We start from the raw sequence: 144,179 nt of genomic DNA on the forward strand, positions 1-144,179 counted from the left end.
ATTACAATCAGTTTGCATTTTTTTAGATTTTTGTCTCAGGTGTAAATAATTAATTGTTTCAGATGAAAATGGTCCCTTGTGTATGAAGTCTGCAATGCCCTTCTCTCTTTGTTTTTACATATAAATATATTCATATGCTAACACAGTTCAGATGTAATTTCTCTTATTACACTTCCTGCTATTTCAATGACTAAGTGGTCATTGTATGCTTTCCTATTGGCATTGTGTTTTTACTTGGACTATGCCTGAGAATTTCCTAGTAAGTATATACTGTGTTATGCACAACTCAGTAAATAGTAATAGTAATCTATGCAGTCACATAAATTTATACATGAGAACACAGGGCATGTTTCCATCAGATTCCAATTGATTGCTTGCCTAAGCAGGGAGTCCCCAGAAAAGAACTGGTGAAGAACACCTTCAAATTACTCCCTGCTACTGTATATAAACTAGAATTGTGAGGACCCTCAGTTTGAAAATACATTATATGAATATATTATGTAATACACCAACCAGCCTTAACATTGAGACCACCCACCATAACCCGATGAGGAGAGGACTCCACTGTGGTATCTGGCACCAAACCATCAGCAGCAGTTGTGAGGTGGGTCTTCCACGGATTGGACTTCTTTTTTCAGTGCATCCCACAGTTGCTTTATGGGTTGAGATCTGGAGAATCTGGAGGCAACACTACAAACACGTTGTTGCGGTGCTCAAACCACTGTTGAATTCACCAGACCAGCCCACCTTCCTTCATTGCTCCTTGGTTCTGTTCTGATGCTTGTGGGTGCTTTTGGCTGTGGACACGAGTCAGCATGGGGACCCTGGCTGGTATGCAGCCCCACACATAACAACCTTATTAAGCTCAAACCCATCACAAACAAAATGTGGGGTCTGTAAAGCCCCTTTAATGACATTTCTCTGTATTCCTTTTACAGGGACTCTACTCTATAAAACAAGAATTCAATAGGACCATGGTGCAAGAATTTATTTTAATTGCATTCTCCAGTTTAAAACAGCTCCAGTTATTACTGTTTTTCTTGATTTTAGTAGCATTCATCATTTGTGTTACAGGAAATATCACCATCATCATCTTAGTTAGGATTGAGCCCTTGCTTCAAACTCCAATGTACTATTTCATAAGTGCGTTTGCTGTTCTTGAAATTATACTTGTGACAGTTTCTATACCAAAGCTTCTAGATAATTTGATTTCAGGAAATAAGAATATATCTTTCATTGAATGTTTCACACAGATGTTTATTTTCAATGGTTTGGGTATGACAGAATGTTATTTGTTATTGGTCATGGCCTTTGATAGGGACTTGGCTATTAACAGTCCTTTACGTTATTCTGCTATTATGAGAAAGGAAATGTATACTCTTTTAGCCGTGGCACCATGGATTGGTGGTCTTTTATTGTCTTCTATGACTCTTTTGTACACAGCCCAATTGAAATTCTGTGGACCAAATCAGATAAATCATTTCATGTGTGATTTAGCTCCACTTCAGAATTTGTCTTGTTCTGATCCATCCATGAGCAAATTAGTCTCAATAATAGCCACTATTCTTGCTGCAGTTGTTTCAATTTTAAATATCATAGCTTTCTACATTCGCATCATTAACACCATCTCGAAAATCAAGGGAGCTGAAGGCAAACAAAAAGCCTTCTCCACCTGTTCCTCTCACCTTATTGTGACCAGTCTCTGCTTTGGAACAGCTATTGTTGTGTACACCAGACCGACTGGAGGGGAAAATGACAAATACCTTGCTCTTATTTACTCAATTCTTACTCCACTCTTAAATCCTTTCATTTATACTTTGAGGAACAATGATGTGAAGACAGCAATAAGAAACTCAATCTTGAAGAAAATACATTTATCCTGTGGCCTGTAAGGAATAATTTTAGTTCACTTATGAAAAAAAGGTTTTACATTATCTCTCTGTATCAAACTTTTTTGCTACCATATAAAAACAATTGCGTATGGTCTGTGGTCCTTTTTTAACCTGCACCAACATTCAAATTTTTAGGACAAGCATTTGAGCTGTACCCCCTTCTTCTAAGGTCCAAGCAGTACTAATACACACAGGTTTATCAAAATATCAAACAAGACAATCTCTGGAAAAAAAAAAAAAAAGTATATATAGCAATGGTAATTAAACTGGTATAGTTGATGTGATAAGGAAAGGAGTGGGCTATGTAATGGAAGGGGGAGGTGTCGAAGAGGTGGTCACAAAACTGTTGAATAGTGGTTTAGAAAATTGAAGACCACATTTACTCCTTTTTTTGCTAAAGAGAATTCTTAGTTCAAAAGTTCCCCTTTTCAGAGTATTTTTAAAGCTCCTTTTAGAAGCTATAACATACAGTAATACCTCAATTTACAAATGCCTCGGTTAATGTAATTTTCGGTTATGAATGAAAATTCATTGAAAATAATGGCTCGGTTTACAAATGTTTTACTAATTTTTACTGCAATGCGAAGTGCATGTCCGTGCTGATTTTTAAATACAATTGCCGGCTTTTTTTTTTTCTTCACTATAGCTTACAGAATTAGCTGTCACTTTCCCTGGAGTTAATGGAAACTTTATTTCTTTTAAGAAACTAAAATAAAATATTGTTTCTCTTAACTCAGGGATATAAACTAAAAGAAAATTTCTTTGTTTTAGCTGGGGGGGAAGTGACAGGTGAATTTCTGAGCTATAGTGAATTAGCGGTAATTACATTTAAAAATCGACACCATAACAAATAAAAAAATAGTGTAGTGTCCCCCCTCCCATCCATACCAAGCCCTTCAGGTCAGGTATGGATTTTAAAGGGAACTCCCATGCCGAAATTTACAAAAAATTGGCATGGGGGTTCCCCCAAAAATCCATACTAGACCCTTATCCGAGCATGCAGCACGACAGGTCTTTTTTTTTTTAATTTTGGCGTGGTAGTTTCCCTCAAAATCCATACCAGACCCGAAGGGCTTCGTATGGATTGGAGAGGGGACAACACGCCGGTTTTTAAATTATTTTTTAATTGCTGGCAATTCTTTTACATTCAGCTGTCAGTGGGGAATACCACTGACAGCTGAAACATTAACACATGGTTGTCATTACTAAAATACTGCATAACTTTGTAAAAGAACTTGTGCAGTATTTTAGTATTATTTACTTTTTTCTGACTTCTGCAACGGATTAATTGGTTTGTAGTGTATTCCTCTTGGAAACGGTGTTTCGGTTTTTCAAATTATTTGCTATACGAAAAGTCCTGCAGAACGAATTACATTCATAAAAGAGGTATTACTCTACATGTCTTCCAGTAGTCTTGCTGTCAGAAACAATGTCATACAGGTGTAGAGTAAGCTTCCTTATGTTCTTTAATGGTGCCCCTATGTATACTGTCTGACTATTTCTGTCAGTGTTGCCAATGGTTGCAGTTTTTGCTTTGAATGAGGTACACAATAATGGAGGTACAGCTATTTGATCCTAGAATATTTAAGGTCCCTTTTGTGTGTGTGACACTTTTTAATGGAGTGATTTGACTGTACAGTTAGCAGCATTTGTTGGTGCAAATTTTTTTACTTTTAATTGCATCTCTGTAATAAGAGTATAGCAGTTTCCTGTTGAATAAGTTTAGGTGGTAGCCGAAAATCCACCAGTGAGGGTTGTTAGAATATTTTTTTGTTCAGTGTTTTGCTCACTGTTATGATAGATTGTACATTTTTGGTTATCTCTCGTATCCCTCCTAGTACTAAATCATATATTACAAGAGGTACATAATTTTTTTTTTTCCTTTGTATGATAGGAGATTTTCTTTTTAAGTTTTCAAGGCGGTATTTATGCTTGTATTGCTGGTTTTGTTCTGTTAACCTACATTTTGGAAGGATTCTGATAGTATTTTGAGATGTTTAGTTCTGCCTTCTGAGAACTGGCTGTGTATGATGGCCCATTTGGTGTGTTGGGGAAAGACCTGGAACAGTGGAGATAGTGGGATCGATCAGTGGGTTTCCTATATATTGAGGTATGCAATTTGTCATCCCTGGTAAATACTGTGGTGTCTAGAAGTTACCATATGTACCTGAATAGTCCAAATTTAGTATGATTGACAGTTGAAACATATTGAGCAATGAGTGACTTGTTTTAGATTTTGCCATAGCAGCCTATGTGGGTAGCAGGCGGCCCCATTAGTAAGGCTGTTGAGATTATAATTGTTTTGATATAATATAAAATAGTAATATGGTTATTATTATTGCTGTAACTTCTATAACTTTGGTCAAAAGCACCGATCCATAAGTAATGCACTAACTATGCTAATGGCTCTCGTGCTGCCTTTCCCTGATTTGGGTACAGTTTATGTTAATATCAGTGAAAGCATTTTTACAATGGATTCTTCTCTAACAAATACAATTTTCCCAGCACACTTACCAGCCAGCCTGAAAAACAACCAAATTGACTAACAATTCATGTTAAATCAGACGGTTTTGTTTGCACCCATTTGCAAATATATGTGTAAGCTGCAGTTCCCAAGCCAAGGCTCCCCTGTATACTGTGGTCATAACACTATAATTTTCAGAGTTTCCCAAGTTATAACACATATAGTAGTGGATAGATTAAGGGCAGGTTTTCCTGGAGAGAGCCCATCCCTCCTTAAAGTTACAGGGAAACACAAGACTCCCAGCAAATGCACAATGGCAGCTGAAGGCATCTAGTGTGTCCCGGCATCCAATTCAACCAACTGTACAAGTGGCAACCACCCCATCCTTTAGCCAGCCTTTAGAGCAAAGTGCACATGGAAGGGCAACACACAGAAACTTCCCAGCACAGACAGCAGTGTTCGTAGGGCGCTCTGCATAGGTATGACCTCTAGGAGAAGAGTATCTTGGGCATCGAGTGGAGAGAAGGGAGACCAGGTAATGGGAGCACAGCAAGCACTGGAGCAGCTCTTCAAGAGTGGAAGCAGACTCCAGTAACAGTAAATAGCACTTAGAACCACCTTCCTTGCTATTTAAATTTCCCAGCACACTTACCAGCCAACCTGAAAAACAACCAAATTGACCCTGTCTGGCAATTCACGTTAAAACAGAGGGTTTTGTTTGCACACATTTGCAAATATTTGTGTAAAAGCGGTTTTATTATTGTTATCATCATTTCCTTTACATGTTCTTTGATATATTATTTAGAGGCTGCACTACACATCTATATATATCGTTTTGGGTTAATGCTGGAAACTCTCCACTGTGTTGGCGGGCAGCAACTTAATTTTATTGTAACTTACATGGACACAAATTGTGGTTTCGTTATTTATTCATGTGATTGGGTGATTTAGCAGAGCACCAGTTTCTTTGATATAATACCATTAACACGCCACCAGTGCTACACGTCTGCTGTGATTTGTTACAGCAGAAGCTGATCAACAGGTGTCGGCCTATAAATCACTGCTGGTACCTGCTGATCAGCAAGGAGACACATATTGTTTACATATGCAGAGCTCCATCCTGTCAGCGGAGATGTGCTGGATTTTGCTTCCCTGCAAAAGCATCTAAAAGTAATCATTGGTTAGGTACGTAGTTTACCCTTTGATTGCTCTAGATGTTTAACCCCTTCCCAGTCAGTGTCATTAGTACAGTGACAGTGTATATTTTTATCACTGATCACTGTATTAGTTTCACTTATTCCCACAAAGTGTCAGTTAGTGTCAGATTGTCTTCAGCAATATCGCAGTCCTTCTATAAGTCACTGATTGCTGCCATTACAAGTATAAAAAGTGTATATATCCCATAGATTTTAGACACTAAAACTTGAGCAAACCAATCAATATGCAGATTTTTTTACAAAGAATATGTAGAATACATATTGGCCTAAATTTGTAAAGAAATTAATTTAAAAAAAAAAAATTATTGGATATGTTTTATAGCAGAAAGTAAAAAATATTGTCTTTTTTTCAAAATTGGCGATTTTATTTTGTTTATAGAGCAAAAAAAATTAAAAAAAAAACAGTGGTGATCAAGTATAATCAAAAGAAAGCTCTGTTTATGGGGAAAAAAAATTATATATATTTCATTTATGTAGAACATTAACTGACAATAGCGCGGTCATGCAAAGTAATGCAGTGCCTTATAGCACAAAATGGCCTGGTCAGGAAGGGGGTAAATCTTCCGGAGGTCAATTGGATAGAGATATTTTGGTTGTGTTAGTTTAGGCTTAATTACAATGAATCCTCACTGCATCTAGCATAGTCAAAGTCCTTTAGCTTTACAATCCAAAATCATGCCAGAAAACACAGTTGGTTACAAAATTGTTGCCTATGAATCTGCAAAAGAATTTACCAAGGCAAAAAACCATAAAAAGTAAATTTTTGCAATCCACATTTACCCATGCTTTAGTCTTTTAAAAACCCTGCAAGAGCATAAAAATATGTGTTGATCTCTTACAAATGCACTTGGCTAAATCCTGTTGTGTGCTGAAACGTGCTACATTTTTGCATTTACGCATTCTTAACAAAAAGGTTAAACAGTAAGTGTGCAGAGACACCTTTAGGCGAGTTAAATGAGACCAAAAAAAGCCCGCTGGTGGTCCAGTCAGTAGAGGCACCCGTTGTTGTCTAAGAATATGTAGAAGTCATCAGGTTTTAAAAACATCAACAAAAAATGTGTTTGCAAAAAAGGCAAGATGACTCCGACCTATCCTTACATAGACGACAAAGGAAGCCTCTGCCAATCAGACCACTGACTGTCTTTTTAGATATGCTTAACTCACCTAGTTCCAAATAACTACCGGAGAACCTCTCTGAGGATCCAGGAATGGGATCCCCATGGCATCGAGTGTTACCAGTTTTGATCCTGGGTGCAGACACACTACTGATAAACCTGGTAAGGTAATTGTCACTCCTGAGTCAACTCAGTGCACTCTAAGGGCTCTCCTGCCTTCCTCTTTCTTTTTCGATGGACACCCCAATGCTGCCAGAGTTACCACCAGCCAGTCCCTAGAGGATCAAACCACTTTAAAACTTTGTGGACCTCACATCACATATCTCAGAAGACAGCTCTGACTTTCTGACAAAAGCAGCAAGTGTTTTATGCACTTCAAACAGGTATAACAAAATGCTTCCAATGCTAAATTAAAAGTCCAAATGGAAGCAAATAAAAGAAGTTTGTTAGGGTTTACATGCACTTGAACATCTATTGCAAGACCTAAACCAGACATTCTCAACCAGGGTTCCATGAAACTGTAAGGTTCTTCCAGAGGATGCTAGGATTCCCTTGAATAATGAGCAATGTCTGCCTGTCCAATAAGTAAACACTGAAATCAATGACTTTTTTAGCTATCTATAATGGGCATTCTTTCCACTAATCACTAATGTATGGAACATTCTCTTCAATGAATACCAATGTAAGGGAGTATTCTCCTACAGAACACTAATCGAAGACCTTTTCAATGAACCACCCATAAAAACGGACAAGTTACTTACTACTAGTGATAAGTTGAATGCCTGGGGTTCGGGTTAAGTTGGAGAACTTAACTTGAAGTCAAAAGGAGCCAAATGTGAAAAAAGTAATGGCCATTTTGTAAGCAAGGGGTGTCAAACAAAATGGCATTGGGGCCTGGACACTGCCCATAGGAACATGTACCAAATACATTTTTAAAAAATCCATTTGGTGAAAAGCAGCAATTTTAATATTGCAACATTTAAAATGCTTATATAACATGCCTGGAGATGCTTTGAACCTGCCTGTGATCTGGTGCATCTACAAAAAATAAAACAAATTTACAGCACAACTGACATTTACAAAGAAACAATTCTGTTTAAACTCCTGGTAAAAAGCAGCTCCCAGATGCTCCATTCAAATTTTTGGGCATTCGCTTCATCCATAACAGACCTTTATCCTGGAAGAGGGTCTGGTATAGATCTTAATAGTGAACCCCACAAAAAAAACAGGTGGGGTCCCTTAAAAATACATACCAAACCCTTGATTTTGGCAATGATGTCAGACACTATCCCTGCCCCTTTGTTTACATGGACAGAGATTCCTGGGTGCTGGCAACTACTTTTCCCTTTCACTTTTCATATTCCCGATATGTGCCTGCTGTGCCATGTTCTTGTGTGAAAAATGATCCTGTTCTTTCTGAATTGCTTCCTTTGTGTGAATCCTGCCAGTCCCTCTGCTTTCCTATTACAAATGGACCATGCTAAGCATGAGAGCACAACGTGGTCAGTATCTTCCTGTTCTGGGAACTCCGTTATCTCTCCTTCAATGATCAGACTTGTGCTTACACAACCCATCCCCCTTCCTTCCCTCCCACACAGCCATTCACTGGGAAGTTCAGTTTGTTGCGGTTTCTCCTCCCCCAGCTTTCTTAGCTCCTTATGCAGCTGGGAACAGAGGGTATGTGATCACTTATGAAAAAAAGAAAAAAAGGCATTTACAGTATGTTTTTTTAAATGTATGCACAAATGTTTTGCCTGTCATTTCTATATTAAACTGAATAGGTTGTTTTACAAGGTGAGGGTTCACATATACTTTAACAACCATTGAAAAGGGCAGCTTTACTATATAGTAGCGGTAGAATGGGCCAAAAGTGCCACATTCAAGTGAACACCTGAACAAGTTGAGTTTGGACTAAACTGGGAGATGATCCCTTCTCATCACAACATAAAGGGACATTTTTCTGACCACCAATTGGGGGGCAATTTTTCACTGACCGTCAAAGTAAGAGGACACTTTCATTTCATTGGCCATGGATATAAGGGGGCATTTTTTCCAATGACTACCAATATAAGGAAGCACTACAGTTTTCACAGCATTACTTTTCTAACCATTAGCTGGTTATTAATTTTTTTTATTTCATTATTGTTATAGTAAATAATTTTGGTGTATAGAGCAGCCTTGGGTGTCAAATGTGCTCGGTTCACCACATTTGTTATTCTTCTATTCATTCTTATGTTCATCACCTAATGTTCACAAAAACATTTCTTTAGATGTAGGTATAATAAATATTAGCAGGGGTTCCCTGTGGATCTGAAAGTTATTCTGTGGTTTCTCCACTGTTCAAAGGGTTCAGAAAGGCTGACCTATACTATTGGTCTGCTGAGCTCTGGCTGCAGGGTCTAAGATAGTGATGGGAGTGGATTAGTGGGTGATGCCTGAAGGGGGGTGAAGCATGGCCCTGGAAAAGGGAGGAGGCAAGTGAAAGACCGAGCAAAATTGCAAGAGTGTCCAGCTGAGTGGGAAAAAAAGTGGATGGTGCAACAGTAACAAAAGGTTGAGGGAGGCTGGGAATGAGCAGCATTAAAGTCAGTGTAAGCTGAGAGGGCTTAACTGACGGTATCCTCAGTTACTGGGCGGCAAGCAAGGTTCCACAATCTGCTGTAGGACTTTGTTAACGTTTAATGCTTGTTTAATTAACTTGGTTTCCAATCATTTTTGCCATAAAGTCATTGTTATGTCCTTATTGGGGCAATTGAGAAAAATCAGAGGACTGGGACATCCAGACCTTATGGTTGACTGGCGCCAGGCAACTGATTTGACACTTTTATTTATTTTTTTTATATAGTCTTATAGTTCCTAATTAGAGATGAGCGGATCGAACCAGGCGAACCGGAATTCGAGTCGAATTTCAGGAAATATTCGATTCGCGTTGAATCCGAAATTTTGCCTACTTCGGGTGCGCGAATCGAACATTTCCCGATCAGCCGGCAAAAGTGTCCCTGCAGTGAGCTCCGCTATTTCTGACAGTTCTCTGACAGAAGGAACACATGTTTAGCGGTTGAAACATTGTATCTATTAGTTTACATTTAGGATACAGATGTTTCAACCGCTGTACATGTGAAGAAGCTGTCAGAGAACTGTCAGAAATAGAGGAACTCTGCACATACACTTTTTGCCGGCTTGGAATTATTCTTCTTTTCATCCTACTTCTTCTTCATCCTCATCCTCTTCTTCTGAGGATGAGGATGAAGAAGAAGAAGTAGGATGAAAAGAAGAATAATTCCAAGCCGGCAAAAAGTGTATGTGCAGAGTTCCTCTATTCTGCAGATACACTTAGAGGAGCTCTGCACATACACTTTTTGCCGGCTTGGAATTAATCTTATTTTCATCCTACTTCTTCTTCTTCTTCATCCTCATCCTCAACCTCAGAAGAAGAAGAGGATGAGGATGAGGATGAAGAAGAAGAAGAAGAAGTAGGATGAAAATAAGAATAATTCCAAGCCGGCAAAAAGTGTATGTGCAGAGCTCCTCTAAGTGTATCTGCAGAGCTCCTCTAAGTGTATCTGCAGAATAGAGGAACTCTGCACATACACTTTTTTCCGGAAACCGCTGTATGGAGGGAATGTCCCAGAACTGTCAGAAATAGACTATTTCTGACAGTTCTGGGACATTCCCTCCATACAGCGGTTGAAACCGCTGTATGGAGGGAATGTCCCAGAACTGTCAGAAATAGACTATTACTGACAGTTCTGGGACATTCCTTCCATACAGCGGTTGAAACATTGTATCTATTTGTTTCCATAAATGGATCCATTTATGGAAACAAATAGATACAATGTTTCAACCGCTGTATGGAAGGAATGTCCCAGAACTGTCATAAATAGTCTATTTCTGACAGTTCTATGACATTCCCTCCATACAGCGGTTGAAACCGCTGTATGGAGTGAATGTCCCAGAACTGTCAGAAATAGTCTATTTCTGACAGTTATGGGACATTCACTCCATACAGCGGTTGAAACCGCTGTATGGAGGGAATGTCCCAGAACTGTCAGAAATAGACTATTTATGACAGTTCTGGGACATTCCTTCCATACAGCGGTTGAAACATTGTATCTATTTGTTTCCATAAATGGATCCATTTATGGAAACAAATAGATACAATGTTTCAACCACTGTATGGAAGGAATGTTTCAGAACTGTTAGAAATAGTCTATTTCTGACAGTTCTATGACATTCCCTCCATACAGCGGTTGAAACCGCTGTTTGGAGTGAATGTCCCAGAACTGTCAGAAATAGACAGAAACTGTCACAGAACTGTCCTTCTTCTGATCCTTCTCCTTCTTCTCATCCTTCTTCTCATCCTTCTCCTTCTTCTCATCCTTCTTCTTCTCATCCTTCTCCTTCTCCTTCTTCTCATCCTTCTCCTTCTTCTCATCCTTCTTCTCATCCTTTTTCTCATCCTTCTCCTTCTTCTCATCCTTCTCCTTCTCCTTCTTCTCATCCTTCTCCTTCTCCTTCTTCTCATCCTTCTCCTTCTCCATCTTCTCATCCTTCTCTTTTTCCTTCTTCTCATCCTTCTCCTTCTTCTCATCCTTCTCCTTCTTCTCATCCTTCTCCTTCTTCTCATCCTTCTCCTTCTCCTCATCCTTCTCCTTCTCCTTCTTCTCATCCTTCTCCTTCTCCTCATCCTTCTCCTTCTTCTCATCCTTCTCCTTCTCCATCTTCTCATCCTTCTCCTTCTTCTCATCCTTCTCCTTCTGCTTCTCCTTCTCCTTCTGCTTCTCCTTCTCCTTCTTCTCATCCTTCTCCTTCTCATCCTTCTCCTTCTCCTTCTTCTCATCCTTCTCCTTCTTCTCATCCTTCTCCTTCTTCTCATCCTTCTCCTTCTCCTTCTTCTCATCCTTCTCCTTCTTCTCATCCTTCTCCTTCTTCTCATCCTTCTCCTTCTACTTCTTCTCATCCTTCTCCTTCTTCTCATCCTTCTCCTTCTCCTTCTCCTTCCTCATCTCCAAGGGCATTTAAATTAAAGGTACAGTGTTCTGCACTAATTTAAAGGCTCTCTGAAGCCTAGAAACCCTTTTTATAAGTCATCTTCGTAGCGGAGAAATTCGCATCGAATCGAATTTCATACTGGAATTCGCCGAATCAGCCGAATCGAATTTTTCAATTCTTCGCTCATCTCTATTCCTAATATTTAATCTTGCTTTGTGGTTTTTGCTCTCATGGCTTCATTTGTGCTGATATTTGTTTCTATTGCCTTTACAGACTGCACCTCATGTACCCCCATTTGGTCCACTCCTACCCCTCACAGACACCTCCTTTCCCTAACGGTGGATATCTTTGGAGTGTCTTAGTGTAACTTTCTTACCCACAAGGATGTTGAGTAATCTCTATCCACCCATTTGCTCTTCTCTTGACAGTAAACCCTTCCCCTTAGGTTCTAACACCTGCTGCCCTTGCTCCTTATCCCCTCTCCCTCCCCTATTTCTTTCTTTTCTTGAGTCGTTACACCCATTGCCCCTCCTTTCTTCCTCCCACTCTACTTCTCTCCTCCTTTCTTCGCACCTCTTTCCCGCCCCCTTTATTTTTCTCTCCTTCTCCCCTTAGGCCCCAACATCCATTCCCTTATTTGCCCCCGCTGGTTGTTTTGTGAGCTTGTGACCTGTCTGCTCCTTCAATACTGTCAGATGTTAGATTTATGTCCTACAACATGAAGAGACAAAATGTTCTGGAAAAGAGGTCCAAATTGCTCCAAAAACATCAACATCTAAAATCTTACATGGTCTTTCTGCACACCTTTCCACAAATAAAATCCTTAAACTGTACAATCCTAAATTTCCCATAGTTTAGCATAGTACTACTAACTTATTGAAAATCAAGAGTGTTTCAATTCTTTTGTCTAGACATGTTCCAGGGAAGGATGAGGAGGTCATATCGGATTAGTTAGTTAGTCCGGTTGAAAAAAAGACAAAAGTCTATCCAGTTCAACCAGTAAAAGTTATAATTCTATACTCACAGTTGATCCAGAGGAAGGCAAAAAAAACCCAGCAAAGCATGATCAAATTTGCAGGGGAAAAAAATTCCAGTCATGATCCCGAGAGGCAATCTAATATTCCCTGGATCAACTTTACCTATAAATGTTAGTAACCAGTTATATTATGTGTATCCAAAAATGAATCCAGGTGTTTTTAAAGCAATCCATTGAGCTGGCCAAAACCAACTCTTGATGGAGTCTATTCCACATTTTCACAGCTTTCAGTTTAGAAACCTTTCTGTGTTTGGAGATTAAATTTATTTTCCTCCAGATGTAAAGAGTGCCCCCTTGTCCTCTGTGATGACCTCAGGGTGAATAACTCTACACCGAGTTCACTATATGAACCACTGATGTATTTATACATGGAGATCATATCCCCCCTTAATCTCCTCTTCTCAAGAAAGAATTCAGATCATCTAATATTTCCTCATAGCTGAGCTTATCCATGCCTCTTATCAGTTTGTTTGCCCTTCTCTGTACTTTCTCCAGTTCCCCAAAGTTATTTTTGTGAATTGGTGCCCAAAACTGAACTGCATATTCCAGATGAGGTCTTACTAATGATTTGTACCGGGGTACATGATATCTCTCTCTCTCTCTGGAGTCTATACCACTTTTAATACAAGAGAGGATTTTGCTCACTTTAGAAACTGCAGCTTGGCATTGCATGCCATTATTAAGCTTGTGATCTACCAGAACTCCCAGATCCTTCTCCACCATTGATTCCCCCAGTTGTACCCCCCTAGAATGTATGATGCATGCATATTCTTAGCCCCCAAGTGCATAACCTTACATTTATCAACATTAAACCTCATTTGCCACATAGTTGCCCAATTAAACAGTGCATTGAGGTCGGCTTGTAATTTGAAGACATCCTGCAAGGATGTTATTCCACTGCACAGCTTGGTGTCACCTGCAAAGACTGAAATTGTATTTTTAATCCCAGACCCTATATTGTCTATAAATACATTAACCACTTCAAGTCCGGACACTTTTATCCCCTACCTGTCCAGGCCAATTTTCAGCTTTCAGTGCTATCACACTTTAAATGACAATTGCGTGGTTGTGCAACACTGTACCCATATTAATTTTTTAGCATTTTTTTTGAGACAGATAAAGCTTTATTTTGGTGGTATTTATTCACCACTGGGATTTTTATTTTTTTTTGCTATGTAAATGAATAAGGCCAAAAATTTTGAAAAAAGGTGTTTTTCTAATAAAATTTTGAAAATAAATAATATTTCATCATAAATCTTGGCCAAAATGTATTCCGTTATCTTTTTAGTAAAAAAAAAAAATAACCCAAATTAGTTTACAACCAAAAAATTTTTAAACATTTTTTACATTTTTTTTTATTTTATTATATTATGTTTTTTTTTACATACTGTCACCCTAGCAGTACAGTGTCACCATGGTGACACTATACTACTTGTGGGGGGTGATGAAGATTTTTTTTTTTTTTTACACTGATTGCTTTTACATGCATAAAGGCTGTAAAAGCAATAATTTATCCTTCTCTCTGGCTGCATTCTTGCAGCCATTGAGAACTACTGTGTGAGCTGTGATTGGTCACAGCTTGTCACATGGTACAAGGCTGTTGTAAATAGCCTTGTACCATGTGACCTCTGTGATCAGTCACAGATTTCACACGAAGTTAGCAATGATGTCAGAAGTGACATCTTGCTTACTACTCTGCATGTGATCACCGATTGGTCAATCAGTGATCACATGATCGGGACCGCACACAGAGGTCCTGTATGACGATCGGCGTTCCACTGTGTCCTCCGGACACAGTGGGCACCGGATCTCGGTGCTGCGCGTTCCCAGGGAGTGCGCACAAGCAGGGGGCAGGAAGGTCATTTATAAACGGCCACCTGACCCTGCACTGCCACCGTCCGGCAGTTTATATACAACGGCAGGATGGGAGGTGGTTAAAAAGTAAATGTCCCAACACTGAACCTTAGGGTAGACCACTGACAACCCTAGACCATTCAGGGTATGAATCATTAACCATTACTCTTTGAATACGATCTTTTAGCCAGTTTTCTATCCATTTACATACAGACTTTTCCAAGCCAGTAGACTGTACCTTACACATTAGCCGTGTGTGGGGAACGGTGTCAAATGCCTTTGCAAAATCCAAAGTATTCTACATCCACTGCCAACCCTCTGTCCAAGGTTTTGCTCACCTCCTCCTAAAAAGAAATCAGATTTGTTTGACAACTTCTGTCTTTCTTGAATCCATGCTGTCTGTTGCTCAAAATATTTTTTTCTAGCAAGAACTCATCTATGTGGTCTTTTATTAAATGCTCCAGTATCTTCCCAACTATAGAAGTTAAACTAACAGGTCTATAATTACTTGGTAAAGATTTTGACACCTTTTTAAATATTGGCACCATATTGGACAGCAGACTCCTTATAGCTTAAAGTCTACTATATCAATGAAAAACTACCCAAGCCTGCTTGTACCTACTTAATAAGCAGGTACTTGTCTTAGAACCCTATCTTGATCACATTTATCAACACAAAAAAGGTATGCTTATCTGGGGGGGGGGGGGGGTCCTGTAATGTAGCTTGACCCTTTGCTGTTTTTTTCCTGACTTTAATCCCACCTGTTTTACTCAGCCTTTGTGAAGGCTTCAGAAAACTTTTGATGATTACTGCCTGATATACACATGGAGGATGGGTAATGTCCAGGACAGACACTACACCTCACTGAGCAATCTTCCCAGTCTCCCTTTGTCCCTGAACATGAGACAAGGGACAATACTCAGAGTCCTTGATGCGACCTAACACAAGCCAAATCAATCCCCCTGGTTCTCACTTCCACAGACATAGCAAAAACCTTTGATAGGGTTAGCTGGGACTTTATCCAGACTACCCTATCACATATTGGTTTAGGCCCACACATGCAACTTTGGTTGAATGCCCTTTATTCCAAATCTACAGTCTTGGTGAAAGTGAATGAATAGATTTATGCATTTTTTCTCCATCAGTAATGGTACAAGGCATGGCTGCCCCATTTACAACTAATTTTCAGCTTATCCTTGGAGCCCTTCCTATATTCTATATGGGCTAACATAGACATTGCTGGCCTTCTGGCTCATTCAGACAGTCAAAGTTGCCGCTTTTGTAAACAATCTCACTTTCTTTCTCATCTCTCCTATCTCAATACCTACCCTCTTTTGTGAACTGGACCGGTACTGCGCTCTTTCCAATTTTCCAATTAATATATCCACATCGGAAGCCCTAAATATCTCAGTCTCTCATTCCCCACATCTCACAGTGAAACATACTGTACCTTCCCTTTCAAATGGTGTGAATTGCATATCCAATGCTTAGGGATAAACATACCTGCGCAATTGCATAGAATCTTTGAACTTAAACTTCAGTCCTTTAGCGAAAACAATAAAATCCAACATTTGGAAGAGGGATAAAGAAGCCCTCACATGGTGTGGCCTTAATAGTGTCCTAAAGATGAGCATCTTACCGAGGATTTAACCTGTTACAAACTCACCTGATCAAGCTTCCACCTAGCTTATTGAAAGATTTGAAGGCAAGTTTTCTCTCCTAGCTTTGGAAGGGGAAGAAGGCTAGGATTAATAAAATGACTCTTTCCCTGCCAAAGCAGAGAGAGAAAAGGATTTCTAGTCTACCTGATGGCTTCCCATGATTGACAGGTAGATGACAATCAACAAGGCTATAGTGTGCCTCTAACTGGAGCTCCACACATTTAATGATGTATTAATAAATACTTATCTACATTAATACAGTATATATCTTTTATATCTAACTGTTCCTATAGGTTAAACATTGGTGGGAGCAGGGACAAATCACAGGTGGACTTTAACATGGGGCTTATTAAAATTGTCTAAACTTAATGCCTTAGCAAATAAAATCCACATCAATAAAAATACCTCTTCACTCATTGTCAGAAAATTGTGTAAATATATACTTTGTTTTCTTCAAATTAGTTAGGACATGTTAAAAAAAATGGTTTTATTTAATAAACAGCTTTATTAATGAGTTATGTTACAATCAAATTGCATTTTCTAGATTCTTGTCTCAGGTGTAAATAAATAATTGTTTCAGAAGAAAATGGTCCCTTGTGTATAAAGTCTGCAATGCCCTTCTCTCCTTGCTTTTATGTATAAATATATTCATATGCTAACACAGTTCAGGTGTAATTTCTCTTATTACACTTCCTGCTAGTTCATTGACTAAGTGGTCATTGTATGCTTTTCTATTGTGCATCGTGTTTTTACTTGGACTATGCCTGAGAATTTCCTAGTAAGTATATACTGTGTTATGAACAACTCAGTAAATAGTAATAGCAATCCATGCAGTCACAGAAATTCATACATGAGAACACAAGGCATGTTTCCATCAGATTCCCATTGATTGCTTGCTTAAGCAGGGAGTCCCCAGAAAAGAACTGGTGAAGAACACTTACAAATTACTCCCTGCTATATAAACTAGAATTGTGAGGACCCCCAGTGTGAAGATACATTATATGAATATGACCTCTGAATGTATGCTGTGGTATCTAGCACCAAGCCGTCAGTATCAGTTATGAGGTGGGTCTTCCATGGATTGGACTTCTTTTTTCATTGCATCCTACAGTTGCTTTATGGGTTGAGATCTGGAGGCAACACCTCAAAACACGTTGTTGTGGTGCTCAAACCATTCTTGAATTCACCAGACCAGGCCACCTTCCTTCATTGCTCCTTGGTTCTGTTCTGATGCTCACGTGCCCATTGTGAGTGCTTTTGGCTGTGGACACGAGTCAGCATGGGGACCCTGGCTGGTATGCAGCCCCACACATAACAACCTTATTAAGCTCAAACCCATCACAAACAAAATGTGGGGTCTGTAAAGCCCCTTTAATTACATTTCTCTGTATTTCTTTTACAGGAATTATACTCTATAAAACAAAAATTCAATAGGACCATGGTGCAAGAATTTATTTTAATTGCATTCTCCAGTTTAAAACAGCTCCAGTTATTACTGTTTTTCTTGATTTTAGTAGCATTCATCATTTGTGTTACAGGAAATATCACCATAATCATCTTAGTTAGGATTGAGCCCTTGCTTCAAACTCCAATGTATTATTTCATAAGTACTTTTGCTGTTCTTGAAATTATATTTGTGACAGTTTCTATACCAAAGCTTCTAGATAATTTGATTTCAGGAAATAAGAGGATATCTGTCATTGAATGTTTTACACAGATGTTTTTTTTCAATGGTTTGGGTATGACAGAATGTTATTTGTTATTGGTCATGGCCTTTGATAGGGACTTGGCTATTAACAGTCCTTTACATTATTCTGCTATCATGAGAAAGGAAATGTATACTCCATTAGCCCTGGCGCCATGGATTTGTGGTCTTTCATTGTCTTCTATGACTCTTTTGTACACAGCCCAATTGAAATTCTGTGGACCAAATCAGTTAAATCATTTCATGTGTGATTTAGCTCCACTTCAGAATTTATCTTGCTCTGATCCATCCATGAGCAAATTAGTCACATTAATAGCCACTATGCTGGCTGCAGTTTTTTCAATTTTAAGTATCACAGCTTTCTACATTCGCATCATTAACACCATCTCGAAAATCAAGGGAGCTGAAGGCAAACAAAAAGCCTTCTCCACCTGTTCCTCTCACCTTATTGTGACCAGTCTCTGCTTTGGAACAGCTATTGTTGTGTACATCATACCTACTGGAGCGGAAAATGAAAAATACCTTGCTCTTATTTACACAGTTCTTACTCCACTCTTAAATCCTTTCATTTATACTTTGAGGAACAATGATGTGAAGACAGCAATAAGAAACTCAATCTTGAAGAAAATACATTTATCCTGTGGCCTGTAAGGAATAATTTTATTTCACTTATGAAAAAAATGTTTTTCCATTTATTTTATCATCTCTCTGTATCTAACTTTTTTGCTACCATATAAAAACAATTGCGTACGGTCTGTGGTCCTTTTTTAACCTGCACCAACATTCAAATTTTTAGGACAAGCATTTGAGCTGTACCCCCTTCTTCTAAGGTCCAAGCAGTACTAATACACACAGGTTTATCAAAATATCAAATAAGACAATCTCTGGAAAAAAAACAAGTATATATAGCAATGGTAATTAAACTGGTATAGTTGATGTAATAAGGAAAGGAATGGGCTATGTAATGGAAGGGGGAGGTGTCGCAGAGGTGAGAGTGGTACTACTTTTTTTGCTAAAGAGAATTCTAAGTTCAAAAGTTCCCCTTTTCTGAGTATTTTTAAAGCTCCTTTTAGAAGCTATAACATACAGTAATACCTCAATTTACAAATGCCTCGGTTAATGTAATTTTCGGTTTATGAATGAAAATCCATTGAAAATAATGCCTCGGTTTACAAAATTTTTACGAATTTTTTCCACAATGCGAAGTGCATGTCGGTGCCGATATTTAAATGAAATTGCCGGATTTTTTTTTCTTCACTATAGCTTACAGAATTAGCTGTCACTTTCCCCCGGAGTTAACGGAAACTTTATTTCCTTTAAGAAACTAAAATAAAATATTGTTTCTCTTAACTCGGGGGAAATAAACTAAAAGAAAGCTTTCTTTGTTTTAGCTGGGGGGAGTGACAGCTGAATTTCTGAGCTATAGTGAATTAGCGGTTATTACATTTAAAAACCGGACACTATAACAAATAAAAAAAATGGCATAGGATCCCCCCTCCCATCCATAACAAGCACTTCAGGTCAGGTATGGATTTTTAGGAGAACTCCCATGCCAAAATTAAAAAAAAATTGGCGTGGGGGTTCCCCCAAAAATCCATACCAGACCCTTATCCGAGCATGCAGCCCAGCAGATCTTTTTTTTTAAATTTTGGCGTGGGAGTTCCCCTCAAAATCCGTACCAGACCCAAAGTGCTTGGTATGGCTGGGAGAGGGGACCCCACATCGGTTTTTCAATTATTTTTTAATTGCCCGCAATTCTTTTACATTCAGCTGTCAGTAGGGAATACCACTGACAGCTGAAACATTAACACATGGTTATCATTACTAAAATACTGCATGACTTTGTAAAATAACGGTATTTTAGTAGCATTTACTTTTTTCTGACTTCTGGAATGGATTAATTGGTTTTCAGTGCATTCCTATTGGAAACAGTGTTTCGGTTTCCAAATTATTTGCTATATAAAAAGTCCTGCAGAACGAATTACATTCATAAACCGAGGTATTACTCTACATGTCTTCAAGTAGTCTTGTTGTCAGAAACAATGTCATACAGGTGTAGAGTAAGCTTCCTTATGTTCTTATGCCCCTACATATTCTCATTATTTTTGGAATTTCTGTCAGTGTTGCTAATGGTTGCAGTTTTTGCTTTGAATGAGGTACACAATAATGGAGGTACAGCTATTTGATCCTATAATATTTAAGGTCCTTTTTGTGTGTGCAACACTTTTTAATGGAGTGATTTGACTGTACAGTTAGCAGCATTTGTTGGTGCAAATTTGTTTACTTTTAATTGCATCTCTGTAATAAGAGTATAGCAGTTTCCTTCTGAATACGTTTAGATGGTAGCCAAAAATCCACCAGTGAGGGTTGATACAATATTTTTTGTTCAGTGTTTTATCCTCTGTTATGATGGATTGTATATTTTTGGTTATCTCTCGTATCCCTCCTAGTACTAAATCATATTTTACTAGAAGTACATAATTTTTTTTTTTTTTACCTTTGTATGGTAGAAGATTTTCTTTTTAGGTTTTCAAGGTGGATTTTGCAATACAATTTATGCTTGTATTGCTGGTTTTGTTCTGTTAACCTACATTTTGGAAGGAATCTGATAATATTTTGAGATGTTTAGTTCTGCCTTCTGAGAACTGGCTGTGTATGATGGCCCATTTGATGTGTTGGGGGAAAAAGCTGGAACAGTGGAGTTAGTGGGGTCGATCAGTGGGTTTCCTATATATTGAGGTATGCAGTTTGTCATCCCTGGTAAATACTGTGGTGCCTAGAAGTTACCATGTGTACTTGAATGGTCCATATTTAATTTGATTGACAGTTGAAACATATTGTCAGGAATGGACTGGCCAGCAATAGTGGGACTCAGCTGCCTTATGAGCTGCAGTACCAGGGCTGGCCAGCGGGTGCTCCCAGCAATCAGAGACTCAACCTTGCAGCCAGTCAAACACCTGGAACTAATTATACTGGTGTATTTAAGGGACATTCAGACCTGCAGACTCTGCCTTGGTGTTGTGTTTCTCTTGGGCCCTGTATCCTGTTCCTGCTCTCTGTTCCTGTCTGATTCTCTGCTGACCCTGCTCTGATCCCTGGCTTGTCTGACCATTCTCCTCTGCCTGACCCTCTGTACCACGCTGCCCTTTACCTGCTGAACCTGGCCTGTGACCCCGACCATTCTCCGCTTGCTCCCCCTGTACCTACCTGCCCGACTGATATTGACCCGGCCTGCCTGACGACGCTTGCATTGTATGTACTGTTATCTGTGGGTGGTTGGTTGGTTTGTTTGCACTGTGTTATGTTTTAGTATTGCACTGCGTTTATGTTTGTATGGTTAGTGTTAATAAATTACATTGTTTATAACATATCTGAAGTCTGCGTTTCCCTGCGTCAGTCACACACCTCTGGTCATACCCGGGAGCCCTGACACATATTGAGCAATGAGTGACTTTTGTTTTAGATTTTCTTCAGCAGTGGTGTAACAATAGCCATAGCAGCCTATGTGGGTAGCAGGCAGCCCCATTAGTAAGGCTGTTGAGATTATAATAGTCTTGATATAATATAAAATAATAATATGGTTATTATTTCTGTAACATCTATAACTTTGGTCAAAAGCACCGATCCATAAGTAATGTACTGACTATGCCGATAGCTCTCCTGCTGTCTTTCCCTGATTTGGGTACAGTTTATGTTAATATCAGTGAAAGAATTTTTACAATGGACACCTCTCTAACAAACACAAATTTCCCAGCACACTTACCAGCCAGCCTGAAAAACAACCAAATTGACTAACAATTTATGTTAAATCAGACGGTTTTGTTTGCAGCCATTTGCATATATATGTGTAAGCCGCAGTTCCCAAGGCTCTGTATACTGTGGTCCTAACACTATAATTTTCAGAGTCTCCCAAGTTAGAGCACATATAGTAGTGGATAGATTAAGGGCAGGTTTGCCTGGAGAGATCCCATCCCTCCTTAAAAGGTACAGGGGGACACAGGACTCCCAGAAAATGCACAATGGCAGAAAAAGGCATCTAGTGCATCCCTACATCCAATTCAACCAACTGTACAAGTGGCAACCACCCCATCCTTTAGCCAACCTTTAGAGCAAAGTGCACATGGAAGGGCAACACACAGAAATTTCCCAGCACAGATAGCAGTGTTCGTAGGGCGCTCTGCATAGGTATGACCTCTAGGAGAAGAGTATCTTGGGCATCGAGTGGAGAGAAGGGAGACCAGGTAATGGGAGCACAGCAAGCACTGGAGCAGCACAGCAAGCACTGGAGCAGCTCTGCAAGAGTGGAAGCGGACTCCAGTAACAGTAAATAGCACTTACAAGCGCCTTCCTTGCTATTTAAATTTTTCAGCACACTTACCAGCCAACCTGAAAAACAACCAAATTGACGTTAAAAACAGAGGGTTTTGTTCGCACACATTTGCAAATATTTGTGTAAAAGCGGTTTTATTATTGTCATCATTTCCTTTACACATTCTTTGATATATTTAGAGGCTGCGCTACACATCTATATAAGTATTGTTTTGGATTAGTGCTGAAAACTCTCCACTGTGTTGGAGGCAGCCTCTTAATTTTATTTTAACTTACACGGACACAAATTGTGGTTTCATTATTTATTCATGTGATTTGGTGATTTAGCAGAGCACCAGTTTCTTTGATATAATACCATTAATGCGCCACCGGCGCTACACGTCTGCTTTGATTTGTTACAGCAGAAGCTGGTCAACAGGTGTCGGCCTATGAATCACTGCTGGTACCTGCTGGTCAGCAAGGAGACACACATTGTTTACATATGCAGAGCTCCATCCTGTCAGCAGAGATGTGCTGGATTTAGCTTCCCTGCAAAAGCATCTAAAAATAAACACATTGGTTAGGTACGCAGTTTACCCTTTGATTGCTCTAGACGTTTAACCCCTTCCCAGGCAGTATCTTTAGTACAGTGCCAGTGTATATTTTTAGCACCTATCACTGTATTAGTTTCACTGGTTCCCACAAAATTTTAGTTAGTGTCAGATTGTCCGCAGCAATATCACAGTCCATCTATAAGTCACTGATTGCTGCCATTACAAGAATAAAAAAATAAAAATTCAAGTATATATCCCATAGTTTTTAGACACTAAAACTTGAGCAAATCAGTCAATATGCAGATTTTTTTTTTTTACCAAGAATATATACAGTACATATTGGCGATGCGGTGATCAAACACAATTAAAAAAAAAAAAAGCTCTGTTTATGGGGAAAAAAATTACATATATTTCATTTATGTAGAGCATTGCATGACCAGGCTATTGTCAGTTAAAGTAATGGAGTGCCTTATAGCACAAAATGGCCTGGTCAGGAAAGGGATAAATCTTCCGGAGGTCAATTGGATAGAGATATGCTGGTTGTGTTAGTTTAGGCTTAATTACAATGAATCCTCACTGCATCTAGCACAGTCAAAGGTTCCTTTAGCTTTGCAATCCAAAATCATGCCAGTAAACACAGTTGGTTACAAAATTGTTGCCTATGAATCTGCAAAAGAATTTACCAAGGCAAAAAAACATAAAAAGTAAATTTTTGCAATCCACATTCACCCATGATTTAGTCTTTTAAAGACCCTGCAAGAGCGTAAAAATATCTGTTGATCTTTTACAAATGCACTTTGCTAAATCCTGTTGTGCGCTGAAACGTGCTACATTTTTGCGTTTACGCATTCTTAACAAAAAGGTTAAACAGTAAGTGTGCAGGGACACCTTTAGGCGAGTTAAATGAAACCAAAAAAAGCCTGTTGGTGGTCCAGTCAGTAAGGGCACCCGTTGTTGTCTAAGAATATGTGGAAGTCATCAGGTTTTAAAAACATCAACAAAAAATGTGTTTGCAAAAAACTCAAGATGACTCCGACCTATCCTTAGATAGACGACAAAGGAACCCTCTGCCAATCATACCACTGACTGGCTTTTTAGATATGTTTAACTCACCTAGTTCCAAATAACCACCGGAGAACCTCTCTGAGGATCCAGGAATGGGATCCCCATGGCATCGAGTGTTACCAGTTTTGATCCTGGGTGCAGACGCACTACTGATAAACCTGGTAAGGTAACTGTCACTCCTGAGTCAGCTCAGTACACTCTAAGGGCTCTCCTGCCTTCCTCTTTCTTTTTCGATGGACACCCCAATGCTGCCACGGTTACCACCAGCCAGTCCCTAGAGGATGGAACCACTATAAACTTTGTGGACCATCACATCCCATATCTCAGAAGACAGCTCTGACTTTCTGACAAAAGCAGCAAGTGTTTTTTGCACTTCTAACAGATATAACAAAATGCTTCTAATGCTAAATTAAAATTCCAAATGGAAACAAATAAAAGATGTTTGTTAGGGTTTACATGCACTTGAACATCTATTGCAAGACCTAAACCAGACATTCTCAACCAGGGTTCCATGAAACTGTAGGGTTCCTCCAGAGGATGCTAGGATTCCCTTGAATAATGACCAATGTCTGCCTCTCCGATAAGTAAACACTGACATCAATGACTTTTTTAGCTATCTATAATGGACATTCTTTTCACTAATCACTAATGTATGGAACATTCTCTTCAATGAACACCAATGTAAGGGAGTATTCTCCAACAGAACACTAATCGAAGACCTTTTCAATGAACCACCAATCAAAACAGACACCTTACTTACTACTAGTGATAAGTTGAATGCCTGGGGTTCGGGTTAAGTTGGAGAACTTAACTTGAAGTCAAAAGGAGCAAAATGTGAAAAAAATAATGGCCATTTTCTAAGCAAGGGGTTTCAAACAAATAGCATTGGGGCCTGGACACTGCCCATAGGAACATGTACCAAATACATTTTAAAAAATTCCATTTGGTGAAAAGCAGCATTTTAATACTGCAACATTTAAAATGCTTATATAACATGCCTGGAGATGCTTTGAACCTGCCTGTTATCTGGTGCATCTCCACAATATAGAAAAAATTTACAGCACAACTGACATTTGCAAAGAAAAAATTCTGTTTAAACTCCTAGTAAAAAGCAGCTCCCAGATGCTCCATTCAAATTTTTGGGCATTGCCTTCATCTATAAACAGACCTTTATCCTAGAAGAGGGTTTGGTATAGATCTTAATAGTGAACCCCCACCAAAAAAAATAGGTGGGGTTCCCTTAAAAATACATATCAAACCCTTGATTTTGGCAATTATGTCAGCCAGTATCCCTGCCCCTTTGTTTATATGGACAGAGATTCCTGGGTGCTGGCAACCACTTCTGCCTTTCACTTTTCATATTCCTGATATGTGCCTGCTGTGCCATGTTTTTGTATGAAAAATGATCCTGTTCTTTTTGAATTGCTTTCTTTGTGTGAATTATTTGGTGTTCCTGCAAGTCCCTCTGCTTTCCTATTACAAACTGACCATGCTAAGCATGAGAGCACAACGTGATCAGTATCTTCCTTTTCTGGGAACTCAGTTATGTCTCCTTCAATGATCAGACTTGTGCTTATACAACCCCTCCCCCTTCCTCCCCTCCCACACAGCCATTCACTGGAAAGTTCAGTTTGTTGCGGTTTCTCCTCCCCCAGCTTTCTTAGCTCCTTATGCAGCTGGGAACAAAGGGTATGTGATCACTTATGAAAAAAGGAAAAAAATGCATTTATAATTTTTTTTTTAATGTATGCACAAGTTGAGTTTGGACTGAACTGGGAGATGATCCCTTCTCATCACAACATAAAGGGACAGACACTACACCTCACTGAGCAATCTTCCCAGTCTCCCTTTGTCCCTGAACATGAGACAAGGGACAATACTCAGAGTCCTTGATGCAACCTAACACAAGCCAAATCAGTCCCCCTGGTTCTCACTTCCACAGACATAGAAAAAACCTTTGATAGGGTTAGCTGGGACTTTATCCAGACTACCCTATCACATATTGGTTTAGGCCCACACATGCAACTTTGGTTGAATGCCCTTTATTCCAAATCTACAGCCTTGGTGAAAGTGAATGAATAGATTTATGCATTTTTTCTCCATCAGTAATGGTACAAGGCATGGCTGCCCCATTTACAACTAATTTCAGCTTATCCTTGGAGCCCTTCCTATATTCTATATGGGCTAACATAGACATTGCTGGCCTTCCGGCTCATTCAGACAGTCAAAGTTGCCGCTTTTGTAAACAATCTCACTTTCTTTCTCATCTCTCCTATCTCAATACCTACCCTCTTTTGTGAACTGGACCGATACTGCGCTCTTTCCAATTTTACAATTAATATATCCACGTCGGAAGCCCTAAATATCTCAGTCTCTCATTCCCCACATCTCACAGTGAAACATACTGTACCTTCCCTTTCAAATGGTCTGAATTGCATATCCAATGCTTAGGGATAAACATACCTGCGCAATTGCATAGAATCTTTGAACTTAAACTTCAGTCCTTTAGCGAAAACAATAAAATCCAACATTTGGAAGAGGGATAAAGAAGCCCTCACATGGTGTGACCTTAATAGTGTCCTAAAGATGAGCATCTTACCGAGGATTTAACCTGTTACAAACTCACCTGATCAAGCTTCCACCTAGCTTATTGAAAGATTTGAAGGCTAGTTTTCTCTCCTAGCTTTGGAAGGGGAAGAAGGCTAGGATTAATAGAATGACTCTTTCCCTGCCAAAGCAGAGAGAGAAAAGGATTTCCAGTCTACCTGATGGCTTCCCATGATTGACAGGTAGATGACAATCAACGAGGCTATAGTGTGCCTCTAACTGGAGCTACACACATTTAATGATTTATTAAGAAATAAATATCTACATTAATACAGTATATATCTTTCATATCTAACTGTTCCTATAGGTTAAACATTGGTTGGAGCAGGGACAAAGCACAGGAGTACTTTAACATAGGGCTTATTAAAATTGTCTAAACTTAATGCCTTGGCAAATAACATCCAGATCAATAAAAATACCTCTTCACTCATTGTCAGAAAATCATGTAAATATATACTTTGTTTTCGTCAAATTAGTTAGGACATGTTAAAAAAAAAATAAACGGTTTTAATTAATAAACTGCTTTATTTACTAGTTATGTTACAACAATCAAATTGCATTTTCTAGATTCTTGTCTCAGGTGTAAATAAATAATTGTTTCAGAAGAATATGGTCCCCTGTGTATAAAGTCTGCAATGCCCTTCTCTCGTTGCTTTTATCTATAAATATATTCATATGCTAACACAGTTCAGGTGTAATTTCTCATATTACACTTCCTGCTAGTTCATTGATTAAGTGGTCATTGTATGCTTTTCTATTGCTCATCGTGTTTTTACTTGGACTATGCCTGAGAATTTCCTAGTAAGTATATACTGTGTTATGCACAACTCCGTAAATGGCAATAGTAATCCATGCAGTCACAGAAATTCATACATGAGAACACAGGGCATGTTTCCATCAGATTCCCATTGATTGCTTAAGCAGGGAGTCCCCAAAAAAGAACTGGTGAAGAACACCTTCAAATTACTCCCTGCTATATAAACTAGAATTGTGAGGACCCCCAGTGTCAAAAATACATTATATGAATATATTATGTAATACACCAACCAGCCATAACATTGTGACCACCCACCATAAACGGATGAGGAGAGGACTCCACTAGACCTCTGAAGGTATGCTGTGGTATCTAGCACCAAACCGTCAGTAGCAGTTGTGAGGTGGGTCTTCCACGGATTGGACTTCTTTTTTCATTGCATCCCACAGTTGCTTTATGGGTTGAGGTCTGGAGAATCTGGAGGCAACACCTCAAACACGTTATTGTGGTGCTCAAACCATTCTTGATTTCACCAGACTAGGCTACCATCCTTCATTTCTCCTTGGTTCTGTTCTGATGCTCACAGCCCCATTGTGGGTGCTTTTGGCTGTTGGCACAGGTCAGTATGGACACCCTGGCTGGTATGCAGCCCCACTCATAACAACCTTATTAAGCTCAAAGACATCAAAAACAAAATATGGGGCCTGTAAAACCCCTTTAATTACATTTCTCTGTATTTCTTTTACAGGAATTCTACTCTATAAAGCAAGAATTCAATGGGACCATGGTGCAAGAATTTACTTTAATTGCATTCTCCAGTTTAAAACAGCTCCAGTTATTACTGTTTTTCTTGATTTTAGTAGCATACATCATTTGTGTTACAGGAAATATCACCATCATCATCTTAGTTAGGATTGAGCCCTTGCTTCAAACTCCAATGTACTATTTCATAAGTACATTTGCTGTTCTTGAAATTATATTTGTGACAGTTTGTATACCAAAGCTTCTGGATAATTTGATTTCAGGAAATAAGAGGATATCTTTCATTGAATGTTTCACACAGATGTTTATTTTCAATGGTTTGGGTATGACAGAATGTTATTTGTTATTGGTCATGGCCTTTGATAGGGACTTGGCTATTAACAGTCCGTTACATTATTCTGCTATTATGAGAAAGGAAATGTATACTCTTTTAGCCGTGGCACCATGGGTTGGTGGTCTTTTATTGTCTTCTATGACTCTTTTATACACAGCCAAATTGAAATTCTGTGGACCAAATCAAATAAATCATTTCATCTGTGATTTAGCTCCACTTCAGAATTTGTCTTGCTCTGATCCTACCATGAGCAAATTAGTCACAATAATAGCCACTATTCTTGCTGTAGTTGTTTCAATTTTAAATATCATAGCTTTCTACATTCGCATCATTAACACCATCTCAAAAATCAAGGGAGCTGAAGGCAAACAAAAAGCCTTCTCCACCTGTTCCTCTCACCTTATTGTGAGCAGTCTCTGCTTTGGAGCAGCTACTGTTGTGTACATCAGACCGACTGGAGGGGAAAATGACAAATACCTTGCTCTTATTTACACAGTTCTTACTCCACTCTTAAATCCTTTCATTTATACTTTGAGGAACAATGATGTGAAGACAGCAATAACAAACTCAATCTTGAAGAAAATACATTTATCCTGTGGCCTGTAAGGAATAATTTTATTTCACTTATGAAAAAAAATGTATTTACCGTACATTTTTTTTTATTATCTCTCTGTATCTAACTTTTTTGCTACCATATAAAAACAATTGAGTATGGTCTGTGGTCCTTTTTTAACCTGCACCAACATTCAAATTTTTAGGACAAGCAATTGGGCTGTACCCCCTTCTTCTGAGGTCCAAGCAGTACTAATACACAACGTTTTAGCAAAATATCAAATAAGACAATCTCTGGAAAAAAAATCACAAGTATATATAGCAATGGTTATTAAACTGGTATAGTTGATGTGATAAGGAAAGGAGTGGGCTATGTAATGGAAGGGGGAGGTGTCGCAGAGGTGAGAGTGGTCATAAAACTGTTGAATAGTGGTTTAGAAAATTGTCCACATTTACTCCTTTCTTTGCTAAAGAGAATTCTTAGTTCAAAAGTTTCCCTTTCCTGAGTATTTTTAAAGCTCCTTTTAGAAACTATAACATACATTAATACCTCAGTTTACAAATGTCTCGGTTAATGTAATTTTTGGTTTACAAATGAAAATCCATTGAAAATAATGCCTTGGTTTACAAAATTTTTATGAATTGTTTTCGCAATATGAAGTGTATGTCGGTGACGATATTTAAATACAATTGCCCGCTTTTTTTTTTTCTTCACTATAGCTTACAAAATTAGCTGTCACTTTCCCCCGGAGTTAACGGAAACTGTCTCTTGTAAGAAACTAAAAGAAAATATTGTTTCTCTTAACTCAGGGAAATAAACTAAAAGAAAGCTTTCTTTGTTTTAGCTGGTGGAGAAAGTGACAGCTGAATTTCTGAGCTATAGTGAAGGAAAAAAAAGTGGTAATTACATTTAAAAAATGGCACCATAACAAATAATAAAAAAGGTGAGTATGCAGCCCGGCAGGTCTTTATTTTTTTTTTTATTTTGACGTGGGAGTTCCCCTCACAATCCATACCAGACCCAAAGGGCTTGGTATGGATGGGAGGGGGGACCCCACACAGTTTAATTGCCATCAATTCTTTTACATTCAGCTGTCAGTGGGGAACCCCATTGACAGCTGAAACAGTAACACATGGTTGTCATTACTAAAATACTTCATGACTTGATAAAATAACTCATGCAGTATTTTAGTAGCATTTACTTTTTTCTTTTCTGACCTCCGGAGTGGATTAATTGATTTTCAATGCATTCCTATGGGAAACGGCGTTTCGGTTTACACATTTTTTTCTATACGAAAAGTCCTACAGAATGAATTACATTCACAAACCGAGGTATTTCTGTACATGTCTTCCAGTAGTCTGGCTGTCAGAAACAATGTCATACAGGTGTAGAGTAAGCTTCCTTATGTTCTTTAATGGTGCCCCTACGTATACTCATCATTTGTTGAAATTTCTGTCAGTGTTGCTAATGGTTGCAGTTTTTGCTTTGAAAGAGGTACACAATAATGGAGGTAAAGCAATTTGATCCTAGAATATTTAAAGGTCCTGTTTGTGTGTGCGACACTTTTTAATGGAGTGATTTGACTGTACAGTTAGCAGCATTTGTTGGTGCAAGTTTTTTTACTTTTAATTGCATCTCTGTAATAAGAGTATAGCAGTTTCCTGCTGAATAAGTTTAGGTGGTAGCCAAAAATCCACCAGTGAGGGTTGTTATATTTTTTTGTTCAGTGTTTCATCCTCTGTTATGATGGTTTGTACATTTTTGGTTATCTCTCTTATTCCTCCTAGTACAGAATCATATATTACTAGAGGTACATAATTTTCATTTTTTTTTCCCTTTGTATTGTAGGAGATTTCTTTTTAGGTTTTCAAGGTGGTATTTATGCTTGTATTGCTGGTTTTGTTCTGTTAAGCTACATTTTGGAAGGATTCTGATAATATTTTGATATGTTTAGTTCTGTCTTCGGAGAACTGGCTGTGTGTGATGGCCCATTTGGTGTGTTGGGGGAAGAAGCTGGGACAGTGGAGATAGTGGGATCGATCACTGGGTTTCCTATATATTGAGGTATGCAGTTTGTCATCCCTGGTAAATACTGTGGTGTCTAGAAGTTACCATCTGTACTTGAATAGTCCATATTTAGTTTGATTGACAGTTGAAACATATTGAGAAATGAGTGACTTTTGTTTTAGATTTTCTTCAGCAGTGGTGTAACAATGGCCATAACAGCCTATGTGGGTAGCAGGCAGCCCCATTAGTAAGGCTGTTGAGATTATAATAGTCTTGATATAATATAAAATAGTACTATGGGTAATATTATTGCTGTAACATCTATAACTTTGGTCAAAAGCACTGATCCATAAGTAATGTACTGACTATGCTGATAGCTCTCCTGCTGTCTTTCCCTGATTTGGGTACAGTTTATGTTAATATCAGTGAAAGCATTTTTACAATGGACACTTCTCTAACAAACACAAATTTCCCAGCACACTTACCAGCCAGCCTGAAAAACAACCAAATTGACTAACAATTCATGTTAAATCAGATGGTTTTGTTTGCACCCATTTGCAAATATATGTGTAAGCCACAGCTCCCAAGCCAAGGCTCCCTTGTATACCGTGGTCCTAACAATATAATTTTCAGAGTCTCCCAAGTTAGAGCACATATAGTAGTGGATAGATTAAGGGCAGGTTTACCTGGAGAGATCCCATCCATCCTTAAAGGTACAGGGACACACAGGACTCTCAGCAAATGCACAATGGCAGCTGAAGGCATCTAGTGCATCCCTCCATCCAATTCAACCAACTGTACAAGTGGCAACAACCCCATCCTTTATCCAGCCTTTAGAGCAAAGTGCACATGGAAGGGCAACACACAGAAATTTCCCAGCACAGACAGCAGTGTTCATAGGGCGCTCTGCATAAGTATGACCTCTAGGAGAAGAGTATCTTGGGCATCGAGTGGAGAGAAGTGAGACCAGATAATGAGATCACAGCAAGCACTGGAGCAGCTCTTCAAGAGCGGAAGCGGACTCCAGTAACAGTAAATAGCACTTAGAAGCGCCTTCCTTGCTATTTAAATTTCCCAGCACACTTACCAGCCAACTTGAAAAACAACCAAATTGACCCTGTCTGGCAATTCACGTTAAAACAAAGGGTTTTGTTTGCACATATTTGCAAATATTTGTGTAAAAGAAGTTTTATTATTGTCATTATCATTTCCTTTACACGTTCTTTGATATATTATTTAGAGGCTGCGCTACACATCTATATATGTATCATTTTGGGTTAATGCTGGAAACTCTCCACTGTGTTGGCGGGCAGCCACTTAATTTTATTGTAACTTACACGGACACAAATTGTGGTTTCGTTATTTATTCATGTGATTTGGTGATTTAGCAGAGCACCAGTTTCTTTGATATCATACCATTAACAAAGCACCGACGCTACACATCTGCTGTGATTTGGCACAGCAGAAGCTGATCAACAGGTGTCGGCCTATGAATCACTGCTGGTACCTGCTGATCAGCAAGGAGACACATATTGTTTACATATGCAGAGCTCCATCCTGTCAGCAGAGATGTGCTGGATTTTGCTTCCCTGCAAAAGCATCTAAAATAAACACACTGGTTAGGCACACAGATAACGCTTTGATTGCTCTAGATGTTTAACCGCTTCTCAGTCAGTGTCATTAGTACAGTGACAGTGTATATTGTTAGTGTCAGATTGTCCACAGCAATATTGCAGTCCTTCTATAAGTCGCTGATCGCTGCCAATACAACTATAAAAAAAAATTAAAATTCAAGTATATATCCCATAGTTTTAGACACTAAAACTTGAGCAAACCAATCAAAATGTGCTTTTTGGGATTTATTTTACCAAGAATATGTAGAATACATATTGGCCTAAGACAATAACACATGCAGCGCTAAAAAATGAAACATGAAAACATATAAAGTAACATGTGATGGACTACTAGTGCTTAGTAGTGACTAATAAGTGTCCTCATAGCATGAATGCAATAGTCCCAATAAACTTGTGCAAGACGTGATGAACTCCGTGCTGTGAAGTGTTTAATATTATGCACTCACCAGAAAGCGCATAAAAAAGCGCATTTGAGTTGTCAGACCACTCCTGGTCCCAGAAGGGTTGAACCTATATGGATCATCCGGCAAGCTGTCACTCTGTCACTCCTTAACCAGCAGGGGGACTCCCGACATCCAAAGGACCCCACAGGGATAATCCAGACTCATTAACCAGGGCACTCACATGCAGTATCCACCTTGAGAGAGGGGGGGCTTGACCAGAAAGCCCACCCCAAAAAACACTGATAGTGTAGTATGTTCCAAACAAATGTTCTTTATTAAAGATGATGTGTACATATAACTCACAGGGTATCCCAGATACAAAGATGGCCGCCGGCCTCCACGAGGTACGGAACGGCGTGACGTCACCGGCTAGGCTCCACCCTGACGCGTTTCGTGCGGACGAGCACGTTATCAAAGGGAGCGAGCACTAGCCGGACAAACCTATATATACCGTTCCACGCGCATGCGCGGTGGAACGAAAAAGCCGGTGACGCCATTTTGGCCCGCTCGCGCATGCGCAAAGCATGCGATAGCGGCCATTTTCTAGGTTATCACGGCTCAGGGTAGGCGACCCTTATACATTGCAGAGAAACTTTCTCACCCGCCCTGTCATACCGGAGACAGGTGTAACGGGGGGCGGCGGGCCACAGCAGAAACCATAAACATTAACCGCAGGGAGTGTGATATGTGTAAATAGACTGCCCTTAGTTCTATTACAAACAGATTTAATATAGGTGCAGTCAGATTGCCTATATAAAGGCTAGTTAAATAGCGCTTATTGCACACCCCTAAATATATGTTAAAATGTGGCCAAACCTCCCTCAAATCCAACAAGACTTTATAAATAATAAAGAATTATGCCTAAAAACACCCCCCTGAGCCATGATATATTAAATTGCACATAATGTAAGAAAATACTATATGACATATAAATAGAGTAAAAAGTCATAAAAAATACATAAACATATGAAAATGTGCAAATGGTATGAAACGAAGTGAAAAATATGTAAAAGATGCTTAAAATGATAAAAACTTATCAACTTGTATCAATAAAACAATTAATGTCAAGGTCTACATTCAGGCCTTGAGGGAAAGAAGACTGTAACTCATAGATCCACTTTGTTTCCAGTTTAGAAACCGATCTCTTTTTATATGTACCCCTCCAATATGGTTTCACAATATCTATAGCCGCAAATTTCAGGCATTTGGGATTATTGTTATGGCACAGTCTATAGTGTAAAGATAGTGAGTGGTCCTTGAAACCTTTTTTAATATTTTTAAGGTGCTCACGCAATCTATCCCGTAACCTTCTTGTGGTCCTCCCAACATATTGTTTTCCACAACCGCATTCTAATAGGTAAACAACATAAGTACTGTTACAGGTGATGGTATTTTTAATTTCATATGTTCTGTTGGTAATGTTGGAGGCAAAAGTCTTCACCGGTCTTTTGTGTGTGCCATTATTAACACAAATCATACACCTGTTACAAGGATAAAAGCCCTTGTGCCCAAAATTAAAGGTTACATTTTTTGGGGGGTTCACAATGTTGGGGGCTAAGGACAACCTAAGGGGTGGTGCTCTACGAAAAATAATCTCCGGACGGTTAGGTAATTCTTTTCCCAATACCGGGTCATTCAACAGAATGGACCAGTTTTTCTTAATTATCTTTGAGACATCTTTAAATTGGGTATTAAAGTTAGTGATAAACGGACAGACCATATTACTCTTGACCGCTATGGTGGGCTCGAGTAGTTCATTCCTATCTTTATTTAGTACTTCCTTTATTGTTTTAGTCAAGAAAGGTTCGTCATAGCCCTTTTCCAAAAATCTTTCTTTTAGAGTTATAGACTGTCTGTGAAAATCCTCAATGTTATCACAATTTCTTTTTATCCGAAGGAATTGACCTTTCGGGATATTCATTAGCCATTTTGGGTGATGGCAACTGTCAAGTGGAATAAAACTGTTCCGGTCCGTTTCCTTAAAAAATGTTCTAGTTAAGATATTCATGTCTGATATAAAAAGAGTAAGATCTAAAAAATCAATTTGTTTAAGATCGTACTGGTAGGAAAATTTAATATTGGATTCATTAAAATTTAATGTAATAAAAAAATTCTTAAGGGTGAATTCATCGCCCTGCCATAGTAGGAACACGTCATCAATATATCTCCGATAAAACAAAAGGTCGGGCCATTCCCTGGAGTAGATGAGATCTTCCTCCCATCTTGCCATAAATAGATTTGCCAGGCTTGGGGCAAACTTGGCGCCCATAGCGACGCCCGTAGTTTGTAAATAGAATTCATTCCCAAACCAAAAGTAGTTGTGTGTCATAGCAAATTTAAGAAGGTCTAAAATAAATATTTATTTTAGACCTTCTTAAATTTGCTATGACACACAACTACTTTTGGTTTGGGAATGAATTCTATTTACAAACTACGGGCGTCGCTATGGGCGCCAAGTTTGCCCCAAGCCTGGCAAATCTATTTATGGCAAGATGGGAGGAAGATCTCATCTACTCCAGGGAATGGCCCGACCTTTTGTTTTATCGGAGATATATTGATGACGTGTTCCTACTATGGCAGGGCGATGAATTCACCCTTAAGAATTTTTTTATTACATTAAATTTTAATGAATCCAATATTAAATTTTCCTACCAGTACGATCTTAAACAAATTGATTTTTTAGATCTTACTCTTTTTATATCAGACATGAATATCTTAACTAGAACATTTTTTAAGGAAACGGACCGGAACAGTTTTATTCCACTTGACAGTTGCCATCACCCAAAATGGCTAATGAATATCCCGAAAGGTCAATTCCTTCGGATAAAAAGAAATTGTGATAACATTGAGGATTTTCACAGACAGTCTATAACTCTAAAAGAAAGATTTTTGGAAAAGGGCTATGACGAACCTTTCTTGACTAAAACAATAAAGGAAGTACTAAATAAAGATAGGAATGAACTACTCGAGCCCACCATAGCGGTCAAGAGTAATATGGTCTGTCCGTTTATCACTAACTTTAATACCCAATTTAAAGATGTCTCAAAGATAATTAAGAAAAACTGGTCCATTCTGTTGAATGACCCGGTATTGGGAAAAGAATTACCTAACCGTCCGGAGATTATTTTTCGTAGAGCACCACCCCTTAGGTTGTCCTTAGCCCCCAACATTGTGAACCCCCCCAAAAAATGTAACCTTTAATTTTGGGCACAAGGGCTTTTATCCTTGTAACAGGTGTATGATTTGTGTTAATAATGGCACACACAAAAGACCGGTGAAGACTTTTGCCTCCAACATTACCAACAGAACATATGAAATTAAAAATACCATCACCTGTAACAGTACTTATGTTGTTTACCTATTAGAATGCGGTTGTGGAAAACAATATGTTGGGAGGACCACAAGAAGGTTACGGGATAGATTGCGTGAGCACCTTAAAAATATTAAAAAAGGTTTCAAGGACCACTCACTATCTTTACACTATAGACTGTGCCATAACAATAATCCCAAATGCCTGAAATTTGCTGCTATAGATATTGTGAAACCATATTGGAGGGGTACATATAAAAAGAGATCGGTTTCTAAACTGGAAACAAAGTGGATCTATGAGTTACAGTCTTCTTTCCCTCAAGGCCTGAATGTAGACCTTGACATTAATTGTTTTATTGATACAAGTTGATAAGTTTTTATCATTTTAAGCATCTTTTACATATTTTTCACTTCGTTTCATACCATTTGCACATTTTCATATGTTTATGTATTTTTTATGACTTTTTACTCTATTTATATGTCATATAGTATTTTCTTACATTATGTGCAATTTAATATATCATGGCTCAGGGGGGTGTTTTTAGGCATAATTCTTTATTATTTATAAAGTCTTGTTGGATTTGAGGGAGGTTTGGCCACATTTTAACATATATTTAGGGGTGTGCAATAAGCGCTATTTAACTAGCCTTTATATAGGCAATCTGACTGCACCTATATTAAATCTGTTTGTAATAGAACTAAGGGCAGTCTATTTACACATATCACACTCCCTGCGGTTAATGTTTATGGTTTCTGCCGTGGCCCGCCGCCCCCCGTTACACCTGTCTCCGGTATGACAGGGCGGGTGAGAAAGTTTCTCTGCAATGTATAAGGGTCGCCTACCCTGAGCCGTGATAACCTAGAAAATGGCCGCTATCGCATGCCAAAATGGCGTCACCGGCTTTTTCGTTCCACCGCGCATGCGCGTGGAACGGTATATATAGGTTTGTCCGGCTAGTGCTCGCTCCCTTTGATAACGTGCTCGTCCGCACGAAACGCGTCAGTGGGAGCCTAGCCGGTGACGTCACGCCGTTCCGTACCTCGTGGAGGCCGGCGGCCATCTTTGTATCTGGGATACCCTGTGAGTTATATGTACACATCATCTTTAATAAAGAACATTTGTTTGGAACATACTACACTATCAGTGTTTTTTGGGGTGGGCTTTCTGGTCAAGCCCCCCCTCTCTCAAGGTGGATACTGCATGTGAGTGCCCTGGTTAATGAGTCTGGATTATCCCTGTGGGGTCCTTTGGATGTCGGGAGTCCCCCTGCTGGTTAAGGAGTGACAGAGTGACAGCTTGCCGGATGATCCATATAGGTTCAACCCTTCTGGGACCAGGAGTGGTCTGACAACTCAAATGCGCTTTTTTATGCGCTTTCTGGTGAGTGCATAATATTAAACACTTCACAGCACGGAGTTCATCACGTCTTGCACAAGTTTATTGGGACTATTGCATTCATGCTATGAGGACACTTATTAGTCACTACTAAGCACTAGTAGTCCATCACATGTTACTTTATATGTTTTCATGTTTCATTTTTTAGCGCTGCATGTGTTATTGTCTTAGTGTGAAGGTTTGAGGTTTGTGCCTTTCATGCCAGCTGCTTGCCACGCATCTCCAAGCGCTCGTTAATTATCTCTTTTTTCTACATATTGGCCTAAATTTGTAAAGAAATTAAAATTTTTATATTATTTTATTGGACATGTTTTATAGCAGAAAGTGAAAAATATTGTCTTTTTTTTCAAAATTGGAGATCTTATTTTGTTTATAGAGCAAAAAAATAAAAAACCCAGTGGTGATCAAATACAATCAAAAGAAAGCACTGTTTATGGGGAAACAAATTACATATATTTTATTTATTTTGAGCATTGCATTACCATGCTATTGTCAGTTAAAGTAATGCAGTGATAGAGATATTTTGGTTGTGTTAGTTAAAGCTTAATTACAATGAATCCTCACTGCATCTAGCACAGTGAAAGGTTCCTTTAGCTTTGCAATCCAAAATCATGTCAGAAAACACAGTTGGTTACAAAATCATTGCCTATGAATCTCCAAAAGAATATATCAAGGCAAAAAAACATAAAAGTACATTTTTGCAATGCACATTTACCCATGATTTAGTCTTTTAAAGACCCTGCAAGAGCATAAAAATACCTGTTGATCTCTTAAAAATGCACTTGGCTAAATCCTGTTGTGTGCTGAAACGTGCTACATTTTTGCAGTTCCACACTCTTTCCAAAAAGTTTAAACAGTAAGTGTGCAGAGACACCTTTAGGCGAGTTAACTGAGACCAAAAAAAGCCGGTTGTTGGTCCAGTCAGTAGAGGCACCCATTGTTGTATAAGAATATTTAGAAGTCATCAGGTTTTAAAAACATCAACAAAAAATGTGTTTGCAAAAAAAACAAGATGACTTCCACCTATCCTAGATAGACGACAATGGAAGCCTCTGACGATCAGACCACTAACTGGCTTTTTAGATATGCTTAACTCACCTAGTTCCAAATAACCACCTGAGAACCTCTCTGAGGATCCAGGAATGGGATCCCCATGGCATCGAGTGTTACCAGTTTTGATCCTGGGTGAAGACACACTACTGATAAACCTGATAAGGTAATTGTCACTCCTGAGTCAACTCAGTACATTCTAAGGGCTCTCCTGCCTTCCTCTTTCTTTTTCAATGGACACCCCAATGCTGCCACAGTTACCACCAGCCAGTCCCTAGAGGATGGAACCACTATAAAAACTTTGTGGACCATCACATCCCATATCTCAGAAGACAGTTCTGACTTTCTGACAAAAGCAGCAAGTGTTTTTTGCACTTCAAACAGGTATAACAAAATACTTCCAATGCTAAATTAGAAGTCCAAATGGAAGCAAATAAAAGAAGTTTGTTAGGGTTTACATGCACTTGAACATCTATTGCAAGACCTAAACCAGACATTCTCAACCAGGGTTTCATGAAATCGTAGGGTTCCTCCAGAGGATGCTAGGATTCCCTTGATTAATGAGCAATGTCTGCCTCTCCGATAAGTAAACACTGACATCAATGACTTTTTTAGCTATCTATAATGGGTATGCTTTCGACTAATCACTAATGTATGGAACATTTTCTTCAATGAACACCAATGTAAGGGAGTTTTCTCCTACAGAACACTAAATTGAAGACCTTTTCAATGAACCACCCATCAAAACGGACAAGTTACTTACTACTAGTGATATGTTGAATGCCTGGGGTTCGGGTTAAGTTGGAGAACTTAACTTGAAGTCAAAAGGAGCAAAATGTGAAAAAAGTAATGGACATTTTCTAAGCAAGGGGTGTCAAACAAATGGCACTGAGGCTTGGACACTGCCCATAGGAACATGTACCAAACACATTTTAAAAAATTTCATTTGGTGAAAAGCAGCAATTTTAATACTGCAATATTTAAAATGCTTATATAACATGCCTGGAGATGCTTTGAACCTGCCTGGGATCTGGTGCATCTCCACAATATAGAAAGAATTCACAGCACAACTGACATTTACAAAGAAAATGCTCCATTCAAATTGTTGGGCATTCTCTTCATCTATAACAGACCTCTATCCTAGAAGAGGGTCTGGTATAGATCTTAATAATGAACCCCACCAAAAAAAGTGCTGGCAAATACTTTTCCCTTTCACTTTTCATATTCCTGATATGTGCCGGCTGTGCCATGTTCTTGTATGAAAAATGATCCTGTTCTTTTTGAATTGTTTCCTTTGTGTGAATTATTTTGTTCCTGCCAGTCCCTCTGCTTTCCTATTACAAACTGACCGTGCTAAGCATGAGAGCACAACGTGGTCAGTATCTTCCTGTTCTGGGAACTCCGTTATCTCTCCTTCAATGATCAGACTTGTGCTTACACAACCTCTCCCCCTTCCTCCCGTCCCACACAGCCATTCACTGGGAAGTTCAGTTTGTTGCTGTTTCTCCTCCCACAGCTTTCTTAGCTCCTTATGCAGCTGGGAACGGTTATGTGATCACTTATGAAAAAAGGAAAGAAAGGCATTTATAATGTTTTTTTAAATGTATGCACAAATGTTTTGCCTTTTATTTCTATATTAAACTGAATAGGTTGTTAGGAGAGTTTTATAAGGAGAGGGTTCACATATACTTTAACAACTGTTGAAGAGGGAAGCTGTATTATATAGTAAGGGTAGAATGGGCTAAAAGTGCCACATTCAAGTGAATACCTGAACAAGTGGAGTTTGGACTGAACTGGGAGATGATCCCTTCTCATCACAAAATAAAGGGACATTTTTCTGACCACCAATGTAGGGGGCAATTTTTCACTGACCATCAAAGTAAGAGGACACTCTTTCATTTCACTGGCCATGGATATAAGGGGGCACTTTCCAATGACTACCAATATAAGGAAGCACTACAGTTTTCACAGCATTGCTTTTCTGACCATTAGCTGGTTATTAATTTGTTTTATTTCATTATTATTATTATTATTGCAAATAAGTTTGGTGTATAGAGCAGCCTTGGGCATCAAATGTGCTTGGGTCACCACATTTCTTATTCTTCTATTCATTCTTATGTTCATCACCTAATGTTCACAAAAACTTCCTTGAGATGAATATTAGCAGGGGTTCCCTGGGATCTGAAAGTTAAAAGGGTTCAGAAAGGCTGACCTATACTATTGGTCTGCTGAGCTCTGGCTGCAGGATCTAAGATTGGGCTGGGAGTGGATTAGTGGGTGATGCCTGAAGGGCGTGAAGCATGGTCCTGGAAAAGGAAGGAGGCAAGTGAAAGACCGAGCATAATTGAAGAAGTGCCCAGCTGAGTGGGAAAAAAAGAAGTGGATGGTGCAACAGTACCAAAAGGTTGAGGAAGACTGAGGATGAGCAGCATTAAAGTCAGTGTAGGTTGAAAAGGACTTACCTGAGGGTGTCCTCAGTTATTGGGCGGCAAGCAAGGTTCCACAATCTGCTGTAGGACTTTTTTTCTACACTTAATGCTTGTTTAATTAACTTAGTTTCCACCAATTTTTGCCATGAAGTCATTGTTATGTCTTTATTGGGGCAATTGAGGAAGAGCAGAGGACTGGAACATCCAGACCTTATGGATGACTGGCATCGGCCAATTTATTTGGCACTTTTATTTTTTTTTTATATAGTCTTATAGTTCCTGGATAATATTCTATAAACTTGCTTTGTGGTTTTTGCTCTCAGGGCTTCATGTACCCCCATTTGGCCCACTCCTACCCCTCATAGACACCTCCTTTCCCCAACGGTCGATATCTTTGGAGTGTCTTAGTGTAATTTCTTACCCACAAGGAGGTTGAGTAATCTCTATCCACCCATTTGTTCTTCTCTTGACCCTAACCCCTTCCCCTCAGGTTCTAACACCCGCTGCCCTTGCTCCTTGTCCCCTCTCCCTCCTCAATTTCTTTCTTTTCTAAAGTTGTTACACCCATTGCCCCTCCTTTCTTCCTCCCACTCTACCTCTCTCCTCCTATCTTCCCACCTCTTCCCCACCCCCTTTTCTTCTCTCCCCTTCTCCCCTTGGGCCCCAACTCCCATTCCCTTATTTGCCTCCTCTGGGTGCTTTGTGAGCTTGTGACTTGACTGCTCCTTCAATACTATATCAGCTGTTAAATTTATGTCCTATAGCATGAAGAGACAAAATGTTCTGGAAAAGAGGTCCAAATTGCTCCAGAAACATCAAGATCTAAAATATCTTTCTAAGTCTAAGTCTTTCTGCAGGAGACACACCTTATCACAAATAAAATCCCTAAGCTGTACAGTCCTAAATTTCCCATAGTTTATCATAGTACTACTAACATATCAAAAATCAAGGGTGTTTCTATGCTTTTGTCTAAACATGTTCCAGGGAAGGACGAGGAGTTGATATCGGATGAGGACAGCAGACTCCCTAAAGCTAAAGGTCTACTATTCAATAAAAAATTACCCCGGCCTGCTTGTACCTACTTAATCACCAGATACTTGCTTTAGAATCCTATCTTGATCACATTTATCAACACAAGGAGGGCATGCTTATCTTGGGGGAGGGTGGTCCGTAATGTCGCTTTTGACCCTTTGTTGGTTGTTTCCTAACATTCCTCCCACCTGTTTTACTCAGCCTTGTGAAGGCTTCAGAAAACATTTGACAGTTAACGCCTGACATACACATGGAGAATGATTAATGTCCAGGACAGAGACTACACCTCATTGAGCTATCTACCCAGTCTCTTTTTGTCCCTGAACACGAGACAAGGAACAGTACTCAAAGGGTCCTTGATGCAATCCACAATCAACCACAATCCAAATCAATCCCCCTGGTTCTCATTTCCACTGATGTGGAAAACACCTTTGATAGGGTTAGCTGGGACCTTATTCAGACTACCCTATCACATATTGGTTTAGGCCCCTACATGCAACTTTGGTTGAAGGCCCTTTATTCCAAACCTACAGCCTTGGTGAAAGTGAATGAATAGATTTATGCGGCTTTTTTCTTCTCCATCAGTAATGGTACGAGGCATGGCTATCCCCTTTACAACTAATTTTCAGCTTATCCTTGGAGCCCATCTTTTGTTCTGTATGGGCTAACAGACATTGCTGGCCTTCCGGCTCGTTCAGAAATTCATAAAGTTTCTACTTTTGTGGACAATCTCACTTTCTTTCTCACCTCTCCTTCTGTCTCAATACCAACCCTACTTTGTAAAATTGGAAAGAGCGCAGCATCGGTCAAGTTCACAATTAATATATCCAAGTTGGAAGCCCTAAATATCTCAATCCCTTATTCCCCACATTTCAGTGAAACATACTGTACCTTCCCTTTCAAATGGTCTGAATCACATATCCAATACTTAGGGATGAACATACCTGCACAATTGCATATAACCTTTGAATTTACCTTCAGTCCTTTAGGAAAAACAATAAAATCCAACTTCTGGAAGAGGGATAAAGAAACCCTCAGATGGTGTGGCTGTATAAGAGTCCTAAAGATAAACGTCTTACCGAGGCTTTAACCTGTTACAAACTCACCTGATCAAGCTTCCACCTAGCTTCTTGAATGATTTGAGGGCTAGTTTTCTCTCCTAGCTTTGGAAGGGGAAGATGGCTAGGATTAATAGAACAACTCTGTCCCTGCCAAAGTGGGGGGGGGGGGATTTTTTACGGTCCTGTTCAAATGCCATGTGGTAGCCCACATGGCACAGGTTCTGGACACTGGTGTATCAAAAAAAAAACCTAACAACCCATGGATTGCACTAGAACAATCCATTTTTGCCTATCCTATTCATGGCCTACCATGGGCTGATATTCCTCCTGCAATGTTTAAAGAGATACTGAAACATCCTTTAATGGGGCCAATAGTGTCTTCTGTTAAACCGATCTTTAGAAATACGGACCACTTTCTGGGTCTGCAGTTGGTCCTCAGCTCCCCCAAATTTCCCTATGCATTAAACAATCAGCAATTTCAATCTCTGATTGTAGATGATCCATCGGGGGGATTAATTTCTCTTATCCCAACCAACCTGTGTCTGAGGTAATGTTACACTCCGCCTTTAGCCAAAGACTAGACTTTATAAAGTGTAAGCAGCTGTGTGCTCACTTCAGAATTATATTTTGCCCATGCCAAGATTTCCACCAGCTTACTCCCTTTGAAAATGATCACCTGGATAAATTACCTTTGTGCTATTGTCTATTGCTGTCCTACAACCTATTGATATCAGATCTTGATCCGCATGACCTCTCCTTCTTTCACAAATGAGTACAAGAGCTTAATATTTCCTTCTTCCAGTCACAAAAAGACTGCATTCTGCTTTTTGTATTTATTTATTTCAGGTACTTATATAGCACCGTCAATTTATGCAGCACTTTACATATATATTGTACATTCACATCAGTCCCCAACCCTCAAGGGGCGTACAATCTAAGGTCCCTAACTCACATTCATACATACACATACTAGGGCCAATTTAGACAGGAGCCAATTCAAAAGATATATAGAAATAAAAAGCAATGAGCAATCAATGAAGTGGGTGGAGTTAATAAATTGAAAAGTTTAAAACAAGGAATGTCAAGCAATCAATCCGAACAACTCAAAGTTTGCCCCAACATCTATGCCATCTAGTAAAAAAGCAACAGGTAGAATTGAAGTTGTGAAGTATAGTTTCCAGTTTTCTATGTTAAATAAGGAGAACAACATCAGTTTGAGAACCTAGAGGTGGAGAGGAGAGGAGTGAGTCCAATTGCACATGATTGCCCTCCGTTCTACAAAAATGCAGACATGGAGCCATTGTGGGAGAGTTGACAAAGTAGTTGATCTAGCCTGAGCATCTGGTATTTCACGTCCAAATAGACAAAGCATAGGGTCCTTGGAGATCGGCAATTTGTTGACTTTAGTGATATGGGCAAAGACAGAGTCCCAGAAGGTAGACACTGAAGGGCATTCCCAGAGGCGATGAAACAGTGTAGGTTTTTGAAGCTGGCACCAGGGACATTGGGATTGTGTAGTATCTGTAACATTATTGCAGAAAGGGTAGTATGCTCTGTGTAGAATGTTAAATTGAGTCTCTCTCTCCAGGTCTCCGATATGAAAATCGTGCAGATAGAGCGATATTCCTGCAAGAGCTCATCCGAAGTTTCGGGATCGTTGAGGATAGAATCCCATTTGCATAATGGAGTGAGATGGTATTTAGTCAACTAGTGCATAATGAGATAAGAATATAAGCTAGAGATAGAGTACTCACCTCGATGGAGCACTACGTCAATGAAAGACCTTCAGAGAGGGTCTTAATTGGAGCTGTAGCAGGTGCGTACATAGCGTAGTATTTGTTGGTAATGGAAAATATGCAATGGTGGCAAGGAGTACTTGTGACAGATTATTTGAATGTACTGGGGCTACCTGTATATATGAGAGCCACTTTGGTCAGTCCACATGCACACCAATACTCAAAGGCCTTATGTTCATTGGATGGGAGGAACATAGGATTTCCATGGATAGGTACATTTTGAGATATAGTTGAGGATAAACCTAGTAGTCTGCACACCTCCCTCCAGGCTATGATGGTATCTCTATCAAAATATTATATCTGAGAAATGTAGGTAATACCTTTACTCACTTAAAGTCCTGAAACTTTTACCGCGTTCCTGTCCAGGCCAATTTTCAGCTTTCTGCGCTATCACACTTTGAATGACAATTGCGCGGTCATGCAAACACTGGACCCAAGTTTATTTTTTAGTATTTTTTTGAGACAGATAAAGCTTTATTTTTATGGTATTTATTCACCACTGGGATTTTTATTGTTTTGCTATATAAATGAAAAAGTCCAAATTTTTTTTCAAAAAGTGTTTTTCTTATAAAATTTTGCACATAAATAATATTTCATCATAAACCTTGGCCAAAATGTATTCAGTTATCTTTTTAGTAAAAAAAATAACCCAAATTAGTTTATAACCAAACATTATCATTTTTAAACATTTTTTTTTAATTTTTAAATGTATTTATTTTTTGCATACTGTCACCCTAGCAGTACAGTGTCACCATGGTGACACTGTTCTACTTGTGGGGGGTGATGAAGATTTTTTTTTTCTTTTTTCTACACTGATTGCTTTTATACCCATAAAGGCTGTAAAAACAATATTTTCTCCTCCTCTCTGGCTGCATTCTTGCAGCCATTGAGAAATACTGTGTGAGCTGTGATTGGTCACAGCTTGTCACATGGTACAAGGCTGTTGTGAATAGCCTTGTACCATGTGACCTCTGATTATTCACAGATTTCACACCTAGTAAGCAATGATGTCAGAAGTGACATCTTGCTTACTACTCTGCATGTGATCACATGATTGGGACCTCACACAGAGCTCCTGTACGACGATCGGTGTTCCACTGTGTCCGGAGGACACAGCGGCACCGGACTGCGGTGCTGCGTGCTCCCAGGGAGCGCGCACAAGCAGGGGGCGGGGAGGCCATTTATAAATGGCCATTTGCCCCTTTTTATACAACGGCCCGATGGGAGGTGGTTAAGAAAGAATGTACTGCAGCTGGGAGGGTGAATGAGGATACAAGTGCCTCCTCAACTACAGTACATAATTAGAGTTCCTGGATTTTCCTGAAATCCAGTCTAAGCCTTGTCTGAGCAGGCAGGACAGATTATACAACTGTAGGTTGGGCAGGCCTGCGCCACCTTCATTCAATGCGTAGCAATACGTGGTTTCTTACACAACCATAACAAAGCAATCAAAGCAGAGTGGATTTTTTGTATGCCAGAGTGCTTCAGTGAGATAGGTATAGTTTGCATAGGATATAACAAACATGCAAATTGAACCATATTAAAGAGGTGTCATCTCCCGAAAAGTGAGAGGGGCAGGGCCGCCATGCTTCCAAATTTATTTATTAAAGGGTGATTATTAAGATAGTATACAGATGAAGGATCCGGACCAATCCTTATACCCAGGTAGGTAAAGTAATGATGAGTAATGCTAAGTGGAGAGGTGAGTTGCCACTTACAGTAGATTCGCTACGGTTAAGGGGCAGGACTTCATTTTTTTTTAAATTAATTCAGAACCCAGAACAATTGTAACCCAGAAATGCCAGAAACAATTCCTGAAGTGTACTAAAATCCAATGGAGGGTTGGAGGAAAACAGTAAAATATTGTCTGCAAACAATGCATATCATAAAGTCTGACTGCCAATAGTGATGCCACTAACACCATCCTTCGAGTACTAAAATTCTAGAAAAATGGCTCAATTGCAGTATTAAAATGGAGGGGAGAGAGAGGGCATCCCTGTCTTTTCCTTTTGTTAGGGAAATGTTAGGGGAATGGTATCTGAGATGAAGTCTGGCATGACCAAGCAAATGGAAGGAGAAGAATACATCTGTTGTGGAAAGTCTAATACCGGATCTAAGAAGCCAAATTATTATTATTATACATTATTTATAAAGCGCCAATGGTTCGCTCAGCGCTGTACATTACAAGGTAGGTAAAATGTTTTCATAACCAGAAACAACCTGGAGAAGTTGATATTATCAAATGCCTTTTCGATGTCTAGCAGCATGATGGCAAGGTCCCCATTTGAGTTTAGTTTGGTGTATTCCAGGGCAAGCAGTACCTTTCGCATGTTTAGTGTTCTGACCATCCTGGGATAAAACCTGATTGGGCTGGATGTAAGATGGTGGGGACGAGAGGTGCTAGTTGTGAAGCTACAATTTTGAATAGTATTTTAACATCAACATTAGTTAATTATATTGACCTATAAGAGCCTGGGAGTAAGGGGTATTTACCTTTTTTTTTAAATCAGTGTAAAAGTGAGCCTGTGTTCCCATGGGGAAATATAGGCAACCCTCCCACATTGCCAAGAAAACATGCCTTAAAGTATCAGGAATGAAATCCTTGGTGAGTTTGTAAAATTCTGTGCTATATCCAGGGCTTTTTTTCTCAGAGGAAAGGTGGTGGAACTCCCCCACCCAAACCTGGCCACGCCCCCATCAAACCCTAGGACCACCCCTTTAGAGAACAGGAATGCAAGTAAAATTTGGGAGGGGCTTCCGATGACATCATTTCCCGTACATACCATATAAGGGAAATGATGTCATCGGACCCCCGGCTGCCTCTTGCATGATCTGCATGAAACACATGCATAGATATAAAATGACTAATGTACTGACACCAGAAACACATGCATAGATATAAAATGACTAATGTACTGACACCAGAAACACATGCATAGATATAAAATGAATACCGTACTGACACCAGAAACACACGCATAGATATAAAATCAGTACCGTACTGACACCAGAAACACATGCATAGATATAAAATGACTAATGTACTGACACCAGAAACACATGCATAGATATAAAATCAGTACCGTACTGACACCAGAAACACACGCATAGATATAAAATCAGTACCGTACTGACACCAGAAACACATGCATAGATATAAAATCAGTACCGTACTGACACCAGAAACACACGCATAGATATAAAATCAGTACCGTACTGACACCAGGAACACATGCATAGATATAAAATCATGGCAGGCCGTTTGTAAACGTCCAGCATAGATATAAAATCAGTCTAGCATGCATGTGTACCCTGTCTGGTAGATGTGCCTGCTCCTACAGGCTCCCCTAGGGTTGCCACCTTTTCCTCCAAAAAATACCGTCCATCACTGAATTTATCTTTCCTGTTCCTCATGCACAGGAGGGGCGCTCTCGATCGGCGCCGCTGAGCGCTGAGCAATTGCGTTCTGAAATAGTTTAGGTGGGCTCAGGTGGGTGAGGATAGTTTAGGTGGGCTCAGATAGTTTAGGTGGGCACAGGTGGTTGGGATAGTTTAGGTGGGCACAGGCTGGGGAGAGAGTAAAAATTTAGAGCAATACATGATACTGCAGTCAGTGACAGGGAGCCGAGCGCAGCTTACCTACTCCAAGCTGTACGGCCCCTGCGTCCACGCTGTCACTGCCGTTGATGTCGCCGCGCCGCCCCCGATGTTTACACGCCGGCGGGGGGGGGCGGTGAAGCGTGCATAGTGTCCTCGCCCATCGTCCGCGCCCCCGATGTTTACACGCTGGCGGTAGAGGGGGGGGGGGGTGAAGCGTGCATGTCCCCGCTCACCGGCTGTGAGCAGCGGCAGTGACAGGTGCCGGGCACGCGCAAGCATGACATAAACAAGCCGCGTCCGGCACCTGTCACTTTCGCTGCTCTGCATAGCTTGTCAGCTCTGCAGAGGCAGTCGGTGAGCGGGGACAAGAAGAAAAAGGTGGCGGAACGCAGTACCGCCGCGTTCCGGCAGAAAGAAAGCCCTGGCTATATCCATCAGGGCTCAGGGCTTTGGCTATGGGTAATGATTTTATAGTCGCTTGGATAACCTCGTAAGAAATAGGGGCATTTAGGGATTCCAATTGACCTGGAGTAAGTTGAGGAATACGCACTCTGGTCTACAGGGTCTGAGCTTTCACCAGGTCAATCAGATCCTCCGAATATAGAGATGTATAATAATCAGTAAGTATTTTATGGACTTCCACAGGTGAGGTAACAAGAGAGTCTGTATATTTTTTCAGAGCAGAAATGTATGTTGGTCTCCTAGGGCCTGAATATAACCTGGCCTTAAAGTTTCTCTATCTTATTGCCAAACCTGTGGAATTGTAAAGTTGAGTAGGACAATTTTGCTGCCTCCTCCTGTTCTGCCCACAATTCAAAATGAAGCTTGGTGTGTTGCCTAGCTGTCTTAGTGGCCACGGTGCATGATCGCAACAATGCTTCCTGTGCCAGGTGAAGATTTTCACTAGCTTGCTGAAATTGCAGTCAGGAATGTTTTTTTAAATTGAGAAGCATAAGAGATAATTTTACCCGAGAAAGGCTTTGCCTGTTTCCCAAGAAAGATTAGGATTGGAAAGGTGGGTGCCATTGGTAGCTGCATATTCCACCCATGCTGTATATAACATGTTTTGAAAATCCTCATTATTGGCCAAATAAGATGGAAAAATACCAAATAGGTGCAGGGGAGGATGTTTTGAAGCTGGACAGTTGGACTACTTTAGGGCTTTGGTCTCAGATGACAGCATCACCTATTGCCATATGATGGAGCGAAAATACTAATGCAGATGAGGCAAAAAAGTAGCCTATTCATGAAAATTCCCGATCTGAATTCTGCATTTTGCTCATAAGAACTCCATAGCCAAAATGATCAAGAACATGGATACAAAATTATGATGCATTTGATATAAGACCCTGGCTTTCCTAAATAAAATCTATTCAAATGTGCCCCCTCCTTGTGCTAGCAGTGTAATCAGGAAGTTGGTACACTTCTGCATATTTTTTTGTCTTGCCCTAATATATGCAAGTTAAAAAAAGATCATATCCATGCTCCTTCTGTACAAAACAAACTGGTACCCAGTCATTACCGTCATTAGACTAGATGCCTGCAGAACTTATGGTACATTTAGATGTGTTGATTTCAATTTTTAGAAATATATTCATTGACAACAGGTATTTGTCAGGAAAGGCTTGACATAGCACAAATGACGTTTCCCGGCGCATACATACATGTGCAGACCGGCAACTGGATAGGCAGATGTGCATGCGCAGTCAGGCACCCGCCTGTCACAAAAGCTGGCGCCAAATGGCCTATTTAAATGGAGCTTCTGCACTGGCTAATTGATGTTTGGTCTACAGCGTTTGTGTGTTTTTTTTCCTGATGTCTGTATCGGACCTCTGATCTTGACCCAGCTTAGTCCTTACTCTGCTCATCTACCACGTTGCCTGACCTAAGCTTGTTCTCCAAATTCTACTTGATCCACCTCCACCGTTGCTGACACTGATCTGTGACCAGACTTCTCTCTTCCATGCTGTTTTCTGCCTGTCTGTTACCAATCCAGCTTGTCTGCATCCTGCTCATCCAGCCAAATACAGCTCCTTTGTCCAGAACATTCTCATATGGCTTGTCTGGCTTGTTGCCAGCCTCTCTGCTGTCCGCCTGCCTTGCTGTGACATCTGCCTGCTTCCATCTTGCTCTACTGTGACATTGGTCTGCTGCCAGCTGCTATGTTTCCAACATTCTTCAAGCAAAATGTCAGCTACTAAAATGTAGACCATTGGACTGATCACATGCACTCATACCTCGCCATGTTCTCATGGTTACTGATCCACTATCAGTGGCCCCTGAGCTGGAGCTGTTCAAAAGGCCTTCCTGTGCAGGTGCATGACAGGTAGATGACAGTAGTTTTTTTCTTTTTTCATTTGTTTTGGTTTTTTGGTAATTTTGATTTTGTTTCTGGTGATATTGTTTGTTACCGCAGCTTCCATGCATCCTTATTGGCATTGCCTGGCCCTGCCCGTTGACCCTTCTTCACTGTTGGCTCTATTGTGCACATGCATGCCACACAATAGGTGTTTTTAAGAATTTCTCACAGGCTTTATCATCACATGTGATCTTTGACCATACTCCTGAGTATTTGTAAACTATGAATCCAATCTTTCATGCTCCATATTGATGTTTGCATTGTTATTTGGTATTGATAAGTGTCCATTCTTGAATGCCAAGATTCCAGGGATGTCCCTGAAGGAGAGCTTCAGTCTTGAAATACATTGGACGTAGGAACCACACTATTTGGACTATAACCAGTTCCCCAGTCAATGCTACACTGAGGAGTTCTGTAGTATATCATATGGTCAAGTGGCCCTTTTTGAACTCTTGGTTATTGTTCCTATCTTCACTTTGAACCTGTGTTTTCTTTATGTTTTAGCTCAATACATGTCTAATATTTATGTGTGTTTGCCCTTTAGCATCCCTGCCACCCTTTACATTTCTTAATCTAGATTTTCTTTGGGATGGGCACTGAATTTTCTCCAGTCATATCATTTCATACTTGATATTTAACGATTTATTAATACATATCTGCATTAATATGTGAATTTTATGTCTACCTGTTCCTATAGATTACACAATTGTGGGAGGATGTGCAAAATACAGTTTGACTTTCAAATAGGGCTTTAATAAAATTGTCTAAACTTATTTTCTTAGGAAAAAAAATCCACCGCAATAAAAATATCTATTTTTCATTGTCAGAAAGGCATGTAAATGTGTACCCCAATAATTAAAACTATTTTTTAAACATGTTTTAACTAATTTGAAAAAGGAAACAAACAGCATTGTTATTGAGTTAAATTACAACTCCGTTGCATTCTCTAGATTCTTGTCTCAGGTGTTAAAAAAATAATTGTATCAGAGAAAATGGTCCCCTGTGTAAGAAGTCTACAGGGTTCTTCTTTTGTTTTTACATATAAATATATTCATATGCTAACATAATTCAGGTGTCATTTCTCATTACACTGTTTGTTCTATTTCAATAGTTAAACTGACGTATGTTTTTTCTACCACACGTCTGGTTTTTACTTGAACCATGCCTGAAAATTTCCCAGTAAGTATGCACTCTGTTATGCACTATTCAATAAATAGTAATAGTAAACTATGCAGTCATAAGGATTCATACATGTGAACACAGGACATATTTCCATCAGCTTCCCACTGGTTCTTTGCCTGATCAGGGGGTCTCTAGAAAAGAACTGGTGAAGAATACTTTCACAATACTTCCTGCAATGGAAACTAGAATTCTGAGAACCCCAGTGTAAAGATACATTATATGAATGTATTAAATTATACATCAACCATACCATTATGACCACCTACCATAACCGGATGAGTCATGGACTCCTCTGAAGGTATTCTGTGGTATCTGGCATCAAGCTGTCAGTAGCAGTTGTAAGGTGAGCCCCTCTATGATTGGACCTGTTTTTCCAACCATCTCACAGATGCTTGATGGATTGAGATCTGGAGAATCGGGAGGTCACGTAAATACCTCAAACTTATTGTGTCCCTCTAATTATTCTTGAATTTATCATACCAGGCCACCTTCTTCCATTGTTCATTGGTCCAGTTCTCATGCTCTGTGCACTGTGGGAGCTTTCGGCTGTGGGCATGGGTCAGAATGGACACCCTGACAGGTCTGTGATTACGCAGCCCCATATACAACAAACTTATTTTAGCTCAAACCCATCAAAAACACAATATTAGGCTGCACAGCCCCTTTAATGATAGTTCTATATTTCTTTTACAGGGATTCCACTCTATAAAAGAAGAATTTAATAAGACCATGGTGCAAGAATTTATTTTAATTGCGTTCTCCAGTTTTAAACAGTTCCAGCTATTACTGTTCTTTGTTGTTTTGGTAGCATACATCATCTGCGTTGCAGGAAATATTACCATCATTGTCTTAGTTAGGATTGAACCCTTGCTTCAAACTCCAATGTATTTTTTTATAAGTACGTTTGCTGTTTTTGAAATTTTGTTTGTGACAGTGACTGTACCAAAGCTTCTGGATAATTTGATTTCAGGAAATAAGAGGATATCTTTCATTGAATGTTTCACACAGATGTTTATTTTCAATGGTTTAGGTATGTCACAATGCTATTTGTTACTGGTCATGGCCTTTGATAGGGACTTGGCTATTAACAGTCCTTTACATTATTCTGCTATTATGAGAAAGGAAATATATACCCTGTTAGCTGTGGCACCATGGATTGCTGGTTTTTCATTGTCTTCTGCCTCTCTTATTCAAACAGCCCAGCTGAAATTCTGTGGACCAAATCAGATAGATCATTTCGTATGTGATGTGGCTCCACTTCAGAATTTGTCTTGCTCTGATCCCTCCATGAGCAAATTAACCACAATAATAGCCACTATTCTTGTTGTGCTTTTACCAGTTTTACTTATCATAATTTTCTATATTCACATCATTAACACAATCTCAAAAATCAAAGGAGCTGAAGGCAAACAAAAAGCCTTCTCCACCTGTTCCTCTCACCTTATTGTGACCAGTCTCTGTTTTGGATCAGGTCTTGCATACATCAGACCTACGGGGAGCGAAAATGAAAAATTTCTTGCTCTTATATATACAGTGTTTACCCCAGTCTTAAATCCTTTCATTTATACTTTGAGGAACAGTGATGTGAAGGCAGCAATAACAAATTCAGTCCTGAAGAAAATACATTTATCCTGTGGCCTGCAAAGCACGGTTTTAGTTCACTTATGAAAACAAAATGTATTTAAATATATTTTATAATTTTTTGTATATAACATTTTACTACCATATAAAACCAATTGAGTACTATCTGTGATCCTTGTTTTACCTGCACCAATATTCATATTTTTAAGGCAAGATTTTGGGGAGTACCCCCTTCTTCTAAGGTTCAGGCAGTACTAATACACAAAGTTTTAGAAAAATATCAAATAAGACAACCCATGAAAAAAACATGTAAGCATACATAGCAATGGTAATTAAACTGGTATAGTTGATGTGATAAGATAAGGAGTGGGCTATGGAATGAAAGATTGGTCATAAGACCAATAGTAATTTAGAAAACTGCAGTCCACATTTAATCCATAATTTTTTGTGTCAAAGAGAATTATTATTTCAAATGTCTGCTTTTCCTGAGTATTTTTAAAGTTCCTTTTAGGAATTATAACATACATGTCTTCCATACAGTGGTCTGGTTGTGAGAATGTCTTACAGGTATACAGTAAGCATCCTTATGTTCTTTTATGGCATCCATGTGCTTACTTATTCATTATTTTTTTTTATTTCGGTCCTGTGTTGCCTTATTGTTTTGCTTTGAGGGGGGAACACAGCATTACTGGAGGTACATTTTGTAGGATCCTATAATATTGAAGGTTCCTTTTGCATGTGTAACACTTTTTAATGAATTGATTTGATTGCACAGTTTGCAGCATTTGTTGGTGCAAGGCCTGATCCCTTTTATTTGAGTCTCTGCAATGAAAGTATTGCAGTTTCCTGCTGAATAATTTGTGTCAGAGTTCTTAGGTGGAGGTGGGGTAGGCTTCCCTGAATAAGTGAGTTTTCAAAGATCGCCTAAAGGAAGACAGGGTGGGGGCTGACCGGACATTCTGTGGTAGGGAGTTCCAGAGGATGGGAGAGGCTCTGGAGAAGTCCTTGAGACGAGCGTGGGAGGAGGTGATGAGGGAGCTAGAGAGGAGGATATCATGGGAGGAGCAGAGTGGGCAATTTGGGCGGTATCTGTGGATGAGGTTGGTGATGTAGTTAGGGGCAGTGTTGTGGATGGCTTTGTAGGATCAGAGCATATGTAGTTGTACCTGGTGGCCTAGCTGTGTAAAATGGCTTGTTTGATGTGTTTGGGGAGCAGCTGGAGATAGCGGCATCAGTCAGTGGGTTTCCTGTATATTGAGGTGTAAAGTTTGTCATCCCTAATGGATACGTGGTATCTAGACGTTAACATTGAAGTTCAGACTTATACTAAGGCTAAACACATTCCCACCTCCATTCTAAACCTATTCTATCTAACCTTGTAAAGAAAAGATCTGTATACTGACCTATTCTGAATAATAAAAAATATGTGATCAGTACACAAAAGGCTTATGGAAAGTCTGTAAATGTCCATAAAATCCTACAGCGCACAGATGGCAGCCATCCCAGAGTGAGCCGACTCTTTAGAAATGAAGGAAAGAAAAAAGGGGGAGAGAAGCACCTTCTAAGTGCAGTATTGCAGATAAAAGTTACTTAGCCACAGTTACAAACACTCATAAGAAAAAAAAGTGTAAAACGCCCATCAGATGTAATGTGAAGAGAAGCCAAAATTTGCCGCAATCATCCACAACCTGCAGGATCTGCTTGACGATGGGTATGACCACTGTGGATTGCGGTCTTCTGGACAGCATGAGCTCCACCGTGCATTCCAGTGACCCCAGAACTTGCGGTGGCCATCTTGGACATCTGATCCTCAGCTCCCCCTGCAGCTGCTGGTCAGCACAGCAGGTTCTCACATGGTAGATTGAGGCTCTGCACTCAGACGATTTTATTAAGCCTGTTTTAACTACGAGTATCTAAGTGTTTCTAACAGTCATTAATAAAGATTCTTTTGGATATACTGCACTTAGAAGTGCCTTACTGATCTATCCTCTTCCACATACAGATTTTGCATCAACTCCTAGAAGTGCTGCCCGGTGCCTGTTGTCCAGTGTCTCCTCCATCCCCGGCTGACATCTCTTGGTCCACATCCCTCTCCATTGATGCACCCTATACATATCCTCATGTCCGTGGCATGTGCTGCACCTTTGTAGCCCACATATTGCATTGATTTATTGCTTGCTGAGTATTGTAATGACTGCCTTTTTGTTACTTGTGTATTAACAGGATTGTACATATTGTCATCCATGTTGTTTCTATAGATGACAATATCACTTTGATTTGATGGGCCTACATGGGTTCAATTAAACCACAGTACTATTATTTCAGTATTTTTCTGCGGTGTTCTATTACACCCTTCAGCTTGATATACTTGTGAAGCTCCACCTCACCTGAAAATCTAAAACTTACTGACTGAACAGTTCAAGACTATGCACATACTGTACATATGCCACAGTCATTATCAAACAATATGCTGTAATTCCTGTGTCACAGCAACAAATATTTGTACAGACCATCCAATCCTTTTGGATTTCATAGGACTGTCCCTCAGTGACTTACTTCACTACCTGAGCAGAGTTCAACGGCTTACTGTGTCCTGATCTTGCAACAGGTAGAGATAAAAAGAAAGAGATTGCCTGGCCACACTCTAAAGCTGAGCAGCAGCAGAAGGGAGAACCAGGCAAACACATTGTACAGTGGATCATCAACCAGAAGGTAGAGGTGGGTCATCCAAATTACAAAGTAGAGCAGCAGTACATAAGGAAGCTTGCGTACAGTCCATATCCCATCATCCATATAAAATACCTAAATCTGTTCCAATCCCCTGCTAGCAGCAAAAGTTACTAAGCCTGTATTATGCAACAGTGTCACAATGGTAGGGTACTCACTCATTTGCTAGTATTATTAAGAGATAATATCTGTCTTTCACAATGAGCGCCTTCGCCTCACTATCATGATGAGACATCTGCCTTTCATAGGTAAGACCCCCAGCCCCAGTGTACAACTGTGTTATGTACAGTAATGCATACAAGTAGGAGGTCCCAGGAGAATGTAGTATTCCCCAGCCACTATGTTTTCACATACACTATGCCATACTTATCACCTTACCCTCTGAACATGACTATCTCTACACTACTGACCCCATTCCTTAGGCACCAACATTCAAGCATGCTTATCTCCTTATCCAACCATATTCTTCCTTCATTATTCATGCATGTATATCCCCCAACCATATCATCATTCACACAGGTATATCTCCTAATCCCATCCCATTCCCCCGGCCCAACTCCCCACATTCACCATCCTAGCCCATCATTCCCATGATTTCCATTTGATGACACTTCCCACCAATCTTTGTATCCATCACATACAGAGCCAACAGGCTCTCATCCACAGCTGATCCAAGCTAGTTCCACTTTCTTGCACATCACCTCAGGTTCTAGTTCAAGATGGCATTTTAATGTAATTATTCAATTTTATTATTACACTATTTTATTACCTTATCATTGTGTACCTATGGTTATGACTCTTTTACAGTGGTGTAATCTTCATGCAATAATAATTAAATAATCTTAGATATTATATACCGTAATAGTATATGCTTTGTATAAAATGTTTTACCCATTAATTTATATATATATTTTTATACAATATTATTTTTAAATAGTTTATATATTCCCGACCAGATCTATTAGTAAAAGGAATCCTTTTTGCTCCACATATTCACTATGTTCTTTACGCTATATAGTGTATACTATAAATGTTTACTGCATCCACTTACCTATCTCGTACATGTACCAAAGATCAATGTTCTAATCTTGTTTTGTACACTTGTGTTATGTGATATTTATTGGTTGTGCTCAATTTTGTTCTGTACACTAGCCCTGATGAAGGGGGAAGCAATTCCCTTGAAATAGTTTGTAGGTCAAAAGTCAACACAAGTTCTCCAATAAACCTCAGTTGTTACATACATCTACACCTGGTGTGCCTCTCAGTCACTAGACCAATACAATTTTTCTAGTTGTGGGACTTTTAAGGTGCCAAAACAGCATCAAGATATGCCATACTGTTAAAATCCAAAGAGAACATAAACCACCTCTCCAGCGCTCCACAGGGGTAATCACTAGTGTAATGGTGGAAACATTAAAGTGAAAATGCTTTGGGAACATGATCTTGGTGATGCAGCCCTCTTCCGAGAGGGAGATCAAACCACAAACTGGAAAAGAACACACAGAGGGTGCAAACACCTAGCGCATTATCCAAGATTTATTGTAAAATTGATGTGAAAAACAATAACATACAAACGACAGGAGAATTAAAAGCCTGGGGATCGTCCAACGTGCTTGCAGAGTTCCCTACAAAATAGAGTCAGCACGCTAATGCATTGTGGGGATGTGTCCCCTTCCTAGCGGTTTTCATAGAGTTAAAATCCCTGATTACCAAAGTTTTAGTATTGAAAGTATTGTGAATAAAAAATTAAGCTGTCTTTTTGAGAGAACCTTCTTCCAAATACTTCTTCCGAGTACTATCAGTGGTCCTTCTCTTTATGTCAATAATTTTCTGCAGCCTCTTGTCATCTTCCTGCCTTCCTATATCCATGATGGAACACACTCGCTGGAAAATCTGGGAGTCCACATACAGTATACTATATATGCTTTGTTCAGATTTCATGACAAAGTGGTTTACAACCACTTTAGCTTCTATTTCAAGTGTAGTGAAATGGATTTTCAATTGGTAAACTAAAAACTAAAAAATGTTGACCATGAGCCTGGCACTGGGATACAGCAAAGGCAGCAAATCCTGTGAAGGAAACAGACTCCAACAGCTGGAATGACAATAGCTGTAAAGCTAGCAATTTTGCCAAGCTGGCACTGAGACATTGGGCATGAGAGTGCCTTGGAATTTACTTTTTCTTATGTTCCAGCAGCTGGTGCACAGAAAGCAGCCTGTTTAGTGGTAAAGCTGGAGATGGCAAGGTGGGGTTGGCAGAATCAGAGAGCTACACTTGCATGTTCTCTGCATAGCTCTATGCTGACCCTCATCCCACTGTAAGAGTCAAAAGTTAAACTTAGCCAATGCCAATGTAATTGCAGGAGTAGCTGTGGATGAAGAGGAAGAATCTGTAATAACTACCTTACAGATGGTGAAGAGCTGTATCAGCAGCATTGGCCGATCAAGCACTGCTACTACCAAAGTACAGCACGAGGATGACAGCTAGATATCTTTATTATACTACCCTGGAGCATTGACAAAACTAACACTCTTTGTGCAAGACACCAACTTTGTTAGCCAGGATGAGGCCAACATTTATGACATACTGCCATTGCTGTTCCTTTGAAGTAGACTATTCATGGCCTACTCAGGGCACACAGGGCACTTAAGGATGAGGCTGTATTCATGTGGATCAATGGCAAGGAAGGACCTAGCAGGGAGCATCTTAGAGGGTCAGGGACCTACACAAAAAAAAAGGTAAAAAATTGGTCAGTTTTTGGATCTCAGCCAGCAATGGGCAAAGATAAAGTAGCACTTGCTCTTTGCCCAGGTTCCTAAAACCTTTCCCAAAGTTGAACGCTTTAAGACTCTTTCTATAGGTCTATCTCATTATGTTGGATCAAACAGCAATAATACCAACACAACCACCAGGCAGGGTGATTGATGTGTGAAGACTTCTTTCAAGCCTGGTGATCCCATGAGGTGCAGGCCAGCAGCAACCATCACCAGTAGCTAAAGAACAAGGTGGCTGACTACATAGGGTCTGTGGGGCACTTATATTGTGCTTTGTCTGGCAATGCCCTCCTTAATCAGGTGCAATCCAGGGTTGTAATCATCTTCCGAGACTGAGATGCTAGCTCTGAGTTGATACAGTCATGGAAATCCTGGTACCTGTGATGTTTTGGTTGTGTTTATAAATGACTGACACAGATCAGTTCTCTGCTGCAGCCTTTCACCTTCTGACTTTCTACAAAGTTGACTCTAATAAAGATGTAGAGTGATTACATCACCTCATCACAAGCAAAGTCCTTAGAGTTCACTCTAACTACTTACTACTTTTAAAAAGAAAAAAAGTACAGCTTTTTTAAAACGTTACTGCTGCTGTATATTGTGACATGGTAGGAATTTCCAGTTACTGAAATGTCCACCTCCTTGCTCTCAGCCTACTTATAAAACAAAGATAGAATAACAGAAGACTGATGAGGTATTTGTTCATGCTGTTCTTTCTTCATGTCAGCTTTTTCTTTGTCATCACATTTGAAAGGAGTACACCTGATTGACTCCCTCATTCACTCTGTTGTAACAGGGATTACAAGAGGCTGACACCAAGACCTCATTCAGACAGGTGCTGACATCTGTAGCCCAAGAATGAGCATCTTGTTTATGCGGCTTTATACGCCAGGTGCATGGCTGTCAATTGGAACAAAACATGAATAGGCTGTTGGCATGCAGCCACTGGCAGTCGAAGCCACATAAACAATGCATTGATATATAGGCTACAGGCTACAGGTTTCAGCACCTGTCTTTTTCAACCTTTTTTCAGTCAAGGTATGCTTTAAAATTCTACATAATCTCAAGGCACCCCATGCTCAAATGTAAAGAACTAAACAAATAGTTTTACATGTTATAAAAGAAGTTTCAGCGAGCGCTACAAACACAACAGCTGCTGGGACACCAAAAGGCAACCATAAACCTCCCAGTATAAATGTCAATGTAAACAGGTGCAGCACTGATATAAAATATATTATGGAATAGCGAAATACTTCAATCAATCATAAAATTGATGTGACTGAGTAATAAGTGAAGGGCGCACTCACCAGAAGCGCGCTATAAACACACATTTTGAAGTTAATACTGCCTCATCAGGTATGTTCAGGTCACTGCTCCAAAATCAGGCCAGTTTCCTATTCCCTTCAGTGTCCCTTGACAGGTATCACTGTGTCGAGTCACGTCTATAATAGGCTCTGTGAATTATGGCACTCACAGAGAGAGCCCAACAAAGAATGCCACATAGCGTGATACTGTTTTTCACTGGAATTTTATTTCCACAAAACAAGGTAGTAATAACAGGAAAACACTGACCATATAGTTTCAGGATGACCACCAGCGGTGGTGTGACGTCTAGATGCTGTAGCCCCTCACTGACGCATTTCAAGCGAAGCACTTAATCATACGGTACAGGCTTACAGCATCAGACGTCTATACAAGTGTATTTATATTGAAAAATGGCGATCGCGCATATCACACCCGCCATTTTGCCGGCTACTCGGCGCATGCGCAGTGCATTGGCGCCGTTTTGTCATGGACCAAAAGATTACATTGCATATCTCTATGTCCATGGAATGTGCGTGCGCACTACAGTGCCATTTTGTTGGCAGTTTTAAACTCCAGCAGATTGCTCTGTTTACCATATAAGAGGAAATAGCTTCAAACGTAAGATCAAACGTCAGGATAGATAGGATAGATATCCTTATCAAACTGCTAACATTGAGGGGTAGAGAAAAATGCTTTGAGAATGCCCTTATTTTTATGCACCCACTTAATATATTTAAATACCGCGAATCATGCAGCAGAGACCGCCCCACAAACATACACAATCGGATCGTTACAATTTGATCCTGTGATATTATGTGTATTAAGTTGTTAAAAACATATTAGGATATATCCAGTAAAGACATTAGGGTGAGGATGTCATGTAAAGTAAATCAACTGGTAAACACAGTAATAAAGACATTCATGAAATTACATACAATTATTAAAATGTTCATAAAAATCCAAATAAAAAACAGTAGGAAAGTTCACATGGTCAGTCGTAATTAAAATACCAGCATATGTTACATATATAAAAATAAAATAAAAATCAACCAAATTTAATGTATGTAAGAAATAAAAAACACAAACATAAATGGAATTAAAATATCAAAAGTAAACATATGAATAAGAAAATAAAAAATATTAAAAATATTAAAAAGTACAATAATTATATTATTAATTATTATTAATAATTTATATGTTCCAATTAAATACCGATAATGGTTGGGATAAAAATATGATAAGAATATAAAAAAATGTAAACGGAGTCAGTGTATAAAATGGAGTCACTATAAATTAGTCACTAAAACGCTAAGAGGACATATGGTAGTAAAAATATATAAAGCAATCGAACTATTATCTATAAAGCAGTTGATATCAAAATCAATGTTGAGCCCTTTAGAATGTAAGGAGCCCAACTCAAAAGATCCACTTTGATTCTAATTGTGAAACTGCTCTTTTCTTATTTAAGCCCCTCCAATGTGTTTTAATTATGCCTATGCCCATAAAATTAAGCGAAGACGGACCTCTGTTATGGCAGACCCTGTAGTGATGAGATAGGGAGTGTTTTTTAGAACCTTTTTTGATATTGTTTACGTGCTCTCTTAACCTATCACTTAATCACCTAGTGGTACGTCCAACATATTGCATCTTACACGGGCATTGTAGCAAAAAAACAACATGTCTACTAGTACATGTAATAAAGTCATCAATATTGTATGTTCTACCCTTTACTGTAGAACTAAAACAAATCAGTTTTCCTTGTTAATTTTCTACATTGGCAAATCACACATTTCCTACAAGGAAAGAAACCTTTCATTTCTGAAAAAAACGTGATATTACTCGGAGGATTAATTATATTAGGAGCTATTCGGTTTCTTAGGGACATAGCTCTTCTAAAAGTAATTTCTGTTTTTTTCTGGTAAAATTTGATTTAAAATAGGATCTGATTTTAAAATGTTCCAATTGCTGTTGATGACTCTAGTGATTGCTTTATGTTGAAACGAAAAATTAGTGACAAAAGGGCAAATTGTTTTCTTTCTTTGTATGACGGTATGGCTTAACATTTCATCTCTGTTGGAATTCCCTATTTCATCCATTATCTGATTCAATGTAGATTCATTATATCCTTTTTCTAGGAACTTCGCTTTTATGACAGATGCTTGTGTATAATAAGTGTCAATATCTGTGCAGTTATATCCGATTCTCAAAAATTGCCCTTTGGGGATGTTTTGCAACCGGACTGGGTGATGGCAGCTGTCCAACGGTATATAACTATTTCTATCAGTCTGTTTAAAAAAAAGACTACGTGACAATTCTGCCTCCTCGGTTTATTAGCTTCAAATCTAAAAAATGTATACTGCATCTGCTATAATTAGAAGTTTGATGTTCAACATGTTGTTGTTTAAGGTCTCTAAAAAAAATTAAAAGGGCTTGTTCATCACCATTCCATACCAGGAGGATGTCATCAATATATCTTTTCTAAAAGGAGAGCTCAGGCCAATTCTCTCGTAAAGAAGACATCTGCTTCGCATCTGGCCATAAAAAAAGATTAGCCACGCTGGGGGCAAACTTAGCCCCCATGGCAACTCCTTTTGTTTGTAAGTAAAATTTATGGTCGAACCAGAAATAGTTTTTTGTCATCGCAAAATCCAAGTGTTAAAATAAAATCCTTCTGTAAAATAGACATCCCATTAAAATCTAAAAAATTATTTTACAGCTTCATGCCATCAGAGTGGTCAATGTTAGTGTATAAGAAAGTCACATCTGCTGTGACAAGAAATGTGGTAGGGTCCAAGGTTACATATCTAATTTCCTGAAGCACTTGTTTAGTATCCCTCAGGTAAACCGGGGTATTAGTTACGAGGGGCTGTAAAAAATAATCAATATACTCACCTGCTCTCGAACATAGGGACCCAATGCCGCTGATGATCGGTCTACATGGAGGGTTAGTTGGGTTTTTATGTATTTTGGGAAGTATATACAATATTGGGAGTTTAGGAGCTGACGGGCAAAGGAAATGTTTCTCTTTTTTATTCATAATTTTATCCTCATATCCTTTATGAATAATAGCCTTTAAAGTTCTCCTAAACTGTCCCAATGGATTTTTTTTGTAAAGGGTAGGCATGTATTTTTGTCATTAAGGATATTGTATACTTCCTTAATATATTCAGTTTTTCTTAGGACCACTACTCCTCCTCCTTTGTCCACCGGACGTATAACTAAGTCCTTCCTCTCTAGAAGGGAATCAACAGCTTTTTTGGAAGGATCATACCTCCCAGCAGATTTAATTTTTATCGCTTCAAGATTTTTAATTACCGTATCCCTAAAAGTGTTAATGTATGCATTGGTTTGGGATGGCGGATTGAATAATGATGCGTTGCGGAGATTGGAATTAATAGTACCATTATCAGATATATTGTGCACAGTAGGATTGTTGTGAAAATACTTCTTAAGGGATATCTGTCTGACAAATTTTCTAACGTTAATATAGGTCTGAAACTTGTTAAGAGATGTTTTTGGGGCAAACTTAAGTCCTTTATTTAAAAGCTCTAATTCCTGGGTTGTTAACTCCACCTTACTTAGATTGAAGATTCCTGTGCCTTTCACATCTTTCATTTTTTGAGGTTTATTAACCCTTTTGCCTCCCCTCTTTCCTTTCCCGTGGCACTTCTCTTTCGTGCCCAGCTTTCCCCTAAAAAATGGGCTGGTGTATAGTTCCTATCAAATTTCTCATTAGAATTATTTGGAAAAACTGGTGATCTGTTCTCAATTCTATTGAAATGAGCTGGAGGTCTCTGGTCTGGAGTCCTCCAATGTTGATGAGAGGTTCTCCCTCTATTAATTCTTGGTGAGGAATATTGAGGTTTAGAATTGTTGTAATGTAATTTTTTTAAACAGACTGATAAAAATAGTTATATACCGTTGAACAGCTGCCATCACCAAATATTGATGAATTCTACTTTTATGTAAATGATCCTAGGTTTATCAGCCAAAACTGGGCCTAATTTAGGGCTTTGGAGCAGAATACCCCAATGCCGTTTGAGTATATTCTCCATTTGCCTATGCTTGTGGCGGTACTGGGTGATAAACTTCACATCTCCATAGCTCTTGGTATATTTATGTTTGGTCTTAGAGGGTGGAGAGAGTGAATCCTGATAAGCCCTAGGCACAGCTATCACATTTTGCTTCCAGCTATGCCAATTTAACTAAGGGTCTCCAGGAGCTCCAGCAGATCTGGAAAAATAATCCATTTGATATTGTCTATTATGGACACTGTATAGATGGAATTGTAATCAATTGTGAAGACCCTAGTTCATCCATGGTGAGATTAATATAAATTTGTAACAATAGTTATTTTGGTGTATCCTTCACCTATGTGTGCTATAATGGTCCATTGGTTTTTCTGGATTTATTATAAAATGATTGTGAATACAACATTATTGGCAAAAATCACTTAAAACCTACTGCTGGCAACTAGTATTTACATTTCACTAGTTGCAATCACCCTCAGTGGATCCAAAATGTTCCAGAAAGCCAATATTGTAGTCTTAGTCACAATAGCATGTGCAGAGAAGACTACAGTATATTTAGCAATATATTCTTTTTGACCATGCGGCTTTCGCATCCACCAGCTTGCTGCGATCTGAGATGCATGGGAGTGCCATTCAGAATGAATGGCAACCCCATGCATCTCGTAAGTGCTCCCCAATTTGGCAGTGGTTGGTTGCAAGTGTAGGAATAGGTGCAATTCCTGCACCCACAACCAACCCACACACTTCGGGAAAGCGAGAACCAGGCCTCACAGTAGACTGATGAGGTGTCAGTTTGTTCCTTGTAATCACATTTACATGGCGTACAACTAATTGACTCCCTCATCCACCCTGAGTGCTGCCGTAACAGGGATTACAAGAGGCTGACACCAAAACCTTAGGAGCCTGAGATTGCACCCACAATCTGATAACCATGGGTGCAATGCTCTAGACAAAAAAAAATAAATGCACATTGTATTACCTGCAAAAATGTGCATTTATTATTATTTTTCAAAAGGTGAACGTATCTTTTCAGTGTTCACTGGTAGGAAAGGAGAGGGAAAATAGCTGCAGCACTGGCTGTGTATGAATGGCTGCAGCAAGGGTGACAGTGTCAGTGACAGCTTGGACTGTGCAGCTGTTTCTGACTGGGGCTACACACATCTAATGATTTTTAAAAAAATATATATCTGCATTAATATGTGTCTTTATATGTACTGTACATTGTGCAATTGTTCCAATGGATTAAACATTAGGGGTAACATGGACAAAGCACAGGTTCACTTTAAAATGAAACACATTAAAAATGTTCACAACAATAAAAATACCTCTTCAAATATTGTCAGAAAGGCATATACAATTAAGCTCTAATTAGTAAAATATTTTTCTTTTTCAAATTAATTTTAGACATGTAAAAAATAAACAGCATTATTAATGAGTTATATTGCAATGTAATTGCATTTTTTAGATTATGGTCTCAGGTGTAAAAAAAAATATTTGTTTCAGAAGAAAATGTTCCCCTGTGTATGAAGTCTGCAGGGTCCTTCTCCCTTGTTTTAACATATAAATATACTCATAAGCTAACACAATTCATGTGTAATTTCTTGCTACTTGGATGGTTAAACTGTCATTGTATGTTTTTCTATCACACATCTGGATTTTACTTGGACTATGCCTGAGAATTTCCTAGTAAGTATACACGTTGTTATGCACAATTCAATAAAAGTGATCTATGCAGTCATACATGAGAGCACAGGGCATATTTCCATTAACTTCCCACAGATTTTTTGCCTAAATCAGAGAGTCCCTAGAAAAGAACTGCTGAAGAACACTTTCACAATACTTCCTGCAATGGAAAATTGAATTGTGAAAAACCCCCAGTCTGAAGATACATTATAAGACTGTCTTATAGTACACACCAATCAGCCATAACATTGATACGCTTGATGCTTGGAATAGACTTCCAAAAGAGGTAGTGAGTCAGTCAACAGTTAACAGTGGTTTCAAACATACTTGGGACAAACATTGATCTATATACAGACAAAAAAAGTTAACAACCCCCCCCCCCAAAAAAAATTTAAAATGTATTTAAAAAAAAAATAAAAATAGTAGACTTGATGGATCACCCACCATAACCCGATGAGGTGGGCTCCACTAGACATCTGAAGGTGTGCTGTGGTATATGGCAACAAGTTGTCAGTAGCAGTTGCGAGGTGGAACCTCCATGGATTGGACTTGTTTTTCCTACAAATACTAAAGATGCTTGATGGATTGAGATCTGGAGAAGGCAACACCTCACACTTGCTGTTGTGTTCCTCAAACCATTCTTGAATTCATCAGTCCAGGCCAACGGTTTCCATTGCTTCTTAGTCCAGTTCTAATGCTTGCATACACATTGAAGGCACTCTAGGCACTCTCTCAGTCGATATCTTTGCACAAAGGACATTCCAATATTTTTTGAGTGATTTTATGAACTTTTACAACCTGTTTTAGCACCATTTGAATGATATATGTAGTTTACACCAATATTGCACTTTTTGTGCACTTTATTCACCTATACACTAAGTTTACATGCGTTTATGAATTGTGACATGTATTTATAGTGCTGCACTAATACTTTAGAAATTGCAATTCTGGGACTGTTGCCAATACCCTGAGTGCTAGCTGCTACGTTTGTATTTATATCATTTTTAGTATTTTAGAACTCTAAAATTGTATTACCAGTGCTCGCTTTACTACTATTTTGAATACTTAGATCAGGTTCATCATGCAATTGATTTGATCACTCTTCTTAATAACTCTTGGGATGGGCTGGGGGATAGAAAGGGGATTCTACTATCTCTGGACATACGGAAAGCATTCAACTCTCTGTCTTGGCCTTTTTGGACCAAAATTTCTGGCTTCTCTTTGATCTATATATAGAACGCCTTACGCTCAAATTATGTTGCAAGGCTATAAATCAGACCCATTTATAATTAAGTCAGGTACCAGAGAGGGCTGTCTGCTTTCACCTCTCTTATTTGTAATATCTATTGATGCACTGGCTATAACAATACATAACAATACAGATATCTTGAGGGTACTGAGTGGGGATGACCCCCAGAAATGCGCACTGTTTGCAGATGATTTATTGCTTTCTATTACCTTCGCTCACGTGACCTTACATCTCAGGGTTGTCAGTTAATTGGGAAAAAAAAACCTTGCAGTAGGCAGGCATGGCAGGCAGGTGGTACTTCTTGGGTAGCGGCAGTGGTGGCACTGTGGTATAAGAACTGGTGTGACTGGGAGGGGGTACAGACATCAGAGTCAGAGCTTTACCAGTCCCAATGGTGACCACATGCAGCCTCTCTGTGACATTACACCATCCCCGTGCAATTGACTCATGTCCAGAACAACCTCATTAAGGTCACGGAGACTATTGGAACAGTCATGTGCTGAACACCTTCACCCAGTGAGTAGGCCCTGTCTGTGAGGGCAAAGGGTCAGAAGAGTAATTTGAGGCACACAGCAATGTGAGGGTGGTTCTATGCTGTGCGCAAACTTCTCCCATCACAGTTCTACGGGGCACTCTCCATCTGCACCAAGGGCGGAATGTTCGGACACTGGCCATACACCTCACTCTGCGGGGTTCTGAACTTTCTATGTCAACTCCCACTGCTGTGTTCTATCAGAGCCTGTGTGGGGATATATGAGGGCATCAGCAGAGCTGCATGGGTCGCAATGGCCCGCCCATAATCCAGGGGGCCCATGCAGCCTTCCCGTCAGTAGGATATATATTATATATATATATATATATACATACACACACATATACAGTGTATATATACAGTATATATGTATATACACACACACTTTGGGGTGCACACCCTAATGCTGTAAGCTGTGAACATCACTGTGACACTGTCAGTGATAGCCTGGACTGTGCAACTGTAGTCCACTGATTGGGGCTACACCCATTTAATTACGTATTAATAAATACATATCTACATTATGTGTCTTTATAACTAATTTTCCCATAGATTAAAGCCCATCTCCAGGCAAAAAAAAAAAAGTTTTTCCATGTGGTGGGGCTGTGCCTGCACCACATGGGGTAACTGCTCGTTTTTGTCTAGGGGATTGGTGAGAGATATTCTTACCTAATCCTCCGATCCTCCTAGCACAAGACTGGTGCAGCATCCCCACTCTCTAACAGTCTTGAGTTGTGAACTGTGCCTGAAGTCATCAAGCCCAGGGCAAGCTCTATATACCAGGAACAGTCCACTGCTGGACCGTGGGGGAGTGCCGTTATCTGGTGTAGTGGAGAATCAGGTGAGTACAAGCTTTCTCTCCACTCCTAGACAAAACAAGCAGTTGACTCTTTTCCCTTTCAGTCAGGCTATACTCGCAATGCAACCTTTATTTTGCCCGGAGTTAGGCTTAAAACATTAGCAGGATCATGAACAAAGCACAGGTTCTCTTTAAATGGGACTTATTAACATTGTCAAAATGTATTGCCTTAGCAAATAAAATACACAGCAATAAAAATACCTCTCCATTGTTAGAAAGACATGCAAGATTATGCTGTGATTATTAAAACAGTTTCCTTTTTTAAATTAGTAAAGCCACGTTTAAAAAAAAACAGCATTATATTAGTTCTATTACAGCTAATTTGCAATTTCTAGATTCTTGTCTCTGGTGTAAAAAAAACAAAATTGTTTCAGAAGAAAATTGTCCCCTGTGTGTGAAGTCTGCAGGGCCCTTCTCCCTTTGTTTTTACACATAAATATATTCATATGCTAACACAATTCAGGTATCATTTCTCATAATATTCTTTCAATAATTAAACTGTCATTGTATGTTTTTTCTATCACACATCTGGTTTTACCTGGACTATGTCTGAGAGTTTCCTAGTAAGTGCACATTGTGTTATGCACAATGCAATAAATGGTAATAGTAATCTGTGTGGGTAGGCATGTGAGTGTACAGGGTATATTTCCATCGGCTTCCCAATGATTGTTTGCTTAATCAAGGAGTCCCTAGAAAAGAACTGGTGATGAACACTTTTAGAATACTACCTGCTTGAGGCAATTGTAGCCATAATAGTGCACTTGCAATGACAACAATTGAGAATGGTCCTTGATACCTTTATATTTGAACTAACATCCAAATTTTCAGGGCAAGCTATAATTTTGTAACCCCCTTTTCAAGGTTCAAGAGGTACTAACACATGATATTTTAGCAGAATGTTACTCTGAGAGAAAAGAAAAAAACATGCAAACATACACAGCAATGGTAATACATTGTACAATTATAATAGTTACTGAGATAGGGCAGGAAGAGGGCTATGGACTGGGTAGAAGGAATAAGTCACAGAACTGAGGTCACTAGCCAACAGTTTTATGACCAATTTCACATCTGTGACTCTTCTCCCCTTCCCATTCCATAGCACTCTCCCTGCATTATATCACTAACTATCCAAATGTTATTACCATTGATGTGTATCTTTGAATTTTATTTCCTTTGCTCCCAGAAATTGCCTTAACATTCTGCTAAAACTTAGTACTGCTTGGTCCTTGTAAAAGGGGGGTATACCCAAAAAGCTTATCGTTAAAATCTGGATGTTAATGCAAATAAAGTTTCACAGACTCTACTCAACTGCTTTCATTACAATACTTCCTGCAATGGAAACTGGAATTGTGAGAACCTCCAGTCTGATGATACATTATATGAAGGTGTCACAATCTGGAGTCAGGCTCAGAGGCCAGTAGCTATAGCAGTAGACAGACACACACTGACCCGCTGGATAAGTACAGAAGCAGGTCACCCTGGCAGCTGACAAAGGTTTCACCTGAGGTGCACAGTCTAAGTATTAAACAGGGGCGGACTGACTATTTGGAAACTCGGGCACTGCCCGAGGGCCTGGGGTCAGTAGGGGACCCCATGAGATGCCCCTGGTACCTTTTTCATAGGTTTTTTTGAGTTTGGGCAAGGACACAGGGGCCCCATGATCCCCTATTGCCTGGGGGCCCCATGAGTTGTCAGTCTGCCCTTGGTATTAACCGATGTTCACCAGAGCTCCTGATGGTGGAGATGGGTTTTGCTTCATGTTAGTACCAGGTCACAGTCCTCTGGATCACCCCACCAGGAAGTGAGCAAACTGGGGTCCATTAGCAGATATAGCAGGTAGGAATAACCAGAAGCATAGTCAGTAAAGCTAAAGGCCAGTAACGAGTGGTTGCAGGTTGGGATCAAGCAGCATTGTAGCCAAGGAACAAGCCAAAGATATATAACAAGTGGTAGCGAAGATACAGAAGGCAGTGGGAGTGACAAGAGCAAGATATTGGCTGAAAGGAGCACAATAATCTGGCAAACAGGAAGAGCAAAGGCATGGCTTTAATAAGAAGTGGAGTTCAAGGTTCCAGACAAACAAGATTCAAGGCAGGATCATTGTCCAGATGACTGTCCAACAAGAAGAGAAATCGCCAGACACAGCAGAGGTTGCAGGTTCAGAACCAGGTCCTGACAGAAGGTAATATAGGAGTTCAGCTTGGCAGCCTAGCGACCGAATACACAGCAGAGAACTCTGGAAGACGGCGGTGGTAATGCTGCTCTGGTGACTCATCTTTTTGTGTCCTGGATCATAAGACGATGTCAACTAGAAAGACTAGAGGTCCGTTGCAAAATACAGTGAGGGTGACAGATGATCTCAAAAGACAGAGAAGGTGCCTGTACCATCTAGAGGAGGGATCATTACCATAGAGGATTACCTGGCTGACCTTAAGGGGACCCCTGGACCTGCATTGGAGCTCTGGATGATCCACCATGAGAAGGATGCCCACCACCTGGTCCTGGATCTAACATCAAGGATGGCTATTTCTATATGCGCATAATCCATGCGTTTCTGGTGAGTGCGCACTTCTATCATTTGAGGCAGACAAGCTCTGGAGATTTTTTTCATCAGCTTAGAGAGCACCACGGATATTTAATTGACTTTTTATTTATATATATTTTTTCCTGCTTTGTTGGTGTTCTTTGCTGGAACGTTTGGTTTATCTTTAAGCGCTGCACTATATTATTTATATTTATAGAAGGTAATATATGATGGTGAGGGTACTGATAACTTTGCAAATAGCAAACAGAGAGACATCCTTGTTTTAACTCTAATCAATCAAAAACAAATAGAAGGTCTCTTTTTGTCCTCAAAGCCCCTTTAATGACAGTTCCCTATATTTCTTTTACAGGGATCCTACTCTCTAAAACAAGAATTCAATAGGACCATGGTGCAAGAATTTATTTTAATTGCATTCTCCAGTTTAAAACAGCTCCAGTTATTACTGTTCTTCCTTGTTTTGGTAGCATACATCATCTGCATTACAGGAAATATTGCCATCATTGTTTTAGTTAGGACTGAACCCTTGCTTCAAACCCCAATGTATTTTTTCATAACTACATTTGCCATTCTTGAAATTATGTTTGTGACCGTTATTATACCCAAGCTTCTGGATAATTTGATTTCCGGAAATAGGAGGATCTCTATCACTGAATGCTTCACACAGATGTTTCTTTTCAATGGTTTGGGTATGACAGAATGTTATTTGTTACTGGTCATGGCCTTTGATAGGGACTTGGCTATTAACAGTCCTTTACGTTATTCTGCTATTATGAGAAAGGAAATGTATACTCCGTTAGCCGTGGCACCATGGATTGGTGGTCTTTCATTGTCTTCTATGACTCTTATTTTTACAGTCCAATTGAAATTCTGTGGACCAAATCAGATAAATCATTTCATCTGTGATTTGGCTCCACTTCAGAATTTGTCTTGCTCTGATCCTTCCATGAGCAAATTAGTCACAATAATAGCCGCTATTCTCGTTGAGGTTTTTCCAATTTTAATTATCGTAACTTTCTATGTTCATATCATTAACACCATCTCAAAAATCAAAGGTGCTGAAGGCAAACAAAAAGCCTTCTCCACCTGTTCCTCTCACCTTATTGTGACCAGTCTCTTCTACGGATCAGCTCTTATTGTGTACATCAGACCTACTGGGAGCGAAAATGACAAATATCTTGCTCTTATGTACACGGTGCTTACCCCACTCCTAAACCCTTTCATATATACTTTGAGGAACAATGATGTGAAGACAGCAATAACAAATTCAGTGTTGAAGAAAATGCATTTATCCTGTGGCTTGTAAGGCAGGAATTTAGATCACTAATATGAAAAAATATTTAAATATATTTTATCAACTCTATATATAACAACATTTTGCTACCGTATAAAAATAATTATGGTCTATGATTATTGTTTAGCTTGCACCAACATTCAAAATTTTCAGGACAGGCTTTTGAGGTGTACCTCTTCTACTAAGGTCCAAGCAGTACTAACACAATTTTAGCAAAATATCAAATAAGACAATCTCTAAACAAAAAGAAAAAAAAAAGAAAGAAAAAAACCCCATAAGCATACACAGCGCAGGTAATCTGGGACAGCTGGTGTGATAAGGTAAGGAATGGGTTTTGGAATGGATGAGTCACAGAGGTGAGAGTGGTCATAAAACTGTTGAATAATGGTTTAAAAAAACTGAGGTACACATTTAGTCCATTATTTTTGTGTCAAACAGGATTCTAAGAGAGATTTTCTTTCCTGAATATTTTAAAAGTTTTTATAGAAACTATAGCATGCATGTCTTCCATACAATAGTCTGGTTGTGAGAAGTAATGTCTTACAGGCATAGAGTAAGCATCTTCCTTATGTTTTTTTATGGTGTTCCTGTGTTTAGTCATTATTTTTTGGAATTTCTGTCCTGTGTTGCCAGTGCTTGCATTTTTTGCTTTGAATGAGGTACACGGCATAACTGGAAGAACAGCTGTTTTATTTCTGATATTGAAGGTCCCTTTTGCATAAGTGACTTTTTTAATGGATTGATTTGGCTGCTCAATTTGCAGCATGTGTTGGTGCAAGTCTTGGATCCTTTATTTGCATCTCTGTAATGAGAGTATTGCAGTTTCCTATGGAATAATGTACTGCTATATGTCTGAATTTAGGAGGCTGCCAGTAAGCCAGCAAAAGGGTTTTTTTTAGAATATTTCTTTTTTCGGTTTCATCTTCTGTGTTACATCAGGTCACAAATATTTGATTATCTTCCCCTCCTAGTGCTGGATTGTTTGTAGTTATTTGTTTTTTTTTTGTCCTCTTTGTATTGTAGGAGATTTTCTTTCTGGCTTTCAAGGCTCTGTGTATGCTTGTATTGATGATTATGTTCTGGTAACATGTATTAAAGGGAGGATTCTCTGAGATGTTTAGTTCTGTCTTGTGGGATTAGAGCATATGCAGTTGTACCTGGATTTATATGGTGGCTCCTTTGGTGTGTTGGGGGAGGAAGCTGGAAAGGAGGAGATAGTGGCATTGGTGAGTGGGTTTCCTGTATTTTGAGGTGTACAGTCATCCCTGGTGGTGTCTAGGAGTTAACATTTGTGGTTGAATAGTCCAACTACTGTCCATAGTTTAGATTGATGGATGAAATATATTAACAACTTGCCCTCAGATTTTAAACCCTTCATGACCAGAACATTTTTTTGCTATTCAGCACTTCACTACTTTAACTGGTTAATTGCTGGGTCATGCAACACTGTACCCAAATACAATTTGTATACATTTTTTTACACAAATTTCTTTTGGTGGTATTTAATTACCACTGGTGATCAGAATTTTCTTTTACACTGTTATTGCTTATATAGTGATGATCATTGTATGAGCAATAGTTTTAGCTGTCATGAATGGGTTAACATTCATGGACAGCTTGCTTATGGTTGTGATCTGTGATTGACTACAGTTAATCAAGCAGTTGTTCATGCATGAATATCCATTCATGACAGTGTGTTTGTGTACATTGTTATCATATGATCGCTAAGAAAAATCATAGCAATCACCTGATACCCAATTACCAGTAATTGTAATCTGCTCTAGCCAATGGACACTGCGATCACAAAAGCAGCACTCAGCGTCGCCCTAAACCAGTTGTTAAGCAATGAATTACTTTTTTTTTAGATTTTCTTCAACAGTGGTGTAACAATAGCCATTGTAGCCTATGTGGCTTCTATGGGGCCTGAGGTAGCAGGATTCCCCATTAGTAAGGCTGTTAAAGAAATAATAGCCTGTAACTATAATTTTTATCCAAAGCATGTCCATAAGTAATCCATAAGTAATGTACTGAATATGATGACAGCTAAGGAATGACTTACGCATAAGGGTACCACTTTACGATATGAGCTTGTTATCTATCAACACAGAGGATACTTTGTTAAATCTGATAGAGTTTGGGGAGGTTGGCTTGACATTCCTGGTTTGGCGCCAGTTGACCTAGTTATGAACAGGATATTGGGGTAGACTGACATTTGCAATATCATTTTTATATAAACAGTCAGGGTAAAATATGTAGCCATTAACATGCTGTGGGACCATTCTCCTACCCAGGGGTGGACTGACAACTCATGGGGCCCCCGGGCAATAGGGAATCATGGGGCCCCTGAGTCCTTGCCCAAACTCAATGGGGCCCCCTACTGACCCCGGGCCCTCGGGCACTGCCCGAGTTTCCAAATGGTCAGTCCGCCCCTGCTCCTACCTGTTTGGCCCACTGGTGGGGCAATTGAACATAACACTGAAGGGCTCGGATTTGCCTCAGTCTATATAGTGCTGGTCATTGTATTTGTTTACTTTATTATGACTTGATGTACTGAATGCTATGTTTTGAGAATTTGTGGAATGTGTATGCTTGCAAATGTTCGATAAAGGTTCTTTCTGATTCAAAAAAAGAATATTCTGACAGCTCTCCTGCTGCCTATCCTTGATTTAGGTAATGTTTATGTTAATATCAGTGTCAGTTTTGTCACAATAGACACTTCCAGTTGCTACAGAGAAAGTTATCCAGGGGGGCTCTGTGATTGACAGTTAGCCTCCTGGCATGGGTTGTACCTTTGTAGCCCACATGTTGTAACCACTGCCCATTTTTACCACATATTTCATTGTTTGATTTCTTGTTTGCTACTTGAGTATTGTAAAGACTTTTTTTTTGAGTATTAACACGATTGTACATATTGTTTTTAGTGTTGTTTCTACAGATGACAATATCTCCTTAATTTAATTAATGTAGGCCCATCAAATCAAACCACAATACTATTGTCTCAGTAGTTTTCTTTGGTGTACCATGTGTCTTTTATTAACAGGTTCTCCACCGCCCTATAGCAGAACTGCTGCTACAGGGGGGCAGGGCTGTGCAAAATCATGCATATATACGTGATTTAGCTTTTCAGGGTAGGGGGCATGTGCGCGTGCTGCCATTAGCAGCTACAGCTGTTGATCACTGGGTCCTGGCTGGAGATTCCCTGCCGCCATCCAGCAATTGCAGAGGAGAAATGACAGAGGAGAGGTCTATATGTAACCAACACCAATCTCTCCCCTGTCAGCACCAGCATGCTGCTTTGTATTGCTCTGCATAGCAGAGCAATACAAAGCAGTATGATTCCGTAGTAAAACAGCACACAGTTAACCATTTGATAGCCCCAGAAGTTAACCCCTGCCTGCCCTGTGCCATTAGTACAGTGTCAGTGCTTTTTATTAACACTGATCATTTTTAGTGTCACTGGGGATGTCAGTGGCAGTTAGTCAGTTCCCCACAGTCCCACTATAAGTCGCTGATCGCCACCATTACTATTATTTAAAAAAAAAAAAAAAAACTATATATACTGCCATATAAATTCCAGTATATATACTGTAGATGCTGTAACTTTTACTGAAACCAATTAATTTACATGTATTGTTATTTTGTTTTTATCAAAGACATTTTGACCTAAATTTATGACGAAATTTGATTTTTTAAATTTTTTTACTGGATATGTTTTATAGCAAAAAGTAAAAAAATACGTTTTTTTCCAAAATTGCCTTTTTTGTTTATAACGCAAAAAATAAAAAACGCAGAGGCGATCAACATTTGCAAGCATACAGATTCCAAAAATTCTATTTGTGGGAAAAAAAGGGCATACATTTAATTGGGTGCTGCATTGCATGACCGCACAATCGTCATTTACAGTACCGCAGTGCTGTATCACAAAAAATGGCCTGGTCAGGAAGGGGGCAAATCCTCTGGAGGGCAAGTGGTTAAACCCCTCAACTCTATATACCTCCTGGCACTGCCCCACCCCATTCAAATTTAATGCTTACTGACTGAACAGTTCCAAAGTGTGCACATACATATGCTGCAGTCCTTATACCCCGAAAATATGCTGCAATTGTGACACAGCAACAGCCATTTGTACAGACTATACAATCCTTTCGGATTTCATAGAACTGTCCCTCAGTCACTTAATCTACTACCTGAGCAGACTTAACTGGCTCGCCAAGTCCTGGTTCTGCATCAGGTAGAGATCAAAAGGAAGTGGCTGGTGTGACGATCCCACTATCGCTGCCACCAAAATGTGACAAACGCGGCGTCAGACCCCGAACTTTCTCACCAAATTCATGACTGAAGGATTGGCCAATATAAAACCGCAATGTAAAAATGCTACGCCCAGCTGCACCCTGCACAACGATTTTCCAGCTAATTGGACCACAATTTATGTACCGGCAGCCTGAGAGTGATTGTTACTGGGTCAGGTTAATTACGCAATTAACCCTTCACACTGCCACCACCTCCTTTTTATACAGAGAAAGAGGAAACTTGGCGATATCTGCAATAACACTATAATGGTTGAGGTAATCGCCTGTATAACACGGTCACCGCAGGCCGGTTATACAGAGGGTTAAGCAAACAGTAGCGCTCTTTTTAGAGAAAGGAATTCGGAAATTGCAATAAAGAGCTATAGAAACAGTTCAACACTTTCAGAAGGAAAGATTTATTACTAAAAGATCAAAAGGGCGCAATAAAAATATTTACAGAAAAAAGATGTAACCAATATATATAAAAATATACAGAGAGCAACAGCACATCAAAGAGGTAACAGAAAGGAGGTTAAAGTACTTGCCAATCAGCCTTGGGTTTGCAGATCAAGTTTCATAGCAAAAGGCCTGTCTCCCAAGTTGGTTCTGATGTTAAACGGGAGTATTCTTCAACTTTGCTCTCTTAGGCCTGACAACCCATTTTGTGGTTCCCCAGCAGGGGGTGTCTCTGAAGTCAAGGACCAATACCCCATTTAGGGCATGATCGTCTGGACGTAGGCCTAAACTAGAGCCAAAATCTCTTTTAGTTCATATTTTGGCTCATAACTTTTCCTATGCACAAGTGACATTCCACCCGTGGGTAGATTATTATGCAGACGCGTCTGAGGATTGATTAGACATGCAATATGAAATTCTACACTGAATGGTTCATGAGATCTACTTTTCTGCTTTCCTTTGTATTCCAGCCAAGGGGAGTGACCTAACTGTTCGTCTCCTCTTGGCCAATCTGACGACGATATGCCTGGTTTTTATGTAAGTCTCTCATAATCCAAGATATGAGACATAGGGAAAAAATTGATTTTTAAAAGTGTTATCTGGTTGTGCTTCTCAGGAATTCCTTTGAACTCCTGGGAAGGCTTGCGCTATCTTTTTACGAGGTGCTAGGTTGCACAGGTTCTTTGGACAGCGAGGCCCCAGCTCCCTTGGGGGTTTTATAGCTTGTAGCCCCCTGCTGGGCTCTGGCCTCCTGTGGCACTCCTAACCCAGGGGCCATATGTCAATGTGTATGAACAGAGAGGAAAGGGGGAGAATGAGGGGAATATGTTTGTACAAGATGGAGGATCTTTTGCCAAGATGGAGGTTGAAGCCAAAATGGTTGCACCGCGTCCATCTCTGGGTGTACGCTTGCTACAGCTGGCTGTTCACATTGTTGAGCCAACCACTGGTCACACAAAGTTTAGCATCAGCAGAAGGGAGAACCTGGCCTGTCACACTGTACACTAAAACAATAAACAGAAGGCGCCATCTAAGTGTATCAATTTAATTGAAAAACAAGGAAAGGGTTAAAATACCCTCACAAGGATGAGCGTAAATGGGCATATCATCAGTCCTTATTTGCTGGCAAGCCTCGGTGGACAGCGGGTGGGTGGATGGATGGATGAGATGTATCCTTAAAACAGCTCTTCCAGATATGTGGAATAGAGCTGGACTCTGTCAGAATGCAGATTAAGTCCGTTTCACAGCCTGTGTCTTCCTCCAACAGCAAATGTAGCTACACTGGAACGCAATCGGAATTGATGTTGGGACGTATTGGGGTCAAAGTGTGATGGGTGGTAAAATGTTTTGGGGCCCACAATCGCTCTTTTGTCAAGCCATGAGAGGAAAAGAGACGAAAGCATAGCTATTTATTAGGCACTGAAGAGGAAGTGGAGGGGAAATGTAGCACACATAGAACACTGTTGACAGTTAAGTATGGACGGATACCGCTTATATTCAATTAGAACTGACTGAATAAATTAACACTACATGCATGAGCTCAAAAAACAAACAAAACAAATAGAAGAAAAATAGATAATACAAATAGCATTGCAAGGAAAACTGTACAGTGGATCATTGACTGGTAGGGAGAGGTGGGTCATCAAAACATCAGAGCAGAGCAAAAGTGCCTGAGTAAGCTTACGTACAGACCATATCCCAATATCCAGATAAATACATAAATCTGTCATAGGGTTCTACAATCACCTGCTCACAGCAAACTTTACTAAGCTTGTATTGTCCAGCATTGCCACAATGGAAGAACACTCACTCATGATTTGCTATCATTATTAAGAGTGAAGATCTGCCTTTCACAGTGAAACATATAGATGCTAGGAGTAGGAGTCCCCAGCCACGGTGTTTCACAAAAAAGATCCCATCCTTATAACCCTACCCTCTTTTTACCTTGGCCCTCACCTTTTTAACTTAAAGCAGAGTTTGAGCTGAAAAAAAAAAATCAACTACAAAACTGTAGCTGCTGACTTAAAATACAGACACTTATATGTCCCTCGGTCCAGTGGTGTCCTCACCAAAGTTGGTTTCACTGGCCATCTTCTCTACCTGGCACCGGCATCTTTAGTGTGGGCGCCGGCATCTTCAGTGTGGGCGCCAGGCTATGATAGCTTGCAGCTTCACAGCTGGGTACCCACTGTGTGCTGCACTTTGTGAATGGCCCTGTAGTCTTCTGGGACCCGTCACGTGACCCAGAAGACTACTGGGAGGGGGGGGGGGGGAACAACTTCCTCTTCCGATCGCCTAGGCAATCACAGCGGAAGTGGGAGCGGGTACCTGTCAAATTCAGGTACCCACTCCCCAAAGGTGCCAATCCTTAATGGGGAGCGGGGGACCCCTTTGGGGGGAGCTCTGCTTTAATTATTTCTATGCTACTGACATCATCCTTAGACCCCATAATTCACACATGCTTATCTCCTAATCTCACCCTATTCCCTCTCCCCATTATTCAAACTCGTACCATACAGCCCCCAACCACGTCAGCATTCACACAGGTACATCTCCCAATCCCAATCTCCCAACTCCCCACACTCACCATCCTGGCCAACCTTCTCCCCTCATAAGTGCCGTACCACCCCTTCCTACCCCCCACCACTCCCATGATTTCCATTTGTTGACATGTCCTTACCTACCAAGCTATGTATTTATCACTTACAGCATCAGCAGGCTCTCACCCACAGTTGATCACTAACTGCACCAGCCACATCAACCTACATAGATTAGTTCAACCTTCTTGCACATCACACTAGGTTCTAGTTTAAAATGCCATTGTGGATTTCATTATTTGATCATAGAAGCAGTGAAGCATGCTCTCACCACAGTAAGAGATGAGCACCAAGCCAATTGGCTAATAAATGGCCTATAGCACAGATACAAAGCAAGTAATCGGTATAGAGGGATGTGAAAAAAGGAATCCTTTTAACCCCACATCATCACTATGTATCTATTTTTTACTCCACCAGGTACCAAAGATCAATGTTCTAATCTTGTTTTGTACACCTAATTTATGGGATATTTATCAGTTCTAAATTTATGTACATTAGCCTTGATGAAGGAGGAGGAAATTCCCCCAAAACACATTGACTTTTAACCTTCGATCTAAGTTCTCGAATAAACCTTTTAAAATACAGCCTCAGTTTTGACGTACTTCTACACCTGGCGTACCACTAAACCTGTTCTAGATCATTCCCTGAAGCATCTCTCTGTCACTTTCAGAGACTGAAATCCCCATCAACTCTATCAATAAAAAGACAAAATAGAACTACTGTAGATTTCCATTGAAGGGCTGATGCCCAAATCGTTGCAGCACAAACAGTGTAGAAAAGGTGTTTCTCGTGGCATGTGGCACCTGGAATAGAGTTAAACAGTAAACACATAAAGAAAGTTAATTTGAGCAGGCGACCCAAAATCTTGGTAGCTGTCTCAGAAACCCTATGCCATGGTGATTGCAACACTTGATAGGACCAAAGCATATGATTAGAGATGAGCGAATCGAACTTGGCGAAGTGGAATTCGTTTCGAAGAGTAGGAAAAATTCGATTCGCGCCGAATCCGAAAATTATCAGACTTCGGATGCGCGAATCGAAATTTTCCAAAAATGGCGGCGACATGTGTGGCGACGGAGCGGGGATCTCTGGGAAGGCGCGCAGACAAGGCGCGCTGACCCATAATGCATTCAATCATGACATGTGATCGCATTAGCCAATCAGCAGCCAGCACTGTGTAATGGTCGAGCTATAAATTGCGGCCATCTTAGAATTCTCCATTAGCCTCCGGTCATTCAAGAGAGAAAGACCTCTCTGTATTAGGGACAGAGTTAGGGCCAAAGAGACTTTAGGGCCACAGAATCGTAACTCAGGGACACAGAATTCTTACTCAGGGACACAGAACTGTTACTCAGGGACACAGAATTGTTACTCAGGGACAGACACAGAATTGTTACTGAGGGACACAGAATTGTTACTGAGGGACACAGAATTGTTACTGAGGGACACAGAATTGTTACTCAGGGACACAGAACTGTTACTCAGGGACACAGAATTGTTACTCAGGGACAGACACAGAATTGTTACTGAGGCACACAGAATTGTTACTCAGGGACACAGAATTGTTACTCAGGGACAGACACAGAATTGTTACTGAGGGACACAGAATTGTTACTGAGGGACACAGAATTGTTACTGAGGGACACAGAATTGTTACTCAGGGACACAGAATTGTTACTCAGGGACAGACACAGAATTGTTACTGAGGGACACAGAATTGTTACTGAGGGACACAGAATTGTTACTGAGGGACACAGAATTGTTACTCAGGGACACAGAATTGTTACTCAGGGACGCAGAACTGTTACTCAGGGACGCAGAATTGTTACTCAGGGACAGACACAAAATTGTTACTGAGGGACACAGAATTGTTACTGAGGGACACAGAATTGTTACTAAGGGACACAGAATTGTTACTCAGGGACAGACACAGAATTGTTACTGAGGGACACAGAATTGTTACTGAGGGACACAGAATTGTTACTCAGGGACACAGAATTGTTACTGAGGGACACAGAATTGTTACTGAGGGACACAGAATTGTTACTAAGGGACACAGAATTGTTACTCAGGGACAGACACAGAATTGTTACTGAGGGACACAGAATTGTTACTGAGGGACACAGAATTGTTACTCAGGGACACAGAATTGTTACTCAGGGACACAGAATTGTTACTCAGGGACAGACACAGAATTGTTACTGAGGAACACAGAATTGTTACTCAGGGACACAGAACTGTTACTCAGGGACAGACACAGAATTGTTACTGAGGGACAGACACAGAATTGTTACTGAGGGACAGACACAGAATTGTTACTCAGGGACACAGAATTGTTACTCAGGGACAGACACAGAATTGTTACTGAGGGACACAGAATTGTTACTCAGGGACACAGAATTGTTACTCAGGGACACAGAATTGTTACTCAGGGACACAGAATTGTTACTCAGGGACACAGAACTGTTACTCAGGGACACAGAACTGTTACTCAGGGACACAGAATTGTTACTCAGGGACAGACACAGAATTGTTACTGAGGCACACAGAATTGTTACTGAGGGACACAGAATTGTTACTCAGGGACACAGAATTGTTACTCAGGGACACAGAATTGTTACTGAGGGACACAGAATTGTTACTGAGGGACACAGAATTGTTACTGAGGGACACAGAATTGTTACTAAGGGACACAGAATTGTTACTCAGGGACAGACACAGAATTGTTACTGAGGGACACAGAATTGTTACTGAGGGACACAGAATTGTTACTCAGGGACACAGAATTGTTACTCAGGGACACAGAATTGTTACTCAGGGACACAGAATTGTTACTCAGGGACACAGAATTGTTACTCAGGGACACAGAATTGTTACTCAGGGACACAGAATTGTTACTGAGGGACAGACACAGAATTGTTACTGAGGGACACAGAATTGTTACTCAGGGACACAGAACTGTTACTCAGGGACAGACACAGAATTGTTACTGAGGGACAGACACAGAATTGTTACTGAGGGACAGACACAGAATTGTTACTCAGGGACACAGAATTGTTACTCAGGGACAGACACAGAATTGTTACTGAGGGACACAGAATTGTTACTCAGGGACACAGAATTGTTACTCAGGGACACAGAACTGTTACTCAGGGACACAGAACTGTTACTCAGGGACACAGAATTGTTACTCAGGGACAGACACAGAATTGTTACTGAGGGACACAGAATTGTTACTAAGGGACACAGAATTGTTACTCAGGGACAGACACAGAATTGTTACTGAGGGACACAGAATTGTTACTCAGGGACACAGAATTGTTACTGAGGGACACAGAATTGTTACTAAGGGACACAGAATTGTTACTCAGGGACAGACACAGAATTGTTACTGAGGGACACAGAATTGTTACTAAGGGACACAGAATTGTTACTCAGGGACAGACACAGAATTGTTACTGAGGGACACAGAATTGTTACTCAGGGACACAGAATTGTTACTCAGGGACACAGAATTGTTACTCAGGGACACAGAACTGTTACTCAGGGACAAAGAATTGTTACTCAGGGACATACAAAGAATTGTTACTCAGGGACACAGAATTGTTACTGAGGGACACAGAATTGTTACTGAGGGACACAGAATTGTTACTCAGGGACACAGAATTGTTACTCAGGGACACAGAACTGTTACTCAGGGACAGACACAGAATTGTTACTGAGGGACACAGAATTGTTACTCAGGGACAGACACAGAATTGTTACTGAGGGACACAGAATTGTTACTCAGGGACACAGAATTGTTACTCAGGGACACAGAATTGTTACTCAGGGACACAGAACTGTTACTCAGGGACACAGAACTGTTACTCAGGGACACAGAATTGTTACTCAGGGACAGACACAGAATTGTTACTGAGGCACACAGAATTGTTACTGAGGGACACAGAATTGTTACTCAGGGACAGACACTGAATTGTTACTGAGGGACACAGAATTGTTACTGAGGGACACAGAATTGTTACTCAGGGACACAGAACTGTTACTCAGGGACACAGAGCTGTTACTCAGGGACACAGAATTGTTACTGAGGGACACAGAATTGTTACTCAGGGACCGACACAGAATTGTTACTGAGGGACACAGAATTGTTACTGAGGGACACAGAATTGTTACTGAGGGACACAGAATTGTTACTGAGGGACACAGAATTGTTACTGAGGGACACAGAATTGTTACTCAGGGACACAGAACTGTTACTCAGGGACACAGAACTGTTACTCAGGGACACAGAATTGTTACTCAGGGACACAGAATTGTTACTCAGGGACACAGAATTGTTACTCAGGGACAGACACAGAATTGTTACTGAGGGACACAGAATTGTTACTGAGGGACACAGAATTGTTACTAAGGGACACAGAATTGTTACTGAGGGACACAGAATTGTTACTGAGGGACACAGAATTGTTACTCAGGGACACAGAATTGTTACTCAGGGACACAGAATTGTTACTCAGTGACACAGAACTGTTACTCAGGGACACAGAATTGTTACTCAGGGACAGACACAGAATTGTTACTGAGGGACACAGAATTGTTACTGAGGGACACAGAACTGTTACTCAGGGACACAGAATTGTTACTCAGGGACACAGAACTGTTACTCAGGGACACAGAATTGTTACTCAGGGACAGACACAGAATTGTTACTCAGGGACAGACACAGAATTGTTACTGAGGGACACAGAATTGTTACTGAGGGACACAGAATTGTTACTGAGGGACACAGAATTGTTACTCAGGGACAGACACAGAATTGTTACTCAGGGACACAGAATTGTTACTGAGGGACACAGAATAGTTACTCAGGGACAGACACAGAATTGTTACTCAGGGACACAGAATCGTTACTCAGGGACACAGAATCGTTGAATTAAAGAGTATGTCAGACAACACGCAGAGGAGTGGCAGAGGAGGCAATGTTTCAGGAGCGAGCAGACGTGGCAGCAGAGGAAAGGGTCGAGGCAGCACTAGTCGCAGCCAGAGGCCAGTGCTCCCGGTGTCATCCAGCGGTCGTGTCTCCACCGACAACCCTGCCGTCATCGATTGGTTGGCTCGGTCATCTTCCTCTTCCCAGGTCACCTCTGACACCTACAGCCAACGGTCGGTGGGTACGTCAGACACAACCGTTAGTTGGCATGGCCCGGGAGCAAGCCCACTGAAATCACGTGTCCTCTACCTGCCCCGTCCTTTGGTGTTCCCTCACCAAGCGAAGTATCGCATGCTGTGGGCTCAGCCCCACTGTACAGTGAGGAAGAGCTAACAGAGGGCGGTCAGGAACGGGGGGAGACATCCGCCCTTTTTAGCAGCCTACCACCACGGCCAGTAGTGGTGCCGGTGTGCACGGAGGAAGTAGCAGTCAGCCAGTGAGGAGTAGCGGGGGCAAAGTTTCCTACTCGGCGGTGTGGCAATTTTTCGTCAAGCCGCCCGAGGAAGTAAACGTAGCCGTATGTCGACTATGTGGCCAGAAAGTCAAGCGTGGCCAGGGGGCCCATGTCTCCATCGCCACACTCTGCCATGTGCCACTTTCAGGTCTCCTCACACTGCTGGTGGGTTCCATTTTGTCATAGGGTGCTGGCAGATTAAGGGCCTCCCATTGCTGCTGCCAGGCCCGTAATATGTCATGGGCCCCTGTACCGCCTCCTCATGCTGCTGCCAGGTCCAGAGTGCCTCATAGGTCCCTGTACGGCCTCCCATTGCTGCTGTCTCCATCGCCACACTCTGCCATGTGCCACTTTCAGGTCTCCTCACACTGCTGGTGGGTTCCATTTTGTCATAGGGTGCTGGCAGATTACGGGCCTCCCATTGCTGCTGCCAGGCCCGTAATCTGCCATGGGCCCCCGTACCGCCTCCTCATGCTGCTACCAGGTCCAGAGTGTCTCATGGGTCCCTGTACGGCCTCCCGTTGCTGCTGTCTCCATCGCCACACTCTGCCATGTGCCACTTTCAGGTCTCCTCACACTGCTGGTGGGTTCCATTTTGTCATAGGGTGCTGGCAGATTACGGGCCTCCCATTGCTGCTGCCAGGCCCGTAATCTGTCATGGGCCCCTGTACCGCCTCCTCATGCTGCTGCCAGGCCCGTAATCTGTCATGGGTCCCTGTACGGCCTCCCATTGCTGCTGTCTCCATCGCCACACTCTGCCATGTGCCACTTTCAGGTCTCCTCACACTGCTGGTGGGTTCCATTTTGTCATAGGGTGCTGGCAGATTACGGGCCTCCCATTGCTGCTGCCAGGCCCGTAATCTGCCATGGGCCCCTGTACCGCCTCCTCATGCTGCTGCCAGGTCCAGAGTGTGTCATGGGTCCCTGTACGGCCTCCCATTGCTGCTGTCTCCATCGCCACACTCTGCCATGTGCCACTTTCAGGTCTCCTCACACTGCTGGTGGGTTCCATTTTGTCATAGGGTGCTGGCAGATTACGGGCCTCCCATTGCTGCTGCCAGGCCTGTAATCTGTCATGGGCCCCTGTACCGCCTCCTCATGCTGCTGCCAGGCCCGTAATCTGTCATGGGTCCCTGTACGGCCTCCCATTGCTGCTGTCTCCATCGCCACACTCTGCCATGTGCCACTTTCAGGTCTCCTCACACTGCTGGTGGGTTCCATTTTGTCATAGGGTGCTGGCAGATTACGGGTCTCCCATTGCTGCTGCCAGGCCCGTAATCTGCCATGGGCCCCCGTACCGCCTCCTCATGCTGCTGCCAGGTCCAGAGTGTCTCATGGGTCCCTGTACGGCCTCCCATTGCTGCTGTCTCCATCGCCACACTCTGCCATGTGCCACTTTCAGGTCTCCTCACACTGCTGGTGGGTTCCATTTTTTCATAGGGTGCTGGCAGATTACGGGCCTCCCATTGCTGCTGCCAGGCCCGTAATCTGCCATGGGCCCCCGTACCGACTCCTCATGCTGCTGCCAGGTCCAGAGTGTCTCATGGGTCCCTGTACGGCCTCCCATTGCTGCTGTCTCCATCGCCACACTCTGCCATGTGCCACTTTCAGGTCTCCTCACACTGCTGGTGGGTTCCATTTTGTCATAGGGTGCTGGCAGATTACGAGCCTCCCATTGCTGCTGCCAGGCCCGTAATCTGCCATGGGCCCCCGTACCGACTCCTCATGCTGCTGCCAGGCCCGTAATCTGTCATGGGCCCCTGTATTGCCTCCTCATGCTGCTGCCAGGTCCAGAGTGTCTCATGGGTCCCTGTACGGCCTCCCATTGCTGCTGTCTCCATCGCCACACTCTGCCATGTGCCACTTTCAGGTCTCCTCACACTGCTGGTGGTTTCCATTTTGTCATAGGGTGCTGTATGGCCTCCCATTGCTGCTGCCTCCACCACCACACTGTGGCTCCACACTCTGGTTTTGGCCCCGTGACTGCCCAAATGAGTGAAGTGTGCGGTGATTCTAAGATCGATGGCACTCATCTGCATGTCATACTGACTGACAGTATTATTTCTCTTCCCCAGCAGACTCCAAGGGCATTTAAATTAAAGGTACAGTGTTCTGCACTAATATAAAGGCTCTCTGAAGCCTAGAAACACCCTTTTTATAAGTTAAATTTGCAGCGAATATATTCGCCTCGAATCGAATTTATTCCTCGAATTCGCCGAATCAGCCGAATTGAATTTTTGAATACTTCGCTCATCTCTACATATGATACAATGTGACTTGAGTGGGGCAGCCTCATGATAGCATGGATGCCCACAGGGGTATAATACCATCTAGTTAGAAGTTTGATTCTCTAACAGAAAGGGATTGTGTACAGATTGTCTATCATTGTATCCCCATCTTGTTAAGTACATTGTAAAATAAAATCCTCTTCCCATCTGCATTTAAAATGGATGGTCTCAGGAACTATAGCACCACCTAAGAAGCTATTCATGTCAGAAACTAGACCCTTTCCTTTAGGAGTAGAACTACAAATTTGCTCAAACACTTTTAGGGTAAGTAGGGGTAATGGCATGACTAGAAGCATAAAAAAGCCTAATTTGAAGGTAACAGACATTCATGATGTGGGATGGTTAATGATCTATTGGAAAAGCTGGGGAATGAAGGGTCACCTAAAAAGGAGGTTAAAGCGGGGCGCATGCGCGGCCGGCTTCAGTGACGGATCCGCACTAGCCTTGCTCCGTCCTGCCGCCAGATTACACACCGGCACACACAAACCCCGGGAGATTCAAAGAGTACCAGTGTACTCATGAAGGACACCCGATCCTCCAGCACGATGACCCGGAGTCGCAAAACCCCGGGAATACCGGGAAAACTCACCCACTTCTTCCCTGCAGTGAATGCAGGGATCCAAGATGGCGCCGGCGGCAGTACCTCAGCAGCAGACACAGAGGGACAGGAGACAGCACAGGCTTATAAGGATCCGAGGCTGCAGTATCCCTTATACCCAGGGGACCCTGGAGAGCAATCTCCACCTCTATCACCCACAACCAGCAGCCCAGCAAAATCCAAGCCTAGGCTAGACTCAGGCCATCAGTCTCCTAGCTCCCAGACCCATATACAAACAGGGGTCCTCATAAGCCCTGAGGTGCCTGCGATAGAGTCCTTCCCGGCTACAGACCAACCGCTAACAGAGCTATGCATGAAGAGTATGCTAATGTCACTCCGCCAGACCCTTCATAATGATATGGCATCCTCATTAGCACAAATTTCCACTGCAATGCACCAGCAAGAAAATAGAATACAACACATTGAAACCAACATTAGTGATATCATTTCAGCCCATAATGATCTGATTGACGCTCATACAGAACATTCCACAGAGATTGATCAAATTAAACTGAAACTTGCTGATCTAGAGGACCGCTCGAGGCGGAATAATATCAAATTTAGAGGCATTCCCGAAAACGTCAGTAATGAGGACCTAATACCATATATACACCAATATATGAGAATCGCGATACCCACAATATCTGAAGGAGAATTGGCTATTGACAGAGCACACCGACTCCCCAAACCCTCCTTTCTACCCGCCTCGGTCCCACGAGACGTCCTAGCTCGAATACATTTTTACCACGTTAAGGAGAAAGTCATGATGCAGTCCAGGAACATGTCTAATCTCCCGCCATCTCATGCTAACCTTCGTCTATATGCAGATCTCTCCAAGCTTACACTGCTTAATCGCAAAAAATTTATCAATATAACCAAAGCCCTAAGAAACCCTGGCATAGCGTATCAGTGGGGATTCCCAACAAAATTGACCATAAGACAACGTGGCAAAATCCATACAATTAAAAATATGGAAGAAGGCCTAGAACTACTCAAAAGCTGGAAAATAATTCCCGAGGTTTCACAACAATACCAACCAACTCATGCTCAACCTATGGAACAAACATGAATATTCAAAATACACAGCAAACACCAAATCACAACTCCAAACCTAAGTTGTGAATCTATTCTTCAATAATCTGGCATTCGGCCACAGATGAGAAGATTGTTCTTTCATACGTTCTCCAGGTTTGGCCTATGTTCCGGTCTAAACCTGAATAAGTCCTCTAGTTCGGCAGTAGCCGGTCCGGCTACTCAGGTTCCTTGCTTTCCTTGCAAGGCTATTTTTTACCTTTCCACCCCACTTCCTCTTTCCTCCTCCATGTCACCAGTCGACATACAACAACCTCCAAAGCACAATCAATCGTCGCCTACTAATACAGCTTCAAGAATATATCCTGGATCTATTACAAATACCTTTACAACTTTAAACATCACACAGATCAAGAATGACAACCCAACTGACCTACCACCATGATTAACATTACTTCTCTAAATGCCCACGGTCTGAACTCTCCATTCAAACGATCGATGCTCCACAAAGAACTCAAAAAACTTCATCCAGATATCATATTTGTTCAAGAATCCCACTTCGCTACAAATAAGGCCCCCAAGCTTCAACTTACTCACTTTCCACATATTTTTATGGCCACCAACCCAAAAAAAAAAACGGAGTAATTACGGCTATAAAAGACTCTATCCAATTTAGTTTTATCTCAGAATCTGTGGACCCCCTGGGCCGTTTCCACATACTTGTTTGCCAACTTAATGTCCTTTACTACACCTTGGTGAATGTATACGGTCCTAACAAACACCAGATTAATTTCTTCAACAAAATAATAAAGAACATCAACTGTGTAAAGAAAGGAAGACTCATAATGGGAGGAGACTTCAATATAATTGGAAACCCGAAATTAGACTCTTCATCTTCCAATAAATCTCTCAAACCAGCCTTCAACCAATTTCTACACAACAATGACCTTTATGACATATGGCGGTGCCAACACAGCATGGAAAAGGACTACTCATACTACTCCCCAGCCCACCAATCATACTCTCGGATCGACTACTTCCTGACAGATAAATGGTCACTGCAGTACGTAACCTTCTCAAGTATTGGAACTATAACTTGGTCTGACCATGCCCCTGTCACCATATCACTGGACGACAATCAACGATCGATACTCCCACCCATATGGAGGCTGAACTCGATGATACTAAAGACCCCAGAACACCAAAAATTTTTATTAGATGCACACGAAGTATTTTTTGACACCAATAATACCCCAGATGTATCTATGACCACAATTTGGTTAGCATACAAAGCTTATATGAGAGGTATTCTCATTCAATTAAATTCTCGAATTAAAAAGCAGAGATCACAACAAATCGACCAACTACTTACATCCATCAAAAGAAATGAGGAGATAAACAAAAAAAACCCGACACCCTCCGTAACCGATAAAATATCATCAGACAGAGGTAAGCTCCGTACAATCTTACTCCACCACTACGATCTAAACCTACAACGATCAAAAGCCAAATTTTATGCATCTAGTAACAAAGCGAGCTCACTACTATCTAAAACAATTAAACAAAAAAGACTCAAAAATAAGATCCCCACACTACAGCACCCACACACACATACACTCCTTACAAACCCACGAGATATGGCTGACGCCTTCGCGTCATACTACCAATCCCTATATAATCTTAAAGACGACTCCAAGATTACACAACCCACAATAGAAACAATCCAACAGTTTCTAGACTCTACTAATTTACCACGTCTAAATGAAACTCAACTTACTGCATTATCAATGCCAATTTCCCACACAGAAATAGAAAAGACCATTAAAACACTTCCGTTAAACAAATCACCAGGCTCAGACGGTTTCACTAATGAATTTTATAGAACATTTGCCACAAGCCTTTCACCTCATCTATCTAACATATACAACCAGGCTGCCTTAACAGGATCATTCCCTGATGAAATGTTACAATCAATTATCACAACAATACCTAAACCACAAAAAGACACTCAATTGGTCCAAAATTATAGACCAATCTCTCTATTAAATACAGACATTAAACTCTATGCTAAAATACTTGCCCAAAGTTTATTACCATACATCCCCATTCTGATCAACCCTGATCAAGTAGGTTTCGTCCCTAATAGACAAGCACCAGACGCAACAAGATGCTTAATATCCCTGCTTCATAATCTCGAGTTAGATACACAGCCATCACTTCTACTTTCATTAGACACAGAAAAAGCATTCGACCGCATCCATTGGTTATTTATGAAATTAGCCCTCCAAAAATTTGGGAGCACAGGCTGGATATTATCTGCAATTCTTTCCTTATACTCCAACCCTTCTGCCAAAGTATTAACTAATGGTATATTATCTTCCCCTTTTTCAATATCTAATGGCACTAGACAAGGATGCCCATTATCCCCCATTATATTTATATTAACCATAGAACCCCTAGCATCTAAACTAAGAGATGACAAAAGGTTTACTGGGATCACCCATCTAAGTACAGAACACAAAATCAGCCTTTACGCAGACGATATCATACTGATGATCACTAACCCTCTTTCATCACTTCAAACAATATATAACCACCTCAACGAATTTTCAAAAGTCTCCTACTATAAACTCAATGCAAACAAATCCTCCATTTTAAATCTTTATTCATCTCCACAGATCAAAAAAACAGATAACCGAACAATACCCCTTTATATGGGAAGACCACAACATTCCTTACCTAGGCATAAAACTCACATCTACCACCTCACACCTATTTGAAGCTAATTACACCCCATTATTGGAATCAATTCCTCAAGAACTAAAACACCTACGTACCTCCACCTTATCAACGCTAGGAAGAATTGCGTCATTAAAAATGTGCATTCTCCCTAAAATACTATACCTATTCCGGACTCTTCCCATCCCAATTCCTGATTCCTTCTTCTCTAAACTCCAATCCATATTCACAAAATTCACATTGAACTCCAAAAAACCGAGATGCACAACAAACCTTCTAATCAGACCCCCATCTAAAGGAGGAGCAGGCCTCCCACACCTAAAATCTTACTACCACGCAACGCTTCTAGACCAAACATTTTTCTGGTGGCATCCCACGAGCGAAAAAATATGGTCCAACATGGAAACTCTCACACACCCACCATACTCATTTAGCACGTTCCTTTTCTTACCTAATAAAATCCGACCACATACAGAATCTAACCACCCTTGCATTAAAGCATCTTTACAAGCCTGGTCTACTCTCCTATCCTACGAATACCCCAACAATGAAACTAACACAATATCTACACCTATCTCCATACTACAACTCCTCATCCCTGATTTAAACCTTAAAACATGGACAGACCGATACATCACACATATACACCACTTATATACGAACCTAACACTACACCACTTTTCCACTCTTCAAAGACAGTTCTCTCTCCCTGACAACGAAATATACACCTATATCAGAATTACACACCTTCTGCGAAACACAACACTCCCTCTGAAGATTAGACTACCAATCCCTATATACCTTTTTTACGATAAACAAGCCTATCCTAAAAAAGGAATCTCACTGTTCTATGAGGCCCTTACCAATTCACAGTTCACTCCGTCTACTTCCTCTCTTCATAACTGGGAAAAAATTTTACAACAATCTACATCACAGTCTACATGGTTAAAAACGTTTGTTATTACATATAAAGCTTCCAAATGCACTACTCATTGGGAGACATACTTAAAGGTACTACATCAATGGTATTTAACGCCTACCAAATTAGCCCTCTATTACCCCCAAAGCTCTCCCTTATGCTGGAGACAATGTGGGGAACTTGGTACCACTTTTCATGTGTTGTGGTCATGCAAATCTCTTAGATCCTATTGGATCAAAGTTTTCAAACTTATATCCACAATAGCAGAATACCCAGTGACCAGTTCCCTCTTTGGCTCTCCTCCATTTAGGAATCGATAGCCTCCCATACAATTCACGTACCATTATCATCCATATTCTCACAATAGCTAAAACTAACATCACCAAACTATGGAAATCCAATATAGCTCCCTCTTTTTCAAACCTCATCACTGAACTTAATTGGCACGGAGAGATGGAAAAAAGAACATCGATCCAAAATTTTTCACCCTATAAATTTCAAAATCATTGGTCCAGATGGCTCAAAAATCCTAACTGCTCAATATCTTGCAGACAAGATAACCCCACATTATTTTTACAAAGCGAGACTGGCATTTTCCTTCCTTTCCCCTCCTCCCCTCCCCCTCATACTTTCAATACCCTACTACCCTCCAATTTACTTGTTCAATCAACTGATTCACATAGAATGAGAATACCTCGTAAGATACCTTCATTAACTATTTTTCCTACCGGTTTTTTTTTTCTGGAATATACACACGTATTACCCTATAGAGGGGTGAATAGATATCCGATGACGAATGTAATACTCTGCTATCTCTCTATGTGAATGCTCATATATGTCTAAACAGTTTGTAATTGTCTTGAAAATGTTTCAATAAAAATATTTGAACATAAAAAGGAGGTTAAAGAGGTGGTCAGGGAGGCTGAATCAAATTTAGTTTTCTAGCTGGACAAGAGACGAAGGGAGTGAGAGACCAACGTTCTATAAGTGGCCAATGCTTGATGAGATATAGAGGATGACCACAAGAGGCCGGGGAGATAATATCTACAGTATGTACTGAACAGGTGTCAAATTGGATCCATGGGACAATATGCCATTGCTGTACTTTATAGAATCAGCCCAGCTCAAACCCACGGTGTATGATGTTGGCTGTCCCTGACATTTAATGCTTTAAATTGCTAAAAAGTGGGAAAAATAATGTATAAACCTTTTGAGGAACTGATATATGACACTGATGTTTATTTTCAAAGCTCCTCAGAATTGCACTGTAGCCCAAGATGAGCACTAGGATTGTTCTTTCAGATAACAAGGAAGCTTGCAGATAACAGCTCTAGGCAAGTTAAAAGAAATCTAAAAAAGCCTGTTGGTTGACCAATCAGCAGAGACACCCATTGTTCTCTATCTAGGAATAGGTTGAAGTCTTCTGGTTTAAAGAACATCAAATTGTTTTGTTTCACCAAAAAAATGTGTTTGCAAATAAAGAAACTTGATGTTTACTAAACCAGACGACAATGGGCACTTCTGCCAATTGAACCACTGGTGGGCTTTTTTGGTCTCCTTTAATTCACCTAGAGGTGTCTTTTGCACACTTCCTGTGTTATCTCAATTATGAATTATGTCTTATGAATTAGACATGTGCGGTTCCTTTAGTTCTGAGATTTGGATGTACTGTATAAGAATTTCCGAATTACAATAGTAAGGAATTTAAACGAATCCAAAATAAGGAAACAAAATATAGTCGAAATGAAAAAAAAATTTGAATCAAATTCGAAAACAAATTTGAAATAAAAACATATTGCTGACTAGCTGGCTGATTTCCTTCAAAGACTGTGTGTATTAGTGTACCAGAAATAATTGATGTTGTTTTGAAGCCAAAAGGTATTTCAATATTGATTTGATTCAGATTTTTCTTCTGTTCGCTCACTTTGTATTTTTTTTTTTTTTTTTTCTTCCAAAAATTTTTATTGAAATACAAGACATTTGAGATTAAAGACATGTACGGAACCCATTTTGCACACGTATAACTGAAGCAATCACCCGTAACGCAGACGGGTAGTCAGACATGTAATTGAAGTATGCAGTAAACATAAACAGGAGATCACGCTACCCAGTAAACAAAGTAGAATAACAGTTTCGCAAATATGGATGGTAAGCAATAGAGGTATAGAGGATGCAAGTGTCGGGGGTAAAAAGCGCTTAAGTAATCGAGTAGTGGAGCAAAAAGCAGCATTGATGTCTGAGGCGGACGCCTCGTGCAATTCCGCACCCGGTTAAGTTAAGTTTCTGCTTGTATGTAGAAATAGTTGTTTAAGAGAGAAATATGAGACAAAAGGAAGGAAAAGAGAGAAAAGAAAAAGAGGAGAGTACTGTATATGCAGGAAGATTTAGAAAGCACAGGGAGGAGTGAGAGAGAGAGGAAAAAAAAAAAAAAAAAAAAAAGGGGGGGGGGGGGGGGACGGAGAGGGGTGGGGGGGAGAGGTGGGAAGGAAGTGAAAAAGGAGGGATGGATCAAGTAATAGGTAATAGTTATTAAGCCAACCATAATATAATATAGTAGACAAGCTAATAGGTATTATCCTTAGGACTTAACATACATTTCGATAAACACGGTCCGCGGCGTTATTCCAGAGGTGATAACTTTGAACGGTATTCACGACCTGTAGATTAGTTTTAGTTATTCATATAGAGTTTATAGAAATTGGTAGTTTGGAAGTGTTTCCAACACGCCCACGTTTTCCGAAATCTCTCCGGGTGGTCTCTTGTCACTGAAATCAATTCCTCCATCTCCGCAACCCTGATGACCCTATGAAACCACTCCCGCACAGTAGGAATCTGTTCTGAACGCCAGTGGACAGGAATGCATTGTTTTGCCGCATTTAGCATATGTAGGGTAAGAGACTTACGGTACATCCTTAACGGAATTGAGGAGTGGTGAAGTAAAAATTGAGCCGGGCTGTATTCCAGAGTGTAAGTAGTCACTTGTGAGACTATATCTCGCACTTTTTCCCAAAAAGGCTGCAACAAGGGACAATCCCACCAGATATGTAGGAGTGTGCCTGTTGTCTGTTTACATCTCCAGCACAACTCTGAAATATTAGGGTCAAATTTATGCAGCAGGGACGGAACTCTGTACCATCTAGAGTATAGTTTGTAATTGCTTTCCTGCGTGGAAACACACATGGAGCCCGAATGTATGTGTTCATAAATGTGATCCCAGTCGTCAGTTGACAAAGGTATTTGTAAATCACGTATCCAAGCCTCACACGCTTTTCGAGGTTGAGATATACTAGTAGTTTCAAGAAGGGAGTAAAGCTTGGATATAACATGTCGCTGGGGGGAATTCGAGAAGCAAAGTTTCTCAAATGGAGTAAGCGACCTGGAGTAGTCTTGTAAATGCGAGGCGTTATGTGTAAAATGATGAATTTGTCTATATATCCACGGTGTTAGGTTCAGGGATGGCCATAACTTCAAAATGTCCTCTCTAGATAAGAACCCAGAATGTTTGAAAAGGTGATGTATTGCTAGATTATCTGGAAGGTCACATCCAGAGAGGAAAGTCCGGGACATACTCGGCAAAAAGTCTGGGTTCTTTTTGAGTGGGGTTAAGGGGCCCGGGGAGGAAGAGAGCTCAGTGTTCTGGAATATCTGTCGGCAACAGTTTAACGTGGGGCCTACAAGAGGGTGATCCCGAAATTCAGTGGGAATATGAGCATTTCCCAGCCAAGGGGAGGAGGCAAGCGAAATCATCGAAAAATCAGATTCTACGTCAACCCAAATCTTACGATCACAGTTCGAGGTCCAGTCTACTACTCTTGCCAATTGACATGCCCTGTAGTACCGTGTAATGTCAGGTAGTCCAATACCTCCACTTCTCTTAGGCATGGTGAGTTGTACAAAGCTAATTCTGGGGTGTTTGTTATTCCAAAGAAAGGAGGAGCAGAGCTTTTTATAAGATGTAAAGAAAGAACTCGGTAATGCAATCGGTATTGTTTGGAGTAGGTACAGTATTCTTGGAAGCACATTCATTTTGAGAATGGCTGCTCTACCAAACCAGGAAAACCAAGGTTTGTTCCAAGTCTGGATGTCTCTGGAAATATTACGCAAGAGGGGTAGGAAATTCAAATCATAGAGTTCCTTTAGATTAGTCGGTAATTGGATTCCCAAGTATGTAATTGCCTCCGACTGCCAGGCAAAAGGGAAGTTCGATTTCGCTTGCCTAATCACCTCCCGGTGAAGAGAGACATTAAGAGCTTGGGATTTAGAGAAGTTTATCTTGAAATTGGCCAGGTAATGAAACAATTCAAAATCTTTTAGCAGATTAGGTAAAGTGATATGGGGATCTGTTAGAAAAAGCAAGATGTCGTCTGCAAAGGCCGCTATCTTATGAATTTTGCCATTGATATGAATCCCCTTGATATTATCGTTTTGTTTGATGCAATTCATCAGTGGTTCCAGTGTTAAAATAAAAAGGAGGGGGGATAGTGGGCATCCCTGCCTGGTGCCATTGCCTATCAAAAAAGAGTCCGAGAGTAGACCGTCAACTCGCACTTTAGCTGTGGGAGAGGTATATAAAGACATAATGAAGGTACGGAAACGCTGAGGCAATCCAAGGCCAAAAAGAACCGCCTCCATATAATCCCATGCTAACCTATCAAAGGCCTTCTCGGCATCTAGTGATAAGAAAAAGCCTGATTGTTGTTTTTGAATTAACCAATGATGAACATTTATGGCCCGTATGGTGTTGTCTCTGGCTTCTCTCCCAGGTACGAAGCCCACTTGATCCATTGATACAATGGGATCTATAATATGTAATAGGCGATTGGCCAAGATTTTTGCAAAGATCTTTAAATCAACATTCAATAAAGAGATCGGCCGATAATTTGCTGGTAGTGTGTGGTCTTTATCCTCTTTTGGTATAACCGTAATATGTGCCTCAGTGAGATGGCGCAAGGATTGCCCTGGTGTATCTAAGGTATTGAAGGCCCGTAAAAATGGTTGTGCCAATATGTCGTGGAAAGTCTTATAGTAGGCAGTGACAAATCCATCGGGACCTGGGCTTTTACCAGGTTTCAGTTGTGCAATAGCTTGTTGTAACTCCGTCAGGGTCAGAGCACCATCTAACTCTTTTGCCTGTGTTCTAGTAATTGGGTTTGGGAGATATTGGTTCAGGAAAGTCTGGATAATTGTCTTACGTGATCTATTGTCACCTGGAGGTTTAGATGGTACAGGTAAGTTGTATAAGGCAGAATAATAGTTTTCAAATTCAGCTGCAATATTCTTTGATGTTTTCAATAAGCGTCCCTGCTTAGAAGTAAGCTGGTATATGTGTCGAGCTGCCTTTTTGGCTTGTAAGGCCCGGGCTAGAAACTTGCCACTCTTATTACCATGTTCATAAAAGAGTTTTTGTTGAAGAATAAAACTACGTTTGGCTTTCCTGTCTACAACATCTAGAAGTTGTTTACGCACTCGATCTAGTTCAGATGCAGAATTCAAGGCTCTAGAGCGTTTATGTGTGCATTCAAGTGTACGAACTTTTTGCAGTAGGGAGGCAAAAGATGCTTGAGCTAGACGTTTTCGCGAGGCGGTTATAGACATGAGAAGCCCGCGGGTTACACATTTATGTGCTTCCCACTGTGTGAGAGGGGTCGTTTCAGGAGATACATTTTCTTTGAAATAATTGGTCAGAGAATCACGGATCTGGAGGGAAACAGAGGAGTCTGTAAGAAGAAAGGGGTCCAATCTCCATGTTTTGGACGTGCCCGGCGCATCAGGAAATTGTAATGTCATCAAAATTGGGTGGTGGTCAGAAAGGATCATTGGTTCGATCGAAGCAGAGTGCAAGTTATGTAAGTCTTTCTGAGAAAGAAAAAAATAATCAATTCTAGAATGTCGCTTATGTGGTGCGGAGTAAAACGTGTAGTCTTTGTCTTTAGGGTGGAGGGTGCGCCAGGTATCATGGAGGAGAAGATCATGTAGCTCCAGTTTGATCTGTTTGAGTGCTTTGAAGGGTTTAGAGGAGGAACCGGTGGAAGTATCCTCCAATGGGTTCAATGCTACATTAAAGTCGCCGCCAAGAATCAGAATACCCGACTGAAAAGTGGACAGTAATTTGGCGATTTTGCGAAAAAAGCAGACTTGTGCGGTATTGGGGCTGTAAATGTTAGCTAGAGTAAGTGGCTTATTATAGAGGGTGCCTTTAAGAAACAGGAACCTCCCCTCGGGGTCCTCAAGATGTTCAGTGATTGTAAACGGGAGCTGTTTAGAGAGTAGAATAGACACACCCTTTGCTTTCGCCTCCGTGTTGACTGCGTGATATACCTTTGGAAAGTTAGCATCCGAAAATCTAGGTATGTGGTCTGCACGAAAGTGAGTCTCTTGGACAAAGATCACGTCTGCTCTAAGGTGTTTCATATATGTTAGAAGTTGCGAGCGTTTCTCAGGTATATTTAAGCCCTTAGCATTGAGTGAGGCCACAGAGAGTTTGGGTGCTGAACGCGCAAATGGGAGGTTAATAGCCATTATATTGTATGCCAAAAATACTTATTCAAAACCTGTTGGCGTATCAAATGGTTGTAAGTAAGATAAGAGAGATATCAGATAGAGAAGAAGGAAGAAGAGGAGAGAAAAAAAAAAAAAAAAAAAAAAAAGGGGGGGGGGGAGGGGTGGGGGGGAGAAAGGGGGAGGGTAGGTACGGGGAAAGGATAAAAAGGGAATTTAAGGAATACTAGAATAAAAGTGTGTCAAGATAGGAATACAGATGGTAGATATGTAGGAGAGGAATAAAGGAGAAGAAGAAAGAAGTGTCAGGCGTGTCACATAGAAACCCATATATATATGTATATATAGTATGCATACGTTCCTTCAACTTCTTTTATATATAAGACTCCAGAGAAGATGTAGGCCAGCTACTCTCTCTCTCAATAAAGCTCTAGTAAAGTATAAAGGTGTGTACTAGAATAGGTAATTACACTTGGAGATGCGTCGAGCCCAGAAACGGCCGTACTGTGAACGTATAATATACTCGTGAAAAGGTTACGTGTCCTCAAACGAAAGGTATATAAAGGACTTTGACCAACATAAGATGGCCTTGAAACACAGAGATATGTGGGAAGCAGCCAATGTATGTCGAGAGTAAAAAGGGAAAGAGGTGGGTAACAGATAATATACATAAAGATATAAAGCTATATAAGCTAAAGCATTGCAGATGAACACAGGGGCTAATGACAGTCCTCACAGGCGCGAATACACGATGAGGAATATGTAAGAAGTAAGTCATGAAGGAGAGTGCCTATGTGGTGGATTATATGTACGTGAATGTGGATAGGTACCACAAATTGTGTTAATCAATAAATTGAAGCGTCCTCATACCTCGTAGCGTGGTAAACAAGCATAAGTTCAGTCTGTACGTAATAAGTAAATAGATAATTCTTATCATTAACTATGAACCAATGATATCTGGTAATTATATCACTAGGCGAAGATCATTTTTAACTGTATCAGTTTCAAGTAAGAACATCAACCGTATGTGAAACATAGTATGGATACAACAATAATATAGTGTTTAAGTGTTCCAGGATGTATGCCACAGGCCATCCATTTCGTGTAATTGACTTTCAAACAACTTTTTAAATACAAATCCTAACCGAGGGAACTTCTGTTATTTAGCATGTTATTGCTTACAAGTGTGGAGTTTTCTTACTATTACCCTCCACGAGCGGCATATTGAAAGGAAGGTATTTAGAATCCATGGCCCAATTCGCGTATTGGTCAACGACAATGATAGCATAGGTCACGCTTTAACACCCTAAGGTGCACCATGGATGTGAACCACAACATGGAGGGCCTTTATCCTATAGCTGGGACACTGAGACACTACCTAGTCCGAGAATAGGTTGGGGGTATATAACTAGTCAGATCCTATGATTCACGTGGGGGAGATCGGAGTAGTGTTTGGGGGAGCCCATAATTGTAGGGGTAGTGAAGAATATGCATATGCATCATATAAGTGCGAAGTCTACTCAAAACCGATTCACACATAAATACGTGCATGTATATATATACGAGCTGAGTCATGGACACATAAGGACGGGAGCGCCATTAGTAGAGAACCCTATGGGATCCTCCAGCACCGGCCCATTCCAGGAGATAGTAAGGACCCGTTATACATCCTAAGTATGAAGCAACTATGTGCTAATATTCCCCCAGTGGCACCTTGTAGCTAGTAGAAAAGGAAACACAAAAGCTAAATCCAAAATATCTCAAGGAGCATAAAATATGCAATCGTCCGGGAGGGAAGGCATTGCCTACGTAAATCATTGATGATAGGACGTTATAAACACGGTCAGATAGAGCTCTAAACTAGGTGTATTTTGGTTAAAATACAGCGGGAATCAGGGCATCAGGCTTAGGTCAAGCATAAGGGTTCAGTCAATGTTACCAGGGTTCCTATTGGTCTACATATCGGTTGTCCATGAGGACTAGAAACTGGTTACAACAGACCGTTGCTGATTAAGCGAAAGCGCTCCAGTATCAGCAAGGGTATTCCCAATATCTCCAGTAGCCACGTTATCCCATAACCCCTCCGAATCACATAGCAGAATAACCTCAGCAAGGAAATATAATTACACTTAAGACATACGACTGGTAGATAATATACAAAGAAAATATGAGCATTTTGTATGTTAAACATACCTAAAAGTCCATTTTCCAGGACCACAGGTGGTTGTATGGTGGATTGCATAGAAGGGTCGTGGAGTTTATTTTCCATAACTTTCGTCCTTCGGAAACATATTCAAATCTAAGATAAAGAGGCTTCAAGTTGAGAAGCTAGTTCTGCGCCTGCGTGTAAATAGGGGACAATGAAGTAGAGTCATTCATGACGTGCTTTACGATGTGCTGGAGATGTTGGTAAACTTTCATCATTAATGAGCCGTCGTCGTACAGGGGAGGTTGAGGTGTGCCGGGGGGTTCTGCGTCGTCTGTCTCTGCCCGGGTAGGCAGAGAATTGCGTATCCATAAGATCTTCAGCGGATCGTGAGAGGGGGAGAGCTTCAGTAGACCAGTTGGGTATATCCAGTAGTGGGATATTCAGAGATTCACAGAACATTGTGAGATCTTCTGGAAATCTCATGAGAGCGGATTTCCCCAAATGTGTTGCCGCAAGGCCAAACGGGAACTTCCAGCGATAAGCTATTCCCTTGGAGCGAAGCAAATCGAGCAAAGGACGTAGGTCTTTCCTACGTTGCAAAGTGAGGTGGGAAAGATCTTGAAATAATTTGATTTCTGTTCCATGATAATGCAGGTGGTGTTTGTCTCGAGCCCTGCGTAATATTTCCTCCTTGAGCCGGAAATCAACTAGGCAGCAAATTATATCTCTCGGTGGGTCGGCATCTCTACCTCTCGGGCGTAACGCCCTATGTATGCGTTCAATTTCAATTGGAGATTCAGGTGGCCTTTCCAAGAGATCATTAAAAATGGTCAGGAGCGCTTGAGTAAGTTGGGCAGATTCGATTGCCTCAGGGACACCACGCACCCTTAAATTATGCCGTCTTCCCCTGTTGTCCAGGTCCTCTATGTGGCGGTCAAGCTCTCTCAAATGTAAAGTGTGCATGTCAACCTGTTTGCTCATCTCAGAAACGGCTCGATCTTGTGCGTTAATTTTAACTTCTACTGCGTCAAGCCTGTTGGCTACTGCTTGCATATCGATATGTAGCTCGGCTATAGCTGTAGATAGAGTTCCTTTAATATCTGACGCAACCGCTTTCAAATCTCCTAAGGTGAGAGGTGAGGATTCAGGGTGACCCGTTGTGATAGCCGTTGGCTGATTCAGGCACTGTGGATGAGTTTCCGTAGGAGGCGAGTGTAATGGAGATTCACGAGAAGAGGCTTCCATGTGATCTGGAGTTTGCGACCGGAATAATTCCGGAATGCTGCGATTTGCCGGACCATTCAGACGCCGCGGGGATCGTGAGCGAGGGGTAGTAGATTTCTTATCTGATTTCCCCATGTTTCCGGTTACTCTCTGTGTTATGAATGCGTAATCCCACCTCTGTGTGACAAGGATCACGTTATTATGTAGACATTTTCAATGGGCGCCAGCCTAGACCCCCAGAATTAACGAGAAAGAAATAAGAAAGGAAGTATTTCTGAACAAATCAGGGATCACAGCATAAACCTTAGCAGATTGGATAGGGCGAGCAGAGGTCAGCAGTGATAAATCTATGTGTCTCTGGCTTCTGAAGCATATTAGGGATCCATATGAGTGCAAGGATTTCCTCTGCTTTCCCTATTAAAGCTTTGTAGGAGAGGCTGCTGTTTCGGGCCTAGTTGTCAGACAGATCCTAGTGGGAAGTGTGTAGGCCCTTACTATAGGCCAACGTTCTCTGGGCTCTTGGGGGGGTGCCCCGATGGATAAGGGAGAGGTGCCCACTTATATATGTGGGGAGTATCTTAGGACTCACAGTCCTTTTTAACGTCGGGTGTCTCACTCACCCAGCCTGTACACGTGTGTGCGGGCCGCGACAAGCCCCACCACTCCACTGCCTCAGATGAGGAGAAGCCGACACTCCCGATGTGGACGGAGGACTCCAGCCGCCACCCGCTCGTGTGAAGGAGGGAGAGAGAGAGGTATGATCTGCAACCCTCTCCTCGTGACCGCACCGCTCTCCTCGTGCACCCGGCCTCTCACCGGGCAGGCACTAGCCGGGTTGTCTCTCGGCCGCGTTCGGCCGTGACCGGCCACGCTTGAATGCCGCCGCGGATCCGGATCAGCAAGGTCCAGACCCGTTCGATGTCCTTACCGGTGGACACAGCAGGGTCTATCACGGGGACCCGATGGCTGCTATCCCGCAGATGGCAGTGGATACGGAGCAGGTCGTCAGGAGCTCTGTGTTAAGCGTCCTGTCCCGTCGCCATCTTGGACACGCCCCTGTATTTTTTAAATTGATTAATATAAAAGTAAAATATTTATTTTTTGAAAGCATTCATATTTATATTATTGCTTCACACCTGCCTAAAACTTTTACATAGTACTGTACATAAGGACAACAACATGTTGAAGTCAGACATTTATTTTATAATTTAGAAAACTTCACATATTCTGAATAAACCTTACTATTAATATAAAAAAGATTAATGTTTTCGGAATTTGTTTTGTATATTCAGATTTGTTTAGTATATCAGTTATTTACAAATTGATTTTGAAGTTCTAATTTCAGAAGGTTATACAAAACGCCTTGTAAGTGTTACAGGCGTATCCAGCGCTCAAATGATGATGGAATGTAATCTTGGTAATTGGCTTAAATAGGCGGGTCCACATTAAACTACATAATGTAACCAATGTCACTTCTTATAATGTAAGCAGAACCTGTCAGCATACAAGGTAATGCATATTTTTGATGATCGGTCCATCTGGGATGATGCTGAATGGAAGGATATAAGGACAATGGAGAGGTTATGGCACACGCACAATCACCGGCAGCTCCTCGCCAAGGATGTGAGTAATACCTCAGAAGACATGCAAAAGGAACACAACAGGGCACCAGGTCAGTGTGAATAAAAACAAGGAACTTTATTCAAAGTGCAATTAAAATGTATAAAACCTGTGATCAACTCCCAAGGTCAGAGCAGTATGCAGAGACAGGGTAGTGAAGCCAACGATCACTGCAAGGCATGGATGGAGATCCACTACAAGCTTGAGGTCAGCAGCACATCTCTGCTCTCTCCCACTGGCTGGCCGAAGTTCTTAACAGATGGCTTGAGTGACGGGTGGGCTGGCCGCAATGTGTTTCTGAGACGCCACCTTCTTTATCCAGCAGGCCAGCCCCTTGGGGAATGGGAGATATATATGCTCTCAAATTACCAACGGGAACCAATCAGAAGGGGGAAAGGGAGAGGCCGAAGGCCGGGAAAGAAAAAAGATCGCAATATTATGCAAAAATAAAAATTGAAAGGGGAAATGTTAAAAAACACAGTGCTGAGTGGAACATAGTGGGGAAACCAATGTAAGATGATCATCAAAATGTATAAGAGATATTAAAAAGCAAAATTAAAAAAGAAAACAAAATTGAAAGAGACAATGCAGCTAAATGGTGGGATCCACCTAACATATAAATTAAAACCATGGATGGCAATAAAAAATATATAATACATGATTAATAGATAAAAGGAAATGACATGGACTGTTGTGACCACAAAACCAATGGCAACCTAAAAAATTATGTTATTTATACAATTTGCAGTATAATAAAGTTACTCACACAAATAGAAGCATTGAAACTATACTGTTTAAAAGGGGTTAAATTATGGTATTGATTTCTAACTCCTCATTCAGCCCCATAGGTGACAATGTATTAAGGGTAATTATCCAGAAGGTCTCTAATACACAGCCTATGAAACCTACGAAGCCAAAGCGTTACAAGTGGAATAGATTTGAGGGCCCAAACACTCAGGCTATCCATAGATTTGTCATGCTGGGTGTGAAAATGCTGTGGGACACTGTGGTCTTCACTGCCATCTTCAATGAGCCTCCTGTGCTTCCCAAAATGTGCCCTTGCCATGTGGACCATATGGCCGAAATAAAGGAGTCCAGAGGGGCAAGAGAGCCAGTAGACCACATATTCGGTGGAGCAGGTAGAAAAAAGCTTTTGATGGTGTACCTCTTTCCCCCAGAATCCAAGAAATGTTCCTGCCAGTGTGCAACAAACTTGCACATTTTGCACCTCAGTTTCCTACACTGGTACACACCAGTGAGATAACAAAAAGTGGCCAGGGCTGAGCGAAGTACAGATTGATCAATTCTACTTTTATGTAAATGATCCTAGGTTTATCAGCCAGAACTGGGCCTAATTTATGGTCTTGGAGCAGAATACCCCAATGCCGTTTGAGTATATTCTCCATTTGCCTATGCTTGTGGTGGTACTGGGTGATAAACTTCACATCTCCATAGCTCTTGGTATATTTATGTTTGGTCTTAGAGGGTGGAGAGAGTGAATCCTGATAAGTCCTAGGCACAAAAATGTGCACAGCTATCAGATCACATTTTGCTTCCAGCTATGCCAATTTAACTAAGGGTCTCCAGGAGCTCCAGCAGATCTGGAACAATAATCCATTTGATATTGTCTATTATGGACACTGTATAGATGGAATTGTAATCACTTGGGAAGACCCTAGTTCATCCATGGTGAGATTAATATAAATTTGTAACAATAGTTATTTTGGTGTATCCTTCACCTATGTGTGCTATAATGGTCCATTGGTTTTTCTGGATTTATTATAAAATGATTGTGAATACAACATTATTGGCAAAAATCACTTAAAACCTACTGCTGGCAACTAGTATTTACATTTCACAAGTTGCAATCACCCTCAGTGGATCCAAAATGTTCCAGAAAGCCAATATTGTAGTCTTAGTCACAATAGCATGTGCAGAGAAGACTACAGTATATTTAGCAATATATTCTTTTTGACCATGCAGTTTCCACATCCACAAGCTTGCTGCGGTCTGAGATGCATGGGAGTGCCAGTCAGAATGAATGGCAACCCCATGCATCTCGTAAGAGCACCCCAATTTGGCTCTGGTTGGTTGCAAGTGTAGGAATAGGTGCAATTCCTGCACCCGCAACCAACCCACACACTATGGGAAAGTGAGAACCAGGCCTCACAGTAGACTGATGAGGTGTCAGTTTGTTCCTTGTAATCACCTTTACATGGCGTACAACTAATTGACTCCCTCATCCACCCCGAGTGCTGCCGTAACAGGGATTACAAGAGGCTGACACCAAAACCTTAGGAGCCTGAGATTGCACCCACAATCTGATAACCATGGGTGCAATGCTCTAGAAAAAAAACAATAAACGCACATTGTATTACCTGCAAAAATGTGCATTTATTATTATTTTTCAAAAGGTGAACGTATCTTTTCAGTGTTCACTGGTAGGGAAGGAGAGGGAAAATAGCTGCAGCACTGGCTGTGTATGAATGGCTGCAGCAAGGGTGACACTGTCAGTGACAGCTTGGACTGTGCAGCTGTTGTTTCTGACTGGGGCTACACACATCTAATGATTTATTAAAAAATATATATCTGCATTAATATGTGTCTTTATATGTACTGTACAATGTGCAATTGTTCCAATGGATTAAACATTAGGGGTAACATGGACAAAGCACAGGTTCACTTTAAAATGAAACACATTAACAATGTTCACAACAATAAAAAATACCTCTTCAGATATTGTCAGAAAGGCATATACAATTAAGCTCTAATTAGTAAAACATTTTTCTTTTTCAAATTAATTTTAGACGTAAAAAATAAGCAGCATTATTAATGAGTTATATTGCAATGTAATTGCATTTTTTAGATTATTGTCTCAGGTGTAAAAAAAATAATTGTTTCAGAAGAAAATGTTCCCCTGTGTATGAAGTCTCCAGGGTCCTTCTCCCTTGTTTTAACATATAAATATACTCATAAACTAACACAATTCATGTGTAATTTCTTGCTACTTGAATGGTTAAACTGTCATTGTATGTTTTTCTATCACACATCTGGATTTTACTTGGACTATGCCTGAGAATTTCCTAGTAAGTATACACGTTGTTATGCACAATTCAATAAATGGTAAAAGTGATCTATACAGTCATATATGAGAGCACAGAGCATCTTTCCATTAACTTCCCACAGATTTGCCTAATCAGAGAGTCCCTAGAAAAGAACTGGTGAAGAACACTTTCACAATACTTCCTGCAATGGAAAATGGAATTGTGAAAAACCCCCAGTCTGAAGATACATTATAAGACTGTCTTATAGTACACACCAATCAGAGGTAGTGAGTCAGTTAAAAGTTAGTGGTTTCAAACATACTTGGGACAAACATTGATCTATACACAGACAAAAAAAGTTAACAACCCCCTCCCGCCAAAAAAATTTAAAACGTATTAAAAAAAAAAAATAGTAGACTTGATGGATCACCCACCATAACCCGATGAGGTGGGCTCCACTAGACATCTGAAGTATGCTGTGGTATTTGGCAACAAGTTGTCAGTAGCAGTTGCGAGGTGGGACCTCCATGGATTGGACTTGTTTTTCCTACAAATACCAAAGATGCTTGATGGATTGAGATCTGGAGAAGGCAACACCTCACACTTGCTGTTGTGTTCCTAAAACCATTCTTGAATTCTTCAGTCTAGGCCAACGTTTTCCATTGCTCCTTAGTCCAGTTCTAATGCTTGCATACACATTGTAGGCACTTCTTCTGTGGACATGGGTCAGCATGGGCACACTGACCAGTCTGTGGCTATGCAGCCGAATATCCAACAAAGTTATTGTAGCTCACAAAATCAAAATGGAAAAATGTAAGATCTGCAAAGCCGCTTTAATGACAGTTCTCTATATTAATTTTACAGGGATTCTACTCTATAAAACAAGAATTCAATAGGACCATGGTGCAAGAATTTATTTTAATTGCATTCTCCAGTTTAAAACAGCTCCAGTTATTACTGTTCTTTCTAGTTTTGGTAGCATTCATCATCTGTCTTACAGGAAATATTGCTATCATTGTCTTAGTTAGGATTGAACCCTTGCTTCAAACCCCAATGTATTTTTTCATAAGTACATTTGCTGTTCTTGAAATTATATATGTGATTGTTACTATACCTAAGCTTCTGGATATATTGATTTCTGGAAATAAGAGGATATCTTTCAATGAATGTTTCATACAGATGTATATTTTCAGTGGCTTGGGTATGACAGAATGTTATTTGTTATTGGTCATGGTCTTTGATAGATACTTGGCTATTAACAGTCCTTTACGTTATTCTACTATTATGAGGAAGGAAATATATACTCAGTTAGCTGTGGTTCCATGGATTGTTGGTCTTTCACTTTCTTCTATGACTACTGGTTATGCAGCCCAACTGAAATTCTGTGGGCCAAATCAGATAAATCATTTCATCTGTGATGTGCAAGCACTTCAGAATTTGTCTTGCTCTGATCCCTCCATGAGCAATTTAGCCACAATAATAGCTGCTATTCTTTCGGTACTTTTTCCAGTTTTATTTATCATAACTTTCTATGTTATAATCATTAACGCCATCTCAAAAATCAAGGGCACTGAAGGCAAACAAAAAGCCTTCTCCACTTGTTCCTCTCACCTTATTGTGGCCAGTCTCTACTTTGGAACAGCTCTTGTTGTGTACACCAGACCAACTGGGAACCAAAATGACAAATTTCTTGCTCTTATATACACAGTTATTACCCCACTCTTAAATCCCTTTATTTATACTTTGAGGAACAGTGTTGTGAAGACAGCAATAACAAAATCCATCTTGAAGAAAATACATTAATCCTGTGGCCTGTAAGGCCCCATTTTACTTCATATTATGAAAAAATATACTATATATTTAAATATATTTATCATCTCCCTATAAATTTTGCATTGAACATTTTGCTACCATATAAAAACAATTGGAGTACTGTTTATGATCCTTTTTTACTTGCAGTAACATCTACGTTTTCAGGAAAAGCTTTTGGGGCATACCAACTTCTCTTTTTTTTTCTGGTTCAATACATTTTTATTGGAAGTTTACAAAATTTACATAAACTTAGTACAAAGACATAACGGAATTGCACAAAGTGCATCAGGAAGGGTCACAATGCCCCTATACCAGTACCAAAAATACACAAGACTATACCAGTCCATGAGTGCATATATTGAGATGTCGGATAAGAAAGGACAGCAGGTCAGATCTGCAGCAGCTGAAGAAAGGCACTGACAATCCTATACTGTTGGGCTATGTCAAAGCAAGACTCATCATAATAACAGAAGAGGAAAAAATGAGTACCCGTGCGGTTATCCTTCAAGGGCAACTGAACAAATGAAGAACAAAAACAGACCAGCCAAAAATAAATACAAAAAAAAGGGGAGAGGGGAAAAGACAAACATCAAAAGGAGGAAAGGCAAGAAGGAAAGATGGAAAAGAGGAAAGGGTGAAGGGGAGGAAAAAGAGTGCCTTGGAATGGAGAACCAGCTTAACGTCTCAATCCTACAACAGTGGAAAGAGAACGGAAGAATGGGGTCACAGCTGTAAAGCCCTCTGATCTGGATGATAATAATCTATCCATGGAGACCAGACTTTCAGAAATGCATCATATTTGTCTTCCAGCAAACCCATCAATTTCTCAATGACCATAAAGCTATTTAGGCAGGTCTTGACATCCTGAAAACTATGTACGGGTGATTTCCAGGAGTGAGCAATAGTTTGCTTAGTGGCAACAAAAAGAGGAAAGTAATTAATTTTACTTGCTTTTCACACACCGCCTGTATAAGTTTGTGTAGCAAGGTCTCAACTGGGTCTTTCATTAGATTGCATTAGGGGAGCATGTCAATCAAGGTATAGACCAGAATCTACAGCCTGTAAACCTCCGGGCATGCCCACCATACATGGGCCATCTTGCCCTCCTGTCCACAGTCAGAAGCAGAGAGAGGAGAGTCTGGGAAAAAATCTGGAAATACAAACCAGAGTGAGATAACAGGGCATAAGGACTTTAGAGAGGGTATATTGCACTTGAAAATTCTTACAAAGTCCAAGCAGTACTAATACACAAAGGGGGAGATTTACTAAAGGTGGTTGACTCAGAATCTGGTGCACCTGTGCATGGTAGCCAATCAGCTTCTAATCTCAGTTTACTCTGTTAAGCTTTGGCAATAAACCCTGGAAGCTGATTGGTTTCTCTGCACTAGTGCACCTGATTTTGCACTCTCCAACTTTAGTAAATAAACCCCACAGTGTTAGCAAAATGTTAAATACGACAATCTCAGAGAAAAAAAAACACACACACACAAGCATACACAGCACTGGTAATTAAACTGGGATAGCTGGTGAGATACTGAAAGGAGTGGGCTATGGAATGGAAGAGGAGGGGTTGTGACAGAGGTGAGAGCGATCAAAACATTTGAATACTGATTTACAAGGTCTGTATGTAGTACATTACCTTTTATGTCAAATAGAATTATCATTCTTAGCTCAAAGTTTTCCTGAGTATTTTTAGGTTTCCTTTCAGGAACTATAACATTCATGTCTCCCATACAGTAATCTGGTTGTCTTAAACTGTAGGAGTACAAGCATGTGCCTGAACTTCTTTGGTGCGATGCAGTACAAGCATGGATTCCACTCTAAGAACTCTTGGGTTAGGGACTAGCATCTAGGACATCTTCACGGCAATATGTTTTGAGGCACCACATCAAGCCATGGAATGTGGAGCCTAAGACCAGACTTAAATGCATGTAAGTGATGTGGGCAGAAGCAAAGACAAGGAGAGATGGAAAATACAAGACCCTCCACCACCATGGTCCTCAGTGATACCAGAAGATATCAGAAGCATGTCCCCTGCTGTTAATCACCTTCTACCATAAGAATAAATATACAAAAAACATTAGTGTTTGTCAAAATTCTGACATGGATAAATAACAATATGTAATTCTGAATGACTTTTAGCCTAAGTTCACACTATGAACCACATGTGAATTGCATTGCATTCCTGTGCAATTCAGTGTGATTGGGCTTAAGTCCAACTGCATCGCACCAAAGAAATGCAGGCACATTTTTTTGAGCCACGCTGCAACCACTTTGCATGGTCATTTAGTACCATGCAATCCAATACAGGCAAATCACACTGTAATTGAAATGTGTTTGGGGTGTCCTTAAGTTTGTATTGACACCCACAGCAGATTGCAAACACAGTGCGATTGGAATGTGGTGCAGAAAATGCGCAGGGATTACTGCATTTGCCACATCTCGTGTGTGTGAACCTAGGCTAAATGTTAAAATAAAATCTGAAACAAAATACAATAAAAACTGAAGATGTTAACAATAAAAATAATATTTAAAAGGTCAAAGAAAGAAAGATGTCATAAGACATCTTATAGAGAAAATAATATATTATATTTCTAAGGGAAAGATTAAAACCATTAAAAGACCAATAAAAAAACAATAAAAAATCTCACATGCATAGTCCTCAGTTTGTGGTAACTATAGACAGCATCTAGGACCTATGAAAATATCAGAAACAGAGAGGAAAAAGAAAGGAAAAAGTGGCCTATGATGTATAAAAATATGTATCCAGATATGGCTCCAACACCTCTGAGACAAACTGGCATCCCTTGAAACACGGTTAGTCTCTCGTAAGTCTTGGGCCTAGCACATAGACAGATGCAGGGACGATCTCATAGGACGACCCCCTGATGGTACTGGCTGCTGGAGACATTAAAGTGGTTCTAAAGGCTCAAGGTTTTTTTACCTTCTATTCTACACATGAATGTAAACACCTTGCTTCGTCCCCCAGCCCCCCTCTCCTTACTTGAGCCCCCTCCAATCCAGCGATGTTCTTGACAGTCTCTGCTGTCTGAGGACTCTTCCTCCTCATTGGCTGAGACTGTAGCTGTCAATCACAGCCAGTGAACCAATGAGGAGAGAGTGGTGGGTGAGGCTGAGCCACAGCTATATGTGTCTTATGAACGCAGAAAGCAGTGGCTCGGGGACGAGCACACAGCGGTGTCCGCAGAGTTTACGGTTTTCCTTAGGGGCACTGCTTGAGGGAAAGGAGCTAGTAGTGCTCTCAGGAGACCCAAAAAGAAGAGGATAGGGGCTGCTCTATGCAAAATCATTGCACAGAGCAGGTAAGTATAGACATGTTTGTTATTAATTTAAAAAAAATGAAGCTTTAGTGCCACTTTAGCACAGACCAAAATTATTATTGTAGGGATATTTAGGTGTGTAGACCAGACCAAAGTAAATATGAGTAAAGATTAAAAATTTTAATTCTCCATTATATTAAAAATATAAAACTCTCCCTACAGCATGAGATACCCAAATCTTTAAAAATAGCAGCTCACTCAAAATTGTTAGAAATATATCCGTTTCTTATAAAGTATATTCTTTATATGCACATGTGATCATACATCTAACGTGTAGGCGGGAGTGAGGATGGGTGGTGGGTACACAAAAGGGAAGGAATGATGCACAGGGGTCTAGTTTCAAAGGACATATATATTCAAGAATTTGGCCCAGAGCTTGGTGAATGTAAAGTTTCACTTTGAATAGAATACCTTCTCACGTTCAAGAAAGTAGAAAAAAAGCATCATTTCTTGAACACGATTGGATGATGGAAGTTAGAAGAGCTTCCCATCATTCATTAATCTCTGAGGCAAATTCCCTTGTAAAGTGAACAGCCCATTTGCCTTTAGTAAATCAGCCCCATAGCATCAATGTATTGGAAGATGATGTAAGTAAATTACAGAGAAAGCTGACAAATTGCATAAAGAGAGATTTGAATCAATTAGGAATTTGTTTTTTGATTGCTAGCTCTTGGGTATTCAAACCCTTTGCTGCCTTTGGGTTCTTATTATTGGGGGGCTTTTTTGTCTTTAATTTTATTTTTTGCTTAATTTTAGGTCAGTCGTCACCTTTAGCTATCCCATCCATAGAAAACTTTCTATTTTCTTTGCTGCAAGGCTTCCCTTAACCATTTTCTGCTTTACTGCTACAGGGAGGCAGATATGCATAGAATAACAAATATATATGTGACTATATATATGTGTGACTCTCCTTTTCTGGGCTCTCCGCACTTTCATTGGCTCCCTTAAATGTAAATCACTGGGTCCCGGCCAGCAATTCATGGCCGGAACCCAACGATCGGCAGTGCGTGTGACAGGAGAGAGATCTGTATATAAACAACACAGATCTTTCTCCTGTCAGTGGGGATGTGCTGGTGTTTATCTCTCTGCAAGGCAGGGAATAAAAAACAGCACATCCCCTAGTAAAACGGCCCACAGTACACAGTAAAAATACTCCCTGGCACACAGTTAACCCGTTGATCATCGCAGATGTTAACCACTTCCTTCCCAGTGTCATTAGTACAGGGACAGTGTTTTTTATTAGCACTGGTCACTGTATTAGAGTCACTGGAGATGTTACTGGCAGTTTACCACTGGGCATGCCTGCTATCACAGTCCTTCTATAAGATGCTGATCACCACCATTACTAGTATTTAAAAAAAAATCCAGCATCCATACCATGGTTTGGTTTACATGACAATTATAGTGTTTACAATTAACACACACGTATTGGGATTTTGTTTTTCACTAAAGACATGTAGCAGAATACATTTTGGCTTTAATTTATGAAGAATATTTTTTTTTGTTATTGGATATATTTTATAGCAAAAAGTAAAACATTTTTTTTTCTATTTAAAGCAAAAAAAATAAAAAACCCAGAGGTGATCAAATACCACTAAAAGAATGCTCTATTTGCATGAGAAAAAAATTATAAATGTCCTTTGTGTACAGTGTTGCATGACATGCCAGTTAAAGCAGCACAGTGCCGTATAGCAAAAAATGGCCTGGTCATGAAGGGGGTAAATAGTTTCAAAATAGTTGGTATTAATTTTTAAAGCCAGCAAAGAACTTTTAGGTAAAAAGGATCACCACCTCCCCTGCCCTGAGGTCCAGGACTAGAGTAAATGGCTGTAACATTGCAAGTAGGAGGTGATCGGGAATACATCAGCTCCATGATCCCCCCCCACAACTAATGAACCAGGAACATGTATTTTGTCACTTCCACAGCTGTCATTTCCCGGCTACTATAGCTGACAGCAATAAAAAAAATTAAAAACAATTTTTATTTCTAAGACAGAGTTTGTTATAATTTATCATTTCTATTTTAATAGAAATTAAACAGTACCACTAATAATAGATTTATTTCTTCCAACATTTTAAACTCTTGTCTCAGGAGTATAAAAAATTGTTTTAGAAAAGTCTGGCTCCTTGTGTATAAAGCCTTTAGGGACCTCCTTGCTTTGTTTTTAGAGATATAAATATATATTCATGCGCTGACACATTTGATTCAGGCGTAATTTCTCAAGACACTGTTCATGCGATTATTATTAAATGTATTAATTTTCATTGAATACTCTTCTGTTGCTCCTCTACTTTCTACTACAGACTATGGCTGAGAAATTGCATGTAAGTATATACTATTGTACATTAAATAATGATAGATGCCTTTGGTGGTAAATCATATGTGATGATATAGGGTGTGCTTCAGATCTCCCTTTCTACTTCCCATTGGTTGTCTTCTGCAACAGGGGAGCCCTAGGAAAGAAATGGAGAGCACATTTACAATTCTTCCTGTGATGAAGCTCTATGACTACTAAACACTTGAAGGACTTTTCCACACAGGCAGCCAGGGGAGCTGTACAAACAAGTGGCTGAGCTCCGGTTTTGCCACTCACCCAAATTATAATATTACAGCCTGACAGGGTTGTACACATGCCACAGCCTTGATGTTATGCTTTGTGATCACATAAATTTTAACCCAGGCTACACTGCTCTCTGAAAAGTGATCCAGTTAAGTATTACCACCAGTGTGAAAGAGCCCTTAAATAGTGGGGCTTCCATAAACATACATAAATCTATATGTTTATGATATTAAATATTCAATCTAAAATCACACAAGTCATATAGAACTCATATAGAAGGCATCAATCAAGATATTCCCACTAAACTACACCACTATATGATATTAACTGTTTGATCACAGTATGTCATCAGCTATTTATAGGATTCCCTTTGTCCAAGGGTCTATGTGTTTCACAGCTTAGAGCTGCTTTCCCAGGGCCTAGGGAATACTGAATATAATTAAGCTTTATATATGAAACTATGTTGATTATTAAATCACAAAAATGTTCAATAAATTGTAATCTGTAATAAATCGTAAATGTACAGTAGAAACATGTTATATATTATATAGAGTGCTATTTTCACATGTCTAAAGTTAACACACTATCCATCTCAATCAGGTTACTTACAATCCAATAAACGTCATAACAGACTACACTCCAGGTGTTCATGTATTTGTTATACTGTCAAATCTATATGGCACGTCAGCCTCTACTGCCCCTATCTGGAAAATGATACAGAAATGAAGGACCAACAGATTAGAGCAGATTTTCTCAACTAAGGGTCCATGGAATCCTAAGGTTCCTCCAGAGGTTGCTAGGGGTTCCTTGAGCAATTAGCAATTTCTTCCTCTTAGATAAGTTTCCACTTACATCCACTTGATCTCTTTAGCTATATTTAAGAGGGTAATTCTTTCCAATGACCACAAATGTAAGGAGCATTCTTCCCACTGACCATCACACCAACGTAGCATGAGTTGTAGATATAGTAAGTTTTAGCAGGCCTTCTCTGAGACCAGAACATTACTTCAAAAGGTTCCTCCATGTTGAAAATGCCTGGGTCAGAAAAGTTGCTCTATAGAAAGCTATTGAAGGAGGAGAAAATCAGGCTGTAGCGTGAGTAATTACTATTATTATTGGTATTAACAGCAAAAATGGCTGTGCATGCAGCCTGTATACCATGAGTTATCCAGAGAATGTATTCCTCTGCCTTCTAGTCCCATCTCCCTCAAATACTGCCACTGCCCCTGCACTAAAGATGTAATTTCAGGTATACAGGAGGAAGAAGATCCCTGCTGCACTTCAAGCTGGAGCACATGACATCATACAGTACACTAACAGGCCACTTTATTAGGTACACCTGTTCAATTGCTTGGTTATTATTATTATACAGGATTTATATAGCACAAACAGTTATTTTATTTATTTATTTCAGGTACTTATATAGCGCCGTCAATTTACGCAGCGCTTTACATACATATATTGTACATTCACATCAGTCCTTAACCCTCAATGGGCATGCAATCTAAAGTCCCTAACTCACATTCATATTAATACATACTAGGACCAATTTTAGACAGGAGCCAATTAACCTACCAACATGGCTTTGGCGTTTGGTCAGCGTTTTACAATATAAAGAGAGACAATACAGCAATGATACAGTTCAATACAAGAGGGTAAGGAGAGCCCTGCTTCTTCCAGTTTACAATCTAAGAGGGAGGGGCTGGTGGTACAAAAGGTAATAACTGTGGGGGTTGAACTGATAGGAGGAATAGAAGATTCCGTTATAAGCTGAAGGCAGGATAGGCTTCCCTGAAGAGATAGGTTTTCAGAGATCGCCTAAAAGTGGGCAGAGTAGGCATTAGTTGGATAAATTGGGGTAGAGAGTTCCAGAGGATGGGGGAGGCTCTGGAGAAGTCCTGGAGATGAGCATGGGAGGAGGAGACAAGGGAGCTAGAGAGCAGGAGGTTGTGGGAGGAGCAGAGAAGGCGGTTTGAGTGGTATTTGGAGACAAGATTGGTGAGGTAATTTGGGGCACAGTTGTAAATGGCTTTATATGTTCTTGTTAATGTTTTGAATTTTATTCATTGGGCAATGGGAAGCCAGTGGAGGGATTGGCAGAGAGGAATGGCAGATATGGAACAGTTAGTAAGGTACAGTCAGGTCCATAAATATTGGGACATCGACACAATTCTAACATTTTTGTCTCTATACACCACCACAATGGATTTGAAATGAAACGAACAAGATGGGCTTTAACTGCAGACTGTCAGCTTTAATTTGAGGGTATTTACATCCAAATCAGGTGAACGGTGTAGGAATTACAACAGTTTGCATATGTGCCTCCCACTTGTTAAGGGACCAAAAGTAACGGGACAGAATAATAATCATAAATCAAACTTTCACTTTTTAATACTTGGTTGCAAATCCGTTGCAGTCAATTACAGCCTGAAGTCTGGAACGCATAGACATCACCAGACGCTGGGTTTCATCCCTGGTGATGCTCTGCCAGGCTTCTACTGCAACTGTCTTCAGTTCCTGCTTGTTCTTGGGGCATTTTCCCTTCAGTTTTGTCTTCAGCAAATGAAATGCATGCTCAATCGGATTCAGGTCAGGTGATTGACGTGGCCATTGCATAACATTCCACTTCTTTCCCTTAAAAAACTCTTTGGTTGCTTTTGCAGTCTGCTTTGGGTCATTGTCCATCTGCACTGTGAAGCGGCGTCCAATGAGTTCTGAAGCATTTGGCTGAATATGAGCAGATAACATTCCCGAAACACTTCAGAATTCATCCGGCTGCTTTTGTCAGCAGTCACATCATCAATAAATACAAGTGAACCAGTTCCACTGGCAGCCATACATGCCCACGCCATGACACTACCACCACCATGCTTCACTGATGAGGTGGTATGCTTAGGATCATGAGCAGTTCCTTTCCTTCTCCATACTCTTCTCTTCCCATCACTCTGGTACAAGTTGATGTTGGTCTCATCTGTCCATAGGATGTTGTTCCAGAACTGTGAAGGCTTTTTTAGATGTCATTTGGCAAACTCTAATCTGGCCTTCCTGTTTTTGAGGCTCACCAATGGTTTCCATCTTGTGGTGAACCCTCTGTATTCACTCTGGTGAAGTCTTCTCTTGATTGTTGACTTTGACACACATACACCTACCTCCTGGAGAGTGTTCTTGATCTGGCCAACTGTTGTGAAGGGTGTTTTCTTCACCAGGGAAAGAATTCTTCGGTCATCCACCACAGTTTTTTTCCGTGGTCTTCCGGGTCTTTTGGTGTTGCTGAGCTCACCGGTGCGTTCCTTCTTTTTAAGAATGTTCCAAACAGTTGTTTTGGCCACGCCTAATGTTTTTGCTATCTCTCTGATGGGTTTGTTTTGTTTTTTCAGCCTAATGATGGCTTGCTTCACTGATAGTGACAGCAATTTGGATCTCATCTTGAGAGTTGACAGCAACAGATTCCAAATGCAAATAGCACACTTGAAATGAACTCTGGACCTTTTATCTGCTCATTGTAATTGGGATAATGAGGGAATAACACACACCTGGCCATGGAACAGCTGAGAAGCCAATTGTCCCATTACTTTTGGTCCCTTAACAAGTGTGAGGCACATATGCAAACTGTTGTAATTCCTACACCGTTCACCTGATTTGGATGTAAATATCCTCAAATTAAAGCTGACAGTCTGCAGTTAAAGCACATCTTGTTCGTTTCATTTCAAATCCATTGTGGTGGTGTATAGAGCCAAAAATGTTAGAATTGTGTCGACGTCCCATTATTTATGGACCTAACTGTAGATGAGTCTGGCAGCAGCATTCATGATAGACTGAAGAGGAGACAGCCTGCAATTAGGTAGGCCCCTTGTATTAGGAGGAGGGAGATACAATATTCAAGATGAGAGATAAAAAGGGAATGAATAAGTTGCTTAGTGGTTTCAGGAGGTTAAAAACGGGCGTATCTTGGAGATGTTGCGGAGGTGAAGTCTACAAGATTTTGGCAGTGATTTGGATTTGGGGTTGAAAGGACAGATGGGAGTCTAGGATTACACCTAGTTCCCTGTCATGAGGTGAGGGACTGATGGTTGTATTATTGATCTTGATGGAGAAGTCAGTGGAGGAGGCATGGGCTGGAGGGAATAGTATGAGATCCATTTTGGAAATATTTCGTTTGAGGAAGTGGCGTGACATCTATGCTATGTCACCTTAGTAGGTTAGTAATGAGAGAGGAGACTGAAGGGGTGAGGTGAGGAGTAGAAAGATAGATTTGTATGTCATCAGCATAGAGATGGTACTTAAAGCCATGGGAGTTTATCAAGTGACCAAGGGAGGAGGTGTAGATGGAGAAGAGAAGGGGTCCAAGGACAGAATCTTGAGGGACCCCTACAGAGAGAGGAAGTGAAGAGGAGGAGACAGAGTTATAGGTTACGCTGAAAGAGTTGCGATAGGTAGGAGGAGAACCAGGAGAGAGCAGAGTCTCAGAGACCAAGAGAGTGGAGTTTTTAGCGGAGGAGGGGATGGTCAACAGTATGAAAAGCTGCAGAGAGGTCAAGTAGTAAGAGTGTAGACTAGTGACCATTGGTTTTAGTAGTTAGTAAATCATTAGTGAGTTTTAGTAGGGCAGTTTCAGTGGAGTGTAATGAGCGAAATCCAAATAAGCTCAGGCAATTGTAGAGTAAGTGTTCTAAGAGTTTCTAGCTAAACAGGAGCATGGAGATGGGTCTTAGGTTGTTCAGGTTGGTGGGGTCCAGCTTGGTAACACAAATTGCTAATCAGCCAATCACATGGTAGCAACGCCATACATTTAGGTATGTAGACGTGGAGAAGACAACTTGCTGAAGTTCAAAGAGAGCATTAGAATGAGTATTTAAAAAACTGATGATCTACTGGGATTTTCACACACAACCATCTCTAGAGTTTACAGAGAAAGGTCCGAAAAAGAGAAAATATCCAGTGAGCAGCAGCTGTATGGATGGAAATGCCTTGTTGATGTCAGAGGTCAGTGGAGAATGGGTAGACTGGTTCGAGGTGATAGAAAGGCAAAAGTAACTCATGTCAATATGGACCAAAATCTCTGTGGAATGTATCCAACACCTTGTTTAATCTATGCCATGAAGAATTAAGGCAGTTGAAGGCAAAAGGGGGCCCAACCCAGTACTAGCAAGGTATACATAATGGTGAGTGTATGTGTCAATGACAAAAGGAGCTTCTTGCCAACAGGGAGCTTCCAGAGATGGGCAGCACATCACAGCCAATTCAGCACTATCGGGGGGCAGGATCAGACACCATCTTGTAGTATACTTATGGTATGCATATCCAGAAATGTGATATATAGTCAATCCAAATATATAATACATACAGTATAGCCAATCAAAAATTACAAAAGCTGTATAGTAAGCATATTCTGGGAGCTCAGAATCTAGCTTATACTTCAAAGCTCCATCCACATCATTACATAGAGGGAACGAGCATTCCCTCTAAGTAATTTTGACATTGTGATTTTCACGTTTCTGCACGTTGCATAGGGCAGCCCATTCATTTAAATGGGCTGCACTACGTGTGTTTGTCATCCGAAATTAAGCTCCTGCTACTTTTTGGGCAACAAGCTTCACGTGATTCGTGAAGGCACGATCTGCTGTGATTGCCATTAAAGGATAAGGCACCCAAATGTGCACAGTGCTTTGTGCTGATATTTACATGCAATTTGAAATTGCAGAATCGCAGATATCTCAAATCGCAAGATGTGAATGGGGCCTTAGGCAGAATTAGCAATGTGAAAAATCAGTAACAGCATATTTCTATCCACATAACTACATCATCTTCTTATTACACTGTAATTAAAATATTTAACTCATGGGTTGAGTAGTAAGAAGTATTAAGAAACAACGTCAAATGTGATTTGTCAAATAACTCCAGTGGTATACATAGTGGCTCGAAGGTTATATATCCACATTTTAGAATTTTTTATCCCTATAAAAGTTTAGGCTTTATCTAATAGTCATGTTGAATAGCAAAGTGTCTTTCTGGGTGTTGGTAATATAGTAAAGGTGGTGGGGTAAGTGAGAAGTTGGCTTTTCATGATCAATGTTTGGCTTTGACTTGTCAAAAACAAAAGCAAGGTTTTTATTTACTTTTCAAATCCTTTTATGGACAGTTCTCCATATTTCATTTACAGGGATTCTTCTCTATAAAACCAGACCTCAATAAGACCATGGTACAAGAATTTATTTTAGTTGCATTCTCCAGCTTAAAACAGATGCAGTTATTGCTGTTCCTCTTTGTTTTAATAGCATACATCATCTGTGTTACAGGAAATATCTCCATTGTCATCTTAGTCAAGACTGAACCCTTGCTTCAAACTGCAATGTATTACTTTATAAGTACGTTTGCGGTTCTTGAAATTACATTTGTGACAGTTATTATACCAAAGCTTCTTGAGAATTTGATTTCAGAAAATAAGAAAATATCTGTCCATAAATGCTTCACACAGCTGTTTATGTTTCATGGTTTGGGAGTAACAGAATGCTATTTGCTATTGGTCATGGCCTTTGATAGAGACTTAGCTATTAATAATCCTTTACACTATTCTGCTATTATGAGAAAGAAAGTGTATATTCAGTTAGCTGTGGCACCATGGATTGGTGGACTTGCAGTTTCCTCCCTAACTACTGGTTACACAGCCCAATTGGAATTTTGTGGGCCAAATCAGATTAATCATTTCCTTTGTGATGTGGCTCCACTTCAGAATTTGTCATGCTCTGATCCTTACATAAGCAAAATAACAACAATACTGGCAGCTATTCTTGCAGTTATTTTCCCAGTGACCATCATTATAGCCTTCTACATTCACATTATTAACACCATAACAAAAATCAAGGGTGCTGAGGGCAAACAAAAAGCCTTCTCTACCTGTTCCTCTCACCTTATTTTGACTAGTCTCTTCTTTGGTGCAGTTCTTGTTGTGTATATTAGACCTACTGGGAGTGACAATGACAAATTTCTTGCTCTTGTATACACGGTTCTCACTCCACTCTTAAACCCTTTCATATATTGTTTGAGAAATAGTGATATGAAGTCAGCAGTAAAAAAAACAATACTGAAAAAAAAAGATTTATTCTATGAGCCATAGGTCACACTCATAAGTCATTTGATGAGAAAAAGAAACACACGGCTAGGGAGATATACTGTACAGCTGCACCAACAAATGAATGGCTGAACGTAAGAGTGCAAACTTAAAAGATCAGGACTCAACAGTGTTTCTACATCTTAATAAATATGAACATTCCTTTAAAAACAGAGAGGCGCACATGATGGACAAAAAGCAGAACTATTTTGCAAAAGCCATTAAGGTGACCACTAATGTCAAACTAGAATGACTAAGCAAGGTTGGGACACTCGGCAACATCTGTCAAGTGCATATTACATAAAGTCATGTTAACTTCATGGTCCCAGTTATCTGACAACAGTTCATATCTTCAGCCATGTTATGTTACACAGTGATGATTTAAATATTAGAGCAAGGTGGCTTCACAAACTGGGGCACCTGTTTCAATGATAGCTGTCTACTGCACCCAACTACTCCCCTTTAACTGTAGAGGCAGTGACCAGGGGTGTACACATGGCATGGCCGCAATACCTTGTTTTGTAGCTGTGGCTTAAACTATACTTCTTATTACTTTTGGCAGGGTAGCGCCCGGCGAACTCTACTCATTCAAGTGAATATGGCCTCTCTGCAACTGCCCTGCAACTGTGTGCAGTGCCATGTTGCAGAAAGTGGCCATCATGAAATAGAAAATACCACATGATTAATTAAATAATTTAATGTACGCCCATGGTATGACTATGGCAGGTCTCTACTGTAATTCATTAATCCTATGTTACATCTACAATGTTGTTTATTAACTCATATACACACCTCTGAATGTATAGTATAAAAGAAATAAGAGACTTTCTTGATAAAACCAGTTCAGAATTTTGTGAGCTTCATATCTGTATAAACAAATAATCTCATTTCTGAAAGAGCATCACCAAAACCAGTTTCCTTAACATGAGTAAATTCTGATGGTCACCAAGAAGCAATAAAACTCTTGTGGTTGCATCTTTTCTGGGTTTGTAAAGATATGGTTAAATTGTATGTATACCCTAGGTTTGTGGTTAATAAAAAGGTTCAGTTGAACTTTGACACTGGTGCAGCCACTCTATTACATATGCCAAAGCTCTTTTACTCAAACATGATGTTGTAATTGCTGTAGCCCAAGCAAAATGCATTTGAGGTACATACTTACCTACACCCCACAGCAGCATAGGTCAGTGCAGCCTTGTGTCTAGTCAACTTTTCCTCTAGGAGATAACCAACTCTAAATGGTGATTTACATTATTTGTATTAAAGGACTTGCCAAAAACTGTGTCTGTGTGCTTCTCTTCACTTCACTTTTTTGATGCTGAGCATGTACCACTTACTCATTCACATGGGGGTTGGTACCTGGGTGTCCCTTTATTGTTAAAGGGGGCTTCCAGATTCTGATAACCTCCTGACAGCAGAGCCCCACAATCTCCAGATAAAGGTTATGGGTGAAGAGGCTCTTGTCTTTTTTAACCTGAGGACAAGGTGTTTTTCTGCGGCGTATCCCCATATTGAGGGTGTGTGGTCTAGTATGGTTCATGAAATTGGGAACACACCCATCCTCACCTTTCCTGTCCTGCTAGGCTGCATAATCATGTAAGAGTCTAATGTGGATTTTTGAGGGGGACCACATGCTTTTTTTTCTTCATTTTTTTGCTTGGGGTTCCTTAAAATCCATACCACACCCAAAGGGACCTATATAGAATTTGAGGGACATCTTGTTTTTCTTTGTCTTTTTCTACATGGTGTCCCCCTACAACTTCATACCATACCAGATCTGATAGGCCTGGTATGAATTGGGGGGGGAGAGGGGGGAACTTCACACTTTTTTTTTTAACTATCTCTATCTCCTTTGCCCCATGGGGGGGGATTCCTGGCCATGTAAGTGAAGAGGCCAGTAACATCTCTGGTTAAGGACTTGGCAGTGCCTGCACCCAGTGGCATCATTAACAATCACTGAAAGCAGGAATCTTTAATGTACAGTTTACTCACAGTAGTAATACAGCTATCATATATGTTGGCTCCAGCCAAACGGGTATATATTCAGACCAAGCCTTAAGCTCATCCCCATTGGTAATTAGCTGCTGAAAAACTTCCAGCATTCTGGACAATATTTGCTGACAAGTTGTTAGAAAATTTAAGTTTTCCATGGAATTCACTGTTTGTTTGAAATCCGCATCTTACATGGCGGTGTTCAGCTCTATTTTACATAGTATATCAGTACTTTACATGTAAGAGTCATACCTAGCAACAGTCAGGCAATAAAACATTGGACTTACAGAAAGTCAAGCCTTCTGCTATGTGCATTCCTTTTAATATTGTACATTTTTATTAAAAGGCCAAAGCCCATTTTTTCAGAACATAGTTACAAGAAGGCTTTAGGTGTAAACGTTACAATGAAAGAGAACCACAATCAGTATAAAAGAAAACAAAAACAGAAGAAATGTGAACATAATTAGACAGCAGGGTAAACTGCACAATACAAAAGCACAAAACGACATAGGCCTGCACATCGTTGGATTACATCATTTGTCAGAGTCTCGGGACATAAAGAGGTGTCTAGACTATAGAATAGGGGGGAAGAGGGAGAGAGGAAGGGAGTCTACTAAAAGGGAGAATGATCCCATAGTTCCCAAATAGAGTGGAAGTGACCTGAGTATTCACCCACTAGAGCTGTAAGATGTTCCATTTCTCTGATTTCAGAGTTTGCTTTTAAGAGATTTTTTTTTTAATTCTTTTATTTAAAATTTTCAAGTAAAAACATAAATTCCATAGTACATATCCAAAAAAAAACAAATCTTCACATCAGATACAAAACAAAACTTATAATACAAACATTTCCATATCCCCGCCCACAATCCCTCCCCTTTTTATTATATACAAGAAAAAAACAAACATAATCAAAAAAACCCATCACCATATATCACGTTATCACATCCCATCCCCCTCCCTCCCACCTCCCTCTCCCTTATATGTAATACAACATAATCATATACCAAAACCCATAAATACTACAAAAAGCAAAATTTACATAATCCATCCCATACCATCCTCCCCCTTATTACATATGCAAAAAAAACACAACTCATCAAAACAAACACACTCCCACCACCATTATTCTACACAATTTCCCTCCCCCTCAAAACAGAAAAACAAATGTAATTATATAAGAAAATAACAAACTGTACAATAATTTTTCAGAAAAGCATCTTATATACACCAGTTTTTCCACTCATGAGGTTTCCAGATGACTTTTGCTTCTGTTTCTCCTTGTTTTTTGAAATCGTAGTATGCGTAACTGTATATCCTTCCACGGACCATGGCCACACAATCTTTCACGTCCACTCTTTCTTGCCTGAAAATCAAAATATTTTGCACATCCCACAAACATTCTTTTACACAATTCACAATTATCCATAGCACTCTTTCCTCCTCCCTCCCTACATTATTCAAACCATACAAAACTGTTTCATACGTCATTCTAACAATCCCAGTCAATCCTTTCACCATTTTTTCCATTCTCTTCCATACCTTTCTTGCAAAACTACATTCCCAGAACACATGCACCACTCTTTCAATCCTACCACACCCCTCTCTCGGAAACACTTCACTGTCAACCAATCTCCTTCTTCTCTGAAACTCTCTCGTAGGCAAACATCCATGCACACTCATCCATGCAATATCTTTCTGTTTATTATCCAACCATTTACATGTTACCTTCTTCCATACCTTTTCACTTTGCATTACATTCAATCCACTGATCCCTTCCAATTCTTCCCTTTCATCCAACACTTTCATCACTTTTTTACTTTCACTTCACTTTTCACATTAAAACATACTGGCTTCCTCAAATCTACTTCATACAACTTACATCTCCGCAACACTCCCCCCCCCAGCATACCTTACCATACATCCTGTCAAATTTTCTTTCCCACTCAACCTTACGCACATACTTACATACTTTATTACCAGAAACCTCTCAATATTCATCATTCCTTTTCCACCATTCGCCACATTCTTCATCACTTTCACTCTCCGCAATTTCTCCATCTTAGACGACCAAAAAAACACATAGCACATTCTTATCACTTGCTTCAACACTCTATCCGGGGCTGGAAACACATAATACAAAAACAGTAACATAGGCATCACAACCGATCGCACAATTAACACTTTTCCTTCTAACGTTAAAGTCCTGATAAACCAAAAAATGATTTTTTTTTCTTCATTCTTACCAACACCTCTTGCATACAAATCTTTATCAAACTTAACACCCAAAACCCTTACTCCCCCTTCACATAACTTCCATTCACATTGTTCACGCTCCCTCCATTCACCAAACAATTTACACTCACTTTTCTCAATATTCACACTGAACCCACTTGCCATACAAAAAATTCCTATCAACAATTTCACTCTCTTCAAACTTGCCATATTTCTACACACCACTGTCACATCATCCATATATCCAATCACCTTCAAACTCTTCCCACCACTTCCAGGCACCTCCACCCCTTTCAAACACTTATCCTTTACCAACATCCTTATTAACAGCTCTATCACACAGACAAACAGCACGGGCGACAATGGGCAGCCCTGCCTCACACCAGATCCAATACATATCTCTTTTTAAGCATCCATTCACCAACACCTTACTCACCATCCCTTTATATAACGACTTCACCCATCCTATCAATTTCTCAGACATCCCCAATTTCTCAGACATCCCCATTTTCTCCAAAACCTTAAACATAAAATCATGCGAAACTCTATCATACGCCTTTTCAAAATCTATTGCTAACACAGCAACCTCTTGCTTTCTCTCCTTACATAACCATAATATGTCTCTCAAACTTACCAAACTCTCACCAATCGATCTTTCTGGCACCGCACACACCTGTTCCTCTCCAACCAATCTCTCCACAACCGTACGTATCCTATTTGCCAACATTTTTGCCACAATTTTATAATCAACATTCAATAACGAATCAACATTCAATAACGATATCGGTCTCCAATTTTTCAAATTTTTTTTTTCCCATTTCTTATACAATACAATCACACTTTCTGCCATCGATCCCGCCATTCTTCCTTCCACCAATACTCTCTCAACCACCTCATATACGCACTCTCCAATCACATTCCAAAACATACAATAAAATTCAACAGGCAACCCATCACTCCCAGGCGTCTTCCCTTTCTTCATACCTTTCATGCACTCTTCCACCTCCTCTTTTCTCACATCTTCAACTAACCATTCCTTATCTTCCATCTCCAAACATCCCTTCACCTCATTCAGTACTTCACTTTCAATTCTTTTATCCCTCTTCTTCTCAGTAAACAAATTCTTATAAAACTTTTAAACCTCTCCACTCATCTTCTCATTCTCTCTCACCTCACACCCATTCTCATCCAACACTCCAGACATCTCCACTTTCCCACCATACACTTTTTTTAAAGAAAAAACTTGTGCACTTCTCATCCTTTTCTTTCAACACCATTCTTGCTTGTGCAACAATTTCTCTTCCTCTCCGTTCCAAAAACATCCTCAATTTCTCCCTTGCTTCCACCAATTCAGTCCCTACATTCTCTCCCCATTCTCTCAATTCTTCCAAATACCGCAATCTTTTCTGCCACCATTCATACGTTTCTCATTCTTTCTTTGCTTTCTCACACCCTTTTTTAATGAAAAATACTTTCGTCCTCACCTTCACCCATTCCCACCACTCAATCACATTCTTAAAATCATTCCTCCTTTTTTTCAGTTTTTCAAACAACACCACATATTCATTCTGAATCCTTTCATCCTCCAGTAACTCTATATTCAACTTCCATACTCCCTTCCCATACATTACCTCTGATTTCATACTTACAACACAATCAATCCGGCCATGGTCCGTGAAGGCCTCCCTCTGAATCGCATAGGATCCCACTCCTAGATTTTTGGACAAGAAGCAAAAGTCAATCCTGTATTGCAGGTTACCCCTATCAGAAAAATATGTACACCCCCCTCCCTCCCCTACATCCCTCAATCCAAATATTCTTAGAATATCCCCCAAATCCTTCCCTGATTTATCTAAACCACCACCATCTCCACACCTATCTCCCGCATGTAATATACAATTAAAATCCCCCAAAATTATAGTAGGGTCCCTCCCTCCCAAAAAAAGCTTCATCTTACAAAATAAATCCACCCTCCCTTTCCTATTAGTGGGTGCATACACACAATAAATCTTAAACATAACACCCCCATACTCACAAAAAACTAATTAACACCTTCCCACCTCCACCCTCCTTAAAATTTTTATTTTTGAATTTTTAAAAAGGATCCCTACACCACTAGATTTTTTCCCATCCAAGGACCATATAGCTTCCCTATAGTTCCATTTTGCAACCGACGGCTCCTCTTTCATGTTGCAGTCCTGTAAGCAAAGGATATCCGTATGATACTTGGCAAATATCTGAAATATTGCCGCTCTCCTATGTATCGATCCTATGCTTCTCACGTTCAAAGAGGATAGCCGTAGTTGCATGTAGTTCCATCTATTGCATCTATGTGCAATAGATGGAAAGGATCACACTTCTTGTCATCTCTTGCTTGCTTTACCTCTCGCTTTTGCGCTTCGTGTCCTGGGCCCCTCTTCCGACCTAACACCGGACATGTCTGGTTTCTCGGCCTCTGTTTTTTTGACCTTCTCCTTAGGCTCCGCCTTCCCATACCCCATTACCTCCTGCAGACAGGCTACCTGCCCAGTGCCCACATAGGCCTGCGATGAGTCAGATTCAATCGCCATCTCTGACACCCCTGAGGCCGGGCTATCCGGAAAGACACCGATCTCCTGTGAAGGAGCAACAGGCCCCGCGGCCTCCATTTTTCTTTTTAAGGAGAGTTGCCCCACCTCCATCTTGGCAACCTCCTTATCTGCCTCCTCATCCGTCTCCTCCTCATCCTCCAATACTTCCCCCTCCGTCATCAAGCTTTCAGGGACATTCTCCTCTATCCCAGGAGAAGCCCCCTCTAAACCTCCGGCCTCCACAGGGGGGGACCTGGCTCACCCTTTGTAGGTAAGAAAACCTCAGTTCACCCCACCTCTTCCTCAGGCAGACTTTTGGTCCCCTCTACGGTGGTTTGGTTACGTCCAGGGGTCGCCCCCTTTGCCACATCCGCATAGGACAGTGTCCCAGGCTCAATTCTTTCGCCCTCTGCCTCAACCACCTCTGATGTGGTATTTGGCACCTTGGGACACTGCCTTGCCAAATGATTGCCACTGCCACATATGTGGCATTTCCTCCTCTCCTTACAGTCAGATGTCCTGTGCCCCTGTTTAAAACAGTTGCGGCACACCAGCCCGGCCTCGCACTGGTCCTTCGTATGGCCGAAGGCAAAACACTGCCTGCAGAAGCGGGGTTGCCCTGGATACCACAAGTATCCCCTATTACTGCCTATAGAGAAGGTCTGCAGGGGGTGGTACACGCCACCTGCACCCCCCACATCCGGCTTAAAGATCACCCAGAATTTCTGATGGCCATTAAATGTGCCCAGCACAGTGGTCTGTTTAACGCTCGCCGATACAGACACACAGTAGCGCATGAGGAAGGCCCGGATCTTCTCATCCCTCACGAAGGGATTAAACATGTGCACTGTCACTGGCACCCGTACCTTCATTTCACTGCTCATAAATGTGATACCTTCAAGTAGGTCCTCGCCTTCCTTCTCGCCCTTCCGTAGCAACACTGTCTGCAGGTCCTCCCTTTTCCAGAAAGTAACATCATACAAACCAGAACTGGGGAAACACTGCACGCAAAAAATAGATTCTCTCGCCATCCCAAGACAGTCTTCAATCAACTCCTTCTGAATGAAGTACAATCCGACATTCTGTCTTCTAGGCTCGGTCACAACCAGCCTCAAGGTGTTTGGTGCATCTGGAGCACCTGTCGCCATACCGCAGTCCGCCTTCCGCCAACCCACCACCAGCCTGCCTAGGCAGACTGGTAGGGGCGATCACAACTCGTTGCCTGGGGACTAAGCCTTAGGCCAATAGCAGCAAGGGGGGGCCCTCCGAAAAGGGATGCTCCCCCCAAGGCCGAACCTCGGGTGCCCCAGGCACCTTCTGGCTGAAAATCAAGGAGTCGAAACTACACTTGATCTTAGCCAAAAGGCCGAGATAGTTCCCAAATAGAGTGGAAGTGACCTGAGTATTCACCCACTAGAGCTGTAAGATGTTCCATTTCTCTGATTTCAGAGTTTGCTTTTAAGAGATGATTCAGCGTGGGAACATCAACTGATTTTCAAAATCGTAGAATCACCCATCTAGCAGCTGTGAGAATATGTATTCCCAACCTCTTAGACTGCTTAGAGATACCCCTAAAGGGTAGCCCCAAAAGATAGTGTAGCGGGTTTAAGAGTAGGGTAACATTGAGCATTTGCTCTAAGACCATTTTAACCACAGCCCAATAACCCGCAATCTGTGGACAAAACCAGAAGATGTGTGCCAAGGTGCCTACTCCCCCCATGCACCTCCAGCACTTGTCAGACAGATTAGGGTTGATCGCATGAAGCACTACAGGGGTCTTGTACCAATGCATCAATATTTTATATAAATTTTCTTTATACACAATGAGAAATCTTAGCAACAGATTCCCAAATCACCTGCCAACATTTCAAAGAGATTGAACATTGGAGTTCATCTTCCCATCTCTTCATATAATGGTGAAGATTATCAATAAAAAAACCTTTATTGAAAAGTAGTTTATATAAAGAGGTGATAAGATGGTGTTGGGAAGGACCTTTAACAGCTATCCTCTCGAAATCTGTGGGGTCATCTAGTGTTAAAGAGGAATTCAAATAATTAAAGAAATGACAGAACTGTAAATAGGTATATTTGGCTGATACAGGTATTGTCAATTTCCATGCCCTAATCTCCTCAAATGACCGAATCCTGTGTGAGACCGGATTGATCAGATGACAGAGTTGAAATATCCCATCTGTGGGTAAGACAGACTATCTGGGAGCTCAGGATTATACAAAACATTTAACAATGGAGAGCACAAGGACAATAACTATTGAGATTTCACACAGGTTGACCACATTTTGAGGGTAAATGTCAGATTCAAGCAAAGGGAGGGGAGAGGACAGGGATAATAAATAATGAAAAGGGCATAACAATGAACATGTGTGGATCGGATAAATACAGCCTAATTCAATCTCTGCCCATCTGTTCTGAGGTTTTTAGGGTGAACCATGATAGCGTTTGTCTCAAATGAGTAGCTAAATAGTATTTGGTAATATCTGGAATCCCTAAGCCTCCATTATTTTTAGATTGCAAAAGAACCGTTCTCGCTATTCGGGGCTTTTTGGCATGCCAAATAAATCTAAGAAATGTTTGTTGTAGAGTTTGCAGTTGAGCTTGTGGAATTGCGATTGGTAGAGTCTCAAAAAGGTAAAGTAGCTTTGGGAAAATTTACATCTTTAATACATTTACACTACCCAAGATGTCAGGATGTGCTCTGATCGCTACTGCTAGTGGTTCAAGACACAACACAAATAGGAGCGGGGACAGAGGGCATCCCTGTCTAGTTCCGTTGAGCATGGGAAAAGTATCGGATGTGGCATAGGGGAGCTTAAACTGTGCGGTAGGCTGTGAATACAGTGCCGTAATAGCTTTAAAAAAGGCCCTTGTATTCCCACATGTCACAGTAATTCAAACATGTAGGGCCATCCCAACCGGTCAAATGCCTTCTGAGCATCTAAACTTAGCAATAGAGCCGATGTATGTGAGCCATGGAGTACGTCAACTAAATTGATCGTACGCCTAGTGTTGTCCCCTGCCTGTCTCGCCAAGATAAATCCCAGCTGATCATTATGTATGATTTTGGGAAGCAAAGGAGCCAAACGATTTGCTAAGAGTTTCGTAAAAATTTTATAGTCCGTGTTTAATAATGCTATGAGCCTGTAGTTAGCTGGGGAGGTTTTTGTCTGGTTTGGGAATGACTGTTATATGAGAATGTTGAAATTGCAAATGAGGTTTTTCTCCGTTCAGCAGGGAGAAGTAAAATTCCAATAGGGCAAGGCCTACATCTGCGATAAATTGCTTATAATATGTGTAGGAAAACCTTTCTGGGCCCGGTGCTTTGTGTGATGGTAGTTCCTTAACAAATGCACACTGTTCCTCCATAGTAATAGGTGCGTTCAAAGTTAATCTATCTTCCCTTTTCAATTTGGGGAGATGAAGGGCTGAAAAAAAAGCATCAAAGGAATCTCTATGGAAAGAGGGGTGTATGTCTGGTGATAAACAGTTGTAAAGCTTACGATAGAAATCTCCGAACACTTGGGCTATCTGTTGGGGGCAACAGGTAGGGGTGCCATCTGCTTGAAACAAAAATTCAGGAGCGGAAGTAGTCAAATGCGTTTTCAGTTTATTAACCAACATCCTATGAGGTTTATTAGCGTATTGATAAAACTTCTGTTTCATCCATAGCAGTTTTTTCACAATAGAACTAGCCTCAAGTGCCTTAAGTTGATCTTTATGTTGTACCACTAAGAGAAATTTAGGCGAAGAGGGCAAATCGATAAGTTTTTGTTCTGCTTGGGATAATTGGTTCATAAAGTCAGTTTTCTGGTGAAGCTGGGGACTTCTTAAGAAGTGAGCTTTCCATTATAAAGCGACCCCTAATAAACGGCTTGGTGGGCTTCCCACAGAGTTGAGGACTCTGACACAGATCCTATATTACTTTCAAAAAATGTACGCAACACTTTCGAAATAGAAGTGTTGACATCTGCTTGACATAGAAGTGTGTCATTTAGGTGCCAATGGCATGTGCATGAAGTTGATCGAACCAGAAATAGGTCTAAAGCCAAAAAAGAATGATCTGACCAAGAGCTGAGGATAATATTGGAGCTTACTGTCTGTAGGGGAGTTGATAGCAAAAAATTATCTAGTCTGGTGTAGACGTGGTGCAACAGTTAGAAGAATGAAAACTGTTTAGCATTCAGGTGTATTCTCCAAATATCAAACAGCTTATGTCCTCTAATCCATTGACAGAAGGATATAGACATGAAAACATGTTTTGAGGGCAGTTGACTCCAAAGGGATCTCCCATCACGTGCAGCTGATATGGATAAATTAAAGTCTCCTCCAATAATCGTAAAGGGGTGTGAAGAAGCTAAAAGTGGGGAGATAGCATCTCTAAAGAACACCAATTGATTAGTATTAGGAGCATACACATTGATGATTGTAATATAGACATCATCATATTGACATTGCAGTAATATAAATCTGCCCTGTATGTCTAGTACCGAGAAGACCACCCGGATAGGACAACCTTTCTTGTTGAGAATAGCGACACCTGCTTTACCCGTACCATCCATAGTGGAGTATGCTATAAGAAAATAGCTGAGGGCAAAGTTAAATGAGCTTTCCTTTTTGAAATGTGTTTCCCGGATAAGGATAATATCAGCTTTAGATTTACAGAGTTCCCTAAGAGCTATCGACCTCTTCCTCATTGAATTTAAACCTTTAATATTACAAGAGTATAGTCGTAAAGACATGTTGGTGTAGTCTGAATATGAAGCAGTTGTATGCAGGACAATATGACAAATAGACCATGCTGTTCTAACAAAGAATAACACAACAACCATTGACTAAGAAAGACGCATCCAGTGAATCACAAAAAAACTAGCAGACACAGAACAAACAGATCCAAAAAAATTTGCAGACATAATATGAAACCAAAATATGGAGGAGGCCTGAGCAACCAAGGCCACCCAGGCATCTGCAGCAATAGCTGTAGATGTTTGGGGACGACATAAGGAGGGTGAAAGTCAGGCGGTGTCTTCACTTCTCCCTTCCAAAGTAAACTGCAAATGACAGGACATCATCTGAGAAGATCCCAATAGGGTGTCTTATTTATCCATAAGGGGATATCAGAATTGTCGGGCAAGACATATCAATAGACGTTAAGTCTTAAGTGGCATCAGCTGCAGTTTGCGTGACATCATCAGGTAGTCAGAAGATAACTGGGAAGCAGGAGAGCGTTGGGGAATCGGGAGGCGCATCTTGTTACTGGATTTTGCTGGTGTCCACAACTTGTTAGGAGTGTTGACAGCTCTTGGCTTGGGTACGGGTAGTGCTAAGGCTTCATACGGGAGAGGAGGTAGGCCTAGGTTACGCAGAAACGCTTCTCCTTCTTGAAGATTTCTGATTGTGTGTTGAGTGCCATCCTTGGTTATGGTCAACCTGAACAGATAGCCGTATCTGTATATAATGCGGTGCTTCTGGGGGTGGAGAGTAAGTGGGCGAAGTGTACATCTCTTAGACAATGTGATGGGGGACAGATCACTACAGATTTGAATTTTGTCCCCTCTAAAGTCAACCGAGGTGATGTTATGTATGAAATTCAGCAAAGACTCTTTGCTGTGATAGTAATGAAACCAGACAATGATGTCTCTTGGTCTGGCGCCCAATCGTGGTTTCGGGGCAAGAGTGCAGTGGGCCCTAGTCATTTGCCAATCAATGTCCAGAACTGCCGAGGCCAATGCAGTAAACAGTCCCCACAGATAATCTTGCAGATCAGCGTTTCTTACAGATTCAGGAACGCCGCGTATTTGGAGATTCTGTCTCTGCTCCCTCTTCTCCAAATCTTCCTGTAGGGATGTTAGCTGAGACATCTGTTTCGAAGCATGATTATCTTCCTCCATTACATGTACATACTGCAGCAGATCTTCAAATTTAGTTTCTAGGTGGTCTGTACATTCTTCCAGCAATGCTATCTTCCCTCTAAGTTCCTGTGCTATTTTCCCCACTGGCACAGACATAGTATGAGACAGACTCTGCAAAAGGCCATTCAACTTATCATGCAGAATGTCTGCTGTAAGGTAGGGGATAGGAAAAAGAAGAGATAAAATAGAATGGTGTGTTACCTCCGCCTCACGACCTGACGGATCAACTGGTTCTGCTGTCAGGATTGTGTGATCACTCGAGGCTGGGGATGCGGCCCGTGACACATATTTATCCATATGTGTAGGCCGCAACTGCCCGGTGGGTGGTGGAGAGTACTACTGATGCCTGATTTTGCCCATGGGGATCCGCAATTGATGCAGAGTCAAGAACCTGTGCTCCTCTGCTGCAATTAGCTAATGTGAGCTCTGGGGGAGCTGGAAGAGAGAGCGGAGATGCGGAGCGGGATCAATGTGTGACCGCCATCTTCAGCCTCCGTGCATGTGCCCCCGCCATGTGCATTTCTTAATCCAAATTTTGTTCTTTGAAAACCATATAACATAGAAAAATATCAAAATACAAAACAAACCACATCTACAAAACAAAAATACTAAACTCAAGTTTACATAATTAAAACTTTACACATTTTCACCTATTCCACCACTCTAGTCCAAATTTTTTTTTACTTTATTTCCTGATCCTGTAGCATCATTCATATTCTCAGAACTTTTCATCATCCTCTTCGATACTGCCTGTGACTATTGCTCTCTGTATACAGCACCACATCCTCTACCACTAGGATCTTATAATATTGCATAGATTTTATCTTCTCCTGGGAGCTCATTGAATAACTCATTTGTAAATTGTAATAAAACGTAATAGCATTTCTAAAATCCTAAAATACATTTTTGTTTACAGAGGGCAAATCTCTCCAATTTTGCCACTTCCTTACAAATTGGGGTAACTCTACCGCCCACCTCAGTTTTATACTGCAATGTTTTCATACATAATTTTTTCTCCACCATATAAAATCTTTAAGCCTCCATTCACATTAGGGAATTTCAAATCGCGGGTGGAATTGCCGCGATTCTGCCTGCGATTTGAAAACATGGTGTGACAATTTAAAAATGAGAGACCTAATTTGGAGGTGCTATTCATTTCAATGGAACCTGAAAATGTGAGGTGTTTTTGCCGTGATTGCAGCACATTTTTGCGCATGACAAACACGCTCTGATTGCACAAAATTGCGGGACATACAACACAAAAAGGAAACCATTTTTGGGAGTCGTGCGTCCTGTGAGTTTGTTTGCCTCAGCAGGCAGAGGCATCATTGATAAACAGTCCGGAGTCAGTTCAGACGGCAGGCAGAGGTATTGCGGATAAACAATCCAGGGTCAGTTCAGATGGTAGGCAAAGGCATGGTCATACAGGGAAATAGCAGATAGTGAACAGTAGAAACTTATCTTCACTTGTGGATCACTAATAGTGTAGTGATGTATCATAGATCTGGAAGCACTCTCCGAAACAGAGGCCCAGCTGGGAGGAACATTGGGGACAGTAGTATTGGATGTCATGGCCGAATTCTGTTCCTGGAACATACACAACATTTTCTCAGGGGTTTGCGGTCTGCTTGAGTAAGAGGGAGGTTATCAGGGATATGCCTTTCCTGAAGTGGGGTCACTGAATCAGAACAAATTTGTTCAGGGCCATGGCCATCTGGATAGAGAAGGGCTGTAACAATGACCTCTTGGTATTGATCAGGTAGGATATTGATTTTTGTGTACTTACAAAAGATGACATAAGACTTGTACAAGACTAACTGAAATAAGTAGATGGATACCTTTTTATCCCACTAGACTAATCTCCTGGTGGCTAAGTAGGGCTGTGACATTTGGTCATTCATATCCACCCCCCATGAACTCATGTATGCACTTGGGTTTTTGGGATGGGACCTCGCCTTGTTTGAAATCCCACCAAGGTGTCATCGTGGATTACAGAAAGGATATAGACATCTCTTTTACCTCTCCACCTTAGGGCAAGTATCTCTTCATTTAACATACTGGCTGACTCCCCTTTTATGTTTTGTGGTGACTAATGTTTGTTGTTCGCCCTCGCTATCCCACAATCCACAGTTTGGTTGAGATAGAGATGGCAGAATAGTGGGAGACTACTGTAGAAATTATCGATGTGTAGAAATCATTGACGTACAGATGCTAACTCTTCTCGAATAGCTGTTCTATAAGTTGCCAAATAATTTTGCCACTAGTCCCCATATAGGTAGGGCATTTAGGGGGGTCTAGCTGACTGTCCTTTCCCTCATATATTTTGAAGTTATATGTATATCCTGTGGCCGTCAAATACCTTGTACAACTTTACCCCATATTTGGCCCATTTATTGGAGATGTACTGTTTAATGCTCAGCCTTCCGGTTAACGAGGGAGTAAACATTTTTGAAAACTTGCAGGAAAAAAAAATGAGTGGCCGAGTTTTGAGGGCACTGGGTATTATCATTGAAGTGTAAAAACCTTATCTCATAGCATGTTCTTGGCATACAAGAAGAATAGACTGGCATGTGATGTATGGGTTGAGTGAACTAGTAGGTATGGGCTTTTTTTTGTCAGTCCCATATTCAATTTTAGTGCAAGGAAAATTTTAATTGCTCTACAGTGACAGCTTTCCTCACAAATGGGCAGGCATAAGATGAATTGGGATTTTTGGTAATGTATTAGTTGGCATTACACTGCTAATGTAATTCAGCAAATCATCATAAATAAATAAATTGGGGTAACATTTTCTGTTGCTATCTGAGGGCCAGGCTGCACTGTAAAAGATTGCAGGTTCTGCCGAATTAGCGGGCAGTCATATTGGATTTAAAAACAAGTCTGGGAGGTTAGTATGGGCTCTACCTCATTGTTGTAGAAGGGACACTCCCCTACTACTGTAGTATCGGGCTACAGGGAGTGCTGTGCTGCCTGTGCTTACCATTGCACCAGGATTTAGAGTGCTATTGATGGATGCCTACTCCTCCTCAGATCACCTGAATCTCTTTCTCCTCCTCAGAATCCAATACTGATCTATGGCTTTCAACTGGCTCATATTCTAAGTTTGAGTCAGCTACTCTTGTCCACCATACTCAGTGGGTGGAACGCCTCCTCAGTGGTGTATTTTTTAGACATGGTGTTTGGATGTTTATTGCTGCACTTCTGATATTATGATAAATGTTGATGCTGCACTAATGATATTATGACAAATGTTGGTGCACTGGGACACCATAACAGATGTTGATTGTGCTCTAGGACACTATGGCGGATGTGGATGGTCCACTGGCAGATGTGGATGGTCCACTGGGACACCGGCGGATGTGGATGGTCCACTGGGACACCGGCGGATGTGGATGGTCCACTGGGACACCGACGGATGTGGATGGTCCACTGGGACACCGACGGATGTGGATGGTCCACTGGGACACCGACGGATGTGGATGGTCCACTGGGACACCGACGGATGTGGATGGTCCACTGGGACACCGACGGATGTGGATGGTCCACTGGGACACTGTGACAGATGTTGATGGGACACTGTGACAGATGTTGATGGGACACTGACTGGGCGATCATTATGTTAAAATCAGCAAAAATGCTGTATAACTTATTGATACCCATCTGGCAGGCACAGATCGGCTCTCCTCACGCTGGCTCTGTGTGAGGAGAAACAGCAAATCAGGATAACAGCCTGCAGTGTTTACATAACATAATGGCTATGATTGGACACAGCCATCATGTGATCAGATGGGCCAATAATAGCCCATCTGCAGACTGGGGATGTGCTGTGTCCAAGGGACCAAGGCACCCTAGGAGTGCGCTGCTGTGTGGCCACACAGTAGGGCACACACCCACATTCTGAGGTATGTACGAGTACGTTCACTGAAAATGGCACTTGTCCCACCCGGCCGTTTAATCGCTTCCCACCTGGTCATTGCACGCAAACATATCAGTCACTAAATGTATGACTTTAAGCTAATACTGTCAGAGTGATCCATAACTGTGTGAAGAAAAGTAAAAGGTGACTAACAAAAAGACTGGCCAAAATTTGTTATCATATCCAGGCCATAAGCTTGGTCTGCTTTGGAAAAAAGGCCAAAGAAATAAAAAGTCATCCAGAATAGAGGGGAAAAAGAAAGAAAGGGGGAGGAGAGACATTGGAGAATGTTGAGGACCGGAGACTAGGATCCTGGGTTGAATCTCTATGGGGAGGAGGGTAAGCAGAAATGTTAAATATTTTTAACTGTACTTATTTTTCTTTGCTTAAATTTGACTCTCCAACCAAAATAAAATCCACAGCTTTAAATAAATGAATTACCGGTTTTATTATTTAGTTATGAACCCAAAAATGCATTGCATAATACTGCAATTATAGTCATATTTCTCCAATGAAGCATTTTGAGCTAAAAATATTTTAAAAATAAATATCAGACTCCTGGGTATGTAGTCTCCAAGGCTCTTCAACATTTATTTATATATATAAAACATACAGTTTGTTTATATATAACATATATACATATATGCAAACACATTTGAAAAATGTTTTAAAAAATTAATCTGCCTGAGTGCATACTATTTCAGTTATTTAACTGCCAATGCATGTAGTTGTATGACACATCTGCATTCTACTTGAATAATGGTTCATAAATTTCTAGTAAGTATACACTGTACATTGTGTTACATGCATTACATAACATAGTAATTGTAACCCAAGGGTTTGTAATGGTCCACCCATGTGAGTACATGGTATGTTTCAAATATTTCAAATTTGCTTCCAATTTTTAGATTTTCTGCTTAAGGAAACTCTAGGAAAGGATGGTATAGCGGTACACATTTTCCTGCTGAGGAATCTAGAATTTTGAGCTTCCAGAATATATGTTTCTTGAATGCATGATATTATGATGAAGATGGTAATGACTTTCATTCTCTAATAAATTCAAACAAATCTGAAATTTCTAATCAATTTGCAAAGCTCCTTTCATGACAGTTCTCTATATTTTTCTACAGGGATTCCACTCCATAAAACAAGAGCTCAATAAAACTATGGTTCAAGAATTTATATTAATTGCATTCTCGGACCTAAAGGATCTCCAGATATTACTCTTCCTCTTTGTTTTAATAGCATACACTGTCTGTGTTACAGGAAATATCACCATCGTCATCTTAGTTAGGATTGAACCCTTGCTTCAAACTCCAATGTATTTTTTCATGAGTACATTTGCTGCTCTTGAAATTATGTTTGTGACAGTGACTATACCTAAGCTTCTGGATAATTTGATTTCAGGAGATAAGAGGATATCTTTCATTGAATGTTTTACACAGTTGTTTGTTTTTAATGGTTTGGGTGAAACAGAATGCTATTTGTTAATGGTTATTGCCTTTGATAGGGACTTGGCTATTAACAATCCTTTACACTATTCTGCTATTATGAGAAAGGAAATATATGCTCTGTTAGCTGTGGCACCATGGGTTGCTGGATTGGCAGCTTCTTCTGTGACCACTGGTTTCATGGCCCAATTGGAGTTCTGTGGACCAAATCAGATCAATCATTTCATCTGTGATTTGGCTCCACTTCAGATGTTGTCTTGCTCTGATCCTTGCATAAGCAAATTAGCCACAATATTAGCAGGCACTTTTGCCATCATTTTCCCATCCATCATTATCATAGCTTTATATGTTCATATTATTAACACCATCCTAAAAATCAAGGGAACTGAAGGCAAACAAAAAACCTTCTCTACTTGTTCCTCTCATCTTATTGTGACCAGTCTCTTTTTTGGATCGGCTCTTGTTGTGTACATCATACCTACCGGTGGGAAAAATGACAAATTTTTTGCTCTTATATACACAGTTCTTACGCCACTCCTAAACCCCTTCATTTATACTTTGAGGAACAGTGATGTGAAGACAGCAGTAAAAAAAGTATTAAATATGTTTATTCTGTAACCCGTAAAGGTACATTCAAAGTTTACATGACTCTTTCATATATTCTTTAAGGAGCAATGATGTAAAAATAGCAGTAAATGTACATCTGGTCAAAGCTGCATTGGACCTTTAAGAGTAATATTAATGGGAAAACCAATAAGTATATGTATAGTTAGACCAACAAAAGAGAAAAAAGCATAAGTGCAAGGTTCCAATTCCCAAAAATGGAAAACTTCCTATTGGGTATAAGAATCTATATGAAAAAACGTAGTACCACAATCTAAGATACATATACTTATTGGGAGGGTCCAAGGTATCCAAGGCCCGCTGGCGCTCTGGTTGGGAGGTGGCGGCAAGTTAGAGCCTTGCTTTTAAGTTCGGTTGAAGATTTATCCATTTGTCTTTTTATTCTTCTATGTTGTGAGTATATTCATATACTTGGAACTATGTAAACATTCTTTATGGACATATATTGTGTGTTTTAAACAAATGTATTTTCAGTCTCACAGACCACATCACTTCTGTGCAGAGTCTTTTTCCTCAGGAAGGAGTATAATTACTCCAAAATGCATCGGATTGTTATAAGACTATCTCTGTAACTAAATAATATCTTTTGATGGTGATGTTATATTATAATCTTTTGGAAAATAGTTTGTCATGCTATATCTTTTATATGTGTGAAAATGTGATGGAAAATAAAGATTTAATATATTTTTAGCTTGTGTATTCATGCCTTAAAAGTCCCATTTAATTTAGGGGATCCCTTCTGTATGTTTATCAGATATGAAAGTAAATACATTTATTTTGTGGCCTGATAAACCAATGGGATGTCTTAGAATTGCCATAGCCAATTCTTGGGATTTGATCAGCTCCCTCATTAATCAGATCATATAGGTCAGGGGTGGCTAACCTGTGGCTCTCCAGCTGTTGTGGAACTACATTTCCCATGAGGCATTGCAAAGATGGGAAGTTACTGACTTGCAGAGGCATGATGGAACTTGTAGTCCTGCAGCAGCTGGAGAGCCACAGGTTGGCCACCCCTGATATAGGTGATTATCAGCAAATGGCAGTTAGCAATAAATAACTTTCTTGACCCTGCATCATGTCCAGTACAGGAAGCTTGCATCATGCCAGCCCACAATGGGTTCGCTCCACCCCTCAACCTTATTAGGACATACCTTAAGAGCTCTTAATAAAAGAACGGTAGTACCTAGAAGGTGTTCTTTTTCTGTTCTTGCTTCAGACATCCTGTGAAATATCTGTCTTGTCCCCTCTTCCTGACTGAGTTTGGTGGAAGGCCTTTGGTTGGACATAAATCCTACTGAAGGTGAGCACTCCTGGTGCTGGAAATTAGCCTCTTGCATAAGTTGCATATGGCTTAGGCACTACATTATGTATTGTGCCCATCCTTGGTTTTTATGTCTCATTCCTTCTGTTCTTTTTAGCTATACTGGCATGCATTCCGTATCTGGGTACTTCCTGGTTGGCACCTGTGATGGCGCATGCACTGCTGTCACAGACCACTGTGGATGGGTGTACGGTATAGTATAGGGGTGGGTGCGCCTCAGCTGTGGACTGGGTCTGCACGTGTACTGACATCAGCACCCATCCCCATTTCCCATTTGCTGGCAGTGGATGTGTGGCTTCCAATTGATGGGAGCTAATGGTGCTGCATTTAACAGCTGTCATAGCTGTTTATACTGTCTTCCTGTCCTGCTGCTGTTTGATAACTTGGTTCTGCTGGTGAGTAAGGAAGGTGGTTTTATGCGTCGATTTTCTCTTCTGGTTTTTTTTTACTCCTTTGCTTGTGTTTTATTATTGCAGCCCAGGATGATCTTGCCTGTTGCTGAGGATGAGACAGTGAAATCTACTGAAGGTAGGGGACTACCTTGTCATCTGGTTATGTAACTATGATGAGGTAGGTAGAGACGGTTTCCCTCCATTGTTGAAGGGGAAGAAGATTCATTCACAATGGCGCTAAAAGTGTAATCTCATCCTCTAGTGAACATCACTCTCCTCATTCTAGAATGCTAGATCAAGGCAGCATTGGAAGCAGCATGGTTCACCTTCCCTTTTGAGTCAATCATTCCACCATCCACAAGGAATTTTGTCCACCCATTGCAGGGATTTCACTTCCAAGAGGCTGAGTGAGGGAGCCTGTTGGGCCTATGGAGCATAGCCTATGCCATTTAAAATAGACAAATTCTTTGTCTTCATGATGGAAGAGTCCATGACCACAGTTAGGTGTTTGGGGAGATAGTTCCCCAGAGCCCAGTGCCCTTAGTGATGATCCGGGTTTAGGAAGAAATGGAAGCTTATTTTGATTTTTCCCTGTAGTGTCAGCAATGAAACAAGCTACCAATTGGGAAGAAGATTCTCTATTGCCACAGGAACACAGGAAGTATTACCCACATTTAAAAAGAAAAAACTTCCCAAAATTATAGAGCTTAGGGAGGAAGTATGTGCTAAGCCAGATAGAAAGGCAGCACTTAGAATAGAGTTGGTAAATGGTATCTTTTATGGTCATCAACCTTCCTTTAAGAAGGGATAGGCAGACTCGGATCTCAAGAGGATGTTCTCTATGGCAGTATCTGCCTGCAGACCTTCAATTGCTATTCTATTTTGCTCAATTCTATAAAAGCAACTTAATAGGAATCATCTTCTTATTTCACTTTTATACCTTACTGTATTTATTGCAATAAATTTCCATTTCAAATTGAAATTAATTTTCAAACTTTATAATGAAAATAATTATCAGAATTGTATTTATTTTGGATTCACTGAAATTAGTTACTATTGTGATTCAGAAATTCAGATACAAATTTTGATTTGGAATTAAATAAATTACATGTCTAGTTCATAGCTGAGGCGGCAGTGAAGCTAGTTAACTGCTAGGATCATGGCTTATTACATCACAGTCAAACAGGCATTGATCAGTTGATTTGTCCTCCAAACAAGAGTTTTGTTCCATCCGGTTTTCAGGGGAAAACACTCTTTGATAGGGCTTTGGAGGATGCTCTTCACCAGGT

At 40.5% G+C, this 144,179-nt stretch overlaps 8 protein-coding genes across 8 annotated transcripts in view; all 8 read left to right on the plus strand.

Moving 5' to 3' along the window:
- Window positions 1-810: 810 nt before the first annotated feature.
- Window positions 811-1,981, plus strand: LOC149452275 (olfactory receptor 10A7-like). The gene has a single exon (XM_089689568.1). The coding sequence runs from the start codon at window positions 975-977 to the stop codon at window positions 1,890-1,892; it is 918 nt and encodes a 305-aa protein (XP_089545694.1). The 5' UTR covers window positions 811-974; the 3' UTR covers window positions 1,893-1,981.
- Window positions 1,982-17,669: 15,688 nt separating this feature from the next.
- Window positions 17,670-18,686, plus strand: LOC149452276 (olfactory receptor 10A7-like). The gene has a single exon (XM_089689569.1). It carries the CDS (start codon window positions 17,670-17,672, stop codon window positions 18,585-18,587), a length of 918 nt encoding a protein of 305 aa, XP_089545695.1. The 3' UTR covers window positions 18,588-18,686.
- Window positions 18,687-27,982: 9,296 nt separating this feature from the next.
- On the plus strand, window positions 27,983-28,970 carry LOC149452277 (olfactory receptor 10A7-like). The gene has a single exon (XM_089689570.1). The coding sequence runs from the start codon at window positions 28,009-28,011 to the stop codon at window positions 28,924-28,926; it is 918 nt and encodes a 305-aa protein (XP_089545696.1). The 5' UTR covers window positions 27,983-28,008; the 3' UTR covers window positions 28,927-28,970.
- A 6,432-nt stretch (window positions 28,971-35,402) lies between these two features.
- Window positions 35,403-53,839, plus strand: LOC149452278 (olfactory receptor 10A7-like). The gene is made up of 2 exons (XM_089689548.1): window positions 35,403-36,044; window positions 52,865-53,839. Exons 1-2 carry the CDS (start codon window positions 35,403-35,405, stop codon window positions 53,837-53,839), a joined length of 1,617 nt encoding a protein of 538 aa, XP_089545674.1.
- Window positions 53,840-55,459: 1,620 nt separating this feature from the next.
- On the plus strand, window positions 55,460-72,758 carry LOC149452279 (olfactory receptor 2AP1-like). Its single transcript, XM_089689549.1, has 5 exons — window positions 55,460-55,463; window positions 58,843-58,943; window positions 62,692-62,819; window positions 64,748-64,877; window positions 71,805-72,758. The coding sequence occupies exons 1-5, from the start codon at window positions 55,460-55,462 to the stop codon at window positions 72,756-72,758; spliced, it is 1,317 nt and encodes a 438-aa protein (XP_089545675.1).
- A 33,368-nt stretch (window positions 72,759-106,126) lies between these two features.
- On the plus strand, window positions 106,127-109,449 carry LOC149452280 (olfactory receptor 10C1-like). Its single transcript, XM_089689550.1, has 2 exons — window positions 106,127-106,291; window positions 108,511-109,449. The coding sequence occupies exons 1-2, from the start codon at window positions 106,127-106,129 to the stop codon at window positions 109,447-109,449; spliced, it is 1,104 nt and encodes a 367-aa protein (XP_089545676.1).
- A 12,107-nt stretch (window positions 109,450-121,556) lies between these two features.
- Window positions 121,557-122,474, plus strand: LOC149452281 (olfactory receptor 10A7-like). Its single transcript, XM_089689551.1, has one exon. It carries the CDS (start codon window positions 121,557-121,559, stop codon window positions 122,472-122,474), a length of 918 nt encoding a protein of 305 aa, XP_089545677.1.
- A 17,652-nt stretch (window positions 122,475-140,126) lies between these two features.
- LOC149452282 (olfactory receptor 2AP1-like) overlaps window positions 140,127-144,179 on the plus strand; it is a 5,089-nt gene continuing 1,036 nt past the window's right edge. Inside the window, exons 1-3 of the mRNA XM_089689552.1 lie at window positions 140,127-140,135; window positions 140,233-141,138; window positions 142,975-143,026. Of these exons, the coding sequence (XP_089545678.1) occupies window positions 140,127-140,135; window positions 140,233-141,138; window positions 142,975-143,026 (967 nt within the window). The remainder of the gene's footprint in view (window positions 140,136-140,232; window positions 141,139-142,974; window positions 143,027-144,179) is intronic.

The sequence above is a fragment of the Staurois parvus genome, unplaced genomic scaffold, assembly GCF_062004578.1.
Source record: "Staurois parvus isolate SC_StPar_1 unplaced genomic scaffold, SC_StPar_1.0 ptg000486l, whole genome shotgun sequence".
NCBI classification, from domain to species: domain Eukaryota; kingdom Metazoa; phylum Chordata; class Amphibia; order Anura; family Ranidae; genus Staurois; species Staurois parvus.

Coding starts and splice junctions, on each gene's coding strand:
- LOC149452275 (XM_089689568.1), top strand. CDS start 975: ATGGTGCAAGAATTTATTTTAATTGCATTCTCCAGTTTAAAACAGCTC.
- LOC149452276 (XM_089689569.1), top strand. CDS start 17,670: ATGGTGCAAGAATTTATTTTAATTGCATTCTCCAGTTTAAAACAGCTC.
- LOC149452277 (XM_089689570.1), top strand. CDS start 28,009: ATGGTGCAAGAATTTACTTTAATTGCATTCTCCAGTTTAAAACAGCTC.
- LOC149452278 (XM_089689548.1), top strand. CDS start 35,403: ATGGGCGCCAAGTTTGCCCCAAGCCTGGCAAATCTATTTATGGCAAGA. Junction 36,045..52,864: donor CCATTCTGTTGAATGACCCG/GTATTGGGAAAA, acceptor TTTCTTTTACAG/GGATTCCACTCTATAAAAGA.
- LOC149452279 (XM_089689549.1), top strand. Junction 58,944..62,691: donor CAAGCACTGCTACTACCAAA/GTACAGCACGAG, acceptor TCCTTTTTCTAG/GAACTTCGCTTTTATGACAG. Junction 64,878..71,804: donor AAGACCCTAGTTCATCCATG/GTGAGATTAATA, acceptor TTTCTTTTACAG/GGATCCTACTCTCTAAAACA.
- LOC149452280 (XM_089689550.1), top strand. CDS start 106,127: ATGTGCACAGCTATCAGATCACATTTTGCTTCCAGCTATGCCAATTTA. Junction 106,292..108,510: donor AAGACCCTAGTTCATCCATG/GTGAGATTAATA, acceptor TTAATTTTACAG/GGATTCTACTCTATAAAACA.
- LOC149452281 (XM_089689551.1), top strand. CDS start 121,557: ATGGTACAAGAATTTATTTTAGTTGCATTCTCCAGCTTAAAACAGATG.